The sequence below is a fragment of the Suncus etruscus genome, chromosome 3 (genome assembly GCF_024139225.1).
Source record: "Suncus etruscus isolate mSunEtr1 chromosome 3, mSunEtr1.pri.cur, whole genome shotgun sequence".
NCBI lineage: Eukaryota > Metazoa > Chordata > Mammalia > Eulipotyphla > Soricidae > Suncus > Suncus etruscus.
In genome coordinates, this window is record NC_064850.1 from 59,023,779 (window position 1) to 59,167,957 (window position 144,179).

Below are 144,179 nucleotides of genomic sequence, written 5' to 3' on the forward strand. Positions count from 1 at the left end.
CAATTCCATATCAGAAAACTAAAAAGAAGTGTTGATTTCCAATATAATTTTTAGAATTTGTATTAACTTTCAGCAATGAAATAAGATAATTGTTTATGACTTTTAAATTTTTCATAAATTAGGGCTGAAGCGATAGCACAGCAGTAGGGTGTTGCCTTGCATGTGTCTATCCAGGATGACCTAAGTTTGATTCCTGGCATCCCATCTGGTCCCCTAAGCCTTCTAGAAGCTATTTCTAAATGCAAAGCCATAAGTAACACCTGAGCATTGCCAGGTGTGGCCCAAACTAAAAATAAATAAATAAATTGTCATAAATATCTGTATTGTGAAAGATTATATTCTTCAATTTTTTATATAAGGATATATTTTTAAATTACATTTATAATTATTGTATTTGCATGCAAAATTTGTATTTATTCTTAAGCTAGTAAACTTTTTATGCCTATTAATATTTAAATTTTTATTATGGCTAGTCTATATTAGCATAATACACATAGGATGCACTATCTTTAAATATACTAGTTACAAAGAAGAAAATTCTTCAAACTCCTCTAAAGTAATTAATTCTAGATTTGAAGACACCCTTTTACAAAAACATACATATAAATATGAAAGCTATATAAATTATAATTCAAGTTGGCAATCATGAATAAATCATTATATGTAAAATTAATATATAAAACCCTAATACTTAGTCATGACTGAGTTGGATTATAGAGGCAAATTTGATCATTACTCAACTGGGATTTCAAAGATTATATGGAAGAAAAAGCATGTAAATTGAGTTTAAAATATGAAAAGCATTGTAGCATAATATGTTACTCATAAGTAAAATTAATTGTATTCTTCTAAAACAAGAAGGAGTGTATTGGGTTATTAATTAAAATTTTTATGACCAAAGTTCTATGAGTATTTAGTTTAGTTGTTTAGTTAAAGAAACTCTCAGTTTGGTTGAGTATCATCATGGAGTTTTTCACAGTATAAATGGATCTGTACTTAGTTCTATCATAAGAAGTTGCTTTTTGAAAAACCTTTTCATAATTGTTTGTTTGTTCTGGGGCTACATCCCACTTAAAACTTATTTAAAACTTACTCCTGGCTCTATATTCAGGGATCACCCCTGGGGGTGCTCAGGGGACCATCCTCGTGTACCAGTTTCAAACCCAAGTTCTCTGCCTGCAGGGATCCCCACTACAGTTGTTCTGGCTTCCTTTTGATGTACATTTGTGTTATGTGTGAAAACATTTCCATAAGATTATTATGTTACTATCCTTATTATATTATTATTATTATTATTATGATGATGATGATGATGATGTTACTATTATGTCCTATTCTAATCAATAATTGTGCCCTACCCTAGGGTGTGACCTGGCATTCTGCTCCCACTCTAGGGTGGTACCTGAGTCTGGTGTATAAAAGCAAGGGTCTATGGAAGTCAGGGGCTTTTTTCTGGGGTTGATTTTGAGGCTTTTTGCTTTAGCTTTATCCACTGAATAAAGCTGTTATCTTCTGAAGCCCGACTGCCTGTGAGTTTTCTTCCCGCTGCTTTCACTTCAGAACTGCCGGCTGAACAGGGTGGCAGACGAGTGGTCCGAGCTGGAGGAGAAAGACCTTATGCTCCATCCCACAATCAGCCAGCCCAATCAAGGGCTGACATGCAACACATGTGAACACAATTGAAATCCAAGATATTTAGACTAAAATATCTTGTTTTAAAAGTCAATCTTTACAAAATCGTTTTATACCCAATAATCTAACAGACAGGTGTTTATATTAACTTGCATTTGATATAGTCACAGCAAGTTTGATTTTTTTGTTTTGTTTTGTTTTGTTTGTTTTTGGGCCACACCCGGCGGTGCTCAGGGGTTACTCCTGGCTGTCTGCTCAGAAATAGCTCCTGGCAGGCAGGGGGACCATATGGGACATGGGGATTCGAACCAACCACCTTTGGTCCTGGATCGGCTGCTTGCAAGGCAAATGCCACTGTGCTATCTCTCCGGGCCCCAAGTTTGATATTTTAACAGAAAAAGTTTGCTTTAGAATAACCAAAAAAAGAAAGAAAGAAAAAAAATTTAGTTTTTATCATTCTTAGCATTTTGTTTGGAAAAATTTATTATGAAAATGTGGTTGTGTTAAAATTTTCCCAATATAGTTACTAAAATTCATTGTTATGTTTGAAGTTATGACATTTGGAAAGGCAATTCAAGGAGAATATATTTTCCAGTTAGAGACGGTACCTATTAATCCACCTATGTATCAGTCTATAAGGAACTGACTGATAAGTGGAAGTAAAGTTATCTTGTAAGAAAAGTGTGTTGATATAAATATCCTTATCTTCCAAGAAAGAAAAAAAAATGTGATAAGCAGCTCTCTTTCAAAGTTGACTTATCCAGTAAATATTTAGAAATAATTTAATACTATTTGGGAATTTATGGAAATAATACTAGGCTGAAGAAAACTGAATTTGATATTTCCTGAGATTTATTTAGAACTGTGATAACATTTAAATGTTTTTTATTCTCCTACTTTATAGACTCCCTCTGATAGACTTTTGGCTATGTAACCATAGACTAGAAGATAAAATGGATGTTTCTGTAGACACTCAGAAAAGAAAATTAGTATAAACCTGATCATACAACTGGAAGGTCATAGTGGTGGGAAATTTTAGTTCTAGAATAAAGTTATTAAACTCAACTCTTAAAAACTTTCAATAAAATCAAATCTTCAATATGTCATAGAAAGGATAATGAAAAGTTGGTCTGGGATAAGGTGATATATATTTTTTTTAATTATAAATGCTATTACTGACTCTAGGCAGGTAAGAATGTCAGAAAATCTCCTAACACCTTCCAGTATTTCGGACATCACTGGCCATTTGTTCCCTCTACTTGAATAAAGTTTTATGTATTGAAATATCAGAGAATAAAAATCAAGGCAACTGAGAAGTAGCTCATAAAGAAGGTGGTTAAAAAATACTTAGAAATTGATGAACTAAACTTTGTCATTAAATGGTCAGGGTATGTTGGGCCAGTTTACAGTCCTACAGTGTTGACTGAATGCCTAAGTGGGATTTACGAGGTGATGAGAAATCATTGTAAGATTAGTTATTGTATTATAGAAATAAAGATGTGAAGCTACTGCTTAAATGACTTTGAGCATAAACTTTGGTTTTAAATTTCATGATATGGTATAAATCACAGTTTTACTAGTTTCATTTTTAAAATAAATTTTTGCTTGTTATATTTTATCCAACATTGCTATATGCAAGGCAGTACACATTTCTTCACCTCTTTAGATGCCTCACATTAAATATTGCTCAACTGGGAATCTCCACATTATTTAACAAATAACAAAATGCAAAGTATTTTTAAGTATTTTAAAATGATAAATTTATCATCACTATCAGGAAGGACTTGGTGATTGATTTTAGGTATAGTCCTCATTTTTCTCACATCCAGGCACATCTACATAAATAAAATTTTAAATATATCAATCAAAAGTATATATTTAAGTGAACAAAAATTGAATCCCTAAATCCCTGATGTCTGGAGCTAGCAAGATGATTCAGTGTAGCACAGTGTCGGTGATTTTGCATGTTTGGAAAAATATTTTGCTGCTCATTCAACCTAAAAATTGTTCTATTCTTGCCTAACTTTAATCCAAGATAATACATTTTTTCTGCTTCTAAATTAATATATAGATAAGTTATTTTCAAGCACAGGTTGCACATAACATTTCATATACATTCAAGAAAATTGAATTTGGCATGAAAATTTATTGCATGGATCTATTCTGTTTTTAGTAGTTTCACAATATTTGAGGAATATTTATATAATTAATTTTGTATTTTAACAAGAATAATATTTTTCTAATCTTGGATATTAGTGCTATTAAAATTGGTACCTTAAAGTATAAAAAATACTTGTATTTGTATGTAGAAATTAAGAACTGTCATTATTTTATTTATTATCAGATAATCTATAATGGCCATTTTGTAAATTAATAATATTGCCATAGATTAAAAAATTCTTTTGGTGTTACAAGTGATAGCACTAAGAGAGAATTATGTGGATGAAACTTAACAGATTCATCCTGGTGTTGGGGTGTGTGTGTAATTGTGTGTGTATGTGTGTGTGTGTGTTGCTCACAGGTTAGGGAGCAATGTACAATGCTGTTTTTCTTGTCCAAAATCATCTTATCATTTGTTTGCTAAATGCTATTTTCAAACCCCATTATTTTACTTATTATATAAACAAAATGATAAGCCTATGTAAATTTAATGTGGACTTATAATAAAGATTGAACCAAACTCAACAGTAGCTGACTGCATTTGCTTTGCATGTTTATATGATTACATTGACGTACACAATAGTGCATAGAAATGTATATATAACTTCATTTCTCTATTAAACAAATTAGGTGAATAATTACATTAAAATGTAAGAAAACCAGGCCTTCTGTTGTTTTAAGAAGTGTGTGCTTATATTTATTTTTGTTTTTGTTTTTGGGTCACACATGGCAGCGCTCAGGGGTTGCTCCTGGCTCTACACTCAGAAATCGCTCCTGGCAGGCTCAGGGACCATATGGGATACCGGGATTTGAACCACCGTCCTTCTGCATGCAAGGTAAATGCTTTACCTCTATGCTATCTCTCCAGCCCCTTATATTTATTTTTGAAAATGACTTCGATATATAAAACAAAATGCAAGTTCTATAGAAAATACTGGATTTATAAATAAAATACGTTAATTAATAATTAATTTCTAAGGAGCCGGAGCAGTAGCATAAGCAGTGGGGTTTTTGCCTTGCATACGCTACTCTAGGATGAACCTGGGTTCATTCACCTTGCATCTCATATGGTCCCCCAAACCAGGTGTGATTTCTGAGCACATAGCCAGGAGTAACCCCTAAGAGTCACCAGGTGTGGTCCAAAAAGCAAAAATAAATAAATAAAAATTGTTTTCTCAGTAATTACCTTGACATTTCAATACTAGTACATGCCATATTTACATGATAATTTTGTTTTAATTGATTAAAATGAATTGCAACAAAGGAAGAAATTACAGTCTAGTAAGAAATTAATTAAGGGAGAAAGAGCATAATTTAATTCCTGTGTTGACAGAGAAATAATCAATTATTAAAATTATTTTATTTATTTATTTTGAAAATTCAGATAACCTGTTGAAATCTGAAAATTACCTGATTAGCAAGGCCCAAGAGACAGAGGATAGAGTATAGACAGACCACTACAGGCTGGTTGGTGGCAATTTTAATAATATTCCTTATGAAGGAAACTTTTGAAGTTCTTTGCACCAAAAACAGACCTTTTCTGCATTTATCCCAGACCATGTGCCATCTGGATATTCTCAGTTCATTTTATCCCATTAATAATGATTTTGATATATCCTAATTGAAGACACTTTAAATCACAATGCTTTCAGTATACATATATATTTAAAATACTTCGGATATGGGGCCAGAGAGATAGTACAGCAGTAGGGCATTTGCCTTGCCTGAGACCGATTCAGGAGGAACAGTGATTTGAATCTGGCATCCCATATGGCCTCTTGTGCCTGCCAGGAGTGATTTCTGAGTACAGAGACAGGAGTAACAGCTGAGCACCACCGGGTGTGACCCAAAAACCAAATAAATAAATAAATAAATAAATAAAATATTTACATAAAGCATATTATTTTTATTTTTAAATTCATTTTGGATCACACGTACTGGTACTCAGATCTTTCTTCTGATTCAGCTCTTAGAGCTCACTTCTGGTGATGTGTCCTGTATTGAGGATAGAAACTGTGTTGAACATGGGTCACCTCCTCTATAAGGCAAGTACTCTGCATGTTGTACTTCAGCCAAAACTATATTATTTATTTTTTGAAAGCATATAATTAAATTAATTTTATATTATAATTATATGTTCAGGTAGTAGTTTTATATTTCTTTTCATTTAACCTTCCATAATACACAGTTTATTAGTTACTGATTTTTCATATTTGCCAGAAAGTGCACATCAGGATAATTTATTAAATGCTTACAACAGCTTCTTTAAAATTTGAAAACTTATTGCTCACATTACAATTCTTAGTTATATTAAATATTTTATATTAATACAGCAGCTGCTTGTAAACTTATATCAATGCATTAATAACTTAAATTAAGAACAATATAAGTTGTTAATACACTAATATCAACTTGGTATACATTGTATAGTTTCTGGTATATACCTTAATTGCTATTAACTAAATTATGTCCACATGAAAAATATCCCCAAGAAACATCTAACAGAATGTGGGTATTTTCAGGAAATAAGAGACAACATTTTCTAATTGAATCTTTTTTGGCTTAACTCCATTCTGTTTTTTAAAATTGACTTTGATAATATTTTCCTTTATTTTATATGACTGAAATATTTTTTTAACTCCTCATGAGTAGTTTTTTTTTTTCATTTAGCAAATATGCATTACCTTATACTGGGACTTAAAGTTGAATAGGGTAAATATTTAATTAAGATTTTATATTTACATCATTTTAGACAAAACTCACTAAAGAAAATAAAAAATCAGCGTACTTAATATATGGTAGATATTAATTTAGCAGCATTACAGAAAAGTTTACTTGTTTACATATGTTTTGAGAATGTTGCTCTCAACTTCTGCTTAAATTGGTGAGAAAGCAAGATTCAGAGTCATACACCAAGTTTTCCATTGTCTCTAGAATGGTAAATGATGGGGTGGGTAGAAATTCCATTGCAAACCCATATGAAAACAAAGCATCTATTTATCAAAAGGCTTCGTTGCTGATGGTTTGGTACCATTTTTATTCACTTGAAGATAATTTCAGACAAAACTTTCTTTGAGAAGTTTTTCCTTTGAAAAAAGTATTTTTAAACTGGTATAAAAAGGTATTAATTCTTTTAACTGAACTTTATAATTACTAAGCATGGGATTTATATATATAAATATATATAAATATATATATATGTGTGTGTGTGTCTGTCAGATTAATATACTATATCAACACTGTACTATTGCAAATTTCTCAGTAGTGAGCCTAAACTGTTTTTGGAGTCCATAATTAGATTCCCAAGGCTAGTTCAAATTGAAAGGTTTGTGAGAAGAAATGCTTAGACTCAGTTGGGTTTGCTGACTATTTATTTCCCTACCATGCCAACAAGCAAGCAGCGAAAAAGATGTATACAAGAGCAAGAAAAGATGAAATGGATAAATGAAACTCTACTGTGTTCTCCTCTACAACATCAAACACCCTCAAATCTGTGATCTCAGCAGTCACATAAAGTAAAGAATGTGTTGGGTCACAGGAGTGCATCCAGTCCACTAGCCTTTCATTGGCTTTAAATTGAGGTGGGTTGTTTTAACCCTCCAGGAACTCCCTTGCTGCCATAAATGTTTGCTTGCACTCTCCAGTTTATTTATGGCTGTTCCATTAGGGCAGCTCAAGGTTTCACTGCAGCTAGCTGCACAGCCTGTACCAGTAGAGATAAGTGATGTAGCAGTTGGAATACAGCGGAGACAGATTCAAGAGTGAAATACTGAGGAGGTTAAAGTGGATTGACCCCAGAACATAGAACAGGCAGATGCCTGAGGAGAGAAAGGGGAAAAGTATCTTCCCTCACTCTCTTTATGGGGGATGTAAACACACCATACATCCATGAGCATATATATATATATCCCTGTACTCTCTCTCTCTGGTCCTTATTTTTATTCATTTATTTATTTGGGAGTTCTATTTTTATTTTAATTTAATTAAAGAACTGCAGTTTACAAAGCCACTGATAGTTGATTTTTTTCCCTTGTTACTATACTGTAAAGTGTCTTCAACAATTATGTGTGTTTCTCTAAACATTAATTTTGCTGGTTTTAAAGTTGACAAAACATATTTCCTTTCTTCACTGAAATCATGAAATTTGGTCATTGATGTGTAAACTTGTAGGTCACTTATCTTCACTGCTGCAGTTTTCTATTAAATATTCATATAGTCCTTCCCTCACCTCTATTAAAACAAAACCAAAAACAACTGACAGAGGTGATTGGGGCGGCATCTCAGTAGTTTGCAGGATACAGGATATAAAGGTGTTCCTGGACTCATACTTGGAGAGAGATGGAATAGGTGGGCTCATGTGCCCCCACCTTTTTGGGCTTTCTCCTATCCCCGCTGACCTATCTTTCAAAGGTGATCATACATGCTGAGTTTTAGGACAATTCCTGGCGTTCAGTAAATATCCAGTGGATGGGTAAGATTGAACCGACTCATACTGATTATACTTTTTTTCCTTTTAGATTTTGTGCCCTTTAATTAGTTCTGAGAGTTGAATTTTAAGCTTAAAATATACCAAAACCAATCCCACCACCAGTGTCAAGTTCACATGTTCCCCTTCTCATTCATCACATTTACCTGGAGAGGTGGCTGCTGCTGAGACGTCATGTTTTTCAGGGCTGTTGAATATGTGCTTTGGATATAAAGCTATAGAACTTTCCCACATCATCTATTCCTTATTTTTAAAAGTAAACTCTAGAAAGGAATTCTATTTAATTGTATAAAGTGAGAAATTTTCCAATCCAAAACAAAAAAATGCTCTCAAAATATCATGATATCTTTTAGAAAATGGGAGTGAGAAATTAAAAAAAAATTAGAAGGAAGTTTTTGGTCATAACTATAATGTGTTATTTATTTCAATCTGCTTTTTGTATTAAATGAACACCACTAATGAATTCTTGTGTGGGTAGACTAAAGACTGAAGGTACAATATTAACTTCACACATGATTGTCATTGGCATGATATAACACCAGAACTGAAGATATTTATTGCACTATACCAAAAATAGAATGAATAATTTGTATGATATATTTGATACACTTGAGTAGTTGCACAGACTCATAAAGTCAATAATGCTTATATAACTAATTCGTTAGATGCCTTTGTAAGCATTTAAAACATATCACTACATCAACATATTTTTGGTAACTTAATATCACAACTGTTTTATGCACATTATTCTGCCATTATATCTACTTAAATATTCAAAAATTGAAATCCAGGGAAATACAGACAGTTGATTGGTATTTGAATAGATGTTATCTGGCTCTATATACTGGTCTAAATCATCACATTATGGACCATTCTATTAGACAGAGATTAACCTGTTAATACAGATACAAATATATGCATAAAAGCAAAACTAAGATACATTTGTACTTAGAGTAGGAGATATAATGTCAGCTCTCTTCCTTATATGGTCTAAGACAGTTAGGAAATAATGTCTCAAAGCAAACCTAATAGTAATAAATATGAGAATCGATTTTAAAATATTTTTTAAATTAAATCAGGGTAGAGCATGCTCACTCCTGCTGAATACTATTGCAAGGGGCTTCAACAGATCATTGCTTTGGGTTTTGAGCCCAACCTCCCCTAGAAGCTCCTGCTGAAGTTTTGTGAATGGAGGTAAACAGAAATGCCCAATCAGGATGGAACCTGCTAGCCAACGCCGAAGGCCATTGCAAGGGGCTACAGCAGACCATTACTTCATGGCTGCATGCATCTTCTATGCATTGAACTCCACCATAACACGTAGAAAAAAGCACAGCAAGAGTGACAAAGGAGAAACAACACAGGCCAACATCAGGCATAGAAAATGAAGATGGTGGCTCTGATGGCCAACCACCTACTTAGTCTCTCAGAGAAGGAGTTTAGAGAAGACATATGGAGGATTCTCACAGGAAAAAAAATCATAGATCAAGCTTAATGGAACATTAATAAGAAAAGAAGATATAAAGATAGAAATCAGAAAACTCCAAATTGAAATAACAGGTCTGAAAAACCCAGTAGATGAAATAAAAACCTCAATATAAAACCAACAGAGTAATCGCTGTTGAGGAACAAATCAGTGGGCTGGAAGGTAAGATGCATAACAACTCCATACAACAAAAGAGATTGGTAAAGAGCCTTAAAGCAAATGATCAAACAATGGAAAATATCCTCAAAGACTGTGAACGGATGAAAATAGAAGTCTTTGATAAACTCAACCGAAAGAATGTAAGAATTATTGAAGTCCCAGAGGCCAAGGAAGAAAAGCCCCAGGAAGAATTAACAATCAAGGACATCACTGAAGAGAAACTCCCACAGTCAAAGACTGCAATCAATCAAATCCTGCATGCCAGAAAAGTGCCAGCAAAAAGAGATCCGGAGTAAAGAACCCCAAGACACATCCTAGTCACAATGATGAATCCCACAGATAGGAATAGAATACTAAAATCTGCAATATCAAAAAAGGACATTACATGTAAAGGAGCATCCTTTGGATTTACAGCAGACCTGTTACAAGAAACCCTCAAGCCAGAGGCAGTGGTGGGATATAGTGACAAAACTTAATGAAATGAATGCTTTTCCTAGTGACCTCAGCCTGGTCACTTTCAGATTTGAAGGAAGTATACATAGCTTCACAGATAAACAACAGCTTAGAAACTTTACAGACTCAAAACTGACCTTACAAGAAAAAAATGAAAGCTCTACTTTAAGATAAGTCAGACCAACAGAAAACCAAACTTCTACAGAAAGATGACCCAAACACCATGACAATTATCTTTCTCAATGCCAATGGACTAAAAGCACCAGTTAAGAGACACAGATTGGCAAAATGGATAAAAACTAAATCCAATAATCTACTGCCTATAAAGAAATACATTTGAATAATCATAACAAAAAATATAATCAAAACTAAAGGTTGGAGGAAAATCAACCAAGCAAATAACTCTCTTAAAAAAGCTGGAGTGGCCATATTAATATCAGATGACACAAACTTTAGATTCAAAAAAGTTATAAGGAACGTATATGAACATTTTGTAATAATCAAAAGATATGCACAACAGGAAAAAAATCACACTCCTAAACACATCCATGAGAAACCAGCAAATTCTTTAGTACAATTATTGACAAATGTAAAAGAAGACATTAATAGCACCACATTAATAGTGGGAGACCTCAACACTGCCTAGTCACCACTTGATAAACCATGCAGGCTGAAATCCAACAAGAATATACTAAGTCTGAAAAGATAAATGAAAGAAGTGAACTAGTATATATATATATTATTTATACTTTATATATGTATTATATATTATATAGGTATATATGTAATATATATTACATACTTTATATTTACTATATATACTAGTCCACTTGTTCCATTTATTTATAAATATATATATATATATATATATATATATATATATATATATGTATGCATGTCTCTCCACCCCCAGAAAACTGCATACACATTCTTCTCTAATGCACATGGGTCATTTTCCGGTATAGACCACATGCTTATTGATAAAATAAATGATGAAATTGATGAAATTGTACAGGCTACCTTCTCAGATCACAAGGCACTAAAATTAGAAGTGAAATACAAAGGGACACAGGAGAAAAAACTCTAATTCCTGGAAGTTATACAGTGCACCACTACTCAATAACCAGTGGCTCAGAGATGAAATCAAAGAATAAATAAAAACATTCCTGTAAACAAATGACAATGAAGACATATCAAAATTTATGGGACACAGCAAAAGTGGTACTAAGAGAAAAATTTATAGCTTTAGAAACACACATCAGGAAGAAAGAAGGGGCCTACATAAATAGCTTAAAGGCACAGTTTATAAAATTAGAAAATGATCAATAAAGGAATCAAAAACAGATAGGCAAAAGGAAAGGACAAAGTTTAGAGCAGATATCAATGAAGTGAAAATCAAAAAAACAATCTGAAAGATTAACAAAAGCAAAAGTTGATTCTTTGCATAAATAAATAAGATTCGTAAATCACTAGCAAAATAAATTGGAGAAGAAATGAAAAGGGGGAGATCAATACAGATATTAAGAGATTCAAAGAGTAATCAGAGACTATTTTGAGAAACTCTATGCCACAAAACATGAAAACCTGGGAGATGAGGGTAAATTCTTGGGACTCTTATAATCTTCACCAGGATGCTTTAGCATATCTAAGCAGACCCATTGCTACTGAGGAAATTAAAAGGGTAATCAAAAGTCTTCCCCAAAACAAAAGCACAGGCCCAGATGGATTCACTAATGAATTCTTTTAAATCTTTTAAGAGGAACTACTACCATTCCTTCCCAGGCTTTTTCATAAAATTGAAGAAAAAGGAACAGTCCCAAATACTTTTTTATGAAGCTAACATCAACCTGATACCAAAATCAGACAGAGATGCTGCCATAAAAGCAAACTACAGACCGATATCCCTGATAAATACAGATACAAAGGTCCTCCTTGCAAATAGGAGCCAACACCTCATCAAAAACATCATACACCATGACTAAATAGGTTTAATTTCAAAATGCAAGGATAGTTTAACATATGAAAGTCAATCATCATAATACTACTTATAAACAAGGAAAGTAAAACCAATTCATCATATCAATAGATGCAGAGAATGGATTTTTAGCAGCACGGGCGGGCAGCTGGCAGACCTCCGTATGTGCCAGCGGCCTTTTGGCCTGGCCTAGGGTGGGGGGCCCGGACCTGGGTCACCCGAACCCCCTCTCCCCCTTTCCTCCCAATCTCCAGGTGGGTTTCTGGGAGGAGCTCATGGGGCACCCTGGGTTTTCCCCACTCCCAGGCCGGCTCTAGAGGGTGGATCAGGGGGTGTAGTTTGATCTGGGGGGAGGCAAATAATTTCTCAGCTATACTCAGGCTATCACTGGCAATTTCATACCAGTCTACATTTTGAAACCGTGCGGGGGCTAGCGCCCCCGCGCGATCATATGCTCCTCCCAACCATCAGTACCCCAGATTTACCCTTCTTAACTTCAGTAACACACAGCTTCAATCTCTGACCAAAGACATACAGTAGATCTTACAAATCCCAGAACTATTTAGAAGGACACAAATCGAACACATATTGAACACATATATCTTTTGAATATTTTATGGTTATTTTCTTTAACTGCTGTAACTCTCTATATATTCTTCTACCATGATGTTTCTATCCACTTTTCATCTTGTCTTTTCTTTGTAAGCTGTTCAGTAAGGATTGTGGTGGAACTGTCCCTCAGTTTGATGCCTATGATTGAACTATGTCATGGAAATTGCTGGTCTTGTTCCTATTGCCTCCAGATGCACCAATAACGCTTCGTGGCATTGATCCTTGTTTGCATAGACACATTAAAATGGGAAAACACTATACATACAGATTAGTTATTATCTAATAAATCTCATTACAATGTACCTTACACCCTGAATATTGATATAATGACCTGGCATAGGCCTCAGTTGAATGGGCATTCTCCATTCACGCTGGAACCAGGCAAGCTATCTACGAAACATCCAAGGTCTTTTATAGCAACAGTTGGAAGCAGTCCTCTACCAGGAAAGACACTACCGAGGGTGTGACATCGACCTCCTAATAAGACACTTCCGTTTACACTGAGAAGACGTGACAACAACAATGACCTGCGAGAAGACATGACAACAACGATGACCTGCTCTACAGGACATGGTTCACTCTATTGCCCCTTAAGTGTGAGGTGAAACGAGAGGATGCTCTGCACCATCCTGACTGCAATATGGGATATGCAGACTCCAGGATCTTTAATACAGAAGAATGATACCAACAACAGAGACTATGTGAGGAATGGAGGTGTATTGCCACTACAGACTATGACTTGAATTGGACAAACTAGTTTGCCTGGAGCCTAGAGTCAGTCCTGTGCCAGGAAACTTCAGGGGTAGGGTCTCCATGTATTTAGACCATAATTTGTCTTTCCATGTCCCTTATGTTTTGGTGGGCCTATGCAAACAAATGCCACTTTAATATCGTTTTTTACTATGTTCTCTTGACTCCAATCCTTAAGAAAAACAACCCATTAAAACTTTTGAGGTTAACTTAAACTAGTAAGCATGTGCATGGAACTAGATAAATGTACTTTGCCCTCAATGTTTAAAGAGTTACATAAGTCTAATATCTTTAGATTATATGGTGTGCTGCTAAGAAACAATATGTACTACAACTGGGGATTTGAGGGACAAATTAATTGTATTGTACATGGGTTCAGTTTTGTTTTTCTTAATGTTTTTTGGCTGAAAGTTCAAGGCTGGGATATCATCCATGGAACTACTGAGAATCCTGTTTATGGGTGATTGGGCTTCCACTGTAACTTTACCCTGTCCTCTTTCTTTGCATCTTTGTTGTCATAATTAAAATAATAAAAAAAATAATTAAAAAAAAAAAAGAAATAGAAAGTACTGACAGAATGAGCAGAATAGAATACTGCCATAGGTGTAAAGTGAGTTATCAGAGTGTGCTTCAAGGCACATTAAACTTTGTTTGTTTTGGATTTTATTGACCCCTTGCGGTGGTGCTTGGGTTGGGCACATTCAAGACAAATGCTCTGTACTCTGGTTCCTATAATGCCTTTTCTCGCATGTATTTTTCATAATGTATTCTGTTGTTAGAACATGACCAAGTAATTGTTCACTTTCTCTTTTATATTTTCTGAGTCTAATTCCTGTCAAGCTAAATGACTGACTCCATAGATAGCATATATAGGTCTCTTTTGCAAAATGTAAGAACACATTTGAGGCCAGAAAATTGGAGTTGACCTAATATATCACAAAAATTAAAGTAATAAAACATTTTGAAAAAAAAAATAGTGCTAAAATATCTGTTAAATATAGATAAGGTTGGATTTTTCAGAGAAATCAGATTTTGCACATTTGATCTTACAACAGTGAATATAGTAACAATACTAATCTTTTGGAATAGTACTAGCAGAGCAGAAAGAATAAAACTCACAGAGACATTTTCAGCTAGATTAAAGAAGGAGCAATTGAATAGTTCTTCTCAAGGCTGCCTGTTTTTGAATAAACTGGGTAGTATTTAAATGACAATGCCAGGACCCATTTAAAATATTGGCTATGGGCCTAAGATGGCACCTTTTTAAAAGTATCCCAAGTACAATATTTAGTCCATGCATATAATAAATGTAGTAAACTACAAATTCTTGCAGCAAAACTAACAAGCAAGCAAGCAAACAAACAAAAACAGTTTAGTAGGTTAGTGCCCTGTCCTATTTCATACTCTCTGCCTTCCTCTGTTCAGATGAGTTCCTGCTGTCTGCTTCAGAAACTCCCTAAATCAAACACACAATGTTTATCTTTCTCTTAAATAGAAATGCGGATTTGTAGCCAGAGGGCCCAGCATGCAACTGCTGACCCTATTGGATATCTCACTATACTCCCCTTCCCACCCACCACCCTCCAGGTATCCTGTAAGATTCACTGAGCAAGCCAGTAGCAATTCCTGAGCGAAGAACTAGTATTGCAACCTGTGATGCTCCAAGTAACAGAAAACAAATAAAGAGAAATATAGATTCAGGCCATGCAGGGATAGTTAAAAGTGATTGTATTCCTACAAGGTCTTTGTTTTCCCTTTTGTGATCCTTTCAAGGTAGAGAGAACAGATTCCAAGATGCTCACAGCCCCCTGCCTGACTGATTAGTGCTTTTTCCTGCTTTCAGTTTTCCTGAGAAACCTCCATTGACAGTTTTGAGAAATAATTTAAACAAAGCTGTAGAGTTTCTGCTAATTACATAATTTTCAGCCTTTAATATTTGGAAATTATTCTGAATTTCCAAGAGATTTAGTGTTTCCCTGATCCATCTGAAAATCCTTTAAAGTAAAAAAAAAAATCATCTTCTCATTCTCTATCTTCTGAATAGAATAAAACTATGTAGTCTATCATTTGGGAAAACATTACTATTCATGTTCTCATTGCATTTATAGATATATAATATATATCCTTTTTATTTCTAACTGCTAGTATTTTAAGAACATGGGGTATGCTATTGAGCTGAGACTATCAAATTAAAATTATATGTTTGATTATATTGGTAATTTCATATTCAATTATAATTCTGTAGGAACCAATTGAGTCTGTTCTATTTTAAATCTCATGGAAATGTTTCAGCTAACCAAAAGACTTTCACAATTTCTTCATCCTTTTGTACTACTAGTTGCACAGGGACTCTGGTTAATAGGTTTGATTGTAAAGATTATGAAACCCCTTTATAAGAAAATAATTTTTATACAACTCCACAAATGAAAGCTAACTCATTCAATGGACACGAATTAAATTTTCTCTTTTCTTTATTTTTAAAATAAAATTTGGATTTGTGCTGCTTTTTTACTTTTAGTGAAACTATTCTCTAGTATTATGAAAATTTTGCACAATAATATATGTTTAGGGAGCCTGCTTTTATTATTATTTTGGGGGGCCACACCCGGTGACCCTCAGATGTTATTCCTGGCTATGCTCTCAGAAATCTCTCCTGCCTTGGGGGAACCAAAATGGACGCGGGTGGCAGGAGATGGGGGGTTCGAACCGTTGTCCATCCTAGGTCAGACGTGTGCAAAGCAAACATCCTATGGCTGAACCACAGCTCCAGCCTCAGGAGTGTAGATTCTGGACATTTTTATACAGAATATAGTAAAATTATTTTCTCATGAAAATAATATTATAAAACACTGGCTACTTACTACTTTTTATTCAAGCTAGTCAAGGAAACAATCTTACTGAACTAAAGGCACTGAACAAAAATACTATTTTGGAAAATGCCCAAGGAAATATTTAAATCTGATTTTTTGAGACAAAAGACCCCAAGTGTTATTTTATATATTAGAGTGGGGGTTGGAAGGGACATTAAAAAAAACTAGAGCCAATAAATATTTCTTTTTTGTGGTTTTTGGGTCACACCCTGCAGTGCTCAGGGGTTATTCCTGGCTCCGTGCTCAGAAATTGCTCCTGGCAGGCATGGGGGACCATATGGGACGCCGGGATTCGAACCGATGACCTTCTGCATGAAAGGCAAACGCCTTACCTCCATGCTATCTCTCCGGCCCCAATAAATATTTTTTTAAATTTTTTTTAATTACTTTTATTTAAGAAAGAGGACAGGGTAAAGTTAAAGTGGAAGCCCAATCACCCATAAGCAGAATTCTCGGTAGACCCATCGATGATATCCCAGCCTTGATCTTTCAACCAAAGAAAATTAAGAAAAACAAAACTGAACCCATGTACAATACAATTAATTTGTCCCTCAAATCCCCAGTTGTATTACATACTATTTCTTAGCAGCACACAATATAATCCAAAGAGATTAGACTTATGTAACTCCTTAAACATTGAGGGCAAAGTACATTTATCTAGTTCCATGCACATGCTTACTAGTTTAAGTTAACCTCAAAAGTTTTAGCGGGTTGTTTTTCTTAAGGATTGGAGTCAAGAGAAAATAGTAAAAAATGGTGTTAGAGTGGCATTTGTTTGCATAGGCCCACCAAAATATAAGGGACATGGAAAGAAAAATTATGGTCTAAATACAAGGAGACCCTACCCCTGAAGTTTCCTGGCACAGGACTGACTCTAGGCTCCAGGCAAACTAGTTTGTCCAATTCAAGTCATCGTCTGTAGTGGCAATACACCTGCATTCCTCACATAGTCTCTGTTGTTGGTATCATGCTTCTGTATTAAAGGTCCTGGAGTCTGCATATCCCATATTGCAGTCAGGATGGTGCAGAGCATCCTCTCGTTTCACCTCACACTTAAGGGGCACTAGAGAGAACCATGTCCTGTAGAGCAGGTCATTGTTGTTGTCAAGTCTTCTCAGTGTAAACGGAAGTCTCTTTTTAGGAGGTCGATGTCAGACCCTTGGTAGTGTCTTTCCTGGTAGAGGACTGCTTCCAGCTGTTGCTATGTAAGACCTTGGATGTTTCGTAGATAGCTTGCCTGGTTCTGGCGTGAATGGAGGATGCCCATTCTTCTGAGGCCTGTGCCAGGTCATTATATCAATGTTCAGGGTGTAAGGTACATTGTACTGAGATTTATTAGATAAGAACTTATCTGTAGGTATAGTGTTTTCCTATTTTAATGTGTCTATGCAAAGAAGGATCAATGCCATGAAGCGTTATTGGTGCATCTGGAGGCAATAGGAACAAGACCAGCAATTTCCATGACATAGTTCAATCATAGGCATTAAACTGAGGGACAGTTCCACCAACAATCCTTATTGAACAGCTTACAAAGAAAAGACAAGATGAAAAGTGGATAGAAACATCATGGTAGAAGAATATAGAGAAAGTTACAGCCGTTAAAGAAAATATACATAAAATATTCAAAATATATGTGTTCAATTTATGTCCTTCTAAATAGTTCTGGGATTGTTAGATCCACTGTATGTCTTTGGTCTGAGATTAGAACTGTGTATTATTGAAGTTAAGAAGGGTAAATCGGGGGTACTGATGGTTGGGAGGAGTATACGTTCGCGCGGGGGCGCATTTAAAATAAATATTTTAAATTAAGACAGGCTAAAGATTAAAGGTAATATTTTCTCTTGTCCTCTGTGTCAGGGCCTACTTAAATTCTGGTCTCTTCTAAAAGCAGAATCTGAAGACAGGTCTTCAAGCCTACTGTTTAGTAAGTCAGGAAGTCCAGGCCTGGAGGAATGCCTCTAGGTGACTCTTGCAGGAAGAGGGCCCATTTGCAATGACTGGCTTGGACTCTTTTGCCAATTTTGAAGCTTCCTCAGTTCAAGCTTGTCTTAGTACCGGAATCTTTTCCTTGGCATTCATGATAGTCCAGGATTCCCCTGTTTCATCTAGAAATTATAATAAGATTGAAACATTGGCAACATATTCCTGAAACTAACTAACAAATTAAATGAGTAAAGTTCAACAATTTTTTGCAGACCTCATTATAGAAATATCTAAGGGGAAGCAATTCTTTCTTTCTTGTATCTTCTCAGGAGACCCCACTTTGACCGAAGTGTTTTCCTACTGTCCTGCTTCATTTTGTTTCAGGTCATCACTTTAATTTTGGATTCACCAACCTGTCTCCTGTCGCTGACACCTTGGTGGCAGGTGACAAGAATTATCTACAACAGACTTATGGCAGCAGCTTCAGGGGAACTCAGCAGGCAGCGTGGATATAGAGGGTTGTGTGCTGGCTGCTAGGGAGAACCCAGCATGCTATCACATTTCTAGCTTTTGAGGAATTCATAGCAGAGTCAGAGCTCTGATGGCTTTAGAATATGATCAATGTATATATGTAGTGTCAGTTCAGTGATTTTTCAGCCAGTATCTGTGTAGTTTTTTCATGTTTTATGAAAGAGCACATGAAATATATTATATATAAACATACCTGCCATTGTCAAATCATTCATTCCTTCACATACAATAAAGTTTCTGATTCTAATATTTTTTACTTACTAAGAAAATAGACATAATGGGTGGGGGCAGAATGTGAATGTGAAAAATAATATTTATTATATCTCTCAACTATGTTTGAGATTGAACTCAAGCTAAGAGAACAGAGGCTGGGAGACTAGAACAATCACTTGGTTTGCATCAGATATTTAGAGTGCACATTGAAAGGTAAAATTCAGAATATCTGTTCAAGATGCATCTAAATGTATTGACTATTTAATGCCTAAGCCTGAAATTGACTAAATTTGTATAAAGCCACTGAATTATGTAATTCCTTTTTAATAACAGAAGACTTGACCAGAGTAAAGTACAACCATAAGGCACTTGTCTTGCATATGGCTATTCCGTGTTCATTCCCAGTCATCTCCTATGTTTCCCGGAGTCCATAAGGATTGATCCAGGAATGTACAACCAGGGGTAATCCCTGAATAATTCTTGGGTGTGACCCTCAAACCAAAAATATTGAACACAGAGTCGGTAGTTAACCTAATTATACATTTCACGAAGATTAATCTAAAAATATATCAAATAAATTTGAATCTTCTCTCTCATGGAGCATTTCCATTAGCATTACAAAATAGAGAGCAGAAAGTAATGTATTTCAAATGAATGGAATATTAAAAAAATTTTCACAAATGCATGAAGTACATTTTCCTATTTTAAAACAGCATGTAATCGTTTGCATTGTATTACAAGTATCATTTAAATGCATAAATTTAGTTTGTATAAAGATAAGGACAAGTCCATAGAGATTAACACATAAAAACTGGAAATCAAAGTATGAATTAAAACAGAAAGTCATGCACTCACAGCTATTACTTTTGTGTTTTAAACATCACATACTATTATACAATAGATGTGTATGAGAAAGTTCTTGAAAATAAATGGTAAATTATTTGTAGTGCCTATTAAGAGATATTGAAGTATAATATTTAAAATGAATATTAAATAAAATATTTAAATAAAAATTAAATAAAAATAAAATATGATGAACTAAATTTGAATATAGAAATTAAGCAGTGATATGCAGAGAAAATTTAAAAAGGAGTATGGACAAGGATATTTTAAAAATATTCCAAAGACAAAATTAATAAATGGAAAATAAATTACTAGATCCAACATAATGGAAGTGTATTCTTTGGGAAAATTTCTTATTTAGAATTCCTCTTAACCAGAGCAAGAAATATAAAAGTAAGAGAAAAGTAAAAATCTGATAAGTTTGAGGGCTGGAGAGGCTGGAGCAGTGGCGCAAACAGTAAGGCCTCTGCTTTGCCCGCACCAGCCTAGGACAGACCTTGATTAGATCACCTGGCATCCCAAATAGTCCCCCAAGCCAGAAGCAATTTCTGAGAGCATAGCCAGGAGTAACCCCTGAGTATCACCGGGTGTGGCCCAAAAACCAAAATAAATTATTTTTAGAGCTGGAAATCTAGTACAGGGATTAAAGTACTATTTTGCATCCTGCTGACCCTGATTCGAATCTGTCTCATTAGCACTATCATGCCTGAGCAGCAATACAGGAATAACTCATGAGCATGGTGAGATATGGGTCAGAAACCATTCATCCATTAATCTTGTGTACTGTTTAATAAGTTTGGAAAACCACACAATTTTATCACAAACTAAAAGTTTATCAGAAAATGTTAAAAAGAGGTCGGAGCAGTGGTGCAAGCAATAAGGCATCTGCTTTGCCTGCACTAGCCATAGGACAAACAGTGGTTGGATCCCCCAGTGTCCCATATAGTCCCCCAAGCCAGGAGCAATTTCTGAGAGCATAGCCAGGAGTAACCCCTGAGCATTACCAGGTGTGGCCCAGAAACCAAAAAAAGAAAAAAGAAAATGGTAAAAAGCAGTAAATCTAAATTCACATATGATTATTGGAAGATCATATTTAATAATAAATATACCCATAAAAATAAAATAAACATTTAAATCAGCAACAACAATAAGCATGAGACATTAATTTTCTGTGAAGTTTTGCCATCCTGAGGACACATTTGAAGCCCATATTAACTAACTAATTTAAATTACTGCATTACCTGATCTCAGGAACCATTAAGAGTTTTTTTTTAAGAGGATTTTAATTAGTAATATTTACATTTGCAAGATAGGACAAAACCAAAGAAAATCTAATAAAGTCTAAAGCATTTGATATTTGTATTTACAATATTTAGGTATATAAAATTATGTTAGGTAAGAACTTCAAAATTTCAGAGGGAAAATCATTTCTAAGCTATTTTTGCTTACAGTAGTCAAACATTTAAAAATACCAGAATATTCCAAAACTGGCAGTAGGAAAAGGAAGAATACATTATATTGGCATAGTCAGTCTCTTATTTTAGATTCTGCCCAGCACATTTTGGAATGAGACTGGGTTGCCTGCATAGGATCTCTGTGCTTTCTACTCTAGCCAGATGGAGATCCATATGTTCCTACTCAATTCCAGTTTTTTTTTCATAAATGTTGACTTTTTCATGTCAAAGAAGATATCCTGATCATCTCATATGAAACATAACATCACTTATTTGTTCATTATGCTGTTTTTAAAGCTATTTATATTTTACAGTAATTTATCACAATCTAACATTTATTTATGTGCTAATTATAATTAGAACAGAGATGGTAAACTTTATTATTTCTATGCTAAGTGAGAAGAGGATGCAATGAATGTAATAGGACCTGAATTATTAGATTTTTAAATTATTAAATTGTATATTCAATGATCATGATGTAGTTTTGGGGTAACTGCATTAGTTTTAGTCAGTATTTTGCAGGAATTTGTTTCATTTTTTTATATAAATAACTCTCTGGTCTTGTGATGGAGAGCCATAGATATATTAATGTGGCAAAGTATCATTTAAACCAATGAGACTGGCTTTGGTAAAAACAGAAGGTAAAATAAAATAATTGTCAAGACAAAGGGAATAGTGAAATGAAGAGCTGGAATACAAGCAACCCAAGGATATTGGACATTAGGCACTTGATTGTTGCTCCAGTGCACTGACTTTGCATATCAAGACCTTAGGTGTTAACACTATTGCATTACTGTTATCCAAACTAATATAAATAAAGTAAATCAATAAAAGAAAAAAGTCAAAGTAAAAACTTAGTTTCTCTTCCAATCAGGCTTCCATTTGAGCTCTATATGTTCTTTTTTACATGATATATTTTTATTACAGTTTCCTTTAGCTTTAAACTTATGACATTTGTGCTTCTGTCACTTGTATACAATTGATTCTAAATTTTATTCACGTTAAAAACTGTGATAGAAAGATATTTATGAAGTAGAATAAATTACAAATAAAAATAAATAGCTAACAAATTAGTTTGAGAAAATAAAGAATATTAAGTTGTGACATAATATTACAATACCCTGACCTTGGACTTATTGTCAAATTTTATATTCTCTTTGTAAGTGATAGAGGGTCATTATGCAAATGAATTTTCTCAGAAGTGCCCATAAATATTTCCACACTTTTCAAAAATTATGTAAAATAGATGGGAGTGCTACATAAATGTTGCTTGTAGTCATTAGCAATATTTTTCTATCAGTGTATTTCTTCAAATATATCATGAAATAGTATTGTATACTTAATAATTTGTCATTGCTGTTTTCCAATTAGCTCTGTAAAAGATTAACCAGTAGAATTACTTTATAGAATAAATGTCTCATGATGGTGCTCCTCTCTTCCAAGCTCAATTTATAATCTAAATAAATATTAACAGAGGTTGTAGATTTTTCTACCAGGTTTAGAAAGAATATTTAAGTCCTTAATGACAGATGATCAATTCCTCATAAAACCAGAGGTGAAATTGCTTTTAAATTGATCAATAGCAACTATTTTCTAGAATTATTAGACAATCAATAAATAGCTATATCCTGATCATGTAATTAATTTTCACTGCAATATACTCATTGAGATAATTCATAGTTAAATTAATAATACTTCTAGTCACAGAATTTTGAAATACCTTGATAACTTAGATATAGAATCTGGAAAATCATAAATATTTGGGAGCTATTATTTTATTATTATTGTTGGACCAAACTTATCACTTATTAAACTTATGAACATAATTTTTATTAGTTCTTTTTTGTTTGCTTGTTTGTTTGTTTGTTTTGGGACCACACCTGGCAACACTCAGGGGTTACTCCTGGCTCTGTGCTAAGAAATCGCTCCTGACTGAGGGGGGACCATGTGGATTACCAGAATTTGAACCATTGTTTAAATCACCATCTGTCCTGGGTCTGCCACTTGCAAGGCAAAAGCCCTTCTGCTGTGCTATGTCTCCAGCCCCAGTTTTTATTAGTTTACATTATTATCAAAATCATGTCACCTTCATTAAATAGGTCTTTTTATATTTTGCATTCCATCTGAGAATCCTCCAACTTCATGAAAGCTTTTAATTTTTGTTTTTTCCCTTGTATTGTTTTGTCTTCCAAAATTTTTGTTGAACTTTATCTCTACAAGGTTGTTTTTTGTTGTTGTTATTTTCATTTAGTAGATTACTGAACTTTCCTAAAACAAATAAAGTTCTGTTTCTTGACTTCATTATGCAGGTAGATTTTATCTGAAGAAAACATTTGGCTATGCCTGAGTATTGGGGATACCAGATGTCTGTAGTGGAATTCAAGACCATACATCTGCAAGGCAGGTGTTTCTCTTTTGTTTTCCTTCCTCCTGAAATCTTACTCTGTTTTTTGCAGTGAACACAGCATCCATTCCTTACAAACTTGGAAAGATGAAAACCTGTTAGTCCCAAAGATTCTGAGACTTCTCTGACTTCCTGTGGGTATCTTTGCTTCATACTTCTGTCTACATCTTATAGCTGAGTTGGTAACATTTAATTAAACATTTGGTTCTGAAAAGTCAAACCAGAGCTTCTATTTCATCCATTTGATATATGATATAACTTAATTTTATGGTCTTTTACATCGCCTGAGATATGCTGATATGTGTGTGTGCATGGACATACACATTTCTGTGCATGAATCTTCATGACACATCGATATCTGTAAAAAGTTTTTCTTCTAAGTGCCAATAAGTATATATATCCATATATATACATATCTACATATATATACAAACCTACATATATATACATATATATTTCTGATGATATTTCTGATGAGGGATCACCTCATCAGATTAGGGTGCAAATATGCAAGGCACATAAATAATTGGAGTTCTCCACATCTCATTTGTGCACTCTCTGGGACATTATGATATGCCACCTTAAGTTCCAAGTCTTGGATGCTATTTCCTTAGAAGCTGAGCAACACAGAAACCAGTTTCCGGTCCTCTTCCGCAGTATCCACAAAACAGTGCAGTCAGGCTTTCCTTCACCAATTACTGCTCTCTTTTGTAGAGGAACTCAAAGGCTGAGATTTTCCTGCTATGAGCTGTATTGACCAGAAGGAGCTGTGACACAGGTAAAACAAAATTTCTTCTACTATTCAGTGTGTTCAATCTCCCTTGTTATTTGTGTAAACACATTGCCCACATTGTTCCTTCTGACACAAATATGTTTACCAATGATCATTGTCTAAATGACCATATCCACACCATTAGGGTTTACTTTGACTATAACTTTGAGTAGATATTTTCTCTCAGTTAAGATTTATTTTATTAGCAGATTGCTGATAGTTTCATTATGAATAAAAGCTGTATTCCGACATTTTTCTAATCAATAGACATTATTTAAAACAAATGTTCATCTTTAGTCCTTGTGGTGAAGTATACTCTGTTGAGTATAAGTTTTAGTCAATCATAGGATGCTGATACATTTAATAAACTGTTGGGCTTCCTTACTAAAATTCTGCTGAGCAATTTTTGATTCTAAGTTCAAGAGAACTATTAATCTACCTTTTTTATTACTGGTAATGCCTTTATATATATGTACTATTAATTTAATTCTCATAGAACTAGCTAGACAGTAGTCTCAATTATTTTCATTTTTGTATATAATTTTGAAGAGTTAGTCTCATTTCTTCCTAAAATAAAGGAATTATAAAAAAATACAGATTTGTACTCTATAGAATAGTTTTGACTTATTCTGTTTGGTTGCATTTTATTAGTTTTGTCATGCAACTCGTCGTTTTAATGTAGCTAAGGCATTTTAAGCCTTTATTTTTGTTCATTTAAGATCTGTTTATTAGGATTATAGGTAATTATTTAATATGGGATATATCCCAGTGATTTGTGGAAATATGTGTAAGAACAATCTTTTATCCAGAAGTCATATATATGAAAATCACATTATTTTATTATTGGATCCTTACCATTTCATAATTTATTAGAAGTGTATGTTGATTTTTAGTGTTCAAAGAGTATCGATTATATATTAATATTTCAGAAGTGCAAAAAGATGACAAAAGAACAAAAAAAGATGTTTTCTTATAATTAAAAATTTCAGAAAACCCCAGCATTAAATATGTCAATTTAACTGTCAGATTTTTCACTAAAATAAATATATTTTTCATCTATATTTTACCAGTAGCATTTATGTTCTCATATTAAGTAATTTATAAAAGTTAGTAAAAAGAATGAAAGAATTATTTGTAAATTATAAAGAGATGCAATTTTGAAATATTTAACCAAAATATCTCTATAATTTTCCAGCTTATCTTTATTAAAATATAATTAAAAATTGAATATTATTTAAAATAAAAAATAGAATAAACTTCCGAAAGGTAATCATAAAGAGAACAAAATAGAAAAACGAAAAAGGGATTTTCTTGATAGGGGATACGAGATTATATAATAAAACCAAAAATACCTTAGTGTGGATAACATCATAGAATTCACATGAAAAATGTTTCGGTACCATCTTTATTTAATTTAATAAAATTTTATATAAAGAAATTAATATGAAAAAACAATATAAGGACAATACTCAATGAATTTTTCAAAATATGTAAGTTATCAGATATTGTGGTTATAAGTTATTTTTAAATACATTTTATTTGAGATTATTGAATAATTGAAGTTATAATTTAAAATTTTTTTATTTTGAAACTAGAAATGTAATTTTATTATAATAACATATTATTTAAGAAATTGTATTCTTATTTATAAAACTACTTTATGAAAACCATAATTCTGTATTATAAACAATGTGCTTTATACTTTACACTTTTTTATTTTCAAGGATTAAATTTTTATTTTTAATATTTTCTAGTGCTAATATGTGATACAGGAACTATTGTAAAGCAAAACATATATTTATATGAAAATAATTTTTAATAACAGAAACTGTTTTAAAGATATATGTCACTGGATATAATAATTACATAAATTTAGTGACATGCTGAAATTAGAAATGCACCATTACTTAAAAACTGAATTGTTTTTGTTTTTGTTTTTTTGGTCACACCTGGCAGCACTCAGAAATCGCCCCCAGTAGACTCAGGGGACCATATCGGATGCTAGGATTTGAACCACCGTCCTTCTGCATGCAAGGCAAATGCCTTACCACTGTGCTATCTCTCCGGTCTCTTTATACTTTCATAACTGTACTCCTTTTGTAAATTAAGGAAGTCAACTAGCAAGTGCTGAAATTGCAAATATCAAGAAAATTTGCAAATTTGCAATGATAATTTCTAACAATTTGAATATCAGATATTTCATTAGTAATAACAGGACAGATTTTCTCTCATTAATTGTTCATTACTGTGGTAAACATTTAATTTTATGTATATAATGTACTGGCATATTTTTGTTCCCTATCATACATGTTGTGAGTAGAATAAAGTAATACGAAAGTGCTCAAAAATAAAGGTCATAATTAAATTGGACCTAGCATAGTAACTAACATTGGTAGACAATCAGTGAGTTTTTAATATTTAACACATTGCCAAAATTACATGTTTATTGTAAATCACATTAAAGGAACCTGTCATCACAATCATTCAGCTTGCATTCTTATTAGAAATGGAATAGTTCAGCTCTTTATTTCTCTCACACCCACAAAGTACATTAAATGTAAGAAAATATCTCACATTTACGTATGTTTTTTCTGAGCCATAGCAACATGTTATTTCATATTTCTTACAATGAAAATTAGTTTATTGTCTTTAATTTTTAGCAACATATTAAAAATTAAATGATCAAAGTGATTCATCAGTTATTTTATTTTATTTTATTTTTTTGGTTTTTCGGCCCACACCTGTTTGATGCACAGGGGCTACTACTGGCTAAGCACTCAGAAATTGCCCCTGGCTTGGGGGGGACCATATGGGACGCTGGGGGATCGAACTGCGGTCCTTCCTTGGCTAGCGCTTGCAAGGCAGACACCTTACCTCTAGTGCCACCTCACTGGCACCAATTCATCAGTTATTTTAAGGGAAAATAGATGATTTTTAAAAAATTTATTTTGAATAGATTCATTCAATTATAATTGCTAATTCAGTTGTTATTTATTCCATTGAGGGTCTCTTCTGAATTCTCTGAGTTAAGGGGAGATATAATTTTGTTGTAAATGAAATGTACATTTTGCACAAGTTTTATTTTAATGTAACATGATGAAAAAATACTCCTATACTCTGGGTAGCTTTGGAGAATTACCGAGCTAGCAAGCATTAGTGTCTTATAATTTATGGATATATTTTGTGAAACATGTGGCAAAAGCTGATCTAAGTAAAGATTGAACAAACATTTTAGGCCATCAACTTAATTTTTGCTTTTGGGGAAAAGTATCTGTTTTTGATTTGCTGTATATCTCACTGACCTCAGCATTTCGCTGCATCTTTCCCACTTTTCTCAGCAAACTGGCTACTACATTCTCTGTTACCTGCTCTAGCAGTGGGGTTCACCACAATTGGTACCATAGCAAGATTATTAATTTCCTTTTGGAGAAAATCAGAAACCTATCATACATAAAATGGTAAAAGGAAGCAGGTTATAATCGTTATATTATCCCAGCATCTAGAAAAAGATACTGAAATCATTGCTGAAGAAATGGATTCAATGCAGATCTGTGCTATAAACCTGAGAATATAATTTAAAGAAAATAAATTATAGAAAAAAGTACAAGATATTTTTCAGTCTAGTTTTTTGACAAAAAGTTATTTTCTATATTTATTTTTAATTTTTATTGTGATCAAAGTGAGTTATAAGTATTTCACAGTAATATTTAAGGTACATAGTGACAATGAATTAGGGCTGTGTTGTCCTCCCTTTACCTCCCACTACCTGTGCTGTCCTCCCTTTACCCGTCTTCCCAGCAGGCAACCCATACCTCTCCCCTCTGCCTATGGGAATGATCTTCATTAAAAATATAAATTAATCTATGGAGAATCCAAGAGGCTCACTAGAAGTTACCCATAAATAAGCAATGAATGAGTAGCCCCTGAATAGCACCAGATCTGGCATAACTATCTTCTATCATTACAGCCATATTTTATTATTTAAGTTGTTTAAATATTTTTAAAGATGATGTTCACATTATTTTTTATTCTTACTTCATAAATAAACTGAAGTTATTTTATTTTATTTTAATTGTGTCTTTATTTTTGAGTATTACTTTGGAAAAACATAAAAACAAATTAAATTTGTAAGGAATCAGAAGTGGGTAAAATAACAAAGCAAAGAGAAAAGAAAAAAACAGACATCTGACTGATGAATTTTTACAAAAGTTAACAGAATATTTATCTTTAATATGTTGTTAAAGACACCTAATTACTTTTATCTGTAAATTTTATCTTGAAAATATTGATGTATATTTTAGGCTTGGAAGTATATATATTTTGTTTTGTTTAAGTTTTCTTTTGGGAGAGGCTCACACCTGGCAGCGCTCAGGGGTTACTCCTGGCTCTACACTCAGAAATTGCTCCTGGCAGGCTCTAGGAATCATATGGGGTTTGACCACCATCCTTCTGCATGAAAGGTAAACGCTCTACCTCCATGCTATCTCTCCTGCCCTGTTTTTTTTTTTTTTTGTTCTTTGTTTGTTTGTTTGTTTTTGGGGCCACACCTGGCAGCGCTCAGGTGTTACTTCTTGCTCTGAGCTCAGAAATCAGTTCTGGCTCGGTGGACCATATCGGATGCCAGAATTTTAAACTGCGTCTGTCTGTCCTGGGTCAGCCGCATGCAAGGCAAACGCCCTCCCACTGTGCTATATAACTCCAACACTGCTAAATTATTAGTATTTCACAACATTATAAAGATAGCTAACTATGTTATGCTTTTCCAGTTTGTTTTTTTTTTGTCATGCACACACAATAGTCGAGTCAATAAATGTAAGAGGTAGCAATCGTGGTGACAGGTAAAAGACCTAGATGTAGGAGAGGCATTAAGGAACATTAGGCAGAAAATGAGTTAGCAAAGCGGAATCCAAATATATGACTGCTGAAGCAAAAGGAATGAGTGGAAGGACTAAATAGAGTTACAAAACACGTACCAAAAAAGAGTTTACTGGAGCCCATGATTAAGAGACAACCAAGGAACAATCAATATTTATTGCATGAATCATGAGTCCATCAGGACGCACTATGTTCAGAGAGCTGATTTAGTCAGGGAAGATGAATTTTCTGGCCACTATTAAAGCATGGCTAGGTGAGGGTTTGCATACAGCTGTACTCTGGGCATAAGATCTTTGTGGTCACTCCTGGCAGGCATGGGGACCACATGGGATGCCAGGATTCGAACCACTATCAGTCCTGAATAGGCTGCATGCAAGGCAAATGCCCTATAGCTGTGCTATCTCTTTGGCCCCCTGGACATAAGGTCTTAAGCATTGGGATTTGTCAACATGTTCACGACCAAATGTGTATTGATGGCAATAAAAAATAAAGACTAATGATCCAGATCTTTAAAAGCCAATTTTTATGGTATTTTCGACAAATATGAGATACTAATGTCCCTGTTTTAAAATTGACAAACACATGTACTTCTTTTTATTTAACTTTGAACTATGTCACCAAGTTAATAAAGAGAAGTACTAAAAACTCAATCTGTCCAATAGTACACTATATGAATTGCAACTCTTTATAATCTCTACTTTAGTAGATTTATGCTTATTGTTATGACCTGCTACTACTCTACAAATTGCTGCCAACATAGTATTTTTAAAAACACAAAATCGTCCAGATTTAGAGGTTAAATGTCAGAAATAAATGTATTTGCTCTACAAATTAGCCATAAACCATTAGCAGTTGTGCCCATTCTGGAATGTTCTAATCAATAAACTACTTCATCCCCTATGCTGGAATATTTTTTCTTTTCCTTTTATTTGGGGGGGGGCTTGGGCCACACCCGGTGATGTTCAGGGGTTACTCCTAGCTATGTGCTCAGAAATTGCTCCAGGCTTGGGGACCACATGGGAACCTGGAAGAGCAAACCATGGTCCTTCTAAGGTCAGTTGCTTGCAAGGCAAACGCAAAAGCCTTACTGCTGTGCAACCGCTCCGGCCCCTATTGGATACTTTTGAGCCATTTAGAAGATGCTTCATGTTTCTAGGCTGTTTACCCTGTTATTCAGTATCAGTTCTCTCCTCAGACTGCTGACACCACCATAATTTGTTGTCATGCATTTCTTTAACTTATTTTGATAAATTGGGGCTCATATGACAAATTCAGGGTAGTTACCTATAATATCAGCTGATGATAAAACTGATGCTTACCTTTAAAACTGACCCAACTTTGTAATATTATGGGAGGCATCTACCCAGAAATTGTAGGCCTTAAAGATGAGCCTCTTCAGTTGTGGTAGGAGAGGGGTGCCATTCTTTCAACCATGGAGCTAAAATTTGAGTAATTTTATTATTTTTGAGTAAGACCAGTTTTCTGCAATTCAGCACAAACTACATCAGCCACTCATAGAGTAGCAATATTCTCCCATTATAGCTCTTTGGGTCTCATACTCTCTTTCCAAAATCTATTCACTCTTTCTTTTTTTTGATACTTTTTTTTAATTTATTTAAACACCTTAATTACATACATGATTGTGTTTGGGTTTCAGTCATGTAAAGAACACCACCCATCACCAGTGCAACATTCCCATCACCAATGTCCCAAGTCTCCCTTCTCCCCACCCGTCCCCCGCCTGTACTCTAGACAGGCTCTCCATATTCCTCATACATTCTCAATATTAGGACAGTTCAAAATGTAGTTATTTCCCTAACTAAACTGATCACTCTTTGTGGTGAGCTTCCTGAGGTGAGCTGGAACTTCCAGCTCTTTTCTCTTTTGTGTCTGAAAATTATTATTACAAGGGTGTCTTTCATTTTCTTAAAACCCATAGATGAGTGAGACCATTCTGCGTTTTTCTCTCTCTCTCTGACTTATTTCACTCAGCATAATAGATTCCGTGTACATCCATGTATAGGAAAATTTCATGACTTCATCTCTCCTGACAGCTGCATAATATTCCATTGTGTATATGTACCACAGTTTCTTTAGCCATTCATCTGTTGAAGGGTATCTTGGCTGTTTCCAGAGTCCTGGTATGGTAAATAGTGCTGCAATGAATATAGGTGTAAGGAAGGGGTTTTTGTATTGTATTTTTTTGTTCCTAGGGTATATTCCTAGGAGTTGTATAGCTCGATTATAGTGGTATGGGAGCTCGATTTCCAGTTTTTGGAGGAATCTCCATATCGCTTTCCATAAAGGTTGAACTAGACGGCATTCCCACCAGCAGTGGATAAGAGTTCCTTTCTCTCCACATCCCCGCCAACACTGTTTATTCTCATTCTTTGTGATGTGTGCCATTCTCTGGGGTGTGAGGTGGTATCTCATCGTTGTTTTGATTTGCATCTCCCTGATGATTAGTGATGTGGTACATTTTTTCATGTGTCTTTTGACCATGTGTATTTCTTCTTTGTCAAAGTGTCTGTTCATTTCTTCTCCCCATTTTTTGATAGGGTTAGATGTTTTTTTCTTGTAAAGTTCTGTCAGTGCCTTGTATATTTTGGAGATTAGCCCCTTATCTGATGGGTAATGGGTGAATAGTTTCTCCCACTCAGTGGGTGGCTCTTGTATCTTGGGCACTATTTCCTTTGAGGTGCAGAAGCTTCTCAGCTTAATATATTCCCATCTGTTAATTTCTGGTTTCACTTGCTTGGAGAGTGCAGTTTCCTCCTTGAAGATGCCTGTAATGTCCTGGAGTGTTTTGCCTATGTGCTGTTCTATATATCTTATGGTTATCGAGGTCTTTATGATATCGAGGTCTTTAATCCATTTGGATTTTACCTTCGTACATGATGTTAGCTGGGGGTCTAAGTTCAATTTTTTGCAAGTGGCTATCCAATTGTGCCAACACCACTTGTTGAAGAGGCTTTCCTTGCTCCATTTAGGATTTCCTGCTCCTTTATAAAAAATTAGGTGGTTGTATGTCTGGGGAACATTTTCTGAGTATTCAAGCCTATTCCACTGATCTGAGGACCTGTCCTTATTCCAATACCATGCTGTTTTGATGACTATTGCTTTGTAGTAAAGTTTAAAGTTGGGGAAAGTAATTCCTCCCATATTCTTTTTCCCAATGATTGCTTTAGCTATTCGAGGGTGTTTATTGTTCCAAATGAATTTCAAAAGTGTCTGATCCACTTCTTTGAAGAATGTCATGGGTATCTTTAGAGGGATGGCATTACATCTATATAATGCCTTGGGGAGTATTGCCATTTTGATGATGTTAATCCTGCCAATCCATGAGCAGGGTATGCTTTTCCATTTCTGTGTGTCCTCTCTTATTTCTTGGAGCAGAGTTTTATAGTTTTCCTTGTATAGGTCCTTCACATATTTAGTCAAGTTGATTCCAAGATATTTGAGTTTGTGTGGCACTATTGTGAATGGGGTTGTTTTATTAATGTCCATTTCATCCTTATTACTATTGGTGTATAGAAAGGCCATTGATATTTGTGTGTTAATGTTGTAGCCTGCCACCTTGCTATATGAGTCTATTGTTTCTAGAAGCTTTTTGATAGAGTCTTTAGGGTTTTCTAAGTAGAGTATCATGCCATCTGCAAACAGTGATAGCTTGACTTCTTCCTTTCCTATCTGGATTCCCTTGATAGCCTTTTCTTGCCTAATCGCTATAGCAAGTACTTCCAGTGCTATGTTGAATAGGAGTGGTGAGAGAGGACAGCCTTGTCTTGTGCCAGAATTTAGAGGGAAGGCTTTTAGTTTTTCTCCATTGAGGATAATATTTGCCACTGGCTTGTGGTAGATGGCCTTCACTATACTGAGAAAGGTTCCCTCCATTCCCAACTTGCTAAGAGTTTTGATCAAGAATGGGTTTTGGACCTTATCAAATGCTTTCTCTGCATCTATTGATATGATCATGTGGTTTTTATTTTTCTTGTTATTGATGTTGTGTATTATGTTGATAGATTTACGGATGTTAAACCAGCCTTGCATTCCTGGGATGAAACCTATTTGATCGTAGTGGATGATCTTTTTAACGAGGCATTGAATCCTATTTGCCAGGATTTTGTTGAGGATTTTTGCATCTGCATTCATCAGTGATATTGGTCTGTAATTTTCTTTTTTGGTAGCATCTCTGTCTGGTTTAGGTATCAAGGTGATGTTGGCTTCATAAAAGCTATATGGAAGTGTTTCTGTTTGTTCAATTTCATGAAAGAGTCTTGCCAAGATTGGCAGTAGTTCCTCTTGGAAAATTTGATAGAATTCATTAGTGAATCCATCTCGACCTGGGCTTTTGTTTTTCCGCAGACATTTGATTACTGTTTTAATTTCATCAATGGTGATGGGGGTGTTTAGATATGCTACATCCTCTTCCTTCAACCGTGGAAGATTATAAGAGTCCAAGAATTTATCCATTTCTTCCAGGTTCTCATTTTTAGTGGCATAGAGTTTTTCAAAGTAGTTTCTGATTACCCTTTGAATCTCTGTCATATCAGTAGTGATCTCTCCTTTTTCATTCCTGATACGAGTTATCAAGTTTCTCTCTCTCTCTTTCTTTGTTAGGTTTGCCAGTGGTCTATCAATCTTGTTTATTTTTTCAAAGAACCAACTTCTGCTTTCGTTGATCTTTCGGATTGTTTTTTTGGGTTTCCACTTCGTTGATTCTGCTCTCAGCTTTGTTATTTTCTTCTGTCTTCCTATTCTTGGGTCCTTTCTTTTGAGCATTTTCTAGTTCTATTAGCTGTGTCATTAAGCTACTAAGGTAAGCTCCTTCTTCCTTCCTGATGTGTGCTTGCAAAGCTATAAATTTTCCTCTCAGTACTGCTTTTGCTGTGTCCCATAAGTTCTGATAGTTTGTGTCTTCATTGTCTTTTGTTTCCAGGAACCTTTTGATTTCCTCCTTGATTTCATCTCGGACCCACTGGTTATTGAGCATGAGGCTGTTTAACTTCCAGGTGTTAAAGTGTTTCTTCTTAGTCCCTTTGGAGTTCACAAATAATTTCAGAGCCTTGTGGTCAGCGAAGGTAGTCTGCAATATTTCTATCCTCTTGATCTTATGGAGGTATGTTTTATGTGCCAGCATGTAGTCTATCCTGGAGTATGTCCCATGTACATTGGAGAAGAATGTGTATCCAGGTTTCTGGGGATGGAGTGTCCTATATATATACACTAGACCTCTTTCTTCCATTTCTCTCCTCAGGTCTAGTATATTCTTGTTGGGTTTCAGTCTGGTTGACCTATCCAGTGTTGACAAAGCCGTGTTAAGGTCCCCCACAATTATTGTGTTGTTGTTGATATTATTTTTAAGATTTGTTAACAGTTGTATTAAATATTTTGCTGGCCCCTCATTCAGTGTATATATGTTTAGGAGAGTGAATTCTTCCTGCTCTACGTACCCCTTGATTAATATAAAATGTCTGTCTTTGTCCCTTACAACTTTCCTGAGTATAAAGTTTGCATTATCTGATATTAGTATGGCCACTCCAGTTTTTTATGGGTGTTGTTTGCTTGGATAATTTTTCTCCAGCCTTTTATTTTGAGTCTATGTTTGTTCTGACTATTCAGGTGCGTTTCTTGTAGGCAGCAGAATGTTGGATTGAGTTTTTTGATCCATTTAGCCACTCTGTGTCTCTTAACTGGTGCATTTAGTCCATAGACGTTGAGAGAAAGAATTGTCCTGGGATTTAACGCCATCTTTATTTCAAAATTTGGTGTGTCTTTTGGGTAGTCTTGTCTTAGACTAGGTCTTTCAGTTTTTCTCTTAAGACTGGTTTTGTGTCTGTGAAGTTTCTGAGCTGTTTTTTGTCTGTGAAACCATGTATTCTTCCGTCAAACCGGAAAGTGAGTTTTGCTGGGTATAGTATTCTGGGTGAAGCATTCATTTCATTCAGTCTTGTCACAATATCCCACCACTGCTTTCTGGCATTGAGTGTTTCTGGTGACAGGTCTGCTGTAAATCTCAGGGAAGCTTGCTTGAACGTGATTGCCCCTTTTGATCTTGCTGTTTTCAGAATTCTGTCTCTATCTGTGGGATTTGTCATTGTGACTAGGATGTGTCTTGGGGTGGTTTTTCTGGGGTCTCTTTTGGTTGGTACTCTTCGGGCATGCAGGATTTGATCACATATATTCTTTAGCTCTGGAAGTTTCTCTTTAATGATGTTCTTGACCGTTGATTCTTCCTGGAAATTTTCTTCCTGGGTCTCTGTGACTCCAATGATTCTTAAGTTGTTTCTGTTGATCTTATCATAGACTTCTATTTTCATCTGTTCCCATTCTTTGACTAATTTTTCCATTGTCTGCTCATTTGCTTTAAGTTTTTTGTCCAATCTCTCCTGCTGTATGGAATTGTTATGTATCTCATCTTCCACAGCACCAATTCTATTCTCAGCTTCTGATACCCTGTCCCAGAGCTTATCCATTTTGTCATTCACTTCGTTTACTGACTTTTTCAGTCCTGTTAGTTGATATGTTATTTCAGTTTGGAGTTTTGTGATTTCTGTCTTCATATTTTCTTGGTTCTTATTAGTGTTCTGTTCAACTCGATCCATGGTTTCTTTGAGTTCTTTGAACATATTCCATATTGCTAGTCTAAAGTCCTTATCTGAGAGGTTGATTAGTTGTTCAGTCATTATCTGGTCCTCAGAATTGTCATCTTCATTCTCTATGTCTGATGCTGGCCTGCTTTTCACCAGTTTGTTGATTCAATTGACATTTTTGTAATTATGAATGGTAATGAGCACTTTTTAATATATCTATTGGAAATTATATGTCATCTTTGTTGTACAAAGTTCTTAAAAATATGTTTGTCAAGCCCAGAGCGATGGCTCTGAGCAGTAAGGTATCTCCCTTGCTGGCATTAGCCTAGGACAGACCACAGTTCGATTCCCTGGTGTCCCATATGGTCCCCGAAGTCAGGAGCAATTTCTGAGTGGGTATGGACCCCCCAAAATACCCAAAAAATATGTTTGTTCCATATAACATCTTTCTATCTTTGGTATATTTCAATGCAGTTGCTCACTTAAAACTACATGCTTTCTAGTCTTTAAATTTAATTTTTTCATGTAAATTATCACTAAGTACTGTAATTAGAATAGAATGTTTTTGTATCTTTCTCTCTTCATTTCTGTACTAGTGTATTATCACCCTCATGATCCAACTATGAGTAATTCTCCTTGAGAAATTCTGATATATCTGTTATAAGCCACTTACAACACTTTATTTAAGTTACCAATCTTCTAGCCAGAAAGATAAATTGCATCTCTCAAATGTTAATTGGACATCCATCCATTTAAATAAAATTTAGAACACTTATATAATAACAAGTACAACCTCAATCTTTGTATATTCGTTAATGGATCTAAATTAATTATTGCATCATTGGATTGTGAATTCCTGAAAGTTTTAAATTAAAAATAATGCATGCAGGTCAGAATGAGTACTCTTTGAATATGTAATTGCACTCTTTAGGTGTTTCCTTTTGCTTTTATCCTGAAAAGTCTTTATTAGATAGTTGAGTTGTTCCTCTTCACCTAAAATTTGACAGCATCCATTGTGAAAACTGATGGATTTCAGATTCTGATCTGCTTTGAACAGTTACAATCCATGTTTCACCTAATATTGTTCCATTTGAAATCTTGCAGTGTAAACTAAAATTGTATTAAGTAAGATATGACTAGAACATGGGTGTCAAACACAGGAACTGTCTAGAATACACACATTTGTTTTCATTCATATTCTTTCCACATCTTGTATGGTAAAAAAATTTCACCTACTAAGAAAATGCAAAAGTTAATTTAAAAACCAAAAGACAAAACCTTCTAAAGATATGGCTCCTTTGCTTTGTATCTGTGAGGACCAGATGAGAAAGTAATTGCTGTGTGCCCCTCATCTGGAACACCACAACACATGGCTCTCAAGGTAGTCCATTGGCAGGAGAACCAATGGGTTCCAGTGGTCCTCAAACTATGGCCCACGGGCCACATATTGTATTTATATCTGTTTTGTTTCTTCATTGCAAAATAAGATATATGCAGTGTGCATAAAAATTCGTTCATAAGTTTTGTTTTTACTATAGTCAGACCCTCCAATGGTCTGAGGGACAGTGAACTGGCCCCCTGTTTAAAAAGCTTGAGGACCCCTGGAAGAGACAAACTGCATGTGAAATTACAACAATTGAAAAACACAAAACTCAGGGCCGGCAAGGTGGCGCTAGAGGTAGGGTGTCTGCCTTGCAAGCGCTAGCCAAGGAAGGACTGTGGTTCAATCCCCGGTGTCCATATGGTCCCCCCAAGCCATGGGCAATTTCTGAGCGCATAGCCAGGAGTAACCCCTGAGCATCAAACAGGTGTGGCCCCCCCAAAAAAAACAAACCCACAAAACTCAAATGCAAATGTCTACATAGTCAGAATAAAATATAAAGTATAAGCAGTCCAATTAAATATTAGACCGGTAAAATATATGTATCCTACTTACATAAGTATGGAAAACTTATAACATGCCATATATAATAGCCAGATGTCTATTATTAGCTTTTTTCACCTTGAGTCTAGCTGTTTTGTCAGTTACATGAGTTAAAAATATATTTTAATAAACAAATATAAAATGGTTATTTTTATTCTCATACTGTGCATAGGTGACTGAGTAATATTCCAGAGGATACATATTTCAATTAGCTTGTGAGCACTCTGTTGGGTTAATGATAGTATAAGTAGTCAAATTTTGTTGTTTTTTTTTCAGGCAAAGTGGTATCTTTTATAGATTATTACCTTGGAAGATGTAGGATAAATCAAATAAATATAAGAATCATTGCCATATGTTAATGATTTGCCACATTTTAATGATTTTTTTAGTTTATGTCTGTTACTGAGTTGAAACATACTGCATTCAGCTACTATTTGTAATTATTAATGCACAGGAACAAAAATCATGAAATGTCATTTTATGAACACTATTTGCATTTTATAACAGGAATATATATTAAATAAATATTTAAAATAAGTTAAATAAATTAAAATAAGTTACATAAAATTTTTAGTTTAGATTTCCTCTATGACGTTTTAAGGAAAAATAAAAAATATTTTAATAAATCTTTTATATACATAAATATAACATGTTCAAGTGAGTATCACTGATTTAATATCCTATAAAAAGTGCTCATAGATGTTTGACTGAACTTTTAAATTAACGAAATGACTTTAATGTTTCTAACTTTTTATAATTGTCTTACATTTATTTTTCACTTATATCTTTTTAATTTTTAATATATATATATCTTTATTTAAACACCATGATTACAAGCATGTTTGTAGTTGGGTTTCAATTTCTAATTTTTTATATATGCCTGTTTTGATCTTATGATTTTGAAAATGATGTCAAGAATCAGAAAGGACAAAAGTACTTTCTCTGTCTTGTTTTTTGCACTTTCCTCTTGGTTCAGCCTTGCTACTTCTATTGTATCATTGTTTCTGAAATCCTGAGCATCAACTTTGAAGACATTCTGATTTTTTTTCAATCTCCTGAACATTTCACATTGCTTTGGAGTTATTTTTCTGGGAAATAATTTGGCGAGATGGCTTCATCTATTAGGCTTAATGGTACAAACCCCAGGTAGCTCAATCCTGCCTGAAAGGATACAGAAATATCTTTGATCACAAAAGAGATTGAACTAATAGAGTATGATACCATTAGGCCTATTAGTGAGGCCAGAAAAAGTGTGTCTCTGCCCAGTTCTGAGGAATCATTCTATAGATTGTTCCAGGTAGGATGGTGAAGGTGAGATCAGAGTATCCCGCTTCTCCAAGAAGATAGAATTGATCTTCTAAAGAGAATTGATCACTAAGAAGCAAGAAAACTACAATTCTTCTAGGCACAAATTTAGTCTCTATTCAATTTTACACAACAGTAACACAAAATCTCAGGCCTCTTTTCTTCCCTGACAACCAAATTTTGTAAAAAACACAAATCTAAGCTGTATAAAAATTCTTCAACATTTGAGTATAGTATTCAGAAAAATTTATGTCCTACAATAAAAACCAATATAAATAATATGTTAATATTTATTCATGGTAAAGAGTTCAGAGTAATTAAGTGGAAAGTAACATTTAAAATACGTGTTTAAAAAAATCAGACATAAACCAGAGAGATAGCACAGTGGCAGGGTGTTTGCCTTACACGTGGCTAATCCAGGATGAACCTGGGTTTGATTCCTGGTGCCACATAAGGTCCCCCAACCTTTCAGGTGAGATTTCTGAGCACAAAGCCAGGACTAATTCCTGAGTGTGGCCATGTGTGGCCCCAAAACAAAAACAAAAAAATCAGACACACTTATTTGTAAGAGTATAGCAGAAAATTTTGTTTTGTTTTGTTCTGTTTCTTTTGGCCATACCCTGTGATGCTCGGGGATTATTCCTGGCTTTGTGCTCAGAAATAGCTCCTGGTGTGGGCGACCATATGAAATCAAACCGAGGTCCGTTTTAGGTTAGCACATGCAAGGCAAATGCCCTTCAACTTGCGCCACTGCTCTGGTCCCAGAACTTTTTATTTTCTATTGTAAGCTATGTAGAGACTTCAGCATACTATAGTCATTACACAAGTTACTACCAAAGAAATTTTAGTGACTAATATTTCTGATAAAAACAAGACTAATTACACATATACCACAAACTTTCAGACATCGAGTGGTTATTTTTTTTTGGGGGGGGGTATTAAGCTTATTGGAATTTTATTTATTGTGAAGAGAAAAAAATAGATGTTCCAAAGAGAAAATGTTAACAAGTTGTTAAGATAAAAAGAAATGAAATATGTTGTGCATGTTAAGGTAATTATAAAAGTAAAAACAAGAGCTCAATTTTTTAGAGAAAATTCTGGATCTCCAGAATCAAAGAACTAAAAATTATTCAAGTTTTACAGAAGCTAAAATATTTAAAATAATGCAAACAAATAGCAGGAATATTTGTATATGATAATGTTCTTGCACTTAGCTCGCTAAATTTATGAATTTAAAATATTATAACAACATATAGAATTTGAATGTTATATTTTTACAGGATTTATTTTATTTTATGCTATTTAGTCAGGTACTCCTCAATGAAATAATGTTTGAGTATTTTTGCTCCTTGAGAACAAGAGAACTGGATATTCTCTTATAGTGGGACAACCTGACCAGGTTATTTATTACCCAGTACAAAAATTACCAGAAATTACCCAGTACAAAGTAAGAAAATATATCAAGTGAGTTTCAGATCTCATATATATGTTAGTGCATATTACCATATAGCCTGCTAAAGAATTTGAATTCAAGGTCTCATCAGAAACATCTAAATCCAGAATCCCAGAGGAGATGAGGAGGAAATTTTGATGAATCAAAGCTCACTGGAAACAGGTATTAGGATCAAGATTTTAGTTGCATTCACATAATATCCAAATAATAAATGCTTTTGGATCTATGCATACAAATAGAAGCTGAAAGGAAATGGAAAGTTAATAAAATCAAAATGATAACCCCAAAGAGCTAAAATTAATTACAAAATTCATGTACTTAAAAATAGTTTTGAATGAAGGAAACATTTTTGAAGGAAGTTGAGGTGCTTGAGTTTTGCAAGTTTTAACTCTGGTGTTGCTAAATGAAATGGGTCTGGGAGAAAGCTAATGTTCTGCATCTTATTCAGATCTTCTGTCAGGTGTGCACTCTTTAATATCTCACCATATATTTTCTTTTTGTTTGTTTAGAGAAAGGCAGACTTGATAATACTCAGAACTTATCCTCTATATTTCTCTAGTTACCCCCCTTCAATATTTTTTAATTGTTGCTTTCATGGCTGTGAGATCAAGAATTTAGGTTTAATTATCTAAAATGATTCTGTGGGGCTGGAGAGATAGCATGGAAGTCAGGCGTTTGCCTTGCATCCCATATGGTCCCCTGGGCCTGCCAGGAGCGATCTCTGAGCATAGAGCCAGGAGTAACCCATGAGCGCTGCTGGATGTGACCCCCCCAAAAAACAAACAAAAAATAAAGTTATTCTGTGGCTTATTTAATGATCAACATTAACACCTAATAGTAAATTGAGTAATAATAAATATGTAGCAATAAATCATCTGAAATTTTCTAGTAGGCATTATCCTATTACATCAGGAAAGATGACATGCCTCTTATCTGTTCTATAAGAGCTAAGTAGGCTTAAAATTAACATTCAATTTATTTTAGTATGTATTTATAGCAATTATTTTAAAAATCTTCATGTAAAATAAGGACATGTAATACCATTGTAAACTAGATATAGTAGAAGATAGGAATAGTTATAGGTAAGTGTGTTTATATATAATAATAAGTATACAATAAAATAAATGCTCATATTTAAAGAAAAAATAAACAGCCATCATCATCATTGCCAGGAAATTGGATTTATTTATACTCTTTAGGAATGTAGCTATATTTATATTTCCTAAATCAGTAAATTATTCCTTGGGTGATTCTATTTCTAAGATTGTAGATCCCTTTTGTACATTTCCTTTGGGCAGTAAGTAAAGGGATTTCCAAGATGAGATTAAGGCTCATGATCAGTTCACTTTTAGTCACTCCAGAGAAAAATGAACCAGGGTGGGCCTAACTTTATCAGACAAAACACAAAATAAAGTCTAAGTGAGAAATAGTTTCTATTTTCTGTTTTTTTATTTGTTTATTTTGTTTCCTTATTGTGCTTGTTTGTTTGGGAACTACACCTGACATATAGCAATCACTGTACCTGCCTTATTAGCATTTCAGATATCTAATTCCCTTAAATTTAAATTCATATGAATTTCTAGGTCATGTAGCTGAGAATATTAGCAATTCATAAATGATTAAGTAGTCATGGTAAACGTCAGGTAATAAAGAAGAGACTTTTATAATTATAATTATATAAGAGAGTTTTATATTATAATATATAATATATATTATGTATAATATAATTATAAAGAGAGTTCTATAATGATAATAAGGTGTACTCTGTCAACAACTGATGAACTTGGAGGAAAACCATAAACATTAAATGAAACTTTGGCTCCCACTTACTGTTTGAATTAACATCTCTGAGACTCTCTAAGAAGAAAATTTAGCTTACTTTACACAAACTCCTAGTTTAAGCTGTTATGACATCATACATGGGTGTTGCATTTAGATGCTAAATTTGTGATCAGTTGTTACTCCACCATAGAAAATGTTGAGAGATATTAGTCAAAATCCTTAGATGGTATTTCCTTAGATCAATATTTCCACTTCTGCCTGAGCACATCTTTTATGTCCCTCCTTGTCTTTGAAAAGAAATGGAACTTTTGTATGGACAGTTTGTTTGAAAAAACATTTAAATAAATATTAAGAAGTGGAATTAGGGAATGGGGATATAATAAATTCTGAGCATAACTGAGTGTGCTTTCACCCTCCTTCTATATAATTATAATTATTATGGGATTTCATGAGCAAATCCATAGGTACTCTCTTTTCTGAGGATTGCTCAACTGGCAGTTTGGAGAAAATTCCAAGAGAAAGTTGCCTTTGGTAGAATGTACAGGCAATCTTGATTGATAATTGCTGCTCCATCTATGGGTTAATAAGAAATATAGGGTGCACAGTTCAACAGTGGAAAAATTTGTGGCTTTTACATTCCATGAGCTTTGAAGAGGACCTTCAGCTCATCAGAAAATAGATGGCAGCAAAATCTTTGATTACAACTGTGAAACTCAGAGTAGAGGATTCAGGTAAACTGCACAGTCTGAAAATTTCAGTAATTTATTATGCAAAAATAGTAATGTGTATATTGCAATTTGAATCTTTGAGAAAACTTGTGATTATTTGGGTTAAAGTATTCAGTATTTGCTTGCAAAGCACGAGTGTTCATACAGCTTGCAACTTTATTTGTACAAGCAATTAGGACATATGGGACATAGAATATAGCTTTACTCAAATAGCTTGATGTGAATACAAATTGTCTTTCTTGCTTAACAACAGTCCAAGGGAATTTTTTCTTCATAATAATTTTCTCATTTTATGTACCTTTTGGGATGAAAGTATTAATCATATATTCTCAATTCTGAATTTCAGTATTTATTCTGCCTGGTTTTAGGTCCTTGCTGAATTTTCTATGAATATCATGTACAAGTTACTGGTACAAAGTTAAGTTTTATTTTGACTTTTGAGAGCTATCTGTTAAATTGAATTTAAGCTTTTAACTCAAATTGTTACTTTATATACAGTATCATTTTCAGAAAAAAACATATAGTGGCTTGACTCATATATTACTCAGAATACAAAGCTAAAGACTTTAATTTTGACAATGTTTTGATTTCTTCTGAGGAAAATAGTTTTTTTTAGGTGATTGAATTTGGGACACCCCCAGCTTTCCTAAGGGCTTACAGCTAGCTCTGGGTTCTGGGTTCATTCCGGGTGGTGCTCAGACGACCTATGATATATAATAGAGTCAACCAGATGCTGGGCAAACACCTGAACCTCTGTACTATCTCTTCTGCTTTGAAGAAAATAACTAAAACAAAAACAATAGCTGCATATAGTGATTCTTTAAACTTATAATAGCAAAAGTTATTTCAGCCATAAGTTATTTTACAAATTTAGTGAATAAACACTCAAAGAAACTAGTTTCTTTTATTTATTATTTTTTCTAAAATGGTTAACCGAAGATTAATTCTTGTCACATAAATGCAGTGATGGATAGAATAGTTGAGAATACATACAAGCATATCTACCAATAAATAGATATTTGTCTGTTCATGTAATTATGTTTCTCATCAAATTTTCATTAGTTTTATCATCCATTATGATTAGTACCTTGTTGTTTCTACATATAGTTATTATTGAGCTTGTATTTGATTTATTTTTCATGTTCTATGCATACCCAAACTTATGACTATATCTGCATATCATTTCAACATCCTGTATTATTTTATTTAAAGAGATCCATAATGTAATTCATCACTGTCACATTGAACGTGGATATAAAAAAAGCCATTTCTCCCACATTGGCTTTAGTGTTGTTACTTTTTTCAGTTCTTATTCTAGTTCATTAATTTTCCTGTAAATGAAGATGTATGTTTTTTGCAAGCCAATTCTTTATATTATATTATTGTTGGTAACAATGTCATAATATTTGTGGATTTCTTAATTTTGTTATTTTAGAAGAAAAGAGTTATTATGTACAATGTCTCTATGTTGGGATTACTTGGCTATTCAGCTCTGAATAAATACTTCACAGGATCATCAATGAACTCATACTCTAATGTAATAAGAAACATAAGATGCCCTTGATGTGGAAAATTTATATTAATTTTCAATTTTTTAAGCAATGGCATAAACTTTTGTACATTAAAATTTATTTTTGCAGTTTACAATTAATAGCTAATTTGTGACTTTTCCTTTGACTGTTGAACTTTCTATTAATTACTTTTCAGACTTAACTCATAAACTTTAACAATATATTACATATTTTTGTAAAATATATCAGATATCATTATATATTATTTTAAAATCACCCCACACTCCATTTTCCAATTCTGGGTGAAAGGGTCTGAAGCAGGGTAACCATAAAGAATTAATAAACTAAGCCAGTCAGGGGAGAATTAGGAAGTCTAGGGAGTCAGTTGGCTTCTTTTTTTTTGGGGGGGGGTCACACCTGGCTACACTCAGTGGTTACTCCTGGCTCTATGTTCAGAAATTAATCGCTCCTGGCAGGCTCAGGGGACCATCTGGAATGCTGGGATTCAAACCACTGTTCTTCTGTATGCAAGGCAAACACCCTACCTCCATGCTTTCTCTTTGGCCCTGTCAGTTGGCTTCTTGCCTTGTGGTCTCACTCCACAAACCAAGCCAAACCGAAATCTTTTATTTACCAACCAGAAGGGGGATGGTCCAGTGAGTTTTAAAAGTACCTTATCAAACTACAAGCTACTATGGTCTATGTTGACATTTACATTGCAAAGAACTAGGTGAAAAGCAAAGAGAAAGTTGGGGGAAAATCTTTGTTTTGGTAAAAGCAGGGTGTGATCTAACATATATATATATATATATATATATATGTAAAATATATTATAGCTTCCATATGATGTTTTGATTCTGTCTATTCGTTTATAATATATATGCATAAACATATAGTTGTAAAAGTAAAGCAATTTTTAGTACATAAACATATATATGCAATATAAAATAATGAAGAGCATAATCAATAGAATAGAAAATGATATACATAATCTTTTTAAGTATAATCTATGACTATTATTTTATTATAATATTTGAAGTCCATTCTTATATGAGTTTAAAAAATAATATTTTTTGATTTAAGATTTCTATAGAGCCTTTTGACAAGGTTTTCTGATTTTCTGAGCCCTATTTTATATTTTATTTTCTAAACTAAATGTTGTGATTCATTTTAAATGCCTTTAACCTAACACTAATTCTAGCCTTTTACTTGAGTCTTTTAGTTATCCAGCAAAAAAAATGCCATTCAGAAGCTAAGATTTAGGGAGTAATTTTGCATACTGACACACATTATCATACGCTCTCATTTTAAGCCACACTGTAATGTGAATTTTTAACTATGTATTTTCAAGTTGATCTGTGGTTTTCTCTTTTTAAAAGAAATTGTCATGCATTTATTCATGCAACTATTCCACCTTCATAGATACCTTTATAGATATTCATTTAAATTCCTCACTTCCATATGATCAGGGGACCTGAAAAATATTTTTATATGTGCACAAGCGCACACTGCAAACTAGCCAGAAAGCATTCTGGGATTCTCCAAACGGAAGTGGTGCTGCCATACTGTTAGCATAGATAATAAGAGGGGACCCCTGTCCTTCAACAGTGCAAGTTATGTCCTTGAGAGTAGAATATAACACAGCACAGGAAAAACTCTCGCATCCTAATTTATCTTTCATCCAATAAACTTATTTTTTTGTTTGGTTACTTTATTTATTCACATATATAATTGTTTATTTTGGGGTGCACACCCAAGTGTGCCCCTTTGCCTCTAGGAACATCTGCATATAAAGAAGTTTCCTTACCCTCTCTGCTATGCTTTGGCCCTGAGCTTTTCCTTTCTATTTTGTCCTTAAAATTCTATACATTTTCCAAACATTACAGAGTTTATATGAAAACCACAATAATTGCTAGCTCTTAAAATATTCTCTGTAAAGTTTGAGCTATAATTTAATTATGTTATTCTATACACCTGATCAGAACAATAACTAGGCTTTGGCAGCAGATTTTTAAATTAAGTGCCCTAGAAAGTACTTGGATTCTTTGGTGACTCATTTTTAATTTTATTAATTCCATTAAGAATAAAACAAATAGTGATCTAAGTTCCTATCAGAAACATTTGGTCAGATTCATAGGTCAAGACAGAATATCAAATTATCTTCTTCCTCAGAAATAATAAAATGTAGTAAAATAATAAAAGAAATATTTAATAGGGGATATTTAAAAATATGAAAAAAATTTAGACTTTTATGAGTGTTCTCTTAGAATGATTGGGATATAAATTTATTTATGGTTACTTAAATATTTTACTTAATCCTAAAGACTATTATGTTTTTACTATGCTGCAGAATTAAAAATATCTCTACTACATGCTGGCTTTTTCTTTATCATAAAAGTAATATATCTATAAATTGACTGATGAGTAAAAAAGAAACTCTTGAGTTAATGGCATAGCTCTATTTAACTTTGGAATTTTAGTAACAACATTTGAGCAGAATAAAGCAGTAAGTGCGAACAAGGATGACATAATCCCTGGCTTTCAGGATCCAATATTTAATAAAACCTTTTACCATATTATTTTGTTTTTTTTTGCCCAAATATCTATTTCTTTTTCTTAAATTAGCTTTGGTAAAAATATCGATTTATTTCATAACATTTTTTTAGTTTTTGTATGTAAGCCAGCAAAACATAAAATGCATTTCTAACATTGTACAAATAAGAAAAAAATAACTCATATATAAAAATTGTTTAATGATGCATTCAGCTCAATTTTTTATCAATGTGTCAATATTGCATGTGTCTATTAGAGGTTATCAGTTTATACTAATAATGATCATGGCCTGAAGTATTCCTTGGGTTTCACACTGGTAAGTATACAAAATATAGATTTTTTATCTGGAGTCACAAACTCCATCAAGAACAATAGTAAAATACTGATTATAATTCATCTAATTTAAATTCTAATTTTAATTAGAAATAAGATGAGAACTAAACAAATTAGAAATAAAATTTAATTTTAATTTAACTATAAGATCATATTGTATCTCCTGAGCCATATTTAAATTAACAGACTTTTTATTGGGCAGCACTTTAAATGTGGATTAGATGTTGTCAATATTCTACCTGCCATCACATTTAAGACTTTAATGATGACACTTTTAATTAAAACCCTCAACTGCTGATTAAATGGCTATTGTAATCACTTCTTTTATTGCAGTGATAATCTGCTTTATTTGTGTGACAATAATAGAGAGTAGCAGTGTGCTTGCTGCCTATTTGTAAAATGGCAAGCTTCACAACACAACTGTTCCAAAGGGGGGAAAGAACAACTTTATTTTGGAAAGCTTATGTATAAACAGCTTAAAATTAGATCCTGTTTCATACAAACTTTACTACTTCAACCTGAGCAAATATAGATTTATAGGTGCTACACATTTAACTGCAGATATGCATGATTATACTTCTGAGATTAGTTTCAGTTTGCAATTGTATGTTTGCATTTTTGATGAAGCAGATTTATTGATATCATCTTAGATAATGAAAATCAATGCCCACATAATTCTTTTTTGTTTGTTGTTTGGACCACACCCAGTGCTGCTCAGGAGTTACTATTGATTCTGTGTTCAGAAATTCTTCTGACAGGACCTAGTGGCTATATAAAATGCAAGGGATCAAACTAGGCTCAGTTGTATGCAAGGAAAATACCCTATCCATTGTGGTATAGCTTTGCCCCTCCCATATTTATTTTGATAAAAACTAGTAATGCTTATTTGATAGGTTAATTAGAATTTGTTCATTTTGCCCTTTAATTGTGAGGTGAAACAAGAGGACACTCTGCACCATCCTGACTGCAATGTAGGATATGCAGATTCCAGGATCTTTAATACAGAAACATGATACCAACAACAGAGACTGTGTAAAATATAAAAGTATTGGCACTACAGACAATGACCTGGATTGGACAAACTAGTTTGCCTGGAGCCTAGAGTTGGTCTTATGCCAGGAAACTTCAGGGGTAGGGTCTCCTTGAATTTAGGCCAAGGCTTTTCCTTTCCATGTCCCTCATATTTTGGTGGGCCTATGCAAACAATAATTGCCACTCTAACACCGTTTTTACTGTCCCCCTTTGACTCTAATCCTTAAGAAAATCAACCCACTTAAACTTTTGAGGTTAACTTAAACTAATATTCATGTGCATGGAAATGTAAAAAAGTACTTTGCCTTCAATGTTTAAGGAGTTACATACGTTTTATGGCTTTAGATTGCTTTGTGTGCTGCTAAGAAATATTATGTACTATAATCTGGGGACTGAGGGACAAAGTAATTATACATGGGTTCTGTTTTTATTTTCTTAATGTTCTGTGACTGAAAGTTCAAAGTTAAGATATCAGCAATGGGACTACTGAGAATTCTGTTTATGGGTGATTGTCCTTCCACTGTAACTTTACCTTGTCCTCTTTCTTTGCATCTTTGTTCTCATAATTAAAAATTAATTAAAAAAAAGAATTTGTTCATTAACAGTTAATAGTTGTGAAGGAGTCATAATTACATATACTAATTTTATTTATTTATTTATTTTGCTAGGGGCTGAGGATATTGGGCCACACTCAACATTCTCTGGGCTCACTCCTGGCTTCATTTTCCCCATCCAATCAATCCAGCCCCAGGTTACATAAAATAAGCTTGTATTCTTCAAAACATGAAAAACAATAACTTTATTTATTGAAAGTTAGTTAGCCTTAGTTATGCTGTATTTCTGTTGAAATATGTACAAACATTTAACCTATAGAAAATAAAAAGGCATTTTAAAAATTTGAGCCAAGTATTATGTTGTTTTATAACAGCATTAAATGTCAATATTTTTCTTTTTATTACTGTATTTTGTTTGTTTGTTTTGGGGCCATACAAAAGAGTTCAGGATTTACTCTTGACTTTGCTCTCAGGATTACTTACTCCAAGTGGTACTCAGAGAACCATATGGGATACCTACCTGACATTGAACCTGAGTAAAGCAAGATGCAAGACAAGAACCCTTCCCCACTGCACTGTCTCTCCAGCCCCAATGTCAATCTCTTTTAAGTGGATTCTTTCAATGCTGTCTGTTTCTATTCCCAGTGTTTTTTATGCATATGCAATGTGACATGAGAAAACAAAACACAACAATAAATAAGCTAATTATTATAAAATAAGCAGTAACTTTATCTAAATTCTAAATAATTACTTGTGAAATAAAATTACCATTTATAAGAAACATTTAAATTACAATGAGAAATGTTTTTTTCTATATTCTGCTATATATGTAGCAATATAAAATATGCAATATAAAATAAAACTATGGGAGTTGACTCTTTCGTATGCTTTATTCAACATAGAATTTTCCAAAATTTTATTGTTAAAGTAACTTCAGTCAAGTCAATATTTGAAAATAAACATCACTTCTAAAGAACTTCTCTTTTTTATTTTTGTAATAATGAGAAATTGAAAACTCATGAAGGTTATTTGATTTAGTTAAACATCCTAAATTGGCAAACCAAAAAGGCAATTTTCAAGGTTATTTTTCTACTGCTCCCTGTATCCTCTTATCTAAATGCATACAGTTTTCAGCCTGAACAAGCTTTTGTATTCACTCTTCAAATTATGTATATACACTTGACTTAGCTTCACTATGAGAGTGTAACATAAACAGGAAAATCTGTATAACAAACTGAAGCCATAAAAAAAGTAATTTTAGATTCCCATGATTACTTAATAGGAGCACAATGAAAAAAAAAGTAAGTCCAAAAAAGAGCTCTAAAATTATTAAGAATATTTTTCTTTAATAAAATTTGCATTTGACACCAGTGGGAAATATATTTTTAAGGAGGCTATGATTTTTAATAAGATAGATTACGAAGGCACAATGATATCAGTGATAGCTCACACAGAGTTCTGTTAAAGAAAACTTCTTTAGCTGAAATCAGAGCAATTCAGATTGAAAAATCTTTCCAACTCATATTCTGGCTATTTTAAGATACCTTCAAATGTATGGGAAGTTATTTTCTAATAACTTCAGAAGTCATAAGATATGATCTAATCAGTGAGCAATGTTTCTAAAGGTCATAACTATATTGTTGATTATAGCATTTCCAAACTTTCTGACTGCTCATCTGTTCACGTAAATCTGTTAAGGGCACTACTCCAGATCCATATTAGCAATACATCTGCTACATTTCATCAGGTTGAAATAGATCAGCAGTAAACACTATGCATTTTTCCAACTTGGTTTCAAGCTCTGGTTAGTTTTTGAAATTCTTTATAAAAGTGGTAATGTTTTATTAGCTCATGGAAATGCAGTCTCCTATGAATGCAACAAAATTAGAAAGAAATAAAATCACTAAAAGTGAACCTATTAATAATAGAAAAAAATGTTTTGATGTAAAATGTAAGTCATATAATAAAATTATTTTCAGTAATTAAAATTTCAATAGTACAATGAGTAGGGTCTTTGTTTTGCACGTAGCTAACCTAGGATTGATCACAGGCACCGCATATGGTCCCCGAAGCCCTCCTCAGGAAGGATGCCTGAGAGCAAAGCCAGTAGTAAGCTTTAAGCACTGCTGGTGTGGACTCCAAGTCAATATATAAATAAAAATTAAAAATAAAGTTTAAATACAGTTTGAAGGGTTCCAAGCTATGCTCAGATCTGGGATTTACACAGGTTATTATTGGCCCACCAGGACCCAACAATGCTGTTTCTGGGGCTCTGTAGTTCTGGAGATCATAAAGATCAATGAGGCAACTCTTGTGGGCATCCAGGCTCACATTTGGTTATCCTGTGAGGGCCAGTGTCTCCGATGTCCGATGTCCTTAACCCTTTTTCTATTTCTCAGCCTCTACATTACAGATTTTATTTTTTCAACTATTACTGTGAAGAATGATGAAGATATTGACTTAGAGCTAAATATGTATCTCATCAGAGTCTCAGAGGTAAGGTCTTGGATGATGATCCCAAAAAAGATGTCTATTACTTTAGAGTGAAGAACTCTCTCAAATGGACTCCTGTTTCTAATTGAGAAGCAATTGTCCAGGGGATAAGAACCCTAACTCCCAGCAAGGGTGAGAGGTGGGGGCAGTGTTGGTAGTTCTGTTGGTGGTTGTTTTAATGATTGTTGGTTGGAAACTGGCTTTAAGGACACGACACGGGCCTCACTTCTGTTTGTTTTCTCTATTAAACCCTTTCCAAGAAAACCCCAGATTAGCCAGATTTGTTCCTTTGCTGCAAGAGGCAAAAGAAAATCATTACAATGGGAGTCCTGCTTTTCTCTAGGGCCACGTAAAGAAAAAATTGAAACTTAAAAAAAGAACCATTATTCTTATGACAAAGCCTGAAGTCAGCTCCATTTTCCAAGCATACAATATTTACCCACCCATCTTCTGCTACCACTTGGCATCTTCCCAAGCCCTGACTTGGGCTGAAGAGTTATCTAAGACATGCCCATCAGCAATAAAATGTGGTGCTAAGATAGCTGATTTCCCACTTACTTATATTTTCTGCTCATGAAGCACAGAAAATTTACTTTGTTTAATATAATGATTAACATTAGAACAAATCTTCCCTTAGTACCAAACCTGATGAAACATGGAACATTTTGAAAGATTTCCCAGATCTGATAGGGACACAAAGAGGCTAAGGAGAGTGAATGTAATGGAGGATGGGAGGTAGAGGAAGACATTCAATTCATAATCAAAATTACAACATGTCTAAGAATAAAGTGAAATATCATTATCTCACCAGGATGTCACAATCAACTGGTATCATGTTCACAAAGGACTTAGTGGGAGTTTTAAAAGAAGTATTAGAAAACAGTGCATTCATTTTCACTTTGTAGGGACATATGAAAATTATGTGCACCAAGACTATAGCATTTAAATATAGGTATTAAGTTATTTAAACATTAATTTGCCATTGCAAAATTAACCAGATGTCCTTATACTAGTGTATCTTGGAAGTTAATGCCAAAAATTACTCTGTGCTTAGGGCAAAAAAATATGTTGAGCTTAAACACCCATAAATCTACATGCAAGAAAAATAAGAAAAACAATTTTATAAGGAGGGACAGAGCTAACAGGACAGCTTTGTCAGAAGGCCAGTTTAAACATCCAATGATGTATGATTCCCTGAGCAATAAGCTAGGAATAGCTTTGAGTAACCATGGGTCTTGCTCCCAAACAAAAGAAAATATTGATCAAAAAGTTCTCACAGATGAGGTTTTGCAGATTTGAGAATTTCAGATTGATACCATGAGTCCCAACATATTTGGGACAAACTATAAATAAACGTCAACATATTTATAATTAAACAGGTGTAATTACACCAAACTGTATTATCATAAATAGCATGCTAATTAGTTGAAGTTTTGATGTTGTTTGCTGTCAGCTATTGCTTTTGTTATGTTTTGGGGCCACATTTGTGGTGTCCATAGCATACTTTGGGTGGAGTGCTCAAGAATCACTCCTGGGGCCGGGCGGTGGCGCTCGAGGTAAGGTGCCTGCCTTACCTGCGCTAGCCTAGGAGACGGACCGCGGTTCGATCCCCCGGCGTCCCATGTGGTCCCCCAAGCCAGGAGCGACTTCTGAGCGCATAGCCAGGACTAACCCCTGAGCGTCACCGGGTGTGGCCCAAAAACAAAAACAAAAAACAAAAAAAAAAAAAAAAAAAAAAAAAGAATCACTCCTGACAAGGTTCTAGAGACCATATATAGACCTGGAGATAAAACTGATTTTTCTGAGTAAAAGTCAAGAAGCCTACTTGCTGTACTATCTCTTCAGTCCCGCCTACTTCCAGAACTTTGGAAAAACAATTACAAATGTGTTATATATGTGTATGTACATATATATAATTTTGACAAAATGTTACAAGGACTTTTTAAACAAAATAATTGATTGTTTCTAAGTATACTATTTAGAAATTGATAAATTGTATAACTTTACTTATTCTCTGATTAAAATGGAAAATAAGGGCCAAGTACACTCAAATATATTCCATATATATATGCAGCTGACCAGGGTTTGATCCCAGGTACCACATCACCCATCCAAGTCACTCTAGGAGTGATTCCTGAGGCATATTCAGGACTAAGATCTGAGCACTGCTAAATATGGTCTTGAAACAAACAAACAAATAAAAAAATATGTTTAAAAAAATCATTGTAATCTTGGGTCTAGGGAGAAAGCATGGCTGTATGTTTGAACCCTAGATTAGTGGCCTGTAAATTTGGTAATCCAAGTAAAAACAGGAGTAATCTGAAGCTCTGAGCATGGGGTATTAGAGAAATGTGGCCTTCATGCTACAACTTAAATATGTAATTTAATGCAAATGTTATCACTGTAAGTTTATCCCTGACTGCCCTAAATATAGATCTACCTTTTAAAGGAAGGTGATTATTTTTAATAATGTTTTCAATATCAGTGTATCTTAGTATATTTAAGTAGAATGAATAGGTATCAAAGTTCAGTTTCTAAAGAAAAAGCATTGAAGATTTATTGCTATAAATTTGTTTTTCACATCTATCTATAATATTATTCAAAGCAAATTTACCACAATTGCAGAAACTGTGTTAGCAACAAATGTGTTATCAATCATGATAACAATTACATACACAAATGACTCAGTAGAGTGATAGAATCTTTCATGTGTTTAAAACTCTGAAATAGTTATTTGATTTCATAATTATATCACTATGTAATATATAAAATACCATTACATGCACATTATACATGCTTATGTCTACATGTGTATACACACTTTGTTTTTGAATTATTCAACAAATTTTAAGTAGAAGAGAAATAAATATTGATTTATGCTCAAAAGAAATGAAAATGAAATTATTATATTGCCGATGCATTTGAGGGTGGAAAGAGAATAAAACACCCAAAAAAGATAAAAAATAGAAATAAAAATATATGTGCTCATATATATATATATATATATATATATATATATATATATATATAAAGAGAAAAGATTTAAAAAATGAAATAAAAAAGTGATTAAAGGGACAAAGTGATGCAAGAGACTACCTTACATTTGGGGAAAAGCAGGTAAAGAGGTGGTGTAATACAGGTCTTATACTTATGATGGAAGTATAGGTTTCCCCATTGTCTTTTGAGATTTTCTTGTGGTGTGTGGGTTCCCGGGCGCCTTTTCATCACACAACCTGACCCTTTTGAGAATGGCAAAAGATTTGCTGCAGGGAAGTCTTGGGAAGAGTTCTTGCATCGCGGATACTTTTATGGCTAAGTCCGGTTTCAGTCCACGTTAGGAACGATTGGTAAGGAGGACCGCGCAGCATGAGTCAGCAGGGGAGTTGGTTGTCTTTTCTTGCAGGGGATGAGGTGTGGGTTTGACTGATTGTCTCTTCACTTGGGTGCTGGGTACTGGTTCGTTGGGGTAGGAGGTCTTGATGCATAATGTTCTCTCTATGCTGCTGTTTCTGTTGTTGCTGGTATTTTTGTGGTATAATGTGTAGTCAAAAGTTTGTGTTGTATCTCTTTCATGTATTTTGGGCACTGCTCTCCGGTATATGTTGACTGTTACAGTATTTGGAGTTTCTACCCTGTTAAACCCTGTTATTTTTTTTGTCGTTGTTGTTGAGTATTAGTTGTATATAAGGTGTATGTTCTAGGTTCTTCAGAATAGTGCTATCATTCTGTGTTTGTCTTTCCTCTTCTGGCTTACTTCGTTTAACATAGTATGTTCTATGTCCATCCATGTTGCTGCAAAGTCTGTGATTGTATCATTTCTGACTGCCATGTAGTATTCCATTCTGTATAGATACCACATCTTAATGATCCATTCATCTGTTTTTGCTCCCTGCAAAGGCACACTAAAAAAAAGGGGAAATCTTATGTATAAAAACGAGCTCTTACCTGCTAGAGATAAGAACTCATACTTCTTTACAATACAGGGGCATCTCCCACCTTGAAAATATGTCACGTGGACACAACTTAGACCCCAGGTGATTAGACACCACCCGTCCAGCCTTGAACACTGGATCCCAGACATAGAAACGACACAGTTCTTCACAACAGCCAGAGGAAACAAATCCCATCGGGACATCCTTAATACTGCTCGCACACCAACAAGTGCCAACTCTAATATGATATCCTGACAACGAGGAAAATGGGAACAACTTGACCTAAGAGCAGGTTATCCTACCTCACCAGCTAATGATAAGACAAAATCAGAATACTTGTCACCCTTTGGTCTGTCCAAATGCCCCAATCGCAATTTACAGATGACTGGCTGATAGAACCATGACAGGACTGTATGTATCCTGGGACCAATAAAAAAAGCCCTAGTCTAGGGTTTGAACTACCACCTGCACAACAACCATGATCTCTAGTTCCAGAGGTCTGTCTGAGACAATTGCAAAGGAATGGTTCTTCTGGAAACAACAAAAGACGCTATCCCAGGCCCCATCCTAGGGTCAGCGCAAAGACCAAGACCACCAACCATAGAAAATTAAAATTAAATTAAATGATTAAAATGACACGGAAGAAACAGAACTTCTAGAACCACAAAGAAAGACTTCCCTGACCTGTGCAAATACCGAGATCTCTAGATACAAAGGTCTGATTTTATCACCCAGGATGGAGCATAAGTCTTCCATACACCACAAAAGCACCAAGGGGAGAGTAAACAAACCTGAAAGGAGTCTATAGTTAATCCCATGACAATATACTTCAAGGGTGGAGAAACCCTGTTTTTCTTAGGCCAAGGGAATTCCTTTTCGAATGACCCCAATATTTACTGTGCCTGTGCAGGAGGGAAGAAAAAAAAAAGGCAAAAATCACATTTTTTAAATTTATTTTTATTTATTTACCTAATTTTTGCCAATTTATTTGTTTTGATGTGGTTATTGCAATTGTTGTCTCCGTTCATATTTAGTTTCTTTTCCTTCTTTTCTTTTCTCTCTTTATGTGCTCTGCCATGTTTTTTTATCTCAAGACCATGGCCTTTATGTGGTGCTTATCTTTATTGTTGGAGTGTTCACTGGATGTTTTATTTACTTCTTTTTGTACTGTTGTGGTGTTCTTTTTCCTCTTTGTCTCTCAAAACTAGGATGAGAGCTTCCAGAAGGACTCCGCCCATTTTAGGCATATTTGATTTTTTCCCCAGTTTATTACTTTTCTTTTATTCAAACAAAACCACATAACTTGAACTATCTAGTCCCGCCTCCCAACTAGAGCGGGAAACAAGGGAGGTACCAAGACCAAACAGATGTAGGACCACTAAGTAGTTAGCTAGGTATAGAGGGGACCACTTATTCTGGCAGCCCCAGGCGGATATGGGAGGTAGGATAGGAACGGAGGTGGAGGGAGGACAATTATGTGATGGGAATTCCCCTTATTTTATGTTAATATGTACCTAAAATATTATTGTCAATGATATGTAGGCCACTATGATTAAAATAAAAATTATATTTAAAAAAAGGATGGCATATTTTGCAGTTCCAATTGTGCTTGGACATTATATATATACACACACATATATATAATTATATATAGTCTTAGTGTTTCCAAAGTTTATTTTTAATAATTTATTTTGGGTTTGGGGCCATACCCTGCAGTGCTCAGGGTTTACTTCTGGCTCTATGCTCAGAAATTACTCCTGGCAAGCTCAGGAATTATATGGGATACTAGGGATTGAACTGAGCCTGGCCATATGCCAGACAAGTGTCCTATATGATATACTATTTCTCAGCCCTTGACATATTCTGTTTTTAAAATAATCACAATCCAAATAAATTTTGGAGAAAATTCTGATAGACAATATTCTATAGTCAATTAAAAGCCATTAATCTTCAAAAAATGGAATTATTAAAAATATAGGATAAAAATATATTTAAAATTATATATCTAGAGGCAGTTAAACTTAATAAATATAAATTAATTAAAATAAATAGATGTGGTTATACATATATGTAAACACTAGAGTTTAAATACTAGAGTCTGATAGTTTTGTAATTACTGACACCTCAATATAACTGATATCATAATAATAACCACTTATTAACCAATTTAGATTATAAAAACACTTTTAGAAAGCAATGAATGTATTACCCTGTCTGTGCTAATACAGTCATTGAGAAAAGCATGTATCAGACTGTTAAAACCAAATGCATTTAAAAACTGATTTTTTTATAACTATTATTAACTGTGGCTTAAAACTATGAAATCTTCAAATGATATGGATTTGTTAATAATTTTTAAGATTTTTGGGGGGTTGCACCCGGCAAGTTTTAAGAGGTTATTCCTGCCTCTGCACTAAAAAAATTACTCCTGGCATGCCTGAGGGACACTATGACAGGGGATCAAACTGGGTTGGCCTTATGCAAGGCAAATCCTCTCCTACTGTGCTATTTCTTTGGCTCTGTGTTCATAAATTTAGTATTCATAGAGAAGGATATTTTATTTTGATAAAAAATAATTTTATTTTATTTTTATTTGTCAATATGAAATATCTGATTATGAGTCTTCAATTTGGAAAATAAATGATTATTAGTAGTTCTAGGAATTCTAATAAGTAGAATTTATATTTTTATAAATTGATAAATTACACTATGATAATAAATGAGTTGTTTGGGCATTAAGATGATAGCACATTAGTTACTTATTACCAACTATGAACCATAGAAATATACCTGGAAATTCATTTGCATATGTAAGCATATGCAGGGGATGTGAAATGAATATTCTGAATCATAGTGTTAAAAAGACATCAGGAAAGCTTGTGCTTTCATCTCTGTGATTGAACTCCAGGGTTTAATTCAAAAATGCAGAAATGAAAAAATTTAGAATCCAGTTCCTGTGATGAATAAAAGAAGTTCCTTTTAAAAATGTAATATTTCAGAAGCTACTTTGGAATTTTTCTGGTTCTTTTCTTTCTCATCTTTCATTATTGTCAGAAACATTGAAAAGACAAAAGGCAGAAATGATTCACAAAACAATTAGTTATAATCAAATAAAAATATCATAATTTAAATGATGATCATCCATTGGTTCTAAACTGAGTTAAATTTTCTTATGACAGTTTTATAAAAGAATATTCATTCAATTATAAAATTTCCATATTTTAGAATTAATATCAAACTCAATTCTGTCCTTTTTTTTCTAATACTTAGTAGACAACATTTATTTTTAAAGTCTTGTTTCTTTGCAATATATGTTATACTACAAATAACCAATAACAATACAGGTATGAGAATATCTGCTCAGAAATGCTTCTATACTGTGACTCTTAAGAGGTGTTCAGCTTGGAGGTATTTTGTAGACAAGAGTGCCATGAAAGTTCAAAGCTGTCCTGGCCTTTGAGTAGTCCTTTATTTTTATTTTCAAGTCTGTTGCTCTTAATGAATAGCTTTCAAATCCTGTTATATATGAGGCACATATGTTTTCCCCTTTTAATATTCTCTGAAAGCTACTTGTATTTTATGGTTCTAAGAAAAGTCTACAACCTTTTTCATTCCCTCAAGTAGATCTCCCTCCTATGTTTTGGATTATTTATACTAATAAACTTAACAGATGTCTCCAAGTAAAGAAATAATATTATTTATTATTATTATTATCATTATTATTATTATTATTATTAATGTAATTTAAGAATTTCAACACCAGATATATAGAAGTCTTGGTTCGGTTTGAGGGCTATCACCTACCTACAGTGTTAAATTGTAGGACTTCCTGATTCTGCACATAGGTGTCACTCTGGCAATAGTGCGGATGTATGTGGTGCTGGGGATGAAATCATATCAAGAAAGTAAAGAGTGAAAAAATAGAGAACCATATTCCTTTTTTAATCAGTTCATTAAAATAACATATACTTGCCTTTCTCCTGCCACTTATATATATTAGTATATATATGTGTGTGTGTGTGAATATATATTATATGAGAATGAGCTCAACACTTTAGTAATATTTTGCAAAATATTTTCTTTTTTAATCTATGATTAATATTATATTTTGAAAAATTATGGTTTTGTAACAAAAGATAATTTCACTGATTAAAAAAATTTTGGTTAATATGTATACTTGTAATTTGTCTTATGTTCACTGCAGTTTATTCTGTATTACTTGTAACTATTACAAATCAAAAGGACTATTCAAATTAAGTTCCCGTCTAATTTTTCTTATGAAAAAAATAGGCTTTAAACAATCTCTTTTAATGCAACATCTCTTTGATATTGATGCATAGAATTTATGCTCTACAATTATTGTGATAGATCAATTTGAAGTAATAACATTATTGAAAGGTTACCTAACATTCTATTGAAAAGCAAATGAAATTTCAAAGCATCAGGAAAACACTTTTAGATAATTTACTTTCTTTGGGGGTACTCAGAAGACATAGAAAGAATATTTATTTTTCAAACTCAATAAATATGGAAGACAATAAGCACATATATAACATTAATGATATTTTTGATTCATTAAATCATGACCTTGAAATTTAAACCTAGTTTGTATGCATATTAAATATTACATGGAAATTTCATTTCTTTTATGTCTTCTAAAATCAGTGTGTGAAAATTCCTATGGGTCTTTTTAGTTACATTACCTTCATATAAGCAAATTCAATCACAGAAAATGATCTTAAATACAGTGATAGTCTAGTTTTTTTTAAGTAATCTACGATAATAACACTGACACCAAGACACCATTTTTTCTGATACACATACTGCTAAAGTCAATGTTCATTGCTTGAAATCAAGAAGATATTAAATACAACTTTGTTCTTACTTTCAAAAAGATGCCCAAAGGCAAAGTGTCATTTGCTGTCAAGTACAACTCAATTGATAGTTCACTCTCTATTTTGCACAAATGCCTCTTTTAAAATGATTCAATTCCTCTACCGCCTCATCTTCTCTGGTCAGGCAGGAGTCATCAGGAGAGAAGATTAGCCTATTATCTTGCCACTGTCAGAAATAGCAGCGAATCGGCCATGATTCTCTCTTATGCTTTTAGCTCAATGTTCCATAAAACATATGGTTTGTGCTATTTAGACTTAATTGTGCCTAGAGTAAAATAAAATAAAATGAGGTGGATACTTAAATAATATGTTGGTATTATGTTATATCTCTATGTACATATCTTAATCCCTTAGAAAATCAAATTGGTACATGAGTCCACATTTTAAGAGAAAATTCCATATTTAAAACTTAACTTTGTATATTAGCTAAAATTTGTTTTGTTATTTCTATATTTCCTAAGCTGCACTTATAAAATCTGTTCAGACAGAATGTCTTAGCTCTGTGACATAGAGGAAGATTAAGTTACCAGGTGTTATCTCTTAGATCAATCGATTTTTGAACAAAATTGCATAACCTTGAATGTTGCTGTTCCCTACTTTTTTTTCCATTCAGCTTTGAGAATGTGATTTAATATATTCATGCATATGACTAGGTGTCTGCAACAGTTCAGAAATCAGCTGAAGTAGAAAATATCCTGTGTGGCAGTCAACTTCTTATGACATTTCTGGTCTTGCCAGCAAAAGACTAAAAAAAAAAAAGATGATTTATTTCTGTCAGATTTCCAGACTGTCTTCAACTAAAATTCTCAAAGAAATATCTACCTAAAAATGAGTGTATTAAGATTCTAGAGAACCATCAAATGACTCACATTTGAAGATAAATCATTCATTTCAGTGCCTTACTACTAATATGGGTAAAGTTTGCCTATAAATTTGTCTACAAATTAATTTTATCCAAAGCTCAATTGTATATGAGAAAAAGATTATGATTAGGAGAGATGGTTAGAAGAGACATGAGACACTTATCTTTAATATCTGAAGATTTATACACTAATAATGGTGATCTTTGGTAAAAAGGGATGATGAAGACAAAATGGTACTGATTTATTAAGAAAGTAGTGAAAACAAAAAGGTTTTATATATAATTTCTATACATAATATATGTAATGACATATCTACTTTGTTTAAATTAATACTCATTGATAAAAGTAATTTTGTTGTGAAGTTTCTCTTTTTGTTATATTTTTAGGTTCTATCCTTTGTGTTCATGGCTTACTCTATACCCATGGATCATTCTTAGCAGTGTCTGGGTAGCATATTGAGTGCCGGGGGTTGAACACAATCCTTTGTATTTAAGACAAGAGCCATACCCACTCACCCACTGTCTATTTCTTTGGCCATTCTATGAGAATTCTAGAAGATTTTTATAAATATAACAGTTAGACATTGTGGCTGCATATGTTCTGTTTTTCCAATTACTTCTTTTTATTTTGGCTATAGGTATCTAATAAACTTGTAATTAATAAGATATTTAAATTAAATTATATGTATGTAATTATTTTATGTCATTGTTGCATAACAATTGAAATAGACCTATAGACCATTACAATTTTAAGTGTTTATGCATATGCATGAAAAAATAATTTATAGTAAGATATGTAGATGTTTCTTGAGAATTTTTAGTACTTAAACACTTTGCACTGTTATGCTCATATGGAAATAAACATGAATACAATTTTCAAAGAAAATATCAGAAAATTCTGATGTATTCTTTAAGTCAGGAAGTTAAAATTTTTTTTAGTTAAAACTCATTCTTTTAGTAAAGTTAAGGCTATTCAAGTTATTGTTGCCATTTTTAATATTATGTCATTGAATAAAGTATGTTAAAATATTATGAATCATGTTCTCTACTGAGTATGTGAATAGTAATTTTATGTGTAAAAACTAGATTATTGTTTTATTTTTAAGAAATTGTTATTTTATACAAATAAGTAACATTGTAATATGATATATACCAAAGAAGAAATATATGCTAAAATCAATAGTTGATGGCAAGAAAATCTATTGAGTGTAAACACATTTAATAATTTGTAATAATTTTTAATATGGTGCATAAATTATTATGAGATAATTATGTAGGCATACGTTTTTCAATAATGCATATGGAATTCCATGCTTTATATTCAAATATATTCAAGAGTAAGAGAACACTAAGTTAAACACTAAGTTAAAACCTCCTTTAACATATAAGGGAATTGGTATAAAATAAATAAAGAAATCATAAATATAAAAGCAAATAAAATTTGCTAAATTATTAATTATTAAAAAAGAGAACTTGCTTCAAGCACTAAATGTTATTATTTCTATACTCTAATGTTATATTTATATAGATTCATTGTCATTCTAGTCATCAAACTCATTTTTAAATTTATATACAAAGGAGTAAAATGTCTTGAGGGTATTAAACATATTTATGATTAATAGAAAGGACTTAAGTTATCTAGTGGTTCATAAAGGATGAATTAGGAGGAATAAAGTAAGAATCTCAATAGGATTGAAAGAGCAAGTTAAAGTTTCTAGATCTTGGTTGTATGTATTACTGGAAAATGATTGCACTTTACAATACTTTTGACCAACCAATAAAATTGTTTTATTGTAAATAGAGAAAAATCAATAGTAATATATTCTTAAGCATTTTCAGTGAAATTATGAATCAATTAAAATAATTAATTTAACACCCAACTTGAGGAATTCTAGATAAAGTGACTACAGATACAAAAAGATAAATTATACAGTTTATTATGTAATAAATAAGTTCAGAGAAATCAAAGCTAAGTTACTATAATTTTAATATTAGATAAAAATTTAATGGAGAAAATTCTAAAAAGTAGGAATCTAAATAAAATGGTAATCTTGCAATAAGGATGTATTTAAAATTTTTAAGCTGGTATGTTCTTTATTATGTATTTTCAATAGTTAAAATATAATTACTAATTATGTCTAAAAATTAAAGAATCTCATATATAAGGATAATTTTTTTTTTTTTTTTTGGTTTTTGGGCCACACCCGGTGACGCTCAGAGGTTACTCCTGGCTATGCGCTCAGAAGTCGCTCCTGGCTTGGGGGACCATATGGGACACCGGGGGATCGAACCGCGGTCCGTCCAAGGCTAGCGCAGGTAAGGCAGGCACCTTACCTCCAGCGCCACCGCCCGGCCCCTATAAGGATAAATTTAATGGCAATAACATTTCAAATTACAGATAATGTTTCATAAATTGTGAAGAAATAATTATTTTTAACAAATAATAGTTAATTAAAAAACAAATAAGTGGTAGGGCATTTGCCTTGCATGCAGCTGACCCAGGACAGAAGCAGATTCCACCCAGCATCTCAAATATCCCCAGAGCCAGGAGCATTTTCTGAGCTCAGAGCCAGGAGTAACCCCTTAGTACCTCCGGGTCTCACCCAAAACAATAAAAGAACCCACAAATGATAGCAAAGCTATTATATGTTTATTAGTTTACCTGCATTTCTATATTCTTCTAGAAGAGGAACTTAGATATTTTTTGTTTTCAACTTGCTTTCAAAAATAGTAAAACAAAGCATAAATAAAAATATAGATACTTTAAACAATTTTAAAAACTTAAACTTAAAAAACAAATAGCATAAAGATAGCAAAAGGATAATTGCCATTTTTTCACAGGAAATATATTATTAAAAAGTCAAAAAACAAATTATATTGTGTAAAATATTTGCAAGGCAAGGACAATGTTAAAAAGAGTGTATTGTTATCATACAAAGATAAAACCCAACAACAATAATAACCAGTTGGTTATAGAAATATCAACAATTTATTTATGAGAAATACTGTTATCATTTTATACATATTTTCTTCAATTGATAGAGAAAATATACTTTTGAAAATTAATCTTCCTTAAGGCATAAGCAGTTAATAGACACTTATTTCTCTTGTTCTACTCATTAGAAATTTTAATATTTTACACTTATTAAATTTGGGAAAATGGTGAATAATTTCATAAGAAGTTTTCAAAATATCTATCAGACAGTTTTCAGATATTAGGAGTCTGATATTATTACATCATCAGCTGAAGAAGATTATGCTTGGAAACACCAGTCAGAAATACAAGCTGCGAATAGTTTGTATGGAAGGCATTTTTATATGTTTGTACTCAGAGATTACTCCAGATTGTGTGCCTAGGGAATACTCATGATGGGGCTGCAAGGGCCATATGGGGTCCCTGGCTGGCCACACACATCGCAAGTACCCTACCTGCTCTACTTTTTTTCTTATCCTGAGAGCAATTTTATAGCCATCTGTCACAAACTTACAATATTATCTCAGAAAATAAAGATCTTCGGGTTGGAAGCTAAGATAATTAACTTCCCAAATATCATTTTAATGTGGCATGTCAATTGAAGAAGTTCCATTGGCAAGAGATTTACAGGCCAGAGAATCTTTCAAAATCTACTAAGCACAAAATTTTGCAAAAACTTTGTAGTCCAACATTTTATTCTCAGAGATAGTGTATTCAACTTCACTTTAAGAATAAGAAAATGGAATTTCATGCCAGAGTAAGGTTTCTACTTTATCTATTGCCCATCTAATGAAAAAATGAAAACTAATGACACCAAGGATTTATTTGCCAAGAGAAGTCACACATAACTTGCTGAATTAATGAGTTGGTTGCATTCATTTAGATTCTGAGGAAAAACTGTGTTGTCTTGATATACATAATTCTGTGCTTGTTCCTAAGCAGTACAGACCAGGTACAATTTAGGGATGTTAATTAAAATGAACAAAATAGTATTATCAATATATGGTATACTTCCAATATTTTGTAATTATGGTTTCATATGTCAAATAATTAATTTTTTAAAAATAATAGTTAAATAGTTTAAATAGTTAATTTTTTAAAATTGACGATAGAAATAGAAACTCTTCTTACAATTTTGTTTCATGTTAAAATTTAAAGGTTGTTATTGCGTTTATTTTTCTGCAGAGGCAAAGGAAGATTTATTTTTTTGGTTGCTTTTTGGTGATTCTTAGACATTTGATGTAAGATATTTAAGGGAAAAATCTTTCTTTGAACAGTGTCTAAATATGTAAAATTTGGAGAAATATTATTGAATGTCTATCAGAAGAATACTAAATTATAATTTTTGTGTCAGGGTTACTGTTAACTGAAATAAATTGAGAGTATTTACAGTAGGTGTTTTGAATAGGCCAAGTGAATTCCTCTTTGAATGACCCCAATATCTACTGTGCCAGGGCAGGAGGGAAAAAACAAAAATACAAAAAGCACAAAACCTCGGTTATTTTTTTATATATTATTTTTTATCTTCATTTATTATTATTATTTTTATTTACCTACCTATCTTTGGTAGATTTCTCTGTTTGGGTGTGATTATTGAAATTGTTGTCCCCAGTTATACTTTTTTTTTTCTCTTCTTTTCTTTTCTTTCTTTATGTGCTATGCCATGTTTCTTATTTCAAGACCATGGCGGTTTTCGTTTTGATTTGTTTTTGTTTTTGTTTGTCTGTTTTTCTTTGTTTTGTTTTGTTGCTTGTTTTTTTTGTGGTGCTAATCGATATAGCTGGAGTCCTCACTGGATATTTGACACTTCTTTTGGTACTGGGGGAGTGTTTCACCTTCTTTATCTCCTTCATCTCTCAAAGCGTTGATAAGAGCCCTTAGAAGGATTCCGCCCATTTTCGGCATATTAGTCTCTTACCCCAGCTTATTACTTTTCCCTTTTTCAAACAAAACCATGCATCTTGAACTAGCTAGTCCTGCCTCCAGTTAGAGGGGGAAATAAGGGAGACATCAAGACCAAACAGGTGCAAGACTACTAAGTAGTAGGTCAGATACAGAGGGGACCACATATTCTAGCCGCCCTGAGGGTGAGGGAAGAGGAAATGGGAGGGAGGACAAAAATGGAGGTATAGGGAAGACAATCTGGTGATGGGAATCCCCCTTGATTTTATGTAAATATGTACCTAAAATAATATTGTCAACAATATGTAAGCCACGATGATCAAAATAAAAATTATATTAAAAAAAAGAAAGAAAGAAAATCTATCCTGAAACTTTTTTTTTGTTTTGTTTTTGTTTTTGGGCCACATACAGTGATGCTTTGGGGTTACTTCTGGCTATGAGCTGAAAAATCTCTCCTGGCTTGGAGGACCATATGGGACAGTGGGGGAATCGAACCGTGGTTCATCCGCCTACTGAAATTATATGTTGTTGTTGTTGTTGCTGCTGTTGTTATTGTTGTTGTTGTTGTGTTTAGTTTTGGCCACAGTTGGAGCTTCTCAGTGGTTACTTTTTTGCTCTGCTCTCAGAAATCACTCCTGATGGGGTTTGAGTAATGGTGCAGAGTTTGCCTTGCACAAGGCTAACCCAGAAAGGACGACTGTTTGATTCCCCGGAGTCCCATAGGGTCTCCAAATCCAAGAGCAAATTCTGAGCACAGAGCCAGAAGTACCCCTGAGCGTCACCGTGTTGCCCAAAAAACAAACAAACAAACAAACAAACAAACAAACAAACAAACAAACAAAAAACCAGAAATCACTTCTGGCAAGCTCGGGACTATATGGGATACCAGGGATTGAACCCAGGATCAAACCCGGTCTGCCACATGAAAGGCAAGCATCTGATATACTGTGTGCTATCACTCTGGCCCTGTGTATATTTTTGGAGAGGAATACTCTTTATTTGAAGTCATTTCAGAGTGTCTGCTTTACTGAACGATTAAAACATTGTCAGATATCAAAAATATAATAGAAATAAATCACTTTTCCCAAGATCATACGTTTTGTTATATCATACTTTATTACTTTGCTGTTATAAATATAATTTTTAAAAACTTATTCTAACATTTTTGGTTATTATTTTCACCTTTAAAGTATTTATCGATAATATGTCCCACTCAAATTATATTATCCTATAACTTACTTTTTAGTGCACATGTTGTCTTTTACTTTTGTCTTCTCTCTATTTATTGATCTCACTACAAAGTGAGTTTCTACCCACCAATTCCACTGCAGATTGGTCTGGTTAAGACCTTCAATTGTGATAAAATGTCCTATAGCCTTTTTGTTTGCTTGTTTCTGGACCACATTCGGCAGTGCTCAAGGGTTATTCCTGGTTTTGAACTCAGGAGTAACTTTTGGAAGAGTTTGAGGGACCATAATGGATGGTAGGGATTGAACCCAGGTCAGCTGTGTGCAAGGTAAATGCTCTACCCACTGTACAATTGCTCTATATCCCAGGAGCAAAATTTTAGTCGCCAGCTTTCTTGGTCTTCCAACTGTATATAATACAGCTGATTACTCTTTCAGCAGCATACAGTAAAAGAGCAAAACAAAACTAAATGACCAAACCATAAATAGGCAAATAACTTGAACACACAATGAACAAGAAGTATATAACCATGTTCTCAAATAAATTATGAAGATCTGTCATATAATATATTTATAAAGTAGCTATACTTAACAATGTAGTATTGCATATATACATGCCTAACCTTGTTATATTTTACAAATGAAATGCACAACTTTCTGTATATAATTTATTCCTCAATAAACCTGTTAAAATAGAGAAACTATGATATGTGAACAAAATGAGCATTTGAGATACTACTTCCTATCTTATTTCAAAGCTAAATACTAAAAATTCTAAGATAATCTACTTAAAATAGCACTAGGACCATGGATATAGATCAGTCATAAAAGTGCATATTTGATTCCCAGCATAGAACAACAAAACCAAACTAATAATTCAAATAATCTATTTGCTCTTGTACATCAAAAGAAATTGTATAAATTTTGAAAGATTACAAATGATGATTTTATAACACAAATACTTTTATTTTGTGATTTTTAAAATTTATTTCTGGCTTACAATATTATATCACTTCAGGAATCCAGCTGCACAAGTCAATAGGTATATATGCCTCAATATATTCACCACCAGTATTCAAGTGCATGACACTCCCAGGAAAAACTTTTTTCTTGATCCTGATATATTCATTTCTTTCCCTCCCAGTAACCACCATGATATTATTTTGATCTATTTTGCTGTGTTTTGGCCAGTTAATTTGCTTTAATAATCCATACCTCATAATTCATGACTGGAACAATATAATCGTGATTTTGGACTTCATTATTTCTCATGGCATAGTCACTTAAATATAGCCTGGAAGCACAGTCTTATCTCTTTTTAATATTGTTAATTTTGTTTTGTTTTGTGCTTACTATAGGCAATGAACAGAGTAACTTCTGGCTCTGCACTCAGGAATCACTCTAGAGTTAGCCCTGGAAACCATATGGGATATTGGAAATCTAATGCAGGTTGGCTGCATGCATGCAAGGCAAATACACTACACTCTATTCCATCACTCCCATTTCACATTCTTATTTTTTCTAATGGTAGTTAATATTTCTCTGAATATGTGTAATAAACCTTTTTATTTACTTGGGTGAGAACATAAACACTTTTCACAATTTGAAAAATTTGAAAATTCCACAATTGGAAAAATTTCAAAGTATGAGAAACCTTTTTCTGTGAAGGCCAGAAAGATAGTTCAAGAATCTGGAGCACATGCATTTGCATGCAGAAAGCCTTTTTCTGTTCCTGTTACTGCATGGTCCTTCGAGCAGAATTGAGTCCTCCAAACTCATAGTCATAAGCAACCCCTGAGTACTGCTATGAGTGGCCCCCAAATAAACAGAAGAAACAATAACCAAAACAAATAAATTGTGGACATTTTCATTTTTTTTTAACTTGTGTACATGAAGCATATACAAAAACAGAGGCAGAACAGATATAAAAGTACATTAGTTCTAGTGACTATTTTTTATAAATCCTTATATCTGGATATAATATAAAAATAAGCATATTTTTCCTCTATTCCATTATCTTTGAGTCACAAAATTTTTGTTTAGGCTGATCTCTAGGTCTTCTTCTTTTACTTCATGCTTTCCTATTGTAATTTAAATGATTATAAGGACAAAGGCATGCATGAATTCATTGTTTATAATATTGGAAGCATAAAACTTCCCCAAAATGTCCAGGGAGATGAGGGTGGGGTAGGGAGATGCCTTAACTTAAAGAATAAAGTGTAATGTCAATTTGAAAAACAATTGGTTATTTGGGGAGGTTCAGTTATATTGTCACTCACTGCGTGGATGACAGGCAGTAAATCTTGCTCACTGTTCTCAGCAAATAATCCACATCTATTCTTTGAAAAGACCAAATTATAGGCCCAATATCTCAAGCCCAAATTGTTATCAATATATGTTAAAAGTAACTGTGATTTTTTTTCCCTAACTCAATGTTCTGAACAAAGTTACTAATAAGGAGAATGGGCTAAGATTTTGATGCCATTTCCTTTGATGATAACTCAAAAAGATCAGATTTTGAAGATGTTCACTTCAATGAACTGAGCCAGACGTTAGAAGCTGTGAAATCCATGGGAAAATGACCTTTATAACTTCTCTGAAGTAGCTTTGAACACAGTTGCCTAAAACTCAACAGTAACATAAAGAACACATGTATATTTAATTGCAAAATCACATTCGTGGTGAATTATGTGGTCGTATGTGAAGAAGTATTTTGTTTAGCTCATGAATTTGATTTCACTCTAGCCAAGTGTAATTAAGGATGGAAATTCAAATATTTCTTCTTTATTGTTGGCCTAGCATTATCTTTATTTTACTGATAACTAAGGAGGAGCAGAATATTGGGTCACAAAATAGTTCAAAGGACTGGTGGGCTTGTCTTGTTTGAAGAGATCCAGGTATGGATGTTCAGTTCTGTTTAGTCCTTTGAGCCTGACAAGACAGGCTCTGTATGCATTGTGGCCCTTGAGCACCACTGTAGTTTTGGCTCTCCCATTTCTTCTAGGCCAGAGCAGTATCACCTTTGCCATGTCTAACTCTTTAACCTTGAAAACCAGAAAGAAAGTCTGAGAATCCCTAGAGCCGAACACCACTGGGGAGAAGTCTGCAATCATATTATGAAGTTGTAGTAATAGAAATATTCATTCCCAAATTACTATATTTTCCTTTTCTTCCCAGTTAATATCTCAAAGGACACATTTGCATCCTTAGTTCTTAATTGTGGCTGTGTCTCTTAATATAAAATGTTAGCCAGATTTAATAATTTCTATAATTTTTATATTTAAAGAAATAACTGATGTTTGTTACAAAATATCCCATTCCCCAATTTGGTGGCTTGGGCCATATCAGGTGGTAATCATGGATTATTCCTAAATTTCTGTTCAAATGTAACCCTTGGCCGTGTTTAGATCTTTGGTATTGAGTCAGGCATCAAACCAGTAAGACAAGTGCCTGAATCTCTAAGCCCCAACCCATGGAATAAGTTTTTGTTCCATAATAATGAAAAGGTGAAATGTTTATTTTAGAAATTGATTTGAGTGGCCAGAGAAATTGCACAATGTGGAAGGCTACTGCCTTGGATGTGGCCAACCCAGCTTCCATTATCGTCATCTACAATCACCTGAGAACCATCAGGAGTAATTCCTGAATGCAGACTGATTGAGTGCACCCCTATCCCAAATAAGAATAAGTTGATTTGATGTTTCATGTAAAGAAACATACATTTTAGTATGGCTGCTTTTTAATAAACAGTATATAAGCCTGAAAACTGTAGTAAAATAACTATATATTTTGTTTTGTTTTTCTTTCTTTTTGTCTTTCTTATTTTGAATTGATATTTATAACCTCTAGACAGACTCCTCCCATTTTTTTCTCTTTTTACTTTACTTTTTTTTTTTATTTTTTTATTTTTTATTTTTTTTTTGGTTTTTGGGCCACACCCGGCGGTGCTCAGGGGTTACTCCTGGCTGTCTGCTCAGAAATAGCTCCTGGCAGGCACGGGGGACCATATGGGACACCGGGATTCGAACCAACAACCTTAGGTCCTGGATCGGCTGCTTGCAAGGCAAACACCGCTGTGCTATCTCTCCGGGCCCAAAACCACATAACTTGAATCATCTTGTTTTACCTCATAAATTGAGGGGGGGAAATGTATGTTACCAGGTCCAAACAGTTGTATAATCATTGAATGGATATAAAAAATGATCAAACTTAAACACCAAACTCAAAGTCAACAACAACAGAATTGATACCCAATCTACAAGCTATACCCAGAGGGGACCAGTTACAGTAGCAGTCTGGGGGGAAAAGGAGGGAGATACAGCATGCATACTGGGAACAGGGATGGAGGAAGGACAGCACTGGTGGTGGGAATGGCCCTGATTCATTGTCACTATGTACCTTAAATATTACTGTGAAAGACTCCTAAATCACTTTATTCACAATAAAATTAAAAATATATATGCATATATATATATTTAAATTGATGTGTATGGCTGTCAAGTGGTAAAGGTTTCCAATGCATTTGGTCTCAAATATATCTGAATAAATTGATACATTTAAAAATTATATATAAAAATCATAAAACATATAGAAGTATATGCTACTACAACCTGATTTCCTTTTAGGGTAGTAGTATTTGAATCACATTTGGTGCACCAGGTTGACCCCTGGTTTTGTGCTCAGAGTCATTCCTAGTGATACTCAGGGGACTATTTGATGCCTCTGGGGTGAAACTAAACTTAGCCACATGCAAAGTAAGCAACTTACCTCCATGTTATCTCTCTAACCACATTATATCTCTAAAACCACATTTATTTACCCTAAAGTTGACTACTCATTTTATCATGTTGTGCTCATAGTAATCCAAAAATAACCATTACTGTGGCATTAGGTGTAAATGGCGCTGGTGAGGTTAGTTTCAGAGACGTAGAAGTCACTGGTGAGGTCAGATCTTCTAGTGTGTAGAGCACTCATAAAGAAGAATCCAGTAGCACTTTGAGTGAATAACTCACTTTATTTATGTGGGAAAGAGATTTTTATTTTGGGAAAGCAGGGTGTGAACTCTGTGTCAGAAAATTAGGTAGGATGTGAGGGGGGGTTAAAATGAGGAATGCACTTCTTTATTTAGAAGATTAGTGAAAGCAGAGTGTGTGCCTTATGTGATTTACTGCAATTAGGTATCAAAATCTTCCATTATCTTTAAGGCTTTAAGTGAGCAACTGAAATTCTCAAAGCTTCATTCTGGTCATCCGTCAAAGTATGATTAATAGACCTTTCTTATAACTACTCTATAAAAGAGAAGTATGAGATATAGAATACAAGGATTTGGAACGTTTTCCTATCTTAAAGTGAATGAAGGGTAATATTTAAAAAATGATATATTTTGTCTGTTATTTCACTTTTGATTTATAGCACTTAACGAGATTTGGCAAGTTTTAGATATCTAATAATTGTAAACCCAAGAAAATACTACTTAATGTAAGTAATATATTATGAATACGTATGTATTCAAATTATGTGTCTTTCTAGAAAGTCTCATTTAAAACTCAGAATGGTATCCAATCGGAAGAAATTTATGGGGAATATTTTATCATGTTAAAGTGCAACCAATAAATAAGAAATACACTGAATAAAAGGGATTCATAGTAGTGACTTCAGTAGATTAAAATTTAATCCCACTTTTTTAAAGAGAATTATCATTTTGGAACATATTTTGGGTGACTATTTTGAGGGTGGGTCTTACTTTTATTTCTGGAATAAAATATAAAGCCTCTCCTATCTGAGATACATGCTCTGTCACTCAGCTTCCTTCTTGTCCTTTTTTTATTACATACTTAAGATAATTCCATTTTTAATTGAAAAATTTTAAAAATTAAGATAGCATTTGTTTAAAAGACTATTTTTGAAAGTATAATTTTATATCTATTTAAACTATTTAAACACTACACTTGCATCATCCAAATGCCATGATCTTTGTGTCTCCAATGGATGCACAATCCCCATTTGCTTTCCCAGGCTGCATCTGAATATACTAACCACAGATCTATGCTGAGTCCATGGATTCATTTTCATTTGGTTTGTTCTCTAGCTTTGTATCTTTGTAGTCAAAAGTGAGAGTCATCATTTTGTACTTGTCTTTACTTATGACATATTTCACTGATTAGCGCACTTTCAGGTCCATCCACACTGCAAGTAAAATGGCAAGTCTGTGTCTTTCCTATGGCTAAAGTAGTATTCCAGTATACATACAACATATTTTCTTTATCCCTGGGCTGTCTTTGGTTAGTTTTTCTCCATATCTTAATTATTATATGTTGCATTAAAATAAACACATGTTTTTTTATATATTTTAATGATTGTTTTTGTGTTCTTGTGATAGATATCTAAGAAAAATATACTCATGTATACTAAAGATAAACTTACTACTATGCTAAAAGTTCTTTATCTAGTTTTGCATATACTTTCTATTGGCTTATATTTCTGTCAATAGTTTATGAGTTCTTTATTTTCCACCTCCCCATCTACACCCAGTTCTCCATATGTTTTGATATATTTTATTGTCAATTTAATTTCCATATATCTGATAATCACTGATATTGCACAGTTCATCATGCGTAGTTGGTGACATGTCCCTTCAGAATTTTTCTCTATGTTAAATTGGGGAATTTATTTTTGTTTATATTGTGATTTCTTTACATAACTTCAGTATTAATTGTCAGTAGCAAAGTGTATACTTTCCTGCTATTCTATAATACATCATTTTATTTTAGTGATAGTTTCACTGTGCAGAAACTTTTTAGTTTTATATGACCTCATTTGTTTATTTTTGCTTGAGTTTCTCTTACCATTGGTGACAATCCCTGAGTATATACTGAAAATCATGAAATATTTTACCTAAAGTAAATGATGGGATATTTTAAGTTATGCAATATTTTTCATATGTTGTCTTTTTATGGAATCAAGTAAATAAGTGTTTAGTATATTTGGCTTTACTTGGATTTATTTGGCTTTTTGTACATAATTTAAGGCTGTGATATAGTTTAATGCTTCCCTGTTGCTATCCAGTTTCTTCCATACTTTGTTGAATATACTTTTTACATGTTAAATTCATTTATCCTTTATCTCAAAATTAACTGTCAATTTGTGTGTGAATATATATATATATATTCTTATTGTTAATTGATGTGTGTCCTAATTTTTTATAATACCAAATTGCCTTAATTACCTTTCCATTTGTTTATTTTAAACCACTTTCAGAAAGGCTAACAGTTTGTTTCTGATTCTGCACTCAGGAATCATTCCTGATGGGTCTTGGGGGACCATATATAATGGTGCAAATAAAACTGGATTGACTACATGCAAGGCAAGCACCTTACTACTCTGCAATTACTTCACTCTCTTGATTAATTTTAATATAATCCACAGTTGGAGATATGATGTCTCCATCTTAGTTTTCTCAAGATTGTTTTTACTTTTCTGGGATTTTTATGGATCAATATAAATCTAATAAAACATGTTTTTTGTACTTGAAAAATGTCTAGGGGCCAGTGAGGTGGTGCTAGAGGAAAGGTGTCTGCCTTACAAGCACTAGCCAAGGAAGGACCGTGGTTTGATCCCCCAGTGTCCCATATATCCCCTCAAGCCAGGGCAATTTCTGAGTGCTTAGCCAGGAATAACCCCTGAGCATTAAACAGGTGTGGCTGAAAGAAAAACAAAAAACAGAAAAAAAAAGAAAGAAAAATGTCTGTAAACATTTTACAGGGATCATATTGAATATATGTATATATTTACATATGTTGTCTTTTGTTATGGAATCTAATAAGTGTTTATATATAGATATATAGAGGGACATATATACATATAGAAAGAGATAGAGAGAAAGAGTGTTTGGGGGAATATGACCAATTTAACAATAATACTTCTAGTTCAGTGATACAAAATACTTTTATAAAATAATGGTTATGTTTCTTCTATTTACTTTTTCAAAGTTCTTGAACTTTCTTTTTATTGTTTTGGTGGTGTGCTCACTTGCTTATGCTCAAAGCATACTCCTAAGTCTGCTCAGAAATCATGTCTGTGGTGCCTGGGATAGCACATGATTAGGGGGAATTGAAACTGGGTTGGGTATGTGCAAGGAGAAGCAAATGCTTAATCTATGTATTAGCTTTGAACATTTGATGTATATATAGTCTTTTATATCCTTTCTTAAATTGTTAGGTATATACTTATTTTTGAACCAGTTATAAATAAAATTTAAATAGTTTTGTCTCTTTTCATGTTCTTTGCTTGCAAAGAAAAGCAACACATTTCTACTGTGTTGATTTTATTACCAGTAAGTTTACTGTGAATTATTAATTCTTAGAGACATTTAGTGGTGTCTTTAAGTTTTACATGTATATTATCATGCTCTCTGTTAGTAGGAATATTTTTATTTCTTTTAAATGCAATTCCTTATTTTATATCCCTTGCCTATTTTCTGCAGTTATGATTTTTAATACTGTATTGAATAACAGCAATAAGACTGGAAATCATTGTCTTGCCCTAGTAGAGATGAAAATCTAGTTTATTCCATTCTAAGTATCTAGAAATTGTTTTTTATTTTTCTAGACCAGAATTGGAACCTGTAATCTTTAGGTAATCTTTCTGCTATTTTATGTCATCACCCTGCACTAGTCTTATAGAAAGTATCATATAATGGTGCAAACTCCTTGACAATTGCATTATTGAATGATCACCTCCTTATCTGTAGACACCTAAAACTAAAAAATTATAATTAATAAGAGTAATTACTATGTGAGAGAATTAAGTATAGTTGTTACACTGTGAATTTAGCAACTCAGTGTACCTCATTATGAGGTAATGAAGACTCCCATTAATTGCCTGCAGAAAAAAAAGAGCTTTTGCTGATAGGAGAGGATTCTTAATTCTCTTATGACTACTGGTGCTGAACCCTATAATATCAATCATAGCAATTGGTTAGCTACAACTTTTCTGTTTAAGAATTCTGTTATGACACTTGGAAGCAGTCCTCTACCAGGGAAGATACTACCATGGCTCTGACATTGACCTGTTCAAAAGAGACTTCCCTTAACACTAAGAAGACTTGACAGCAACAATGACCTGCTTACAGGACAGGGCTCTCTGCATTGCCCTTTAATTGTGAGGTGAAACGAGAAGAAACTATGCACCATCCTGACTGCAATATAGGATATGCAGATTCCAGGATCTTTAATACATAAACATGATGCCAACAACAGAGACTGTGAAAAATAAAAGTGTATTGGCACTACACACAATGACCTGGATTGGACAAACTAGTTTGCCTGGAGCCTAGAGTTGGTCTTTTGCCAGGAAATTTCAGGGGTAGGGTCTCCTTGTATTTAGGCCAAGGCTTTTCCTTTCCATGTCCCTTATACTTTGGTGGGCCTATGCAAACAATAATTTCCACTCTAACACCATTTTTACTGTGTTCCTTAATCCTTAAGAAAAACAACCCACTTAAACTTTTGAGGTTAACTTAAACTAATATGCATGTGCATGGAAATGTAAAAAAGTTCTTTGCCTTCAATGTTTAAGGAGTTACATAAGTTTTATGGCTTTAGATTGCTTTGTGTGCTGCTAAGAAATATTATGTACTACAATCTGGGGACTTGAGGGACAAAGAAATTGTACATGGTTTCTGTTTTATTTTTCTTAATGTTCTTTGGCTGAAAGTTCAAAGTTAAGATATCAGCAAGGGGATTTCTGAGAATTCTGTTTATGGGTGATTGTCCTTCCACTGTAACTTTACCTTGTCCTCTTTCTTTGCATCTTTGTTCTCATAATTCAAAATAAAAAAAAATAAGAAAAGAATTCTGTTATGTTATAATTTATACCAACTTAAATTTATGTATATTCTTCCCTTTAAATATTTCTTACTTGAAAATACATATTTAGGGGCCGGAGAGATAGCATGGAGGTAAGGCGTTTGCCTTTCATGCAGGAGGTCATCAGTTCAAATCCCGGCATCCCATATGGTCCCCCGTGCCTGCCAGGAGCAATTTCTGAGCCTGGAGCCAGAAATAACCCCTGAGCACTGCCGGGTGTGACCCAAAAACCACAAAAAAAAAAAAAGAAAATACATATTTAGGGAGCGAGAGAGATAGCACAGCAGTAGGGCGTTTGTCTTTCATGCGGTCAACAAAAGATAGACCATGGTTTGATTCCTGGCATCCCATATACTCCTCAAAGCCTGCCAGGAGAGATTTCTGATCACAGAGCCAGGCGTAACCCCTGAGCATTGCTTGGTGTGACCTCTCCCCCGCAAAATAAAATACTTATTTTTTTCTGTTCTAAATTTTATTCACATATTTTATGCTAGTAAATATAATTATGTGGGATGATAAAAACTTAACAGTTTGAATTATTGTTCCTTTTCTGAACCAAATTTATTATTTATTATATAAGAAAGAATTCTTGTTTTATCTTTATGTGTATATATATACATGTGTATATGTGTATATATATATGTGTGTGTATATATATATATGTGTGTGTATATATATATATATGTGTGTGTGTATATATATATATTGAACTAATGAGGCTTTAGGAGACCAGGTACTTTTAAAAGTTTGAAAAGCAAAGAACTTCCTTGCCAAGTTCTCTCTAACTCTTCCAGCTATTGACTATTATGTTTTATTTCTATTATAGTATTATTTATAGCTTTCATTTACTTTTCTGTATTGAATCTCCACACATAGTCATATATTAAAAAGTAATGTTTTATCTAGCAATCACTAGAACAGTATCTGTTAAAGTGACTATACATTAAAATCATTGAATATGTACATGAATGATCCATGCAGAAACCAAGGAGGAGAAAGCCAGGACTATGAAGAATTTGGATTGACAATGCTTAATAATAATAATTTAATGATTATTAAAATAATATTTCAATAATTTAATACATAAATATAATAATAGTATATAATAGCATTTCAGAAGTAAAATATGATTTACAATTGACTAGAAAGTGATGACTTAAAAGAGCTGTTAATATTTTTTAAGAGCTGTTAATATTTTGAGGAAAAATACTCTTGCTTATTACTTTGTAGTTTATTTTAGAATATTAGAGTTTATCATTTTCTCTATAAAAATGACATATATGAAAATCTATGTTCTTATAATACTTGTCAAGATGTATTGTCAATATATATTATATTTACTCCTTATAGAGTAAAACCTGAAAAACATTAATTAAATTCTAAGTTAATGATCTGGTACATGAAGAATAAATAGAGAACTGGTTCCTTAAGAGAATATTGGAACAGGGTGAATGCATATTCTATGACAGTGGTCGACAACCTTTTTTTTTTTCAACTGAGCCAAATCTCGTCAAAACCATGATTGGATTTTATTTTGAGAGCCACATTTTTTTTGGGGGGGGGTTGGGTCACACCTGGCAATGCTCAGGGGTTATTCCTGGCTCTATGCTCAGAAATCGTCCCCAGCAGGCGTGAGGGACCATATGGGATTTGAACCAGTGACCTACCGTATGCAATGCAATCACCTTACCACTGTGGTTTTTGTTTTTTGGGTCACATCCAGCAGAGCTCAGGGGTTACTCCTGACTCTATGCTGAGAAATCGCTCCTGGCAGGCTCAGGGGACCATATGAGAAGCCAGGATTCAAACCACCGAACTTCTGCATGAGAGGGAAATGCCTTACCTCCATGCTATCTCTCCGGCCCCAAAAGCCATATTTTTTTATTTAATTTTTTACTTTTAATTCCTTTTTTTTAATTTTTTATTTTTATTTTATTTTAATATCCATGCACATGCATATTAGTTTAAGTTAACCTCAAAAGCTTAAGTGGGTTGTTTTTCTTAAAAATTAGAGTCAAAGGAGCACAGTAAAAATGGTGTTAGAGTGGCAATTATTGTTTGCATAGGCCCACCAAAGTATAAGGGACATGGAAAGAAAAGGCCTTGGCCTAAATACAAGGAGACCCTACCCCTGAAGTTTCCTGGCAAAAGACCAACTCTAGGCTCCAGGCAAACTAGTTTGTCCAATCCAGGTCATTGTGTGTAGTGCCAATACACTTTTATTTTTCACAGTCTCTGTTGTTGGCATCATGTTTATGTATTAAAGATCCTGGAATCTGCATATCCTATATTGCAGTCAGGATGGTGCAGAGCATCCTCTCGTTTTACCTCACAATTAAAGGGCAATGCAGAGAGCCCTGTCCTGTAAGCAGGTCGTTGTTGTTGTCAAGTCTTCTGAATATTAAGGGAAGTCTCTTTTGAACAGGTCGATGTCAGAGCAGTGGTAGGATCTTCCCTGGTAGAGGATTGCTTCCAGGTGTTGTTATAAAAAACCTTGGATGTTTTGTAGATAGCTTCCCTGGTTCAGGGGTGAATGGAGGATGCCCATTTTTCTGAGGCCTGTGCCAGGTCATTATATCAATGTTCAGGGTGTTAAATCCCATTGCACTACAAGATTTGTGTGCTCTAATCTCTATCAGATAAGAACCTATTTGTATGTATAGTATTTTCCCATTTTAATGTGCCTATGGGAACAAAGAACAATGCCATGTGGCATTACCAGGGCATATGGGGGCCATAAGAACAAGTCCAACAATCCCCATGACATGTTTCAATCATAAGCCTTAAGTTGAGGGACTCTTTCACCAAAATTCCTTATTGAACAGCTCACAAAGAAAGAGAGGATTAAAAGTGGGTAGAATCATCACTGTAAAAGAATATTTAAAAAGAGTTATAGCTGTCAAAGAAAATACACATAAAATATTCAAAAGACATATGTGTCCATTTTATGTCCTTTGAAAGAGTTGGGGGTTGTTAAATCCAATGCACGACTTTGGTCTGTGATTAGGACTGTGTAGTACTGAAAATAAAATGGGTAAATGTGTGGTACTGATGGTTGGGGGTGAGAGAGTTAAGGAGTAATAATGAGCTTTGTAGGGGTGTGCAAAAGGGCAGAATCTGTTGGGGCAGGAGGAAGGTCTTGGTGCCTAATAAGTTAAAAACTGAGGGTAAAGACGATTAATTAAGGGAAAGATAATGAATCCAGATTGGGAGATGAGGGAGTAGAAGGGATTCTGGTGTGGGGGAGGGGCTATATACAATGTATATATGAATTGTTTATGGATTAGGCTTGGCAGTCAGAGAGGACCACTGTATAGGAAGTCACATCTACATATAGACTAATTTTAGAGACCTATTTGAATCTTATCTTCCAAATCTAGGGCATTCCATTCTTCTTCCTAGAAATAGTCAGGAATTAAGAACATTTTTGGGTGTTGTTAAAAAGTATATATGTTGTGCCCGCGAGCTTTTGAAAATGAATACTAGTAAGAAAAGAACCCTGAATGGGGTTCAATATGCATACGAGAGGAGTTTTTCTCCCCCAGTCCCCTCCCCCCCCATGGCCCGATTTACCAGGCCCGACCCTGAAGACCAGTCTGGCATGGGGGTATCTTAGTCCCTTGGATTAAGTGGTCAGCCCAGGGGGCCTATGGCTTGCTGTCCTGCCTAGAGCCCCCAACATACCAGCTGAAGAGACACAGAAGTCCTGGCATACGGAGTCTTCTGGGTGCAGCCCCTGCCTCTGTAGTTTGTGTATGCATAGGGGAGGAGTTTCTCTCCCCCAACCTCCCCCCAGGGCCTGATTTACCAGACCTGGCCCTGAAGACCTGTCTGAGCCACATTTTTAAAACTGAAAATCCATAGGATGATACGCTGTTTTTAGTTTCAATAATTTTTTATTGAGAATATCCTGCATGCAAGTATCCACATAGGTTGGGAAGATACAAATAACACAACTAATAAAACAAAAAGTTTCGAACAATATGTATTGATAACATTAAATTTCATAAAATTTGCCTTACAATGTAGAGAAAATTACATCCTGAATGTGACTGACAAAGTCACAAACACTAATGTGAACATTGGCCTTGCATTTCTGTGGATAGTTTGAGTAAGTCAGGTTTGTACATTGTTTTTAATTTTAGGCATGATTCCAGGTTCTCATAGATGAGATAATTTCTCAATTTACTCTTTATAAGATTCATGCTTGAAAATGATTGTTTGAATAAATATGTAGACCCGAATAAGGAAAGAACAGCAAACAGTAGCTTTTTTAGTTGATAATATGAGTCAGGAATACTATTCCAGGTGTTAAAAATCTACATATCTTCCTTCTCCAGGACTTTCAAAGCAGACCATTTGTGCTGTGAACTAAGTTCACATTTGCGTTTCTCCAATCTTTCTAAATTAGCACAAAGACATTCAAATTTTGAGCTACGCAGTTCTTTGTTTTTTAAATCCAGCAATTGCATTTCAAAGTCACCAATGTAGATATTAAAGGGAGAAAAATTTAATTTCATTATAGTGGCATCCCTAGGTTTTTTAACAAAGGCCAACGTCACTTTGCTGTCTCTGAAATCCTGAAACCTCTTCAGAAAAGCTTCTCTCATATTTAAAAGTACTGTTTTAAAATAGGTAATGTCAATATCAGAATTATTTTCTTGACAATGTGTCAACAGGCTTGAAAAGTGAATCAAAGTTTCTCTGTCAAAATCTTAAGCAAAAACAGATAATTTGTTTTCAAATAAAATAACTTCTAACATCGAAAAAACTGTGTTTCCTTTCTCCTGTAGTTTATTATTAAGGTGATTTAGATGTGAAGTAACATCCACCATGAAATGCAATTTTTGAATCCACTGATCGTTTGTTAATTCTGGATAGTGAACACCCTTCTCGAGAAAAAAATGCTTTGATTTCTGATAATAAGGAAGCAAAACTGAGGATGACGCACTATTGTGGGGGGGATCTGTGGATGAGGCATATATGGCATCTTATGTGTGTGTAAATAGTATTATAAAATTAGTGGGGCTCATCATGTATATTTTAAGCAGGGTTCACTCAAATAGTCCTCACTGGTACTGTTATATATTGACCTCAGAACCTGGCCACTAACTTATTTTGCTGGGTCCTAGATTAAAAAAAATGTGTGAAGCTCTGGCTCACAGGGCCCCAATACAAATATTGTTCCACAGGGGAGGGGATGGGGCGGGGTCCAGGCTGGACAGTGACACACCAGGCACCAGGATGCAGCCACTGACCCACACACAGCTCTCTCCTCTGTTGCTCTTCAGTTTGTAGTGCAGAGAGGATGCTGCCTCAATGCCTCTGTACCAGATAGAAAGTCACACCCCCCCATACCACATTACCTGACTGGACCCGTGTGGCACCACACAGAAAGTCACTCCCCCATACCACATGACCTGACTGGAGCTGTGAGGAGCTGGCCGCTGTGGCTGCACACAGGGTGAGCACTGACAGAGGCTAGGAGCAGATTCCTGACTCCTGGAGCAGGTGCCCGGCACACAGAAGACCCAAATTAAAAGTGTAAAGAGCCACATGTGGCTCGCAAGCCACAGGTTGCCGACCACTGTTCTATGAGATTATACCAGTTTTTGGTTTTAAGTGGATCCTGAATGGAACTTGAAATGTTGATTTAAATATTGTCCATGTTATAAGTATATGAGCAGTTAACCTTTCCACTGAAATTGAAAGAAAGGTAGGTGGTTGGTATAGAAACCTAAGGATTACTTACACTCAGGATACATGATATATGAATTCAAAGAAAAACGGAAAAGAAATAGTCAAATTTGGGAATAAATATGAGATAAATTATTAGATCATCAAGTTACTAAGTGTTAATATGTAATTTCAAAATTATTTTGCATTACTTCTTTACTTTTCATCTTTTTGATTTTAGTTTGGGGGATGCAAGTGGTTGGCCTTTCTACTGGCTCTGTTATCAGAGATCACTCCTGGTGGGACACAGAGATTGAATGAGGTTCGCTGAATTAAAGGAAAGAAAATAACATGCTATACTATTTTCTAACATTCTTCTATATTTGTTTTCATCTACACAAAATATGATCTAATCTTTTATCTTTAATATTTTTCTTTGTAAATCTGAATGTTTTATGATATTTGATACTTTCATTGATAAATCTCAATATTATATGATGGCTTAATGATTTGTTGTCCTATTAAAATGAGAGAAAATTATGTTTGAGTAAAATTGTGTTACATCACTTGAATTTCAAAAAGAAAATTTAGTTTGTAACATTTCATTCATTTAAATGAACTGAGTTCAAAAAAATAGAGCAGTTGATAGGGTGCTAGCCTGGCACACAACTAATCTGAGTTTGATTACCAGCACTCTAAATAAACTCGGGCTAAAAGGATTGTCCCCTGAGCATAGAGTCAAGAATAAGCCATGATCTCTATCATATGCATTCTCCAAACCAAAACAAACAAAACACACTTAATGAGTACTAAAAATATATATTAGGGACCGGAGAGATAGCATGGAGGTAAGGCGTTTGCCTTCCATGCAGAAAGATGGTGATTCAAATCCCAGCATCACATATGGTCCCCCACGCCTGCCAGGAGTGATTTCAGAGCATAGAGCAAGAAGTAACACTGAGCGCTGCCGGGTGTGACCCCCTCAAAAAAAAAAAAACCCAAAAAACAAACAAACGAACAAAAATAAACCAAAAAAATAAAATAAAAATACATATTTAAAAGGATATGATTAAAAACATAAGATATGCTATATTATGTCTTAAATTATTGCTGTATTAAAATAACCATGGTGAGAACTATAATTAATGAGATGTAACTTGAAATCATTTGGAGTAGTGTTTATTCATAAACTAATTTTTTGAATAGCCTCAATTCTAGAAAATTAAAAAAAAAAAGGACAAAATAATCCCTGTTAACTCCAAGGCTGTTGAAGTTAGTGTCCAGGTTCAAAATACTTCCCCTACTAGTCCCCAGACCCCAATACCAATTATAATTTTAACAAGATTGAGAGTTGTATTCTTGCTTCTTCATGGTGTTTTTATCTGCTTGGTCGTAATGGGCTCTTCACATAACTTTAGTGTTAAAGGGGAAACAAAAATAACTCTCTCCCCTTCTCTCTATATTATGTATATATGCTTGAATATAAATTACAATTATATATACCTACATAATATGAATAGATATATTTATTTAAATTAATTTTTATATCTCATTTACAAGAACTTAGCCACATATTTTACCAATATTTTAGGACAAATTTGTCTCTACAAAACCATAGAGAACCCAGGATTAATATCACAGAAGGTTTCGGTAGATATTTGGATTATCAGATATTTTAGCAGCTGCCTTTTATTGTAAATTCTGAATACCAGAAACATAGACATTTAAAACTATCCCAGCACTGATTCAGTCAGTGGCTGCAGTGAGCCTCCATTCCTATGCCAGGGTCTACACTGGTGCGAGATACAGTTTCAGTAGCTTTTGAAACTGGCTACAGCGCATTATCTGACCAGCTCTGCATGGTGCTTAGGGCTCTGCTCCTGGCTGCTTTGTTTCAGGCCTTCATTGCCAGCACTCTGTGAACTAAACAATATCTTTTTAATGGACTCATTATCTGTTTAAAGCAGCTGGATCTACTCCTCATGACTAAGATTTCTGCCACAGTGATTATTCAGACAGATGGCAAGAGATCCAATAACAGAATGCAGGAATGTAGCATTTTCTTCCTAGGGAAACTTCAATGCTAGGACTGGAACTCCATTAAAATGGATGTGAAGTCATGTTTTTAAAAGCAACATTAAAAATATAATGTGAGGAATTTTAGTGTTGGGGTTATAGGAATTCTCCAACTCTTCTCTAACAATTTGCATATGCATTCTACACACACCGCAAAGTTTTTGTATGTTACTTAAATTAGATTTTCCTTAGATTGGACCATTTCCAATCTTCTGCAGAAAACTAGTATTAGCATAAAAGACATTTGGGATAATGTCATTCAGGTACCACTCTCTCCACTTCCAATCAGTCAAACAAAGTGTTTCAATCCTCACATCTCTTCATATGCATTTATAATATCTGTTTAGCCAGAAACAAAAGGGACAGTTTAAAAATGTTGGTTGCATTTGATTTTTATAACAAGTTTGATGTTGATGATCAGTATCAGAGTGTCCTTTGGTAGCATTTTATATAAGTTATAAACCAAGAATTTCCTCATTATATATCTATATCAGTCATTAATTTCAGATATGTAGATAAGAACAGCATGAATGGGAAAGACCAAGATTAATATATCTTTTTTGTTTGTTTGTTTTGACCACACCCAGTGACAGTGGTTACTCCTGGCTATGAGTTCAGAAATGGCTCCTAGATTGGGGGACCATATGGGACACTGGGGGATGGAACCATAGTCCTTCGTAGGAAGATGCATGCAAGGCAAACACCCTACCACTGTGCCACTACTCCAGCCCCTCAAAAATAGTTTTTGATGCTGGAGCAATAGTATAATTAACAGGGCGTTTGTTTTGTGCAAGGCTGACTGGGACTTATTCCCATTTGTTTTCTTCAACCACATTAAGTGATCCCTGAGCATAGAGCTAGTAGTAATAAAGCCTGAGTATCATCAGCTGTAACCTCTAAGAATAAATAAAGTAAGGACTTGTTTATTTTGATCAGAAGTCATTGACTATAATAGCAATCTATGGAAGATAATTTGAATAATTTACTTTTCAGGAAACAAAGAAGAGAAAAAGTTCTTAGATATGCTGCTACATTGTTCATCTTTGATGAACATCGAAAAAAACAAAGCTTTTTCTTTGGTATGTAATGTGTATGATGTCTCCCAGGAAGTCTGTGGAAACAGGGGTCAAGTTGGTTTCTTTTAATCAAATCTGCAGGCAGACCATGCTCAGGAAGGAGTAAGGCTGAACAATTGTGTTGTGGGATTTCCAGAGTATATCCTATGATCCTCAGAAAACTTTGAGGAGCCTGTCATATTCTTAGCTCAATAGAATTTTAATACCTGACTATCTTTTTGATCCCATAAATCATTGATGTATTATGGTGAGTAAGGAGTAAGCTTTAAAACTGAAAATGGGAATAAGGATAATACATAGGGAAAGGTGATTGCTTTGCACTCAGTACATCAGAGTTTGATATTCAGCATCCCAGATTGTCCCCAATTCATCAGCAGTGATCCCTACACATCTGGATATGACTTAGAAAATAAACAAATAAGTTACAAGATAAAATGTATTAGTAAATATATACAGTATTTAGAATGTTTCCTAAAGTTACTCATTCCCCAAAATTTCTAGTTTAAAAATTCAAAGCATAAATGATTGATTTTTAATTAAATATTGGAGCAGTAGCAATGTATCCAACAAATACTGATAGAGATGGTATATACACAGAGACTTCAGTAGCATGTATAGAAATAAAATATTATTTTCATGCACTTTAGATAATTGCCCATTACAGTGTGTGATACTGTATCAAGGAAAATATAAAAATCCTTATAAACATCACTAGTATGAAAAAGTTAGTTATGGAGAAAAACAAAAAAGCCATGATTATAAAAAAAGTGAAACCTTGTAAAAGAATATTGGCATTTACATGCCAATAGCAAGCTGATAATTAATGGGAAATAGACACAGTCTTATAATCATAAAGCCCATCAAAACTGAATCAGGAAGAGATAGTTTAAATAGATCAATCATGGGAATAATAATAAAAACAGTAACAAAAATTATTTCTAAGAATAAAAGCCCAATATATCTTATATTTTAAACGAGATCAAATACACAATCCTCTCAAACTCTTAGAAAAAAATAGAATATGAAATACAATTTACAGACTTATACTGGAAAGCAAACATAAATGTAATTAACAAATCATCAAAACTCAGATATCTAATGTTAGATATGAAACCCAATGAAACCCAAAATCTCATCAGGAAAAATACTCATAATGACCAAGTGGAACTTATTCCAAGATGCAAATTTGGTTTAATATGAGCAAATCTTATGCCACACATAAAAAAAAAACTATGAAGTGGCATACTATACCCAGAATACAACTTTGATTAAATAATACAAATAGAAAATTATTATTAAATAATTATTAATTAATACAACTTTGATTAAAACACTCAAAAATTTGAATAGAAAACATACTTCAACAGAATAAAGATGGAGTCTGACAAACTCAGCTAAACACCATGCTCAGAGGTGAAAATTGAAGTTTCCCTTAAGTTTTGGAATGTCACATGGATGATCACTCTTATCTCTACTTTTCCACACACACTTGGATGTTCTAGTCAGAAATATTTAAGGTATATACATTTAAAAAAAAAGTAAACCTCATTATTCATTGACTAATAGATAAAAAATCCTAATGTAGCACTTACAGAAATACAAGAACAAATAAGTTAATTTGATGATATCTTTGTTCCCTGATTTTCAAATCAATATTATTCATATAAAAAAGTATAAAATAAAGTTAAATGACTATTAATAAATAGCTCTTAAAGGAAGCTTTTGTGTAATAATAATTTGCACACTGCAATAATAACTTGCTATTAGAAAAATGAAATAAATATTTTAGAATAACTAGATGGACAAATAGAGAAATTCTTTTATTTGGCATACCCATCATCAACATAATCTGGTTGAAAGGGGGATCCTCCCAAATTGTGCTCAGGAAAACAAAGGTTTCTTCCCATTGATGGTCAGCTAAAATTGGTAGTTCAGTTCAAGGAATGTTGCTGTTTGAACTCTATAGGACTGCTGGACCACCTGATTTTTTTTTTTTTTTTTTTTTTTTTTGTGGTTTTTGGGTCACACCCGGCAGTGCTCAGGGGTTATTCCTGGCTCCAGGCTCAGAAATTGCTCCTGGCAGGCACGGGAGGACCATATATGGGACGCCGGGATTCGAACCGATGACCTCCTGCATGAGAGGCAAACGCCTTACCTCCATGCTATCTCTCCGGCCCTGGACCACCTGATTTTATGGGAACTTCCAGGACTGGCTTGCAGGTAGATAGTTTGTGTTTGGTGCTCTGGGTCTTCAGAGCTGTAATCAGACATTACTAAGAGATAATGTGATGTCTGGGATTATTTAGGAACTGACAGCATCCTGAACTTATGTGATAATCACTGTTCTCTCTAACCCAATGAAATAAAATTTTTCATTTTTTTTCTCCATGTTTTTTGAGGAATCTTGCCTCTGACAGTTATGAACACATTCATGTGTTGTTTTTACCCTTTCAAAGCTATTAATGTAAGTTCCATGACTCATCTGTTTCAATTTTTCCCTTAATGTTTTGAAGCTAGGATTACTTTTTTTTTTTATTATTATTTAATTTTTTTGGGGGGACACACCTGGTGATGATCAGAGGTTACTCCTCACTATGCACTTAGAAATCGATCCTGGCAAAACGATATGGAGATTCCTCAAAAAACAAAAAAACTGAAATTGAGCTCCCTTATGATCCAGCTATACCATTCCTAGGGATATACCCTAGGAACACAAAAATAAAATTCAAAAATCTCTTTCTCACATCTATTTTCATTGCAGCACTATTTACAATAGCCAGAGTCTGCAAACAACCAAGGTATCCTTCAACAAATGAATGGCTAAAGAGACTGTGGTACATATACACAATAGAATATTATGCAGCTGACAGGAGAGATGAAGTAATGAAATTTTCCTATACATTGATGTACATGGAATCTATTATGATGAGTGGAATAAGTCAGAGAAAGAGAGAGACACAGAATAGTCTCATCCGTCTTTGGGTTTAAGAAAAATAAAAGACATTTTTGCAATAACTCTGAGAGACAGAAGAGATGAGGGCTGGAAGGTCCAGCTCATGACATGAAGCTCACCACAAAGAGTGATGAGTGCAGTTAGAGAAATAACTACACTGAGAACTATCATAACAATATAAATGAATGAGGGAAGTAGAAAGTCTGTCTCAAATACAGGCAGGGGGTGGGTGGTTGGGTGGAGGAAGATTTGGGACATTGGTCAAACTTTTTAAACAGGGGGCCAGTTCACTGTCATTCAGACTGTTGGAGGGCCAGATTATAGTAAAAACAAAAATTATGAACAAATTTCTATGCACACTGCATATATCTTATTTAGAAGTGAAGAAACAAAATGGGAATAAATACAATATGTGGCCCGCAGGCCGTAGTTTGAGGACTATTGGGTTATGGGAATGTTGCACTGGTGAAGGGGGGTGTTATTTATATGACTGAAACCCAACTCCAATCATATTTGTAATCAAGATGTTTGAATAAAGATATTAAAAAAGACAAAAAAGATATCAATCCTGGTTTGGAGGACCATATGGGACGCTGGGGGATCCAACCACGGTCTGTCCTAGGTTTGTGCATGCAAGGTAAATGCCCTACTTCTTGCGTAGCTGCTCCAGACCTTAGGGTTACTTTTCTTATTTTTAAATATGTGAACACTAATTTTATCCAGAAGTATTACTTGATGTTTTTTTTTATGGAACTTCTTTAGAGTTTCAAACAAATACCATGTCATCAGTTCAACAGGTATATCACTCAGAGGTAATCATCCTATCACTACAATAAGAAAAATGCTGAACAAACTAATGATGAAAATTTGAATCTGTTTGAGAATTGAGTGAAGACATTTGCAGTGAAAGTTGGAGCTAGACAGTATACTACAGAAAATCACAGAGTATCAAGATAACTTGTGTAGAATATTGGTGGGACGGATTTGGTAAAAAATTGATAAATTACTGGAGGAATTGTTTAATTATAAAGTGTAGAGTAACCTGCTTGTTAATGACCTATAGGATAAGCACTCTCAGAACACAATCAAAAGAGTTTTTCCAGGTTCTGCTTGTGACAGTGCTAGACAAATTCCCTTAGACTGCTGGTAGGGGAAAAAAAACAGCTCTTCTAAACAGGCCAGAGTTCTTTTCACTTTACATTGCATTTCCTGAAGGAAAAACGTTAGATGATAATGGCTGATTTGGGCTCTTCCAAAGGCTAACTGACTTGGATATAGGAAATTCTCAATTCCAATACTCTATCAGCATTGATAATTAAGTGTATAGAATAGCCTTAATAGTGAAGAGTATAACACTCAAACTTAATTTAATTGTAAGGTTATAGAACTCAGACTTAACTAAAAAGACTGAAATAAATGGTATGTGTATATAATTTTTGATTCCATAGCAAGACTCCCTTGCTATTAATATAGCAATATTGAATCATAGTTAAAAGGTATATAAGACATATCATATTTAGAAGAGAGGAAAACCTAGGAAAAATCAGTCTATCAGGAACATATTTAAGAAAATGGCAGAAAATTTCAACCTCTAACACCATAGATTAGAGCATACATATACAACAAAACTGTTACCCCTATAAAATTAAAACCTAGCACCTAATTTGAAAGCCCCATGTATTGCAGTTCTTTTATTTTAAAATGATTATTTTAGACACTTTAATTAATATATTTGCAAGAATTGTAGGATATATGCATACAACATTCTCACATTGGACCTATCATCATAGTGCCTATTTCTCTCCAGCTTTATTGGGATTTCACCCTAATCTTCCTATTTCACACCTCTCTGTTACTGTTTTGTAGACCAGCTAGATTTTAGATTCTGTGGCTTGGGGCTGTTTGTTTTTCCCACATTTTGTTTATTTATATTCCATATATGAAAGAGGTTATTGTATATCTGGGCTAACTTCTTCTTTAAATCTTCTAGTTTCTTCCATTTATTTAGTGACAAATTGCATGTTTTTGTGGGGGTTTTTTGGTAGTCAAGTAGTATTTCAGTTGTATATATACCATAGTTTTTTTACTCAGCTGTCTATTCTTTGATATTTGTTTATTCAGATACTGGTCATGAACATAAGAGTATAAACAATCTTTGTTATGATTAACCAGTTTTCAACATTTGTTGTAGAGTCCTCTCTTGTCCCATTTTATGCTCAGAGCTCCTTTCTCAAAAATTAGATGACACTTATCTAGACTTTTTTTTTATTTAACCAACTTTATTACATACATGATTGTGTTTGGTTTCAGTCTTGTAAAGAGCACCACCCATCACCAGTGCAGCATTCCCATCACCAATGTCCCAAATATCCATCCTCCCCACCCAACCCCCTCCTGTACTCTAGAGATAGGCTTTCTATTTCCCTCGTACGTTCTCATTATTAGGATAGTTCAAAATGTAGTTATTTCTCTAACTAAACCATCCCTGTTTGCAGTGAGCTTCATGAGGTGAGCTGTAACTTCCAGCTTTTTTCTCTTTTGTGTCTGAAAATTATTATTGCAAGAATATCTTTCATTTTTCTTAAAACCCATAGATGAGTGAGACCATTCTGTGTCTTTCTCTCTGACTTATTTCACTTAGCATAATAGATTCCATGTACATCCATGTATAGGAAAATTTCATGACTTCATCTCTCCTGAAAGCTGCATAATATTTCATTGTGTATATGTACCAGTTTCTTTAGCCATTCATCTGTTGAAGGGTATCTTGGCTGTTTCCAGAGTCTTGCTATGGTAAATAGTGCTGCAATGAATATAGGTGTAAGGAAGGGATTTTTGTGTTGTGTTTTTGTGTTCCTAGAGTATATTCCTAGGAGTGGTATAGCTGGGTCGTATGGGAGCTCGATTTTCAGTTTTTGGAGGAATCTCCATATTGCTTTCCATAAAGGTTGAACTAGATAGCATTCCCACCAGCAGTAGATAAGAGTTCCTTTCTCTCCACATCCCCGCCAACACTGCTTTTTCTCATTCTTTGTGATGTGTGCCAATCTCTGGGGTGTGAGGTGGTACCTCATAGTTGTTTTGATTTGCATCTCCCTGATGATTAGTGTTTATCTAGACTTTTAATTTTTTCTTCCTCTCTGAGAGTCTACTTTTCTTTCAGGACCACAATTTTGATTATAATAGCTTTACAAAATAATTTAAAATTGGGAAGAGGGAATTATCCATCTTTTTCCCTCAACATTGCTATTAGTCCATTTGCTGTCACAATTTTCTGTATTTTTAGACAATATGCATTTTATTGGACTGTGTTGAATTTATACAATACATTTTCTTCTTTTTTTTAAATAATTTTTATTTTGACCAAAGTGGCTCATACATCTTTCACAGTAATATTTGAAATACATATTAACATTTAATCAGGGCATTCCCATCACCAAAGTTGTCCTCCCTCCACCCCTGTTCCTATCTTGCATCCCACATCCCCCACTTTCACCCCCCAGGCTACTAGTATAGGTGGTCTCTTCTGTGTCTAGCTTACTACTTAGTGATCATACAACTGTTTGGTCTTGATACTCTCCATTATTTCCTCCTCTATTTGAGAGTTGGAACTAGATATTTCAAGTTATGTGGTTTTGTTTGAAGAAAAGAAAAGCAATAAAATGGGGGTAAAAATAAAATAAGTCAAATATAGATGGAGTCCTTCTAGACAAGAGGTTCTCAACCTCTACCTTTTGAGAGCAGAAAAGGAAAACGAAAGTGAAACACCACAGCAATAGAAAAGGAAATATCAAAAACAAAACAAAACTGAGCACTACAACAATAAAGACAAGCACCACTTAATAACCTAAAATAAAAACATAACAGAGTGCAAAAAAGAGAAAAAATTGGAGACAACAACTTCAATATCTCAACCAAAACAAAGAAATAAAAAAATAAATAGATAAATAAAAAATATTATTTTGTGCAGGTTTTTTTTTCCCTGCATAGGCATAGTAAATATTAGGGATATTAGAAAGGGAATTTCCTTGGCCTAAGAAATACAGGGTTTCTCCACCCTTGAAGTATACTGTCATGGTAATGACTATAGACTCCTTGCATGTTCATTTATTCTCCCCTCGGTGCCTATATGGTATATGGAAGTCTTCTGCTCCCTCATGGGTGATAAAATCAGACCTCTGTATCTAGAGATCTTGGTATCTGCACAGGTCAAAGAGTAGAGCTTATGATGAAGTCTTTCTTTGTGATTCTAGAAGTTCTGTTTCTTCACTGTCGTTTTAATCCACCTTCTGTAGTTGGTGGTCTTAGTCATTATGCTAATCTGTACAATAACCAAGATCTCTAAATCTAGAGGGCTGAGTGAGACAACTGCAACTGAAAGGGTCTTCTGGAAACATACTGAAGGACTCTATCCCAGGCTCCATACTACAATGTACTTCTATCATATGACAATATTATGCTTTCAACAAAATATTGTAAAAAATACAGAGAAAAAAACACAAAAAAGAAAAAACAGAAAAATAAACTGTCTAATGGGATAAAAATGACTCAAACGTGTCACAGAGTTTTAAATTTCAAAATGAAAGGCAATAAATATGAAATTTATTAAGGGATGATATGAAAATAATGTGCAATGGTCAATCACAAGGTAATATAAGAATATTAAAAACTCTAAGAAAATCTAGAATATTATGAAAATAAAAATAATTTTATAGTAGAAATAGGTAATTCTCTTTCTGGGCTTAACAGCAAACTATAAATGAAATAAAATAATCAATTAAATTTTAACAGTGGAAAGTAAATAAAATGAGAAAAATCTACCTCAAGAGCTCAGCAATATCCAAGGTCTTTGGAAAATTGCATACTTATTTCAATAGTTCTGAACATGTTTTTATTGCTGTTAAATTATAGTTTATAATTTATTAATAATAAAGTCTTCTTCCAGTTAGGCAGAACAATAAATTTAGGAGGCATCTCCAAGTTGGCAATGCTGCTGATAGTCATATTGTTACAGTTGATACATTGGCCAACTTAGTTTTTTTTATTGTAAGAATTTATTCAAGAGACAAAATTGATTAACATAATGAGGTAAACTAACATAACATAATACAGTAACATAACATAACATAAAATAACATGACATATAATATAATATAATTGATATAATAATACATGTAAGTCAAAGAAAGTTTCTGGTTAAAAACACAATTTTTTTCTTTCCATAATGGCTTACATATCTTTCACAGTAGTATTTTAAGTACATATTGACATTGAATCAGGGGAATACCCATCACCAAATATGTCCTCCCCCCATTCCAGTTCCCTTTCTACAACCCATATACCCCACCATCACCCCCCCCCCCGGGCTGCTAGAGTAAGTGGACCCCTTTGTCTGGCTTACTATTAGTGATCACATACCTGTTTGGTCCTGGAACCCTCCCTTGTTTCCTCCTCTATTTAAGAGGCAGAGCTAGATAAATCAAAGTATGTGGTTTTGTTTGAAGGAAAGAAAAGCAATAGATTGGGGTACAAAATAAGAGGAAAAAAAATAAAAAAGAAGTCGAAAGTCAAATACGCTGAAAATGGGCGGAGTCCCTCGCAGTGGTCCTCAAACTATGGCCCATGGGCCACATATTGTACTTGTATCTGTTTTGTTTCTTCATTGCAAAATAAGATATATGCAGTGTGCATAAGAATTCGTTCATAAGTTTTGTTTTTACTATAGTCAGACCCACCAACGGTCTGAGGGACAGTGAACTGGCCCCCTGTTTAAAAAGTTTGAGAACCCCTGCTAGAGGCTTCCAACTTCAGTTTAAGAGAGGATGTGAAAAAGGTAATTGAAACACCGCAACAATACAGAAAGAAATATAGAATTAAATAACCAGTGAGCACTACAGCAATTAAGACAGGCACCACACAATAGTCTCGGTTCTAAAATCAAATCATGCTCGAGTGCAAAGAGAAAGAGAAAGACAAGACAAAATAAAATAAAATAATATTGGAGACATCAACCTTAATCTCCACACCAAAATAAAGTCGTCAAAAAATCGATCAATCGATAAATAAACATGTGGAAAAATGATTGTTTTGTGCTTTTTTCCCCCTTTTCTTTTTCCCTCTGCATAGGCACAGTAACTGTTAGACTTGTATTTTGCTTAGTTTAATGTCTGTGTAGTTGTATTTTATCCAAATGAAATCCTTTATGCAAGTTTCAAATATTTATTTTTATTTGTGAAAACATAAATAAATGGGTCAAATCTCAAAGACCTACATATTATCAATAAACCTAAATTTACTAAGCAATAGCTTGTAACAAGAAAGTTGTTTTTAATGTTTTTGTTATAGGTAAGCATGCCTAAGTAAATTGCTTGTGATCTCATTGGTAAGTAAATCTGATTCCAGTACCAATTTATAAGGCCTGGGTCCATTGTAATGATAAGAGAGGTGGCTCCTGTGAGGGAGGTCTTTCTTTTGTCTTCACTTTTGCTCTTTACCACTGTCAAGGGAGAGCGACCCTATCTGTGCAATAACATTGTTTTTGTCTTGTTTTGTGTAACCTTGACCCCTTGTTCTCTCCACTAAAACTACAGACCTTTCCCCAACCCAGGGTTGAGTCCATTGTAAATGTGACTGACCTCTAAACCATCAATCATTCAGTGTTTGGAGTCATCATGTGCTGAATAAACTTACTTTATTCATCTTCAGAATGTGTGGCTTTGTTCTTGCACTAGCTGCGGATTATGAAACAATACAATTGATAACTTGAAGTGAAAAATATTCTGTCATTGATATCTACAGCTATAATGTATATTGTTGACTCACAAATCCTTTTGCTATGAATCCTGAGATCTTTATATTTCATATGAATTTCATATTTACATTTGATATGTGGATCAAACTATTTCTGCTTTGACAAAAAAAAGGAAGTTTAGCTCTTCTGACATCACCCAGTCAGCTGTCTATCGGAAGACAAAAAATTTTAGCTAATAAATCAAAATATAGGAAATATTACTAAGTAGAAGCAAACTAGTATTTAGCCAGAAATAGCATAACAGTCTCTTCTATAAATTATAGGTATAAAGAGACTATTCACAGATACCAGTTTCTTTTTAATATCTGTCTAATCACTGAGCAGTGACAAATGAAGTTTTAAAGCATTCATAAATTTGGCTCAGGAAAAAGATTAAAGTGGTAGAGTAGATACATGCCTTGCATGTTTAAAGACTGGAGTTCAATCACTTGCACTAGTGGAACAACTTCAGAATTCTTTAAAATACTTTCTCTAGTATAAACTTGAATTTAAACAATTATTAATTTGGCATTCATTTATATAGACCAAGGTTTTAATATTGTAAAATGAAACAGTATACAAAATGCAATGGAAGAAATGATTCATTTGTACTGAATGGAAATATAAATAATTAAGGTATTTGGAAAGGTTGTTTAGAAAGTAACCAGTATCTTCTATCCTGGAAAATTATTTATTAATTAATATATATACAGATACTGTGTCTGTTACGGTTTATTAACTTGTTCAGTTTCTTCCCAAGCTATTATAGTATGAGAAAATTTACTCTCTAATATTTAGAATACAAGACATTTTTAGCTAATTTTAATTGGATTCATTTGCTCATGCTTTGATTTGCAACTGAATTATTTAGAAATAAGAGCACTTAAAAGGTCATTTATTTCATTGGTATCGACTTGGCATAATTCTGATGTCTAATTTTTAAATAAAATTTTCATACTCTGTTTTTCCATATTTGCTGACATTATAGATTAATAAGATATTTGAAATGTGTTTAATATTTCTCAGAAGATGGTAATTATTTAAAATTCTTTTGTTATTTCCAATAATTACAGTAGTGTTCAGCATAACTAATATAAGGTGAATTAAGAGATTGAATGTATTCTCATACTCTACAGAAATTTCTCAATAAAATTCTAAACCTTAGATGGGTTTCTGTATTTATACTTTTCGAGCACCTAATCTCCTATGCTTTTTAGACCCAGCAGACATATGCTGGAAGCATATCTATGATATAGCTGGGGCCATTGGTGGTGGGAAATGTACACTGCTAAACAGTGCTGTACATTGTATAACTGAAACTCAATCACAAACACTTCTGCAACCACAGTGTTTTAATTAATTAATAAACAAAGGAAAATTGGATAAATAATGGTAAGGAGCATCAGTTGGTCTAGTTCTAAAAAAAATAACCATTGTCGACTTGACTAAAATAAATGACTAAGAAGACAATGTGAATATAATCAATATGTATTTGATTGTTCTACAAGGTTGATTCTATATGATTCTACAAGGTTGACCATTTTATTTGAGAGTTTAAAAGTTTTTAATTATTTCTCTATGCTTTTTCTCATCAAAAATCTTCTCTTCAGTATATGACACATCTGTACAAAAGTGAAATTAGTAAATTTAAAATTTATATAAAGGATAATAAGACAACCATGACATGTAAACTATGACTACATCAAATAGATAGAAATTAAGACTGGAACAGAAATTCAATTCATTGACAAAATAGTCACTTATCCACAAGGAAAATCACTGCAGATAGCAGATGCTGATATTTGAGTGGAGCTAATTACTCTTATTGATGACAGAAAAATTATCTCTTGATTCAAATATATCTAACCCTCTTAGTGCATTGTTGAAAAAGGGATTTTGAGGGTATTGAAACATATATAATTATTACATATATTATAATTTTAGGGTTGATTTATATTCAGATATTCTAGAGTTAAATATATTATATATTATACTACATTTATCTACATATATTTGATTTAAATCAAATGTTTCAAATATTATGTATGTATAGATTTAAATCTACACATAGTTATATAATTATAAGTTGTGGTTCTCAGATTTTTAAATATATTTATTAATAATTTTATATTAGTTTATCTATATTTTAAGTTAATATTAACCTGATTCCAATTTGTGAGGGGATATTTTAAAGAAAATTAAAATCTGGGTATGACTGAATAAAATAGTATTCATTTATAACAAAAATTAAATATTTACTTTTGTTACCACAAATAAAACTTGAGGGATTCTTGAAAAGTGACATAAAACAGAAGGACAAGGGCAAATACTATCCCACAAAAAAGCAACAAAGATAAATAAATCTCATATAAAGCCAGTGTCCACTATAAAGAAACCTTTGACTCTAACCACAAAATTTAGAATTTTAAGAATGTGTGGGTGAGCTAAAATTTTTACTGGGCTTTAATGGAGAGACATTGGCTTCTCTATCATAGGCATGGCAAAGCAGCAGTGTACCCCTATAATATGAACATTTACATGTTTATAAACAAGTGCTAATGCAATAAAAACAATAAAACTAGTTGCCATATCATTGTGACAGATTTTTAAAAAAAATTTTTTGCAGGAGGGGGCACACCCGGTGATGCACAGGAGTTACTCCTGGCTATGTGCTCAGAAATCACTCCTGGCTTGGGGGACCATATGGGATGCAGGGGGCTCAAACCTCGGACCATCCTAGGCTAGTGTCAACAAGGCAGATGCCTTACTGCTCCATGCCACAGCTCCAACTCTGGGAGTCTAAGTTTTTTATGTTTCTCTCTGCACATTAAAATGATTGGAAGATTGATTCATTTTATTTGAGTCTATATTTTGTATTAGTTTATCAATATCCACCAAAAAATGGACATACAATTATGTTCAAATGAAATATAATTTTTAAATAAAATGCAGTTTTGTACTACTGGTATACACTGAATATTGTTTCAATATTAGATTATATTTATTTCATCAAACATTTTAGTGTTGATTTTAAATATTTTATATACTTTTATTTATGGTATGCTTAAAATTATTACCATTTTATGTTATAAATAATTAAAATTCCATTAGCTTATTAGCTAATGAAATCTCACTGGTTTTTTTTTGTTTTGTTTTTTATTGCTCAGGATTTAAATCTGGTTTTTCAATCCAGGTTCACAATGATAGGGTTTGGGGAAATGACCTTATCACATGTTGGGAATTGATTATTTTGGGTTTTGTGTAGTATTTGTGTAGTATTTGTGTATTTTGGGTTCCTGTGTCATCTCTACAGTGCCAATATAAAAATTGTATATAAAATTGTGTATTGTATTATAAATTTGAATTACTTTATTTAATTTTTATAGATCAGTATATATTAAATATATTCCTATACACTTATATTTTCATATTTGATAACTTAAATTTTTATATTATTAAATTATATATATTTAATACTGATTATACTTTAATTAAATTTAGAATCTCAAGTATTAATAATTTTATTGAAAATAATGTTATCCTATTTTTTTGTTGTTTGTTTGTTTTGGGGGGCAAGAACTCAGGGATTACTCCTGGCTATGCACTCAGAAATTGCTCCTGGCTTGGGGACTGTATGGGACACCGGGGAATCAAACCTATGTTCATCCTAGACTAGCACGGGCAAGGCAGATGCTTTACTGCCTGCACCACCACTCTGACCCCAAATGTAATCCTCTTCAGATTTATACATGTGTATTTTCATAATAATTCCTCTTGAGTAAAATAGCTAAATTTGAAGTTTCTTATTTTTGCCCACAGTGCAAAAAGTGCTACTAATGGCTATTATTATTTGTCTTTGGTATTTATTTAGCCATTCTGTATTAAATATACAAACACATATTGCCTATATTTTTATTATATTTTTAGAAGTTTTTTATTTTACAACCAAAATTGCACTTTAATGTATTTCAGTATTATTTCTTGATATTTTAGTATATTCATTAAACTAATATGTAATAGTTTATGTAATGTAAGAGTTAATTGTACTTAAGATGTATATATGTTTGTGATGCTCATACTCAATTGGCATACTCCATTCCTAGGCATCAATTATTTATATATAATTTTTTACTATATATCATTTGAAAATTTTTTATCAAGACCATGAACCAGCCAATATGCCAATTAGTTTGATACTGGCCCTGCCTGAGTAATTCTCCATGAAGAGCAGATACATATACCTAGGTCAGCTACCCCGACTTGGAGTTTTAATAAATTTATTTTTGATATATACAAAGCATGTCACTGAGTAGTAGAAAACAAGCCATTCTTTGACCAAGTCATTCTTTAATTATTAAACTCTTTTAAAGATCATTGCAGGCCTCCTTTGTATTATATGGGTGCTATTGCTCCCACCACAAACACGTGTGTGTGCACGCACGCATACATACATATATATCTATATCTATATCTATATATACACCCAGTATATAATTCAATGTTTCATTTTCAAAGTTGTTAATTTTCTTCTTAAAATTTGACAGAGGTAATTCTATTTTTAGTGATACCTCTGTTGTGGGGAATTTTAATGAAGTCAGGAAAACAAGTGAAAACCTGTATTGGCCTCAGCACAATATGTAAAGAGAGTTTTTAGATAGTAGGAAAATAAGTGGTAACTGCTTGGATCATTGCGCCACTCTGAGTTGACAGGAAATTTCTCAAAAAAAGGATGGGTAAGACAGCTTGAGTTTGAAGGCTGTCTCTAATGAAGGATAGCTTTGGAAAATTCCTGCAGATCTGGATACAGTCATCAGTCTCAAAACACTATCTCCTTGTTTCCATTATTCTGTATTCAGAGGTAGTTATAGACTGTGCTGCTTGAAGTATAGGACTAAGACTAAATCCCATGTCTTACTTGAAATGGTGATTCAGTGGTTTAAGATGATTCATATTCTTCCTTTCAAGAACAAGATGGATTGTAAAGGAAAATTACTTGTGCTGAACCACCTATGCGAAAAAAGATTTGATTTTACACATACCATCATGTAAAACATTGTAAATGGAAAAACAACATAATTACAGACATGTTTATTGTAGAGCTTTGTCAATACAATACCAGTGGGATTCTTTTTAACAGGAAGTTCACAAATCATTATTGTGTGAAATGCAACTCCTTTAAATAAGAAATATTCTGCTGATGTTTTAACTCAATTAGCTGAGTAGTGGTTTCATCACCAAATCAATAAATTTAAATATGCCATGCAAATCAATGAAAATATAATGTGTATGCTAGTGAATGCCTAAAATAAAAAAGCATAGTTCCACAAGATAGCTAAAGCCTGATTATGATTAAGGAAAAATCTGAGAATTTTACCTTTTACTCATACATAGAAAATTTATAAAATATTTTATGCATTCAACCTCAAAGAATAATAAGAGGATCTCTTTATTCATAAACTATAAATTAATTTGACTGTAGCTCCTTTACTTATTTGGATACAACATTAAGAGAACATTTGGGAAGATATTTAACTGAATTAAATCTCATCAGGAAGCACTTCAAAAAGTAATTTTAAATATTTAAATATAAATGTACTTTAATGACCTTCTTTAATAAGTTTCACTATTAAAATGCTTTATTATTGTTATTATTATTATTATTATTATTAATATTATTATTTGATTATTTTTTTTGTTTTTTTTTGGCCACACCTGGTGACGCTCAGGGGTTACTCCTGGCTATGCGCTCAGAAGTCGCTCCTGGCTTGGGGGACCATATGGGACGCCGGGGGATCGAACCGCGGTCCATCCGAGGCTAGCGCAGTCAAGGCAGGCACCTTACCTTTAGCGCCACCGCCCGGCCCTATTATTTGATTTTTTTGAGTCACACCTGGCGGCGCTCAAGGGTTACTCCTAGACCTGTGCTCAGGAATTGCTCCTGGCAGATACTGGGGACCATAGGGATGCTGGGATTCAAATTACCTTGCTTCCAGGATAGGCTGCATGCAAGGCAAATGACCTAAGGCTGAGCTGTCTCTCCTGCCCCTCAAAGGCTTTTCTAGTATTTCTTTTTCTAATACTTCTTCTAATCTTATATAAAATAATTATATGATCTCTTTAAACAATTTTGATCCTTCAAACTGAAGAAAATCAGTTTTGAAAAGATAAACAAGTTTCTCAGACTTGTTTAATGTTGAAACTATTTAAAGTAAATAATTATCTTCAAGTATATCCTTGTCTATATGTCCTTTTCTGATTTAATTTATTGATTTTCTTCTTGTTACCTGTGCTGTGATTTTCTCTTCTCTGTGTGACTTTTTTGACCCTGTTGTGGCTATTTACTAGGAGTGCCTTTCAAAAAATGACAAGTGGGAAAGATCGGGTACTTTAAATAAGCCATAATTAAGAATTCAAGTACTTTAGATAACCCATAATCAAGTTCCTATTTAATAGTGCATTATTGATATTGTCATAAGAGTCATTTTCTAAACTTCAATAAGTAAACTGCAATTTACTTGTGTCCAAATTATAAGAGAAGCACTCTGGTTACACTGATTTATTTTTTAATATGTTATATACTATATAATACAGATGTCAAATTATACTGTGTAACCAGAAATCTAAATAATTTCAGACATGTTAGGGCAATAAAAATCATTAAAATGAAAGTCACAAAAATCATGGCTTAAATTAATATACTAATCTACATATTATGAAGCAATAAACTATTTTTAATTTAGTCACTTCTGTTTACTTTAAAGAACCATTGTTTTCATTTTTTAATATCCTGGGAATATATTTCAGAAAACACATGGACTAACCTGATTTTAAAGATCCTAAATTTTAAATGTTAGGATAAGTTTCTTCTATACACAAGAAGAACCAGTTAGGAAACAAAGTTGAATAAGTAAATAAAGAATTGTGAATAAGTATTATTACATAAGTTGACAACTATCTCCATAGGGAATCTATTTAATGTGGAGAACTCTCAAAATTTGTTTTTCAAATGTAAAACTTATTTATTATTATATTAAGATTTTTCTATGGTAACTTGTTTATAAACACATGAGAGCTTGCTAGTAAACATTTATATTCATAAAAAGAAAATATGGAATATACTAGTCTAATTAATTAGCAATATTTAAGTCAAACTATTGCAGACAATATTGCAATTTTCTTACTGTATAATGCATATGTTACAGTTGTGAGCATGATTTTCAGAATGGGATATTTCTATGGTTATTTCTAGTGTTATGGTTGTGACATGTTCATAATTTTTAATTTTGGATATTTTTATTATATATTTATTTCCTGACAGTAATTTTTGCTTCATTATCATTAGTATATATTATTACATATTCATTTTAGTTATATGTAACTTAGTAATGTATATAATGGTATTGTTTGATTTATAAATTTCTATTAACAAACAACAAAACATGCCATTGTTTGAACAACAACAAGAAAACAAAAAGGAGAAAAGTGTATAAGGGCCAAAATTAATTTTATGATACTATAAAGTAATAATAATATAACTCAGCTTTTCAAAAATAAATTATTATCAAATTTGAAACACGAATACCACAGACTTATTTATGTTTCATGGATGGTAGGAAATATAAATGCTGAATGGTTTAAAGAAAAAAAGTTACTAAAGGACATGAGTAATTCATAGAACTGAAGAAATCATGAACCAGACATCACTCATATATATCTTGACCCCTTTACTATCTCTCTAGCCCTATTCTAATTTTTGAATTATTTTTGGAGCTATTTTGTTTATAATATAGTTGAGAGTGAAAGAAATGACTTAATGTGTCATTATATCTCTAAGTTTTGAGTCCTTTTTTAGAAAGAGAAATAAATTATGGTTTATTTTCAACATTTTAAAGGAAGATATTAGGAGAAAATTGGCTAAGGCTGCTTTTGGGGGATACTATTTACTTTTATAGTGCAACGTAAAGGCCCCAGGCAAATACTTTAATTAACACCGATTTCATCTATCATTTGAGTTTCTCCAAACTCAATTATCCACTTGGATAGTTTCAAACTTCCAAAATAAACCTTTGAACAACACTGTGGAATTATCAAACATGAGAAAACCAATTCATGGCTTACCTTCTTCAAAACATTCATTTATTTTTATAAAAATAGTCGTCACTATAAATGACATTTATAAAATATATTAACATATCTTGAAATTTTAAAATGCTATATTAAATACTAAATATAAATATTGCTATTAATGTTCATAATAAATATATATACATTATCCATTACATTAATGATTAATACAAAGATACAAATATCAAATTTTTGAATTTAATTACTATCACTTCTTGGTGGAAAGATACCTTGCCTATGTTCTCTAAGTTCGTTTTTTTATTCCATTAAAAATTGCAGAGTTAGCATGAGAAATGACAGGCCTCATGCCAAAGGCCTTTCCACCAAGCCTAGTGGGGGGGGGTGCAGGACTTGGGCCACCCCGGCACCCTTCCATCTCCTTCCTCCTGAACTCCAGACTATCCCTGGGCCACACACCCCAGGGACCAGTTAGGTGGGCCCCTGGGAGGAGTTTAACGGGGACCCTAGGCTTTCTTCAAACCCCACCCTGCTTAAGAGGGAGGGTCTGGGTGGGGTTTGTGAACTTCCGGGCTTCCAGCTCTTTAAGGATCTCTTTTCTTTCTTGGAGCCAGGAACTTTTGCCAGAATGGTAAATGGCAGGCCTCCATGCCAAAGGCCTTTCCACCAAGCCTAGGGGGGTGGGTGCAGGACTTGGGACAGCCCAGCACCCTTCCATCTTCTTCCTCCTGAACTCCAGGGCTACACCTGGGCCGCACACCCCAGGGACCAGTGAGGTGGGTCCCGGGAAGGATTTAAAGGGGACCCCCAGGCTTTCCCCAACCCCCACAGAGCACAAGAAAGGCTGGCTTTGAGAAGTCTCAGGCAACTTTCCTTCCTACAGTGTCCATTCTGAAATCGCGCAGGGACTGAAAAGTATGGACAATTAATTAGGATATTACTGGGTTTAATCTGTTTGTCATATACAGAATGTCTATGTTGCATACTTTCCTTCCCCCCTTGGCTCACCATCCAGAAGCTCACTTTTAGTCCTTTACTCCCTCATTCCCACCGCCTATTACCACACATTTAACCATTTTTACCCTCGGTTCGTGGCTCTCCACAAGCACATCATTATCGCCACTCAAGCCAGCTGTCAACTAGCTACCAAAGTGGAAAAAAGACCCAGGCTGACAAGAAGCCAGTACTCTGTTCCTACTTATCTACTCTTAGCGGCCACCTGTTCTCCACCTTTCTTCACTTGTAACTGTGGTTGGTTTCTGAATAGTCCCCACTCAAAGACATTTCCAGATATGGGACTGCTGGGAATCATTTTGAGAACTCCAGAAGGCCAAATCATAGACCAAAGTGGAGTCCAGGATTCAGGAGTCCAGGATTCCCCCCAACTATTTCTAATGACATAAAAGGGACATGCATATCTCCTTTAAATATCTTAGATGTATTCCCATAACTGCTATAACTCTTATTGAATATCCTCTTCTACAGTGAAAAAAATTACTAATTTAGATGAATTTATGTGTAGCAAGGCATATTTTGCATAAAAAATTTAAGTTTTTGTGGTATATTTGTAGACCTTAAGTTTTACACTTAATTTCAAATAAATATGAATAAATAATGGAAGATATATTTTCTAATTTTATTAAGACAAGTATATTTTTCTAAAAATAGTTCATCAAACATGTTAGACACATGTTATTACATAGAAAATATCTGTTGTATGATTGTGTCAAGTTTTACTCAGAATATTGATGTATAATTATTTTGTTTTATACCTACTTAAGTGTTTGAAAACTATAATATAAATCATTTGTAAATGTTTACAGTTCATATTCCAAATTAGAATTTTAAAATGTTGATATAACTCCTATTAGTTTGATTTTCACATTTTGTGATTATTTTTGTAGAATATATTTAAATTTTACAAAAGAAAATTTATGTGATAAAAATATAGTGTTAATAAAATAATAATTACTAAATGATAAATAATAGTATAGGTTTTACAAATAAAATAATAATTTCTAGTCAATAAAAATATTAAGCTGGTTATTATCAATTTTAGTTATCGTTAATAGAAACATCAAAGAAAACATTTATTCTCATCAACTTTAAAAAGGTAAGAAGTATGACAAGTATAAGATTTTTATTTGATATGGTTTAGATTTAATCTTATGTTTTTTTCCTTTGATCTTCTTGTCCTCCTTTCCTCAATCTTTTGTTCCATAAACTTTAATCATACTTCTTGTATAGATTTTTCTCTTTATATTTAGGGTTAAATACATATTTATATTCTCTTTTATCCATAAAACAGAGTTTATCATCAACTCAACTAAAAAAATCACTGTAGTAGAAACAAAATCCTCCTAAAATTTAGAATTTCATATATTTAGCTTCTAAATATAGAGCCTTTCATAACAGGTTAACTGTTTCCTGTGATGAACAAAATCTATCTGACCAATCATTTATTAACAAATAAAGATATGGTTGTTTAAATGAAGACACATAGACACATTTTCTATTTGGCAAGAAAAGTAAGAGGGACTTAGACTAGAGGTTTGGAAAGCATGAACATGAAAATAATAGAAGTCAAATATAAGCTATGCCATGAAAATTAACCATATGACTGTATTTGACCTTTAGAATCAAACAATGGGCAATGCTATAATAGGAGTTGATAATCTCTTAAGTACATATGTCCTGCTAAACAGAAAGAAATCACTTAAAATTCAAGTCAATCACATAATTTTAATCAAAATTGCTGGGGTAAGTCCACATGGAAACCTTTTAAGAATTAATAGATATTAAATTATTAGTAAAAGGAGATGATTAAACCATTGAGAAGAGCTCTCAATTACTGGCATGTGGGTAGGTGGTGCTTGAACCCAGAGATTTCATTGTAGCATTTGTTTTTTGAGATAAGGACTGCTTCTCCAAACCAAATTTAATTTCTGCTGTAGCAAAAATCTGAAAAAGATCTCAGTTCTATGAACATAAAATTCAAAGGAAATCAAAAAATTTTGTTTTGTGCCTAGATATACCATATTTTGAGATGCTATTAAGGCATGTTAATTTTAATTAACATGGAAGTCACTCCATCAAATATTTTATCCATTCTTTTCCAGTTTGTGCTTGACTGGCCTTTAAAACATTTATTACAGAATTGTCACATTATAGATACCACAGTTAGTTTTTATTCAAATTATGTTTTGAAATTTATTTCATTTGGCAACATTTAACTGAGGTTCTGTCATTCCCCTTGAAGTTTTATTTATGCAACATGATTTAGAGTATGGTTCATATATACAATAAATCTCATAAATATAATAATACAAAACCATGTCCACCCCACCATATATCAATTCACAGTTTGTCTTTTTAATTGTGGTTGTGGTGGTGCTCAGGGCTTTATTCGGGCTCTGCAATCAGGATAACACCTGAAGGGGTTGATGGGATGCTGGCGATCCAACCTGGGTACAGCTCTACCTGCTGTACTATCACTCTACCCCCACTGCAGTTCATTGCTACGTGGATGAAACCAGAGATAATATACTGAGTAAAGTCAATCAAGACATGGAAAAATACAGGATGTTTCTCTTTTACGTGTAATATAAAGAATGATAGTAATTGAAGAACCAGTGACCAATGAGAACAGATCAGTGTTTTCCCACAGAGCTGTGCTTACTAAATGATTGAGTAGGTGGTTGATTTGGAGGGCACTGATGCATTGGTGGATGCATCCTATACTCCAGTGGTGCTCATTTTGGTCTTCATGAGTAGCATAATTAGTTGAAGGTATGATGTCTTTTTATTTTTGGTCTAATATTTGAAGTCAGAATATTGGATGTGAGATATAACATGCTAAGTGAATATTGACTTTTGCTATAAAGGCTTGCAAGGCATGAAAAAGTTCAAATTCAAAATATATGAATCTGTCTCAATGTGCAGAGACAACTGTCACTGTTAATCCTGTTAGATCATTTTTTCCTATAAAGTACAACTTGACAGAGAATGATTATAAAAGATGCTTCATACCTGCATTATACTTTGGAGAAGAAAATATGAATCATCTTGTTCTCTATTGATTTCTCTTTCATGATGATCCTCCAAATCCCCTACTAGATGAAGCTCCAGCTGGAGCTTTCCAGAAAAAAAAGTAGGGCAGTTCTACTTTTTAAACTCCTTCAGAATGTATTTTATTTCTTTTTAAAGGGAAGTTATAAAATAATTACTTTTATTTTATTTTATTACTTTAAGTCATTTCAACAAATGACTTAAAGCATTTCTAATGGAGAGAAATAACCTTATAAAAGTAAATCACACCTTTTGTTCCACAAGAGGTTATTATTGTCATAAGTCTTCAAAAATACATGACATTTAGAAATTAAAATCCATATGGCAAGATGGTTGGTGACGTATGGCCCCTAATATCTCTCATTTTGCATGACTAAGCAGCTAGCCAAATGTGCAATTATAATTATCCATAAGCTCATCTCTGTAGATATTCTTTAAAATGATTCTGTTCATGGTAAATATACAGTTCATTAATTTGTTGGGGCCATTTGGGTCCCATTTAAAATACATTTGTTCTTACTGACATAATTTTCTAAATCATACACTTGTGACTTGTTATGAACATTCATTAATTTAATTTACCTGGGTTGGAGGAAATGAGGAGGAAAAAAAGGGAAGAAAAGTTAAAAAGGAAGAGACCTGATGAGATATTAGAGTAGGTAAGTTATTACCATTGTATGCAGCCCACCATAAGCATTTCGGTCCCTAACATATGGTCCTCCAAGCTTATCAGGAGTGATCTCTGAACATAGAGCCAGAGATAAGCCCTGAACAACACCATGTGGACACCCCTCAAGAAAGATAGTAAAGAATGAGATACAAAGGAAAGAGATTATCACTTCTAAATCCCAAATATAACATGTTTCAGCCTATAAGTCCCAATCGCTAACATTATTTTAAAATCTATATATTAATTTTATGTACACTAAGAATGAGGAGTCATTGATTTAAAAAGTCCTAATAGAATAAAACAGATAATATATTTCTAATATACCAATTTAGAATACCTGTATATATATATATATATATATATTTATATATATATATATATATATATATATATATAAAGTATATACCATATTTTTCGGTCTGAATATTGCCACAAAACGAATTTTCCAACTCGATCCTGTACCAATCACTGCAAGGCTGCTCAGACCGCCTCTCTAACTCAGCCAATCCAAGCAGGCTTTTTATGCATGCAAATTAGACAATGTTCTGGACCCGGATCTCACTGTAAAAAGCAGCTCAGATTGGCCAGAGTCAGAGATGACGTCTATTACAGTATAACCTTTGAACCTTTGATTGTTTTGATTGGCTCACTGTGGTATATACAGTTGCAGCACAGGAACGTTCTGTCTGATACAGCGAATATAGTCCTAAACCTATGTTTTAACTGCAAAATTAGGGGGTCGTCTTATACGTCCAGTCGTCTTATATACCAGAAAATACGGTATTCACATATCTACCATTAATCTACCTATATCTATCTTGTTAATACTGACATTTTTCTCTTCAATTTATTTGAAAAACAAACAAACAAACTTAATAGGGTATTAAAAATTCTTTTTCAAATTTTATTATTTTATTATGTGATTTACAAAATTTTTCATAGTATTAAGGCACACTATGTTCCAGCAACAGTTCCAACGTTAGTGTCAACTTCCTTCCCCCAATGTCCCCAGTCTCATGACTGGCTCCAGTCTACTTCTTTGAAACTTAGTTATCCCTATTTGATACTATGGGGAGAATGTGTGCTTTAAATATATACGAATACACTTTTTTTGAAGGCTTCCTTTTCTTATTGAAATTTTTTAGGACTGCTTATAATTATGTATCATTTATACTTAAATATCTTACAATTATATTCATATATTATGTATGTATTCAAAATGTATTATATGTACATAATATTGTAGTATAAATGTATAAACTTGAATAATTCATAATTATTTGTTTTCTTAAGAAAATAAATTGAGTCCTTTTACATATTTGGGTATTTTGAAACTATTCTGAACCTGTCTTTGTGTACTTTTCTCATGTGCACAAAATTCTCATTAGTTATAAATAAATTCATTACTGTATTTTGTTATAGATTTTATATATTCTATGCTTTAGTTTATAGACATAGCCTGATTTTATTTTAGCAATTACTGGTATTATTCTGGTACTTTTTTCTATTTAGATATATATATATAGATATAGTATAACAGATTTTTAGTAACTATTAATATGGATAAATTTCCTAACACTACAAATGAGAGAAATTGCTAAGTTCTCTACTATTTAAAATTGCTTCTAAATTTAGATTGTATATCCTCAATGCTAAGCAAATAACTCTATATTTGTATGAGAATATACCATTGTAACCTTCTTTTATTAGTATTATTATTGTTGTTGTTTGGGGCCTCTTAAATGGTGTTTAAAACACATGGTCTATTCCAGCTATACTCAGACAAGCAGGCCAAGTATTCAATGAGATTTCTAGAAGACAACATGCAAACTCAGAGGCCTCTAGTGCTACATTTGATGGCATTTGGGAGATAGATCATATATCATGTAGTGCTGGTGTGAAATTCTAGTTGAGTTTTTATGTATCCCTAAAGCTTTAATAATTATATAGAACCTTATTTTATTTTTGAAATCAATTACTTATTTAAGCAGCTTTGTTACAAAATTGTTCATGATTGACATTCAGTCATACAAAGTTCCCCATCTTTCACCAGTATGAATTTCCAGCCAATGTCCTCCCGTTCCCTTCCAACCTCTCCCATCTTCTTCAACCATTCCCCACTGCCTGCCTCCTGAGAAGTATTTTGCTTCTCTCTCTCTCTCTCATTTATATTTTCCTTTTCTGACACTAGAGTTTGCACTATTGTTAATGAAAGAATATGCATCACTTTACAGGCTTTGAAGACCCCGTTTTTGTCCAATGGTCTCTTCTCAAATCAAAATGCATTTTTCTATTTGAGGCAAGCTTCCTACCATGAACAGTTTTTTCTAGCCCTCATCTTTATTGTTTTTGAATATTATTACTAGATTATATTCTTTTTCTTTCCTTAGGCACCCATCTCTTCTTGTGCTCTTGAGTTGTTTCCAGATTCTGACTACTGTAAATAGTATAGCGACAAACATAAGAATGCAGAGGACTTTCCTGTGCATTGATTTTGAGTTCCTAGGGTATATCCCTATGAGTGGTTGGATTCATTTGATTGGTTGAGTTGCTGATTCATTGATGCATTCATTGATCCATTGTTGGATCATATGGAAGCTCAATTTCTTGTTTTTTTGAGGAATATCCATATTGTTTTTTTCAAAAAGGCTGAGTCAAGTCTCCATTCCCAATAGCAGTTAATGAGAGTCTCTTTCTCCATGCATTCACACCAGTACTATTTCTTGTACTTTGTGACATGTGCCAATCTCTATGGTGTGGGATAATATGTCATTGTTGTTTAATTTGCATCTTCCTGATGATTAGTGTTTTGGAACAGTTTTTTCATGTATCTTTTTGAGATCTGTTTTTCTTCTCTGAGGAAATTTCTGTTCATCTCTTCACATTTTTGGATAAGATTAGTTGTTTATTTGTTACATTCTATAATGCTGTATATATCTTCGATATCGGCACTTTATCGGATGAATATTACATGAATGGGTTTTCCCTGTTCTATATTGAGTCTCTATAGTCTCGCCACTGTTTTCTTTGAGGCACAGAAGGGTCTTTGTTTAATGTGATTACACATGCTTATCATTGTTTCCACTTGCTTGATCACTGGTTTTATCCTTGAAGATGCCTTTTGCTTCAGTGTCATAGAGTGTTCTGCCTACGTTTACCTTATGAACCTTCTGGTTTCAGGTATGATATTATGGTATTTGGTCTATTTTGATTTGACATTTTGTATGGTGTTACATGTCTGAGTTCACTTCTTTGTATGCAGATGACCAGTTTTCCCAGCACCACTTGTTGAAGAAGCTTCCCTTGCTCCACTTTGTATTTCTTGCTTCTTTATCAAGAAATTATTGATTGTAAACCTGTGGATTCATCTCTGACTATTTAAGTCCATTCCAATGAGTGCATTCAATTTTGCTCAGAGATTATTTCTGGCTCTGTGCTCAGGGTATCATATCAGATACTGGGTATTGAACAACCGTTGTCTACATATAAAGCAATTACCACTATACTATTTCTCAGCAACACTAAATTTTAATTAATTTTTAACTTGAATTGAATCTAACAGTTGAACATTTCTTTGTTAATCTACCACAGATAGTAGAATGATCTACTATGTAGATATACATTCTGTTTAGATATTATTCATAAATTCTAACAACTGGAATAAATGTAAAACATGAATATAATGTAGTACATATAATCTAAGTGACCATTTGGTTAATTTTTTTCTTAAAAGAATAGAAGAAATTTCATAAAATTTTTTCATACCTGCTGTAAATAAATATAAATGAAGAAAAGGAATCTGTGAAGGCTAGTGAGGATATTTATAGAAGATAAAACTCATATGTTTTTGGTTTGGGCCAAATAATGAATTATGAGCACTCTTAATCCTGAATTATGTGTAAGCATTCAAGAACCATTCTTGACAGTGCTTGGGGGACCATCATATTGGTTGTCTGTGATAGGACCCAGGTCCTCTCTGCCACATACAGACCTGCTGTACATATTATTAGCTCTAAATACATAGTTTTAGTCTAAGAGCTAATTTACTTTTATAAGGCACAATCCCTACAGGTAAGTGATAACATATTAGAAGAGATGATCAAGGAAAAGAATACTGTAAAAGAATATTGTTTTCAATTACTTAAAAGAAAGTTGAGATGACACATACACAAAAGTTTGGTGAATCAAGTTCAGTTTCAGAAAATGAAAAATGCAGGAGGAATAATACATGGAAGAATTTATATAGCTCAGTTGGAATGTTTCTGTTGGATTCTCCTTACTTATTCCATTTAATGGAGATTTTTTTCTAGTGTATTAAAATTGATTTATTTTAATCCTGTTTGACGTGCAATATTCTTCTAAAGTAACATTATATAATTTAATTCACTTATGTCTCCTATTTTTAATATATTTATGAGTTTGTTCTTATAAGATTTCATATTGTGTGTCTATGGTATTGTGTCAGAAGGAAGAGTCCATTAAAATGAAATGTTTAAAAATTAGTTTTAAGGAAATTTACTGTGAAATATGTACAAATGTTCTACTTAGTATGTTTATTATGTTTCTTTTAAATATAAAGCAATGTAAGTTAGAAGAGGCTCTTGTTTTTCCATGGGGTAGATGGGAACAGTGTTTTAAATGTTGCTCTAAGCTGATTTCAGGGATGAGTTAAAGCAGCTAAATCTAGAGTTAACTGTTTGAAAATATGTTTTATAAAATAAAATATAATAATCTGAGTAATATCTTATAGTGCACTTTGATATAAATCCTTTTCATTGTTTCTCTGTAGTTTAGGGAAAATAACACACTGAGGGGCCAGAGCGGTGGTACAAGTGGTAAAGCATCTGCCTTGCATGCTCTATCCTAGGTCAGACCACGGTTTGATCCCCGGAATCCTTATGGTCCCCCCAAGCCAGGAGCAATTTCTGATCATATAGCCAGGAATAACACCTGAGCATCACCGGGTGTGCCCCCTCCAGCCAAACAACAACAACAACAAAATAACACACTGATTTTTAATTTTATTTTCCTTTTCCTAGTTTCTTTCATTTTTCCTGTTCTCTTTCCTTTCTTCCTTTGTCATATGTCCATTATTTATTTATTTTTTTCTTTCTTACCCTGTAAGTAATTTAAAATAGGGGCCAGAGTTAAAGCACAGCAGTAGGGCATTTGCCTTGCATGCAGCTGATCCAGGACAGACGGTAGTTCAATACTGGCATCTCATATGGTCCCCTGATCACAGAACCAGGATTAACTCCTGAGTGCCACTAGGTGTTATCCAAAACCCAAAATAATAAATAAATAAAACCCTTATTTTTAAGATCATCATGTTATATATTGGTGCAGAATCTGAGTTTTACTCTGATTCACGTTCTTAAAAAGCATATCAATTTAGATGACTACTCTCTTGAATAAATAGATATGAATTATAACAAATTATCCTATCTAAAGAGAATAAGCTTTAGAAATATAAATGCCAAGTGGATTTAATTATTTATTCATAAAAATTATTAAGCATTCACCTAATTTTGAGGTTGAATCAACATGATTTTGGGTGGGCGCTGAGTCTCATCTGGTAGTGCTCAAGAGCTATTCCTACTTGAGTGCTCAAGAATGACTCATGATGGTGCTTGGTAAAGTGTACCATGTACTTGAATCAGATCAGCTGTATATGATGCAGGTGACTTACTAACTGTATTACCTCTCTGGTCAAAACAGACATTTATTCATTTTACTTTTTAGTTAAGAAAGGTAATTTTTATTAAATTAAACTTGCTTAGAAAGGTTTGAGAGCAAAGAAATGTGTTCAAAGGAGAAAACAGTCTTCTGCAAAGTAACTATATTTTAGCAAAAAAATTGGGGGACAAGTAACTGAGGTACCAGTTCAAGGGAGAATATGAGATTGAAATACAAGCCTCAAATATAATGTATATATATATATATATATATATATATAGTTTTTGGGCCACAATTGGTGATACTTAGGGGTTATTCCCGGCTATGAGCTCAGAAATCGCTCCTGTTGTGGGACCATATGGGATTCCGGGGGATCAAACCATGGTCCGTCCCATGTTAGCACATGCAAGGCAGATGTTCTACTGCTGGCACCACTGCTCTGACCCCAAATATAACTTTTAAAGAAACAATATATGTATGCTTTGTGCTTCAATATTTCCTCTATATTATTTTGTGTTTTAGTAAGTCATTAAAGAAGTATGTATTTATAAATAATAATTTTCTTAAATTTATAAACAAATTTTTATTAAGGAACATTTTATAGACAAGTAACCTTAATAAAAGCAAGTCAAGGGGGCCAGAGAGATAGCATAGAGGTTCGAGAGTCATAAATTTTGTAATTTAATTTTACTTATGCTTGTTTTCTAGTGAATGTCTATGGTGTGGTGATCTACACCATTACTCTTAGAACAAAAGTTCTGGGAGCTCATGTCTTTTTTCAAGTTTGTATCAGGTATTTTTTTCCCCTGTAGACTCTCTCTTCTACATAGTGATCATTCAATAGTGTGTTGATTTTTCCATGTATTTTTATTTTCCCCAAGTTCTTTTTGTGGTTTATTTCCAACCTTAAAATATTATGATATTAGAAGTACTTAATATGAAGTGCATGAAAAATTATATCATAAAAAAACAAATGTCTAAATGAGAACTACAAAAAAGCTGTGTTATATGCCCAATGCACGTATGAAAATTATATTTCTCTTTAGTAACCAGCCTAAAACAAATGGAAGTTCCTGCATCACATATCAATTGATTAGCACTTTCTGATATTGATTTGACAATTATACAGATCCATGGAAAGTGTAATGTTGTGCATAACAGATGAAAATGTTGATATAACAAATATGTAACACAGGAATTCTAATAAATGAAATACAATAAAAGTACAATAGAACAATAGAGTTCTAAATATGGTGAGCTACAACTATAGGTAATTGATAAAGAATCATTGATGCAAAAGGACACACTAAACTGAGCTTTACCAACGAAAGGCATGAATCAGGCAGAACAGACGAAGAGATGCTGACAGATAAAAATAAGTCTTCTTGTAAACTCCCAGGAAATTATTTTCTTTGACACATTTTGCCTGTCATGGTATTGAATATAAGAAGTCATAAAACTGTCATTAGATTCAGAGAAAAATTGGTCCAAGAGCCTGTTATTGATACTAAAATTTGAGAGCAGTTTTTGTCTGCTATATTTAACCTTAAAGGCAAATTTGCTACAAAATATAGTACAAAATATTTTGTCAAATGACATGCATAAAATTTTTTGTTAATCTTAAAAGGAAACATAAAAATGATGATAGATTCTATTTTACAGGAAAGCATGCTTAATTTTAATATTTCTGCCAGCAAGGTCAAAAATAGGCAAATGTTTTGACTATTTAACTTATTTTTCTCTCTAAGTTTTCATTCACCTTGACATATCCAAACTAATCAAACTATTGAATTAATGATGCTTGCTGTATTATTAAAATACCAATATAATGTCTTTTTTCTGTCCATTTGTAGGAAAATAAAATTTCACAGAGATCCTTCTAAATAGAAGTAGAATTTTTCCCCCTAAAGATTTGTATGGTCATGGTGAATAAAGTCTGGATGATGATTTAGATAAGAGTTGTACAAAGATTGGCCAATTTTATTTTTAAACTTATTGACAAGAGATACCTGAGTTGGGGGCAGGAGCGGTGGAACAGTGGTAGGGCATTTTCCTTGCATGTGCTAGCTAACCTAGGATGACCCGCGGTTCAATTCCATGGCATCCCATATGGTCCCCCAAGCCAGGATCGATTTCTGAGCGCATAGGCAGGAGTAACCGCTGAGCTTCACAGTGTGTGGCCCAAAAACCAAACCAAAACAAAACAAAACAAAAAGATACTTGAGTCAAGTATCCTCGTGGGGAACATCAATATTAAATTTGATATGTGTCTTATTCATATAATATATAATATATATGCGCTGTGAGCTGAGAGAAAGTTTGCAAAAATAACTACTGATTCTAAAGTAGATTTAAATCTTTCTGATTGTTTACATTCTTGAAAATAAGTTTCCAATTTTATCCTCATCACAGTTAACACTGATCTAGGAAGAAATATACCTCATGCTGATTTGTACTTTTTGCGCTGTGTTACTTCTTTTTAGAAATGTTGTCTTCTAGCAATTTAAAGAACATTCAAATACGTTAACTGAAATTTTGTTTTGTAGAGTTTTATTATTATTTATCTTTTGTTATATTTAATTATTTGATAAATTTATATTTCTCTTTTCTTGTCTGTGGGAATAGTCTCACAAATTGATCGTTGACAGGTACACAACTTTTATATCTGGTTTAAATGAAATGTAATATTTAGTTTGTAGAACAAAAATTTGAAGTAATTTAAGGATGTTTCAAAATTTCCTGGTTTTACTGGCAATATTGTTTATTAAATTGTAAGTTAATAAAAATAATAAATGCATAAGAAATTTTTAGTAAAGTGAGGTTAGTGTGACAACAAGGATATAGATTATAATATTTATTGCAAATTCTAGGTATAGATTGGAGGAAAGATGAGGGCATATGGTAAATCTGCATCCAGAAGCTTTTGTAAGAAAAAACTTAACAACTTTGAGAATAATTGTTACAATCCTGTATAATAAACAGTTTTATCATAATGTTTTATCATATATGATCTAAGGTAAACTAATAAAATCACTTGGAAAGTGTTGTATTGAGTATCTACTAAAGTCAAACAGGCTTAAACTATTATATTTTTGAGAAATTACGTACATAGTTATAAGATAAACATGTTTTGGAAAATTTTGTGGATTATTGTTAGTAAAGACATCATACAATGGAAAAACATATTTCTGTAGTGTAATAGAAAATTAATAGATTACATCTGATGGACTATTAAGGTTATCTATCAAAATTAATATTAACCTAAAATAGCCAAATTTCTAGACAATAATAGTTATGATTATTACTGTAAAATATTAAAAAAATTGGAGATTTGGTTAACTTTTAAGGAAGTTCTTTATTCAGTGGGAAATGATTAGTTGTTATAGAATATTGTAATTTATGTGTTAAAGTATATAGTTATTATTATATATAATATAATTATATCATATAATACAATTATATTTCTTTTTTTTGTTTGTTTTGTTTTTGGTCCACACTCGGCTGTGCTCAGGGGTTACTCCTGCTATCTGCTCAGAAATAGCTCCTGGCTGGCACGGGGGACCATATGGGATGCCGAGATTCGAAACAACCATCTTAGGTCCTGGATCGGCTGTTTGCAAGGCAAACTTCACTGTGCTATCTCTCTGGCCCCATAAAATTATATTTCATTATATAACTATATTTTATTATATATAATATAATTATATTATATATTGTTATAACTTTTATAAATGCTATTATATATTAGTATGTACTAATATATAATATATTAGATATAGTATATATAGTATATAACTGTAGTTTGTGTTTTATTTTTGCATGTTTTCTTTTCCACATCCAGTGATATTCAGAGCTTGCTTCTTGCTGTGCACTTAGGAATTCTTCCAGAGGTTCTCAGGAGACTATATGGAATGCTGAGTATCAAGGCCAGTCACATGCATGGTAATGCTCTATAAATCTAATTGCTCAGAGCCCATGTTTTATACTTGATATTTTATTTGGCAATTTTATAAGTTATAAGCAACTTTACATGTAAACAATGTGTATAATTCACAAATTAGATTTTCATTTACATGCAAAACTCCCCATCAAAACAAAAACAAAACCATAAGAACAATAAAATATTCTGAAAATATCAGATGAATTAGGTCTCCAATGGTGGAAATTTGTGGGGACATTGGGATTCATGCTTGGCAGGAACAAGCACTTTATCATTTGTATTATTTAAAAGTGCTATTCATCATCAAAATTGAAAGGAAATGAAATTGTAACCAGTGAATAAGTGTTACGTTTTTACAATTTCTCCTGAATTTGCCTTAATAATGGCCCATTGGGATAATATACCATTATTTCCAACAAAACTAAAAGAGAAAAGTATTTCAATTTCAAAATATTCCAAAGATAACATAACATTTGAATCAATAAATTAATAATTAATTTATATATAGTGAATACTGAAAAGAGCAGTTCATCAAATCAGAACATGGTCATGAAAATAAGCATGCTTGAAATACTTAACTCTATGCACAGAATGTACTGTTCTATAATTTAAAGAACAAATGTTTATCAAAGACTATTTTGGCTTAAGCTATCTTCTAGGCACTTTACTATGCAATGTAAAAATCTATATATATATGCAGCTTTTATTTCAGTAGGTAAAACCAACAATTTACTCTTGATAATCTGACACATAGCTCTTAAAAACTGATAAATCAATGATTTACATATAAACAAAAATTCTAAGAGCTGAATTATGCAATTAATGAGCGTGGCCTATATGTTAATTATATACAATTAAACTAGAAATACATCATTGTTTAGAAAACAAATAAAATGCTTGCAGCAAAATCTTACATATCCATCTGCCACAGATGTCAATTGAGCCAGGCGAGAGATGATATAGCAAATGAGACACTTGTGTTGCATCCTGTCAATCTGTGTCCAATTCTAGCCACCTTCTGAACTCCCACAGAGTAAGCCCTAAGCACAGTCATGAGTAATCTAATCCTTGAGCACCACGAATATGATCCCAGTACACACAGATAAATCATAGTCATATACTTACTACCAAAAATATCAGACAGTATTCTTTTTTCACTAAAATCAATGTAAGAAATCAACATCAGAGTATGACGATCTGCTTTGTCTCAAAATAAGATTGTATATACCTAAGTAGCAAATATATTAAAGATAAAACACATGTTTCCCACATTATATTTTAGAACAGTGGTCCTCAAACTATGGCCCGCGGGCCACATATTGTATTTGTATCTGTTTTGTTTCTTCATTGCAAAATAAGATATATGCAGTGTGCATAAGAATTCGTTCATAAGTTTTGTTTTTACTATAGTTAGACCCTCCAATGGTCTGAGGGACAGTGAATTGGCCCCCTGTTTAAAAAGTTTGATGACCCCTGTTTTAGAAGGTACACATTTTATGTTGGCTGCTTGGTACATATCTAGGACCTTACTTCTTTGACCCAGGAGAATTCTTTACAATTTTCTTGCTCATATCCTGATCTTTGGAAGCCTTGCATCCTGAGAAGTCTAGAAGAGCTTCAGAGCATTTCTGACTACTCGCCTTGCTTTTGTCTCCCATAAACTATGCTCCAACTTGCAATTAGAGACACCCCAGTTTTATATGGCTGTCAGGTTTATACCTTCCTGCACCCAGAACTATCATTCATGGGAAATTGTCTGAGCACTCTCTGGAACTGTGACTTAATCACTTTGTAATCTCACTATCCAGGCATCCCCTGGACAGTTGTGTTTGATAAAAGGTTTTCTGGTTACTCCAACTCTCTCAGAATAGCATATTTATTCCCAAACTATGCCTTGCCTCTTTTGATTTCAGTGGGTATTTCTATTTAAAATATTCCCTCACCTTCTGAAAATTTATTTTCTTTTTTTCTCCTGAGCACAGTGCAAGGAATAAGCCCCAAACAATTCTGGGTTTGACCCCAAGCCAAAACAAACAAACAAACAAACAAACAAATAAAATTACTATAGTTTTTGTGATTCCAGGTTCATTCAACTGATAAAAGACCTCTGATAAATACTTGTAGCATTTTGGAGTAAAATGTTAACGCACAACTATTCTGTCCTCAGTTAATATTTTATAGGAGAATTAAGTGTTTATAAGCAAAATCTTTCAGAATATAAAGCCAGTTGAGTGTAGTAATAAGGTAGAATTACCTTTGTGTTTAAAAGAATTTGGTATAGCATTGTTTTTCACAGAAGCTAATTATTGTATCATTTCTTTATCTAGGATCACATGACATGCATTGCTATTTGCTACATTTAATAATTTTAAGAACCATACTGACATGAACAACACATATATTTTATAAATATAGAAATTCTGGATTGATAAAATTTTATCAGTGGGAATTTGACTTTTAATTTTTTTGTCACTAAAATATCTTTGAGCATGACTGTACTTTCTAACCAAAAACAAATGATTTTTACAAGATATTATACATTTGTTTTTAAATAGATCTTATTTATTATTTAAATGTTAAGTCTTATTTGAAGTCAATTTCAGACTGCCTAAGCTGAATATGTAAAATCTATGACATGTGACCACGAGGCAGCCATTTTTTAAAATAACATAAATACTTTATACAATTTCTTGTTGCAGCCAAAATACTCTAATTTTCTAGAAGTGGTAATGATAATGTTATAATACAACTTAATCTTAAATTATCTTTCATTTCTTTAGAGTTAAAAGTAAATATATTAAACGTGTTCACTTAGAAGAATAAGCATAACATATCTCATAATTTTTGTCTAAGGGGAGCTACAGTTGTGATCTCAGACTGTCTTTATTTGAGGTATTAGGCTAAAGTTAAGATGTCACCTGGAGGACCAGGGAAATAGTACAGGGGTAAGGACATAAGTCTTTTTTCATTATATGACTTTAACATCAGCCAGATCTCAGATCTCTTGGCCCCCTGAACATCTTTGATTATAGTATCAGACTAACTCAGAAATGCAGGGACCAATCAGAATGACTTTCGTAGGGCTTCACATATAACATCAAGTGTATTTGAGTTTAAATAATGAGAGTGCCTTAATACATCCTGGGCACTACTTCTGAGCCTCTTACCCAAAGATATCATCTCAGTATAGTGCTCTTTGGATTAAGTTAGAGAGAGATCTTCTTCCAAAATTATGGCTGTTGCCATATTCTTTTCTTTTTGATTCATCAAAATAAGTACCTGTTTTAAGATAGATGATGGGCAGGGACTGTCTCATGACAAATAACACAATTACACAAGCACCAGAGAGAAGGAATTGTGTCATGAATTTTATGCATAGTCAAACCTGGTTCCACTTTACTACATACATTGACATTACCTTAATTTCTACTGTCTTAATTTTTATAATATAAAACCCAAGGAGAATGCAAAGTTCTTATACAGGCAATTTTTATCCTATGAATAGTGAAAATATTCTACATATTGGCCTCCCCACCCCCGTTAATTTTCAGGCTGTAAGCTATTCACAATAATTCTTGTGTCATAAAGAAAGGGCAAATTTCATCTAACATTTGCTATCTTCTGATTTCTGACAGGCTTTGTTTATCTACAGCAGAACAGGTTTTATATATTCAAGGTTGCATGCATAGGCTGTCTTACTGGGCCTCCTGAAATGCTAACCTCATCAAGGATGGGTTGACACTCCCATCTCTCCGTCAGGATATCTCCTGGCTCCCTTTGGTTCTGAACTTGCCCTTGTTATTGTTGTCTTTTTTAAAATGTTGTGTGTGTCTTTTATTTTGACTGCAGAGAATTTGTTTTCCACAATATCAGTTTTATGTTCGAAGACCAATATTGAGACATTTCCTATCAATCAAATAGCAGGCTCTATTTCAGGAGAACTGTGCCTCCTTTGATCTTTTTTTTTTACAGAAGACATGAATTTAGATTGTGTTTTAAATTTTTTTTAAATGGTGGCCAACTTAAGATAGATCATGAATTGATTATTTGGAAGTACTGCAATAGCAGGAAAAAATAACAAGGTACATAAGGGTAATCAGTTTATATTCAGTTTATATTCAGTCAGTAAGAACATTTCTACAAAAGCATTCATATTTAAGAGGAACCAAACAATGCCTCAATCATTTCTTGTCAATCATAATAATGTCTTGGATAACAATTTGGTATTCATCCAAAATATAGGAATGTAATTGCCCATGTGTATACAGATTGGGACTTATGGTACTTTTAAAATATCTTTTTAATTTTATGTCTGAATCATATTTAATAATACGAGATCATAATTCACCATGAGTTAATACTAATAGAAACCAACTAATAGGTTTAGGATTTCTAATAATCTATCAGAATTTGCTTTAATGCATAAATTAAGGGTTTTTATTTTAATTGTATATAAACCTTTTATGAAAAAAGAGAAAGGCTCTTATATTTTATTTTATTTATTTTTGGGGTGACCACACCCGGTGAAGGTCAGGGGTTACTCCTGGTTATGCGCTCAAAAATAACTCCTGGCTTGGGGGATCATATGGGATGTTGGAGATCAAACCACTGTTCATCCTAGGTCAGCCATGTACAAAAAAAAATGCCCTACCTATTGCTCCTCCACCCCTCTAGCCCCAGTCTCTTATATTTTAAAATTATATATTAAAATGCAATGTTTTTCTTTTTTAACTGCTTAGATATTAGAGAGTATATATAGGGAAATAGGGTTTTTAAAAAATGAGGCCTTGGATAGAGACTGGAAAGTTTAAGGCACAAGTCTTGTATGTGGCTAACTTGGGTTGCATTTCCAAAACTACATGGTTTCCCAAGTACCTACAAATGCATGTCTGGAAGCCTTTAAATGTCATCTGGTGGAACCTTATGCATACTGGATTGACCTAAATAATTCTCACCAGAACAAGTTCCACATCTCATCTGTAGTACCCTGCATTGAATGGCTCTGCTGTTTATCTGCGGCAAGAGAGCCCCAGCTACCTGAATACCATTAGGGAGACCACCTTTCAAACAGCAGAGAAAAGGAAGAAATAGAATGTATGTTTCTAAGCTACATCACCACAGTAAACTTACCATATGTCTGAATTAAATCATTTTCTTTTATTAATTCCTAGTGAAATTTTTTCTTACAAACTTTCTATGATATTTCCTCAGTATGTTCCTTGTAAAAATTGGTATCCATCTGAATGAATTACAGTAAGTAACAATGGAGGTCTAATTAATTTTTTGTGGGAAACACTAGGTTGTAAAATATGGTTACAAAGGTTTTCAACCATATTATTATTTAATGTAATAGTGACCTGGCAAAAGACTTTTCAAATGTATTTTATTGCTTATCCTAGTTTTAAAGAGGTTACTTTGAGTGTAGAAATGTCCAAATGACACTTCCACAGTGATTGAAATGTTCTATTTCTGTGCTATACAAAGCCCTACAATGAAGGTCTTTATCACAAGTGGCTGTTGAATGCATAGATGTGGGTAGCTTGACTGCAGAACTGAAATTTTGTATTTTAAAACTGAGTCATTTGAAGCTAATTTCTACTTCATTCAATGACAGTTGTTTAGATGCTTAAAACAGACACAATGAATCCACTGTTCTTTCATTATAATTGAGAGTAAGCTAGTGAGTTGATGAATACTTACATGTAGGGCATGTCAGGATAGATACTGATAATTGTTAATATTCCCATGAAACTTGACTTAGAGAATAGCACTAGACTGTGCTAATGGAGAAAGTACAAGGTGAAATGTCTGTAAATAAAAATTGTATAAGGCCAAAAGCAACTACAACTTCTGACTGGTATTATATATTCTGGCTTCTTATAAGCACTCTGCCCTCATTTAATCATTCACTATAGCTTTATAAAAAAGGAGAATAATAACTGCTTGATTCTTGTTTATAAAATAAATGGCTCTGTTTATGCTAGAGAGCTACATTTCAGAGGCAATAAATATTAGCAAAAATATATGAAATATTATATTCTAGTGATACTAATTTACCATATGTAGCTAATAATAATACCATATGTAGCTAATAAGACTCAATTTTTTTTTTTTTTTGCAGTTTTTGTTGTTTGGTCTTTAGCTGCCACTTTTTGAGGCTACTACCAACTCTGTGCTCAGGAGTTGTTCCCCATTGGTGCTTGTAGTACCATATGGTGCAAGGATTGAATTCAAACTGTTAAGCTATCTTGCTGCCCTCAAACTCCACAACGTTATACTTTTGACTGCTTTTAACTTAAAACTAAGTGGTGAGATAAAAATTAGAATAAGCTAAACAGCCATCCTAATACTGAGGACAGTTCAGCACTGATAGCCAGGACACACATTAGTCTAAATTCACGTACTACAGTAATATTTCTAGGTTATTAGGTTAAGCAGAGTAAATGCAATATACTTTGTATTTACGAAAAAAACTTCAAACAATATGAAGTACAAGAGACATGTTCTAAAATTGTTTATGCTAAACTATGATTAATTTATGATTAATATATTTTTATTTTTATTAAAATTTACCAAGAAGTCAATTAAATTTTTGGCAAATATAGATTAAAATACTTTGTAGTTTATACTCTTGGATATTATATGATTTTAAAGTAATATTTAACTATGAAGCTATTTGATATAAGCAACCATTGAGCATTTATCATTTCTATCATTATTAGATTTATCTTTACTATAATTAATATATTAACATTATATACTGTAATTATATTTTACTTTCTAAATAAATTAGTGATAATTTTCTTTTGACGAACTATGAAGCTGCATATTAGCAGATAATTTGTTTTAAATATATACATATATATTAATATATATGCCTGACCCACTTCTGGGTTAAACCAGATGTTTTATCTAATATTTGTTAATTTTAATACAACTTTAGAACTTCTGTAGATTTCCACTGAATACTGAATGTCATGACAGCATTTCAACAAAATGGAAATATCAAGAACCAGAGCAATAGTAAAGTACAGTAGGTAGGGAGCTTGCTTTGCAAGCAGCCTATTCATGTTTGATCTTTGGCATCAAATATGGATTCTTAAACCTTCCAGGAGTGATTCCTGAACACAAAGCAAGAAATAAACCTTTACCACTATTGACTATGACCCAAAAAACCCACCCCCAAAATAAATTATGAACCAAAGATAAAACCAATAAAAATATGGGTAGTTCATTGTGACCTAGTTTCTCAATCAGTTTAATATGTGTAAGCTTCAAAGCTGTTGACTTTTTAAAAGTTTAGTATTTACAAAGGTATACAAATATTTAAATTTTTGGTATTTATTAAAGTACAATGTATTTTAAAAATTACTTTGTTACTTTAAATGTCTTTCTTTAGATACTGACTCTTGAAAAATTTAAATTTATATTTTTTTTCTAGGAGCCGGAGAGATAGCATAGTGGTAGGGCATTTGCCTTGAATACTGCCACTACAGGACAGACGGTTGTTCAAATCCTGTCAGGAGTGACTTCTGAATGCCCAGCTAGGAAAAGCCTCTGAGAGCCACCGAGTGTGACCCAAAAAAACAAAAAAAAATTTTCCAGAAAAATCATGAAAGTATTCTTCCCTCTTTCTCTCTATCTCACATAACATATGATCTGTTCTCTAGTAATAACCTGACTATGAACATTGCGACTAAGCATTCTTATGTAACCTCTCCCTATACCTACAATATATTTTACTATATTGTGTCTTTAGAACCAAAACAAAAAAATCATATTAGTAAAAAATAAAAATGCAAAAAATCAGTTCCGTTCGGGGTATGCAAATGTTTAATGCGATTTTTTTCTTACTAATGCGATTTTTTATTGCGATTATTCGGTAAGCGAATAATCGCGAATACTGAGATATTTGAAGGCTGGCCTCGGGGCCACAAAATGTTGTACGGAAGGCCGCAAACGGCTCGCGGGTCACGAGCTTGAAACCCCTGCTCTAGACTCTGTGCTCAGGATCACTATTGGTGGGTTCAAAGAAACATTTCATGTCAGGAATTGAACCCCTGGTCAGGGAATTCAAGAAAAATAACCTCTATGCTTACTCTCTCTTTATGCCCAATATTTCAATGTTTATATCAAAATTTTTCTTGAGTATTAATGTTCCGAGTAGAGTTTACAACAGTAATGTAGTTTTTAATAATATTGAGAGTTGTTCATTTAGGTTTTCACTACTCTTTGTGAAATACATATTTTCTTATAATATTTGTCTTCTACCATGAGAACACTGCTCTCTCCTTTCCTCTACTCCACTGAGCTGTAGAAAGAGCTCATTTTTAATCCTTACCCCAAACACATCAAATTTTTCTAATTAATCTCTAGTTTCTGGCATGTGTGGCAGATAGAAAAAGTGAAGAGAATCCAATTCAGTGTTATTGGTCTCATTTCCTTAATGTTCTATAGAGTTTTATTCTATTTCATGATGTGTTGGTTAAAGAATAAGGCCTTTATTTAAATTAAAATACTTAATTTCAAGGGGCTCCATCTGGATTGACCATGATCTTCATAACACTGAATGTGGCCCCACTCGAACACACATAAATTAAAAAGTTAAAAGAACAGTAAAAATATTTTATATAGTTGGCATTAGGAGACTGACGACATTAGGACCATTACATCACATTACATTGCATTGTAATGTTTTGTTCAGGATAACAGGATTTAATCCTAACCTTTAGTAACATGATTAACCTCCATTTCATATATTCAAATATTTTAAAGCAGATAATAGTATTAATGCAGTTTAGCACTGATGATTATAGGAAATATCAGAAGATGAAAGGATTTTGAAATTTTCCTGTATTATCTTGTTATTCAAAGTGTTTCATAAGAAAGAAAAGTCTTGCATTATGAGTCATGGCATTGATATAGTTCAGGGACACAGCACCCATCTATGGAGCATGTACATATAAGAGTGATTGTTCAGATAGCTCAGTGAAACTGATTTAGAATCTTTTGCCCCCAGAAAATTTAAGAAAAGAATTATGCATTTAAAGGACTAAAACTGTAGTAGATCCAAATTTTGTTTACATCAGCTTTCAGAAACTATTATCCTATCTTTGTTCCTCTTAATTCCCGAAGGAACATTCTGTTGAATTCATATGAAGAATACAGACATATACATACATACATATACATACATATATATACATATACGCATATATATACGTATATATATACACTAAGAAAATAATCAGTTTTAGAAAAACTTTAATTTTACTTTTTTTTTTAGTTTTTTGGTTTGTGGGTCACACCCCTTGCTTCTCAGGGGTTATTTCCAGCTCTGCCTCATAAATTGCTCCTGAATCAAAGGACCATATAAGATGCAGGGGACTGACCTTTGCCTGTCCTGTGGTTCAGCAATGTGCAAGACAAATGCCCTACTGCTTTGCTACCACTCTAGTCCCATAATTTTACTATTTTTTAAATGTTTTATTCTTAGTTATTTTTTTCTCTCTGGCATTCCTCTTTATTTTGGCATTCTTACATCTCCTACTATATCCTAAAATGTTAATGATTATACATTCAAATGTTATTTTGCTGCCTTCTGTTTCTACTATAATAAAGTTTCTATAACCAGGGTAGCATTCTTGTTAAGAATAAATGGTGTGGGGAGTGGGAACAGCAGAAATATAAAATGAACCAAATTCACTTAAACAGCTAAAAGCATAGCAGTTGGCATCTTAATTACTTTCAGAACCAAGATTTCAAACAAAGATTGAAATTCCTCAGAACATGAAATTGTCTTAAGGTGTAAGGAAGGAGGAGTTCCTAAGAGGGAGATTTTTCTCAGTAAATAACCTAGACTCAGTATTTGGAGAAACTTTTATTGGAAAAGAAAACTCCTGAGAACTATTGTCTGCCTAAACTGGAGTTTACATAACTCAACCAATAGCTGAGGATTGTAGCTACTGTCTTAGAGAAGGCAAACTAATATAAAGAGCAGTAGCAAAGAATAACTTCTAAAAATATGATATCTCACTGACCTGGCTTTCACTACCTCCACACAAGACTATTTAAACCCACATAGTGTGGATGTATATATGTTTTCAAGTTGGGCTGATCTATTTATAATCTTTTTTAAAAAAGAAATTATTAGATATTGATGCACTGTAACTTAACATAGATACTCTTAGATGAATTTCAAGTTTATAGCTTTTTATTTTTATTTTTTTAAATATATTTTTATTTAAGTAACATGATCACATTTAGGTTACAGTCATAACCAGAACACCCCCCTTCACCAGTGCAACATTACCCCCTCCCCCCTTCCTATCCCCTCTGCCTGTATTTGAGACAGGCATTCTACTACAGTAATTTGTTTTTAAATTCAGTAAGTTGTATTTTTTTTCCTTAAAGGATAAGAGTAAAAAAATATAATAAAGGTGTGATAGTGGCAATCGCCAATGTTTGCATAGGTCCAAAAAAATGGAGAAAATGGAAAAAAAAATCCTTGGCCTGATTACAAAAAGGCCTCACCCCAGAAGTTTATTGGCATAAGACAGACTCTGGGTTCCAGGCATACCAGTCTATCCAACTCCAGTCATTCTCAAGGTCCTGGTGAAACTTTTTCACAATTTAACTATTGTTGGTATCAGACTCCTATATTTAAAGACTCTGGATTCTCTGCATTTCTTTCATCCATGTTAGGCTGATGTGGAGCATCCTCTAGTTTCAGCATCTCATTAAATGCGGAGCGATCTGCCCTGCATGCAGACTGTTGCTGAGTTGCCTGGGTAATGGGAACACTCTTTGGAGTAAGTCAATGCCAAAGCAGTGGTAGGTTTTCTCTGGTAGAGGCTTGGATCCTGGTAATGTTAAAGACAATTGTGGTTGTTTCATAGATGGTATCCATTGTTCAGGTGTGTGTGGGCGATGCCCATTCTTCTGAGGCCTGAGCCAAATCATTATGCCAATGTTCAGGGTAAAAGGCCTAAAATTACGTTACCAAATTTGTGTTCCCATCTCTATTAGATAAGAACTTGTTTGCATATGTATTATTTTCCCATTTTAATGTGCCTATGCAAAAGATAAGCAATGCCACAAGATATTGTTGGTGCATCTGGGGGCCTACGAATAAAGTTTAACATTTCCCGTAACTTGGTATAAACGTGAAATCTGTACAGAGTTACTCAGAGCGCACATGCCAGGAAAGCCGTCCCTTTTTTTTTCTGGTATGTCAGGGTTGCTGGTCAGACAGTGGGCCACAGATCTCCTGGACTGAACGCGTGGTCCAGGAGACTGGGACCCCCCACGCCAGGCAGGTCTTCATGGCCGGCCCTGGCAACTCGGGCCCTGGGGGGTGGGCGGAGGAGGGAAACCCCTCCCCTTTCAATTTTCAAACTGGAGAGGGAGCTCGCAGTTGGACCCAGCAGGGCGCACATGCCAGGAAAGCCGTCCCTCTTTTTTTTCCTGGTATGTCAGGGTCGCTGGTCAGACAGCGGGCCACAGATCTCCTGGACTGAACACTTGGTCCAGGAGCCAGGCGGGTCTTATGGCCGGGCCCTGGCAACTCGGACCCTGGGGGGCGGGCAGAGGAGAGAAACCCCTCCCCTATGTATATTGGACTCCCTGTTTTGTTTGCTAGTAATACTATTTTTCAAATATACTTCTTAAACATTATCCAAAAACGTTCCTGATCCTAGACTGTTCCTAGGAATAGAATCAGGATGCCCAAAATTGTGATAAAACACTCAAATTGACCTTTATTGTCTAGTCTTTTATGTATTGCCTCTCCCCTCACCCCTGTATCTCTCCTACCTCCTCATACCCAAACCCTGAACCATTATCTTCCCCTTATTCAACCCTCCTTATCCTCGGTTCCTAATTGGGTAGACACAAGACTGACTTTTTGCCCCAACACCACCATCCAGCTCCTCATTGAAAGACACCCTCTAGGTCTCCAGCTCATGCCTCTACAAATAACTACAACCAACATGCCTGTTGACCTATGCTTGGTGTCCCCTCATGCCCCCATCAAACTATGGACTGTTGCATGATACCGGAATCAGCTTCAGCAAAATCCGTAGTTCAAGGACAATATAGGATTCCATAATGCCGCAAAACATGTCTCAAACTCAACTATCACCTGTTATCTTCAAATACCCTTGTTTTCTTTCTTTGTTTTCTTTTTAAAACATAAAAGGGTCACATGTTTCTTTTGTATAAGTTTATAGTTTTTCAACAACAGTTCCACGACCAAAGTCAACTTCCCTACTCCAGTTTCTCTGGATTCCCTTCATACTTTCAGTCTGCCTCCTCGACATTGAATCTTAAAATTCTATTTGTCGTAGTTTAGATATTGTACTTAAAGTATTATTGGCTCTATAATTTAGATGTACATACATATGTCATAACTTCATTATTTGTGTATTTGAGGGCCCTAAACCTAACCTTCTTACCCTCCTAATCTCTTACTACTCTTCTCAATTTCTTTCATTACCTGTTCTCACTTCTCTACCCAAGGGTCATAGGAAGTCTGAGATTTTTCCTTTTAAGAACATGCATTCTATATAGTTCTATATTTGGCAGGTAAGTTAAATTATTTGGAATCTGTCCTTTTAATAATTACATTTTACATAATCTCCAGATTCGTTCAAGTGGCAGCAAAGTGCATGATTTTATCATTCCTTGTGGTTGCATAGTATTTCACTGTGAATATATACCATAGTTTCATTATCCACTCATATGTTGTTGAACTTCCCTAGGCTAGCTATTGGACTGACTGCTACAATGAATTATAGTGCCAAACTGGGGGAGCTATAGAAAATAACTGCAGAACCTATTATTTTACAGCATAAGGAAACTGAAAAAGTAGGTATTTTTAATTTTATGCATGCATTTATTTTACTTGCATGGAGCATCTGGTGTGTTGGTTTTATTTTAGCATCACAGTCTCTGAAACATTTATAACATGTGGTGATGCATTTTAATTCATATGTGCCAGTTTACAACTATGCCAGCATCTGCTGTGTAAACAATATAATCAGCATCAGGTAAATGTGTGGCTGTTTATTGTTCTCTTGAGAAAAATCGAGGGTGCTATGCTCTTGTCTAAAAGACTCTGTGACATTTTTAATTTTGAAAAATAGATTGCTAATCCCATGGGATAGAATGCCAAAACTAAAATTACTTGCTACCAAAATTTGAAAAAAAAGTCTGCCAAGAGAAAATGAGAGGAAAACATAGTCTAGTATTTCTACATGAAAAACAACATAAAAATGTGTATATTTACAATGCTAATTTTTTGCTATATCTTTACTTTAGATTGCTTGTAATTTTTTTTTGTTTTCTAAGACAATGAAACAATAAAAAATTCCCTGAGGCCCTCACATTCATATTTCTGATTTAGAGAAGTTTACAACACAAACAAAACCATTACTTACACAGCTCTCAGGTTTTATGTCACCATGGGGAGGAAATTATTACTAGAAAATTTCAGAGATCAACTCAGTATGTGGTAGGACACTGGAAAATAGGGACTAGACTTGCTTTTTTTTTTTTATCTCTCACAGATCATTCGTGACTGTGTCTTTTCTGACATGATTTTATCCCATAGTTGGTTGAGAATATTTATTTAGATAATGTGCTTATAAAGAAAGTAGTACTTTTTTATTGCATCACTGGCTTTTGAAAGAATAAGATATTTGAGCACATCAATTAGTGCTAGAGAATATATATTTGTATATTGGTTTTTGAGCCACACCCTGTGACACTCAGAGTCTACTCCTGGCAATGCACTCAGATAGCTTCTGGCTTGGGGACCATATGGGATACCAGGAATAGAACCAATGTCCATCCCAGGTAAACCATGTGCAAGACAAAAGCCCAACTACTGCCTCACCATTCCAGCCCCCAGTGCAAGAGAATATTTTGAGGATTAGTCAATTAATTAATGTGAGATTAGACTGAATTCTAATTTAGGGTCACTAGATTTTTGGTACAAAGAAAACACAGGAATCATAATCTCTTATAGTCAGCATAAGCTTTCTCTCTCAAACCTATTCTTGGCTTCCTGTTCTCATCTCAGTTTCTCACTCATATCCCATAGACATGTAACATCCTTTAAAAAAAATAATGGAAAGAAAATATCCAATCTTACAGTCAATGCAATCAGATGACATGAAGTTTGAAAACAAATGTAAAATGGTTTAATGGCATAAATGTTTGTGTTAGGCTTCCTGGAAGATTTGGAGCATGAACTTGCTGGCCCTGCTTCTCTCCTCAGACAACAAAAAATTCATAGATTTTCCAAGACACAAATTCAGCTGCTATGGGATTCAAATAGCTCCATAATTTTATATTTGAGATATATGAAGTAGAAAGAGAACAGAGAATTGGGGACATTCACTTGCTGCTTGCTATAACCTTATTCTAACCTTGTCATATAATGCCTAGGGCAGCCCTGGAGATAAAATAACTGATAATTTACCTTCATTCTGGAGATTCTTTTCTCACTGCATGTCCAGCAAGCTCCTGTCATTTTGCATTCATTCTTTAGATCACTGATAATCATTAATTTTTCTGATTTAGCTTAAAGACATTTATGCAGTAATTTCTCAAATAATTCTCTAAGTATTTTGATAGTATTAGCTGATTTGAAAAAAGGTAATTTATATATTTTCTGCTGATTCCAACATTTTAAGAAATATAGTATGACTTCTACAAAATATAATGTATGCAAAAGCTCACACACAAGGTTAGTGACACAATGTTCTAAGGAAGAGTGTGGGAGATAATTGTGCACAGAGATCTGTAAGTAAAGAAACCATATGGTGGAAATTGACCTCTACCTTGAACAGTTCTTTTCTTATTTCTGTTGTCTTAATAATGATTTCTCTTCAAGATGTAAATAGAGAATTAACATAAAATTCGAATTTAAGTTTTAGTTTCATAATTGCTGCATTTTAATATTTGTTTTCTTTTTGTAATATTGAAGAGCAGTGTTTTCACTGACAAAAAACTCTATTCCCATCATTCATTTGTATGCTAAAGAAAGGTCAGTAGACAGATCTTGGGAGGTAGGGTTGAGCACTCTGGTATTGATACATAAGTTTTAAAACTATTTTTGCTGTCTAAACATTCATAAATTAAAAATAAAGAGCATAGTGGCACAGGGGATCCAATTATTTAGTACTCACTTATGAAATAGGAACATTTACCTTGAAACATTGTCTAGTATATGTGTATAAATATATATGCATATGCATACATATTTATATATAGGTTTGTGTTTCTGTGGGTTTAATTATATGTCTGTCAGAAAACATTAAAATTATTTATATTCTTGCTTAGATTTTAGTAGTCATGAATGAATTGAGTGCACAAATAGTAGTAATATAATGTAAGACTCATCGGAAACATTGCAATTGGTATTTTAGAATAATTGAGAATATTTTATCAAGTTACAGGAGGCTATCTCTACAAATGTATGTACTCTATGAGAAAAAGATGGTTGCTTTCTATTGATGTTACAGCCAGAATTTGCCTAATGAAGTCTACGTATTTAAAAGTTGGAGTTTTACACAAAAATTAAGGTTAGATGAGATGTAGAAAGTGTCCTAATTAGGTTTGTTACACAAGGAATGAGATTAGGCCACAGAGGCTCAAAAAAAGTGGGGAATGGTCTAGAAGAAGTTTTTAGGAAGAACCTCCAGGTTAAAAATAATTAAAATAAAATAAAAAATAAAAGAGTCAAAAATAATTCCCTGAAAAAATAAACTAATCACAGTCTATATCTTTTTTTTGAGGGGGAAACACCCTATAATGCTCAGGGATTACTTCTAGCTATGCACTCAGAAATTGCTCCTGACTAGGGGGACCATATGTGATGCAGGGGTTCGAACCCGGTCCTTTCTGGATCTGCCACATGCAAAGCAAACGCCCTACTATCGCTCTGGCCCCAACACAGTTTATATCTTATCCTTAACATCTCAGTATTTTAAGATATTTTTTATTTTAGAAATGATTTTAAGAAATTATATTTTTTCTAGTGCTTAAGTTATTAAAATTGCAATACATTGTAATCACTAGTAAATGACTATATCTGGAATATCAGGGCAGACAAATGGCATTATAATGAGTATCTTTACAGGCAAATTGAGAACAATTATATTTTTCAAATTTGAATAGTACATTTGAATAGTTATATGAGTAAAAATATCAACATACAAATAACAGTGACTGAAGCATTTCTTATTTTTGTTTGTTTTAGTTTGTGGCCTCCTCCAGCAATGCTCAGGTGTTTATTCCTGGCTCTGCACTTAGAAATAAATCCTGGAAGGCTTGAGAAGCATATGGGATGTCAAAGATAAAACCTGGGTCAGCTAATGCCATGCAAGCAATTTGTCTGCTGTATTAGAGCTCTGAACCCGTCCCCATAGAATTTATAAAAGAAAAAATTTTAACATATATTTGAATTTATCTTTGTAATATATATTTACATGTGTAACTCTTTTGAATATATATATACATATATCATATATACATAACTATATGCACATATAAATATGGTACTATACTCATATATTATACCTATACAGTATATATATTTTAGGATAAAATTTAACATGTATAACTTATTTACAATAAGGATTTATTTAATACCATTTTGTGATCTATTAAATTATAAATGGAGGGGCTTATCACATGCATTTTACACTTTTATTTTTAAGTATTTTAAAGACTGGAGCTACTTAATTGATTTTATGTATATATCAATTAATTGATCAGAAATATGTATATCTTGTTCTGCTTGGGAATCAGTGGAAGTGAAGACTAAACACATCTCCATAGAATTTTGCTTTAAGTCTTAGGGACTCCAGAGCTTTGGGATTTGTTGATTAGATTTGAAATTGGTTCCTCAAAACCCATGGAATGCTATCAAGTTTGGCTGCCTGGAAAATCTGTTTTTTTAAGGTTGTCTTTGTTTGGTTTTTGTTTGGGGACCACAGCTGATGGTGCTCAGGGTTTAGCCCTGGCTCTGCTCTAATAATTACATCTGTCACTGCTCAGGAGAAACATACGGTACTAGGAATCAAACCCAGGCCTGCTGTTGGCAAGGCCAACACCATTCACACTACACTGTCTATTCAACTCATCTTTTTTTTATTCCAATGAGCATATGTATTTCTTCCAAATAATTAGACTGAAGAAATTAAAAATATAGTCAGAAAAATAATCAAATACTTGTTTCAAATTATACATAAATGGATAATTGAATTAATTAGTTTCCAATATCAGTATAATCTGATTAATGCAATACTTTATATACTATACTATTAATAGTGAATAACCTGATTTACAAACTATTTATAGTGTTTCTAATATTTTTCTTCATCTACTGCTTCAGTAATTTCCATCAGTCCTTTTACTTTTCACATTTATATCCTTCCTTTCAGGAACTTTTATAACAGTAACTTACTTAAAAAATTTATCTTTTTTCCTAATTTATAATTTGACCTTGAACCTATGAAGTAGTATCCTTCAACACCCATTTAAAAATTCCAAGATGGTTAGAATAGCACCACATAATTGACACTTCATTTGAAGAAGCCTTACACTAAACCAGAAACTGTGAAGAAACTAAAAAGGGAAGGATTCTGAGTTCCTGGAAGCTGGGTGCTGTTTATCAGATTGAGTTTCAATAGAATAATTATATAGTAGCACATCATTGCCCCAGGCCTTACCTGCATGGTGTTTATCAGTGAGAGTTCAAATCTTTCAAAGATACCTAATACTTTTAAAAACTGAAATGACAAATGCATGCAATTGTTTTCCAGACGCTTGTGCACAGGAGTGTAACATTTGGGGTAATCAGATCAGGAAACAGTCTTAAAGCAATTTCCTTAGACTTATTGTCACAATGCAAGTAGTGTATTCCTGAGTTCATTGGCATGCTAGTGCATGACCATGGTCTTCTTAAAGGAAGCTGAATGCTAGTTAGCATGATTAGTGATCTGCTGTTCATTCAGAATCCAGAGATGGTTCTGCCACTCCCCACATTAAGGTCTGACCTACAGTTGATAGATGAATATAATTATGTGCTTAAACTCCAGCATTGCATTACAATTTTACAAAGCCCAAATTTAAACTTCCCATACTTAGATTCCCAAATATTGCCTTCTACTTTTGTTTTGCTGTGTATGAAACTATTAATGGAATCACAAGTGTTCATCTTATTTCTATTTCTGTTTGTTTTCGCAATTAAAGGGTAGCTCTGGAGAAGAATAAAGAATACCCAGCAGGAGCTGGGCCTGTTTCTGGAGATTAGGAAGTGAAGTAGGATGAGACCAGTCATTGGCATTCCTGAGTATCAGATATTTACATCAAAGATATCTTTGACACTAAATCCATTACATTCTTTTGAGTCAAGTCTTCCTGGAAGATTTTACTTCATTTTCTTGAGAAATTAAAGGTGGTTACACTCTAAAAATTCCCAAAGTGCCAAGAATTTGAAAAAGGAGGACTTTTTTTTTGTTTGTTTATTAGTTCTGCAATCCAGGAGACTGATGCAGCCAGTTTTAACCCAGTTCTGTGTCCACAGTGTTCAGAACTTAATCTTGAATTAAAATATTTGGGATATTGTTTAAAAAAATGTATGCTTATGTCATAATTTTCAAAGTATATACACATATATATTTAAATTGGTTTATACAATTTCAAAGGAAAAAAAAAAAAACACCTCCTTAACCAAAAAAAAGGGATGTAGCTGACACTTATAAGTTTAAGAATGAAAATTCCTCATGGATGCTCAAGATCCATAAGACTCATTACCATATTACTAGGCTTAAAAATTATGGTTGTTTTAAGAATGCTATATGTACAATCTAACACGTGAAGCCTTTTACTTTTCTGCAAGATTTGTCCTGACCAGTGAGAATTTTCCTAGGAATTCTAAAACATTTTCATCTGACCTACCAGCTTTATATTTTTTTAGTGCTCTGAACTATTCCACCTGGGTCAATTTTTCAACTGCAACCTATGGATTAATCTTCATTGTCTATCAGTGTGTGAGTATGTATGTGATGGCTACCTCTATGCCTGTCTAATGTCCATCTCTTTGGTGCATGTCTGTCTATATTATATATAGTCTTTTCCTTTGTTATATATAACCCTTCCTTTTCTGCCTCTCCTGCTTACTGCTTTACAAATATTTTTTTTTATCCATTTCCTCTCTCAACTTTGATTTGTTATTTCTCCCTATTTAATCTTTTTCATACTCAGTTCTTAACTTCTCAGGAACCACTCTGTGTCTCCCATCCCAATTGCTGCCAGTAGGCTCCCAAAGCAAAAAAGACAGCTCCCACCCCATTTCATTCCTTGGCCTGGCCTCGGGTACAAAATACTGCTGTGACGGCTGTGCTGATTTGCTCTCTGCATTCCCTTTTCTCTCACCTGCCTTTGCTGTGGACTGTTGCTTGTTACTGGATTTGACTTTTGAGAGACCCTTGGCTTGAGGACGTTTACTGAGATGTTAAAGTTGCTAGCCATTTTTCAGATTCCACAAGACCACATTGCAGGCTGAAGCTGTGCTCCAGATTTTACCATCCCTAGACTATTTCAAAAGACTTAAAGGGAATATACATAGTTCCTTTGTATATTTCTTTAAGTATCTTCTCTTAATAGGCATAATTCTTAATGTGTATTTCCTTAAAAAATGTAGTTTTTCCCACCACTTTTTTTTTGAAATTTTTTAGTAGGAAATTCTAATAGATAAATTTCTCTTGATTTCTGAATTTCTGTTATAACCATATTATAGAGTTTGTTTAGCTTTATGTTTCCCCTTCAGATGCACAAATATTATCCTGTGACATTGTTTCATTTTGCAGAGGCACATTAACATGGGTACATATTACATATATAAATAAGTTATTATCTAAAATTAATAGGGACTTCTAATTTTTGTATTGCAGGGATCCTTTAACCCTGAGCACTTGCACAGTGACTTGACATAGATTTCATCAATAAACATTAGCTGTTCACACCCAAATTTTGGATCCCACCTTTGGAACCAGCTCAGTTTTTTACACAGCACCAGGAATCAAATTTCTACTAGAGAACGCCCTAATTCTGCCCTGGTACTGACTTGCTACAGAGTGGGTTCATATGACACCGTAACAACTTGAGAACATCAACAACTTGCTTTCAGAATCAGCTTCCCTACTTCACCATCCAACAGAGAGATAAAACCAGGAGACACTTTGTGACACCCTGACTTAGACATAGGATCTGTGCAAAAACCAAGATCTTTAATTACTGAAGCCTGACTTCAACAACCATGATTGAGAACTTTTCCTGGGACCATAAAGAAGGACTTTGGAGTTAGACAACTTTAGTATGTCTGTAGCCTAGAGTTAGTCATATGCTTTATGGGTAGGGACAACCTGTTTTTATTAAACTTTTTCTATTTATTGATTAAACAATTGATTGTGGCTCATCCACATGCAAGGCAAATGCCCTACCACAATGCTATCTCTTCAGCCCGACACTCTGTTTTTAGACCAAGGTTTTTTCTTTCTGTTTCCCCCAACTTATATAAAAGGTATGTAACCCCTTTTAGATAGGATCTCCCACTTTTTTCATGGAAACTTTGACACTAATTACTTTGTTTTACATCATATTTCTGCATTTTTCTATAAAATTAAGAAAGGTGGGAGAAAGGATGGGAGCCAGGTGTCAAGTGGTCTTAGGTGCATTGGTGGATATAAAATAGGACAGAATTAAATATTCAACACAAAGTCAACAAAGATGAAATCAGGAGACCCAAACTTTAACAATCTAAAATTAATTGGATCTGTCATACTGTCAAGCCAAGGTGAAAAGGGTAGTGTAATAGAATGAACTCTGGAATCATTGAAAGTGGGAAATTGACACTGGTGGTAGGTTGGCCCTAATTTATTGTATATCTAAAATCCAACTCTGAAGGACTTTATAAATCACAATGGTTTCAATGAAGTTATATTAAATTTAAAAATTTACTAAAAAATAATATTATTTCCCTCATTAAGGCAACAAGAAATAATCTGTGTCTAACCTTCTAGGTGTGACAGGGAGATAAGTGGCCTTCTATCACAGGCTCTTAGATCATTGTAGTCTTCTGGTTTGGACAGGATGAAATCACTGGTTCTTTCTAGTAACATCTAGTCAGTTGATGGATAGTCATAACTGTTACACCCCACTTAGGGGGGGCACGCACCAGACATGGCTTTTTGCCTTCCTGGGGCAGTGCCTTCCTCCCAAAGAATTATTTGCCAAAAGGCACGCTCAGTGAAGTCAATCATTTGACCTTTACCTGGATTATTGGCAGTAATTCCAACATGACTGTAAATTTACATTTTTCTCTTTATTTGGCCACTATAGAAATCCAGCCTCAGCTTTTCTACAGACAAAGAAATGTCAGTACCAAAACCTGCCAAAAGTTCCCTGCTGGCTAGTTTATTTGTGACTCATATAACCTGGCACCAGCAGCTTGTTTTTCTGAGTCTAGCTCTATGATGGTAAACAATTATTTCCATCCCCCTAAAATCTATTTTCCGGCAACTACATAAACATCATAAATATCTCTGTTTCTCTCCTCCTGGTTTCTTGAAAAACCTGCTTTTTGCTAAACCAAAAACATCTCTAGCTCTTGTTTCACTGCCCTCCAACAGGGGTCTTTCTCACCTATAGGATAGTCATTTTGATATGTAGATTCTAGGCCTGGTTCCCCATTGTACTGCTCTCCTGCTCTATGTTTTCCCTGAGGACACCTTGCATACCAGGGTTTGTACTTATGTCATCAGCTAAAAAGTAAATTTGTCTCTCCTCTCTTTGACATGGGTCCCCATAAAATTCATTTTGTGTGGTCTCATTTATTTCATTTTCATATTTCATATTCGTCCGCCTTGTGAATCTGCTTATTCCTAGTGAGAATTACCTAACCCACTAAGGTTTTGCTTAAGGACACTGGTGTCTGCAGCACATAACAGTTCCTGATCTGCTGGTCTAAGAAGGTTGAGCAACTAGGGATATAATGAATGCCCTACTTCACTGTACTATTTCTTTTTATTCTCCTAGAAGATGCTCTTCACATTCAAATATGTACAAATAGTTCATTAGTCCTCTGTTTACTCTTCTCATTTCTCACTAGTTAAACTTGTCTCTACAGTGCATTTCCAAAATATGATACCTGAAAATTTAGTTGGCCTACCTGGGCTTGGAGATCTAACATATATGAAAATCAGTTCTGGACAGACTCTGGCTGTATGGAATAAGAATGGTAATTCTGGGTACTGATAGAGCAAATTCTAAGCATGAGGAACATGCTTTTAGTTTTTACCAACATACTCATTTACTTTTTATTAAATATACATATTTTTAATGGGATGGATGGACCTTTTATCATGGGACAGATGATTTTTATAGATATCTGTTATTTGTTATTATTAATTGCAGCATGTGAAAGAAAATTATAGGCAATTTGTTATTTGTAAAAGGACCTGTTCATATTAAACTCGTTTGATAAGCAAGTGGTAATAACTGTTAACTGGAAATTTTCTGTACAAAGAAGTCATAAGAATATACCATACATAAAAATATTGTAAGTGGAAAAATATCAGTAGAAACAAAATATTAAGCTGAAAATTAAATAAAGAGAGATCAACTGGAAGTTCTTTTCCCTAGTAGCAACTTGTTAGTGGAGATGATAATAGTTCAAAAAAAAAATAAGAGTAAATAAACTGAGGCCGGAGAGATAGAATGAAGGTAAGGCTTTTTGTGCAGAAAGACGATGGTTCGAATCCCGTCATCCCATATGGTCCCCCATGCCTGCCAGGGGCAATTTCTGAACAAAGAGCCAGGAGTAACCCCTGAGCACTGCAGGGTGTAACCCAAAAACCAAAAAAAATAAATAAATAAGTATTTATTTATTAGACATCAGGACAAAGTTATTTAAGTCTTATTTCTCAAGTTTGATTTAAATGAGTTATTATTGGATATTATTTTAATTTATAAAACTAAAAATACAGAAATTGCTATCATAAATCAGAAAACTATAACATATCTCAGCAGTATGCAAATTATATGCCAAGTTGAATTTAAAATCACCTTCACAAAAATCACAATTTACAGGTAATAAGAAATCATTGTACTTTAGAGTATTGTATCAATGTTTGCTCTGAGGTTTATATGCGGTGAAGATTCTGTAACAGTTATATACTGGTCTTCACTGAAATGATAATTGCCCCTTGAAAATATCTTTAGGAAATAAAAATGTTAATTTAAATCAGCAAAAATTACAAGATATATTTAAAGTATAATAATAAATTCTATATTTAAGAATATCAATTTTAACATCTTTCAGATATACATTTTTCAATGTCCATCAAGTTAATAGATACATAAATTATCACTTGTCAGCAATGAAGGATCTAAGTTACAAGATTTACATATAAAATGTTAGCAATTTGAATTTTAAAATAGTAACTCATTTTATAGCTTACAGTAATATGATATGGGAAAATGCTAATAGCTGAAAGTAAAGTTATTTTTTGCAAATATGGCTGAAAATGTGATATATCATCATAATAGCTTGAAACTAACATTGTTGCTAACAGTATAATAATAATTTAATAACAATATAATAACAATGTAATTAACATATAAATGATTATATTCTACATACAGTTTAGAGTATAGTGACTACATTTACAGTTTAGCAGGGGTTTCAAACTCGTGGCCTGCGGGCCGTTTCCGGCCCTCCGTACAACATTTTGTGGCCCTGCCCTAGAGGAATATTTTTTTGTTTTGTTTTAGTTGTTTGGGTCACACCACCCAATGTTCAATGCTTAAAACATTTTGTGGCCCTGCCCTAGAGGAATCTTTTTTTGTTTTGTTTTAGTTGTTTGGGTCACGCCACCCAATGTTCAAGGCTTACTACTGACTTTGCACTCAAGGATCACCCCGACTTTGCCTCCTGCTGCCCCCAGGTAAATTGAGTTTGAGACCCCTAGTATAGATTTTACATAGATTCTCCAATGGTATATCAATTGTTATATTATCAACAGAAAAAAAGAGGTTCACAGAATCTTTTACAACTAAAATTGATCAATATGGGTTGTTAAACAATTTAATGGAGGGCTGAATAGATTATCCAAGGGATGTGGTGCTTTCTTTTATGAAGATGATTGGTTTCATTATTAGGGAAACATGGGCAACACCACGGATTACTCCTGAACACAGAACTAGAATAGCTCCTGAACATTGGTGGGTGTGGCTAAACCCCCCATTTTCACCACACTTTTTCCCTAATTTTTATTTAACGTGGTGATTTACCAAGTTCTTCACAATATGGTTATTTCAGGTAGTAAATGTTTAAACACCAATCCAATTATCAGTATGACCATCCCTTCATCAGTGTCCCCAATTTCCAACCTACCACTATAGCTTGACTTCATAAAGGCACACACATTTACTTAAAATTGCTTTTTTACAACATAAAGGCAACTAGAATTATCAAATCTTAGATCAACACAGGTAATTTTAAATGATTATTATATCTCTTCATTTTATTATTAAAGTCAGTGTTGTATGGTGTTGCATGGCCATACAGAATCCATTATTTATAGATATAAAAAATAGGCTTGGGATAAGTTTGATAAGGCAAAGTTGTAGAGCTGATTCCTTTATGTGGAGGGTGTTAGATCTGGCTTTCTGTTGCTGAAGTTCATACAGAATGGCAAAGTGCCACTCTCCTTTGTGAGAAAGCCACAGTCTAAGAAATACTGATGAGTGGAATAAAGATATGCCCCAGAAATGTTTCACGGAGAAGAGAATGAAGTCCACCTATACCTCCCAGGTAGTATACAATTTAATTTAAGTGAAGAAACCTTATGCATCTATGCCTTGCTAATCTGTGATCTTCCATTACAAAATCAGACCTTGAGTAGACTGTTTAAAAAGAGGTTGGTTTCATAGCCACTGTTTGCACTAATTTATTTTATTTGTTCTGTGTTAGTAACATTTAGGGAGTACAAGGGGAGAAGAGAGAAAAATGGTGTATTGTTCTGAAAAAAGGAAGAATTTAAAAGAAAACAATTAATTACTTTAAAACTCATAATGAAAAAATGTTGGCCTAAATTTAATCACCTATAGAGATTTAAATTTTTTAACAATTTAACATATTTTATTTCCTTTAATAAATTTGGAAGGGCATGTGACTAATTCCCGATAATGTTTCACTGAAGAGTTTGCAAGAAGAGAAAGGAACTCAGCACAAAAATGAAAGTGTTATATATAATAGAGGGTCACAGAGTTCATGAACAATTGTGGCAGTTTCCATAGTGATTTCCCAGAAAGAAAATATTCAGTGCTATCTAGTTTAACCTCTATTATACATAAAGAGATACACGTATAATGAAGGTAAATCATTTTAGTTCATGTTAAGCTGACTTAGCTCTTTTATTTTATTTTATTTAGGTTCCATGTTCATCACAGTGAGAGAAGCCAAACTATTATTCTTTAACTATTTATTACTCTGAGTATATTCAAATTAGAGACATAGAATTTGAAATTATTTATGCCATTCTTGTGCAATGAATGCCATGAATGCCATTTTTTCCTTTCACTAGACTAGATTTGGAATACAGTAGACACTTAAGAAAC